General features: G+C 38.8%; 11 protein-coding genes and 1 long non-coding RNA gene across 16 annotated transcripts; 4 read left to right on the top strand and 8 right to left on the bottom strand.

The window, feature by feature from the left end:
• Window positions 1–29073: 29073 nt before the first annotated feature.
• LOC130716009 (uncharacterized) lies at window positions 29074–33946 on the top strand. 3 transcript variants are annotated; one of them, XR_009011835.1, is made up of 7 exons: window positions 29074–29491; window positions 29823–29871; window positions 30120–30307; window positions 31346–31394; window positions 31921–31969; window positions 32650–32742; window positions 33425–33946. It is a non-coding gene; the product is annotated as an uncharacterized LOC130716009 (long non-coding RNA). The 3 variants fall into 3 exon arrangements; XR_009011834.1 differs by having other exon boundaries at window positions 32650–32837; XR_009011833.1 differs by having other exon boundaries at window positions 32650–33946.
• A 3990-nt stretch (window positions 33947–37936) lies between these two features.
• LOC130714654 (probably inactive leucine-rich repeat receptor-like protein kinase At5g48380) lies at window positions 37937–46453 on the bottom strand. Its single transcript, XM_057564575.1, has 3 exons — window positions 46293–46453; window positions 45053–46121; window positions 37937–39008 (listed from the first exon to the last, which is right to left on the bottom strand). The coding sequence occupies exons 2-3, from the start codon at window positions 45953–45955 to the stop codon at window positions 38079–38081; spliced, it is 1833 nt and encodes a 610-aa protein (XP_057420558.1). The 5' UTR covers window positions 45956–46121; window positions 46293–46453; the 3' UTR covers window positions 37937–38078.
• Window positions 46454–47024: 571 nt separating this feature from the next.
• LOC130714655 (cytochrome P450 71D11) lies at window positions 47025–48934 on the bottom strand. Its single transcript, XM_057564576.1, has 2 exons — window positions 47956–48934; window positions 47025–47784 (listed from the first exon to the last, which is right to left on the bottom strand). Exons 1-2 carry the CDS (start codon window positions 48862–48864, stop codon window positions 47164–47166), a joined length of 1530 nt encoding a protein of 509 aa, XP_057420559.1. The 5' UTR covers window positions 48865–48934; the 3' UTR covers window positions 47025–47163.
• A 12375-nt stretch (window positions 48935–61309) lies between these two features.
• LOC130714047 (branched-chain amino acid aminotransferase 1, mitochondrial-like) lies at window positions 61310–68531 on the top strand. Its single transcript, XM_057563902.1, has 8 exons — window positions 61310–61483; window positions 61733–61909; window positions 62192–62323; window positions 62723–62821; window positions 63827–63943; window positions 64044–64139; window positions 68022–68134; window positions 68241–68531. The coding sequence occupies exons 1-8, from the start codon at window positions 61376–61378 to the stop codon at window positions 68353–68355; spliced, it is 957 nt and encodes a 318-aa protein (XP_057419885.1). The 5' UTR covers window positions 61310–61375; the 3' UTR covers window positions 68356–68531.
• A 1295-nt stretch (window positions 68532–69826) lies between these two features.
• Window positions 69827–71868, bottom strand: LOC130711206 (malonyl-CoA:anthocyanidin 5-O-glucoside-6''-O-malonyltransferase-like). The gene has a single exon (XM_057560725.1). The coding sequence runs from the start codon at window positions 71679–71681 to the stop codon at window positions 70224–70226; it is 1458 nt and encodes a 485-aa protein (XP_057416708.1). The 5' UTR covers window positions 71682–71868; the 3' UTR covers window positions 69827–70223.
• A 6807-nt stretch (window positions 71869–78675) lies between these two features.
• LOC130711207 (protein trichome birefringence-like 13) lies at window positions 78676–82164 on the bottom strand. 2 transcript variants are annotated; one of them, XM_057560726.1, is made up of 6 exons: window positions 81648–82164; window positions 81387–81567; window positions 80964–81104; window positions 80320–80440; window positions 79289–79423; window positions 78676–79188 (listed from the first exon to the last, which is right to left on the bottom strand). In XM_057560726.1, the coding sequence occupies exons 1-6, from the start codon at window positions 82036–82038 to the stop codon at window positions 78925–78927; spliced, it is 1233 nt and encodes a 410-aa protein (XP_057416709.1). In that variant the 5' UTR covers window positions 82039–82164; the 3' UTR covers window positions 78676–78924. The 2 variants fall into 2 exon arrangements, with proteins under 2 accessions (XP_057416709.1, XP_057416710.1); XM_057560727.1 differs by having other exon boundaries at window positions 81387–81572; window positions 81648–81788.
• A 17085-nt stretch (window positions 82165–99249) lies between these two features.
• On the top strand, window positions 99250–103433 carry LOC130712679 (DUF21 domain-containing protein At4g33700-like). Of its 2 annotated transcripts, none has more exons than XM_057562498.1 (11): window positions 99250–99723; window positions 100495–100571; window positions 100657–100740; window positions 100927–101040; window positions 101164–101250; window positions 101528–101667; window positions 101759–101846; window positions 102295–102368; window positions 102472–102614; window positions 102750–103015; window positions 103117–103433. In XM_057562498.1, the coding sequence occupies exons 1-11, from the start codon at window positions 99546–99548 to the stop codon at window positions 103159–103161; spliced, it is 1296 nt and encodes a 431-aa protein (XP_057418481.1). In that variant the 5' UTR covers window positions 99250–99545; the 3' UTR covers window positions 103162–103433. The 2 variants fall into 2 exon arrangements, with proteins under 2 accessions (XP_057418481.1, XP_057418482.1); XM_057562499.1 differs by having other exon boundaries at window positions 99252–99723; window positions 102490–102614.
• A 1972-nt stretch (window positions 103434–105405) lies between these two features.
• LOC130711310 (LL-diaminopimelate aminotransferase, chloroplastic-like) lies at window positions 105406–117849 on the top strand. Its single transcript, XM_057560869.1, has 10 exons — window positions 105406–105575; window positions 105746–105825; window positions 106159–106226; window positions 106574–106690; window positions 107488–107550; window positions 113824–113928; window positions 114108–114158; window positions 115630–115950; window positions 116662–116868; window positions 117300–117849. Exons 1-10 carry the CDS (start codon window positions 105496–105498, stop codon window positions 117591–117593), a joined length of 1386 nt encoding a protein of 461 aa, XP_057416852.1. The 5' UTR covers window positions 105406–105495; the 3' UTR covers window positions 117594–117849.
• Window positions 117850–117937: 88 nt separating this feature from the next.
• LOC130715763 (cytochrome P450 71D11-like) lies at window positions 117938–119997 on the bottom strand. Its single transcript, XM_057565884.1, has 2 exons — window positions 119000–119997; window positions 117938–118726 (listed from the first exon to the last, which is right to left on the bottom strand). The coding sequence occupies exons 1-2, from the start codon at window positions 119891–119893 to the stop codon at window positions 118103–118105; spliced, it is 1518 nt and encodes a 505-aa protein (XP_057421867.1). The 5' UTR covers window positions 119894–119997; the 3' UTR covers window positions 117938–118102.
• A 3193-nt stretch (window positions 119998–123190) lies between these two features.
• Window positions 123191–126560, bottom strand: LOC130713852 (uncharacterized). Its single transcript, XM_057563666.1, has 2 exons — window positions 126356–126560; window positions 123191–125319 (listed from the first exon to the last, which is right to left on the bottom strand). The coding sequence occupies exon 2, from the start codon at window positions 125171–125173 to the stop codon at window positions 123422–123424; it is 1752 nt and encodes a 583-aa protein (XP_057419649.1). The 5' UTR covers window positions 125174–125319; window positions 126356–126560; the 3' UTR covers window positions 123191–123421.
• A 4267-nt stretch (window positions 126561–130827) lies between these two features.
• On the bottom strand, window positions 130828–132409 carry LOC130709909 (stemmadenine O-acetyltransferase-like). Its single transcript, XM_057559039.1, has one exon. The coding sequence runs from the start codon at window positions 132344–132346 to the stop codon at window positions 130946–130948; it is 1401 nt and encodes a 466-aa protein (XP_057415022.1). The 5' UTR covers window positions 132347–132409; the 3' UTR covers window positions 130828–130945.
• A 2082-nt stretch (window positions 132410–134491) lies between these two features.
• LOC130714787 (squalene monooxygenase SE1-like) lies at window positions 134492–138760 on the bottom strand. Its single transcript, XM_057564735.1, has 8 exons — window positions 138335–138760; window positions 137784–137895; window positions 137466–137640; window positions 137178–137346; window positions 136286–136504; window positions 135757–136032; window positions 135272–135550; window positions 134492–135136 (listed from the first exon to the last, which is right to left on the bottom strand). Exons 1-8 carry the CDS (start codon window positions 138578–138580, stop codon window positions 135032–135034), a joined length of 1581 nt encoding a protein of 526 aa, XP_057420718.1. The 5' UTR covers window positions 138581–138760; the 3' UTR covers window positions 134492–135031.
• Between the last annotated feature and the right edge of the window lie 4087 nt (window positions 138761–142847).

Below are 142847 nucleotides of genomic sequence, written 5' to 3'. Positions count from 1 at the left end.
GTGTTGTTGGTTTTGATGATACGGTTAGTTGCATGGAATGAGATTATTTATAGGTGAGTGTGTGCGTTATGATGAAACTAAGTCCATGAACTAGGACTTAAAAAAGTGACACGTTATTGCCTCTTTAAGCAAAAAGGTACTCCCCTTGGTAAGATTACTACTTTTACGTCATTCGTGATTTGACTTAGTGGTGATAATAATAAAGTAACAAACAAGATGCAGGGTTTACTAATTAATTAATGTGACTACATCTCCTCTTTTAACAAAACTAAGCAATGCTAACCCAATTGAGGAAATTAAAGGTCATCCCGGGATTTGTCTTGCAACTTTTACAGTTTTTTTTGGCTAGTGGATTTTTTTTTTGATAAGCAATTGAAAATATATTGAAGGGAAATACAAGGGGTACTTCAACCCAATACAAATGAAAAAAGAAAAGAGAAAAGGGAAATACAAGGAGTACTTTATCTCAGTTACAGTTACAATGATCCAACAAACACCCACAAACCCCCCCCCCCCCATTCCTTGGAAACAGAATTTAGCGATAAAGCCTCATCAAAACCTTACTAGGAAAAACCCCCTTAGAAAAACCTAGTGAAGGAAAAAGAGTACTAACTCACTAAAATCAAAGCGAAATTTCCAAGGAGCAACCCACAATGTCTAAAGACTAATATCCTCATCCAAACCAATATACGAAATCAGCAATGTGATAGCAAGGAGCCTTCAAATAAACCTTTGAGTTAATCAATTCAATCCTCCAATTATATACCAGCATCAAATTATCAGATCAAAGCCACCAAATCCTTAATTATAATGTAGCAAAATCAGGAACTTTCCAAGCCTACTGGAACACTTGAGAATCAACACTAGAATGATGATAACCCACCACTGCCTTTCGTGAGCACAGATACAAAAGCCACACAACACAGTACCAAAACTCAATCTTACATATCAGATAAGCAGGTTGTTGGGTCCAGGTGGGCCAGCATCCTGCCTGCAGGTAGCATTCGAAACGGGGCGCTGTCTGCTACGCTATAAGAAATAACGTTGCGCCCTCACTAACACCAATTGGTTTTGGCGTAGTGGTAAGCGCGTGATCCTACAAGTGGTATCAGAGCCAGGTCCCGTGTTCGAATCCCACGGAAGGCATGTTGTGCAGCTAGTTTGGCTGGCAGGTGCTGGGGGGGGATTGTTGGGTCCAGGTGGGCCAGCATCCTGCCTGCAGGTAGCATTCGAAACGGGGCGCTGTCTGCTACGCTATAAGAAATAACGTTGCGCCCTCACTAACACCAATTGGTTTTGGCGTAGTGGTAAGCGCGTGATCCTACACAGGCAATAGGTTCCATACACCACTCTGAGAACGAATGAAGAAATCTCTTATTCTTTGCTCTTAACCACTCCCAGGCCTTGCTCTTGATCAAATCAAACAACACAACGGGTTCAGGAATATTACCCCGAAAAATTACTCCATTCCTCCCGGTCCAAATCTGATGCACCACAGCTAGCTAGATTAATGCCAATCCAACTTTGTTTGAACAGCAGCTAGTCCCAACAAATTGGTTGAAATGGTCTAAAATCGCGCCAGGAGACACAAAATGAAATCCCAACCATTTAAGCACCAATGACCAAACCTGCCAAGAAAAGGAACAAACAAACAATAGATGAAACGTAGATTCATCAGCTGCAGTACACAGAGAACAAATTACATCACCAACCAGAGCATTTCTCCTCAATAAATTAACCTTTGTGGCTATCCTATTAACCAAAACACGCCAACCCAGGAAAATAACACTTGATGGGGCCGAAATCTTCCAGAGGTGTTTAAAAGCAACCTCCTCTAATTCAGGTTGATGAACCACAATGGAATCATATGCCGAACTCACCGAGAATTGACCATCACCCTCCTTGATCCATACCCAAGTATCCTTACTACCCAGGACAGGGTTAAAACTAGACAAAACACGTGACAGCTCCTCAAACTGCCTCTGATTTTCCCCATCCAACCTACCTTTCCAATCAAAAGCCCATCTCCAACCATGTTCACCCCAGAACCCCATGTCAATTATTCTCTTATTATGTTGATTAGAGAGAGCAAAAAGTTCAGGAAATTTAATCTTAAAATTACCTCCACCCATCCAGTTATCTTCCCAAAACATAGTACCATCTCCTTCTCCAATTCTCCTGCTCAAACACCTTTCGAACCAATATCCAGCAGAGTTTCCAACGCAAACAGAGTTTAGATATTTCCACCATATAGAAGAATTTGTCAGCTGACCATTCCCATATTTCACATACAAAAGTTTCCGCCATAACTGGTCCTTCTCATGTAGCATGCGCCAGCGCCACTTTCCAAGTAGGGCTTTGTTGAATATTTCCAAATCCTTAACACCAAGCCCACCTTCCAGCTTTGGTTTGCAAACTTGCTCCCAACTAACCCAATTTATCTTCCTCACATCATCCGAGCCACACCATAAAAACCTCGACATGAGTTGATTACACAACTTGATTATCCCTTTCGGTATCTTAAAAAAAGATATATAATACAAGGGAAGTGCAGACATAACACTTTTGATTAAACAGAGTCTACCCCCAAAAGACAATTGCTTACCCTTCCAAATAGAGAGCTTCTTCCGGAGCTTACAAATGATTGGTTCCCATAATTCCAAACGCCTAGGATTTCCTCCTACGGGCAGACCCAAATAAATAAAGGGAATAGACATTACCTTACAATTCAACAAAGCTGCAAACCGGCTTACCATGTGCTCATTTGTTGATACCCCTGCAATTTGCTTTTATGAAAATTAATCTTCATTCCAGACACCAATTCAAAACACCGAAGAACACATTTTAAAGCTACCATATTCTGCACACTTGCTTTTCCCAAAAACAAAGCATCATCTGCAAATTGCAAAAGAGAAATATCTACTCCATCATCACCTCCTATCTTCAAAGGTTTAAAAATATTAAGAGAAACTGCCTGCCTCAATATACCAGAGAGACCCTCACCCACAACCAAAAAAAGAAAAGGGAGCAATAGGGTCCCCCTGCCGGATACCCTTTTCAATCCTGAACTCACTTATAGGACTCCCATTAACTAGAACAGAGACAAAAGTAGATTCCAAGCAACCCCTCACCCACATAATCCACTTCTCTGAAAAATTCAACCTCCTCAGCATATAGAACAAAAACTCCCAACGAACTGAATCGTAAGCTTTCTCGAAATCCACCTTAAAGACAATAGTTGGATCCCTTAAGAACTTAGCCTCATGAATCGCTTCATTTGCAATGACTACACTGTCAAGCATGCTCCTACCCCCAGAAAAGCAAATTGATTATCATCAATTACTTTGGCTAACACCCGTTTGATTCGGGCCGCGGGAATTTTAGTAACTATCTTGTACGCACATCCAACCAAAGAAATTGGTCGGTAGTCATTGAGGTTCATAGGAGAGTCCACTTTTGGAATTAAAGAGATAAATGAAGAATTAGTACCTCTAGTCCATCTTCCATTTGAGTGAAAATCATCCAGCACCTTTTTCACATCCCCCTTCAGTAAATCCCAGAATTCTTTCAAGAATGTGAAATTATATCCATCTGGTCCAGGGCACCTATTCCCATCACATTCCCACACAGCATCCTTTATTTCATCCAAATCAAATTCTGCCGAAAGGAGTTCATTATCTGTAGCAGACAACTGTTTAAAACAAATACCATCTAGATTTGGTGAAGCTCCTCCTGTTTCCTTGAATTTTTGCTCAAAAAAATTTCTGACATTTTCTTTGACTACTACTGGATCCTCAACCCACACACCATTCACATCAATTCCTTTTAGAGTATTAATCCTCCTTCTCCATTTCACAATACCATGAAAAAAGCTCGTATTAGCATCCTCTTCACGGAGCCAACGAATTCTAGACTTCTGACACAGAAGGGATTCATTCAGATTCGCGACCCGCCAGTATTCAGCCAATAACTCCTTCCTAACAATGCACTCCTCTGCTGATAACTGTTGATCCTCAGCTTTCTGGTCAAGCATATTCATCTTTTCAATGATTTCCTTTTTCTTTTTATTCAAATCCCCAAAAATTTCCAAATTCCACTTCTTCAGATCAGACCTCAACAATTTGAGTTTCTCTTTCAAGATATAAGAGCCATTCCCCTGAACATCCAAAGCATTCCACGAAGCCTTTACAAACTTGTGAAAACTATTATCTGACAACCAACAATTAAGCACCCGGAATGGTCTTGGGCCCCATTCTTGGTTCAAGTTTTTCACCACTATTGGGCTATGATCAGAAAATTCCCGATTTAGCACATGTTGCACGCTTTGAGGCCATTTATCCAACCAGTTAAGTGAAACCAAACACCGATCCAGCCTGCTCATGGAAGAACCATTAGGTCGAATCCATGTAAATTGTTTTCCTGTAACAGGTAAATCAACAAGTTCCAAATCTTCAATAAATTGATTAAAATAGAATGAATCCCTCCGAGTATGAGAGGAATCAACCATTAAGCCTCTCCTTTCAGCATCCCCTCTAACAGCATTAAAGTCACCTAACACACACCACAGTTCCACATCTGACCTCCTTCTCCAATCAACAATCTCCCCCCACAATTGTCTCTTTTCTTCCAGATTACACGGCGCATAGACATTTAGGAGCATACACTCCTCATCAGTACCATCCCACTTCCCCTTCAAACTAATCCATCTAGGTTGAAACAAAAACCAATGAATTAATTAATGTGATTATATCATTTTAAACCCCAATTGGAGAAAGGGCATCCCAGCTGGCTTAGTGTGTCATTTGTCTTGCAATATATTTTTGCAGTTTTTTTTACTACTTTTTTTTACTACTTGTTAAAAGAAAATTAAAAAAAATAAATTAATATGATTAATTATATCTGTATCGTGGGAACAAACACATAAATTTGTAACATTGAAAATTTAATGTACTACTTCCTCCGTTCCTATATAACTGACACTTTAAAGTTGTTGCACAAGTATTAAGAAATAACATCTTGTTTTATTAAAATTACAATCTAACTTATTATACCATATTACCATTTATCTCCTCTTATTAATTCTAACTTTTCAATTTTCCTACCATCAATAAACGAAGGGTACAATTGGTATAGTATAATTAATGCCTTGAACTTTGTAAAGTGACAGATAATTAGGAATAAAATTCAGTTAGAAATAGTGTTAGTTATTATATACACCATCCGGTCACTATTATAATTAAGAAAAAAAATGTTTTTAAATTCATTTAATAAATGATGTATCTAGTCTATAATAATGACTAGATCATCATTTATTAAATGAATCTAAAATTCTGTTTTTTGCTTATAATAGTGACCGGAGGGTGTAAGAACGGAGGGAGTATCATAAGAAAAGAGGAATATACATTATAACTCTTCTAGATTTCTTATTTTTAATACTATAAATAAATTTTCTCCTATATATAAGTTATCTAACAATCATGCAACCATAACATTTTTAGATTTTGGAGAATTATTTTGCTTTGATGTTGATTTCTCGTTTAAGCATTTTTTATTAATAGAATTGGACTGGGCGAGCCCCCAGGTCCCTCGCCCAAGATGCTCACACTTAAGCACGGGATAGACCCAGGTCTTTTTGGCCTCGCACCCCGAGGCCCAACTGGCCCCTTAGGACTGACTAAAGGCGCGAAGACCCAACTCAGCCCCTATAAATAGGGGAAATACCAATTGTAAGAGACTCTTAGCTCATTTGGCAATAACAACATTGAAATTCAGTTATATTTTCTCTCTCTAAACAGTTAGGAGTTCATCTCTCTAAGATTTCCGATCACACTCCACACACTCTAGGCACCATGCCTTGATTCTATGTTCTTGACCGGAACATTGACGCCGTCTGTGGGGATCGGTAAATTTTGATTCCCGGACTACGTGGATCGTCATTTGAAGGAGAAATTCTCTGGTTTTCTGTGAGACATTTCGTTAGTTCTTGAGTTTTTGGTAAACGTTCATCGGTGCTGAAGGAAACACGTCGCAGACAACGGGAAGAAGACCCCGTGCGATGGCGCACTTCGCCACCGCGTCGCGTTCGGGGCCGTCCGCGCCTCCAGACGACGTCCGCGCCGCCACCTCCGCTGCCTTCACCGCCAACGTCACCGGAACAAAGAAGGTCGCTAGAACAGTCACCTGTGGACTCAGGAGGAGAGACGCAGGCACCTCAAGCTCCGATCTCTAGCCAAGATTGGAGACGCTTGATCAGCAGCATCGACGAGATAAGGCAACGGAACGACTATCTTCAGGAGCAGCTAGAGTATTATCGTTACGAGCAGCAGGACGAAGGAGAGCGCGAGGCAGAGGCTGTGGCTGGATTTGAGCCATTTTCAGCAGCGGTAAGGGAGGTGGCCATTCTAGATAATATGAAGAATATAGTCCTTGAAACATACATCGGAAAAGCAGATCCAAAGGAACACCTACTGTATTTCAATACAAAGATGGTGATTAGCGCCGCTTCCGACGCAGTCAAGTGCAGAATGTTTCCAGCAACTTTCAAAGGAACAGCAATGGCGTGGTTCACAACTCTTCCGCGATGATCCATCACCAACTTTCGAGATTTTTCGTCCAAATTCCTCGTCCAGTTCTCAGCGAGCAAGACTAAGCAAGTGACGATCGAGGACTTGTACAACGTGCGACAGTCTGCAAGGGAGACTCTGAAACAATACGTGAAACGATTCAGTGCTGCGTCGGTAAAGATTGAGGAATCGATGCCGAATGCCTGTGCCCGGGCCTTCAAAAATGGTCTACAACCTGGAAAGCTAAACAGCAAACTGAGTCGTAAGCTGGCCAAATCAATGGCGGAGGTACGCGCGCGGGCGAAACGTACATTCTTGACGAGGAGGACGACGCTTTCAAGCGAAGAAGGGCGAAGGTGGAAAAGGATGGTGATCAGGGGGACGCATCGCCATAAGATAAAGCAAGCAGGGAAAAGCTTGAAGGGAGTAAAGGGCGAGACAGGAAAGTCCAGGCAGTGGAGAAGACAACGAGAGACCCTTTGTATCCGAGGAGGGACAATGCTGAGCGTCGCCGACCCTGGCACCAGGCTGACTCTCGCCGGTGTGGAGAGTTGGGAAAGAGTCTGAGTGCTCATCTAACGGAGTTGCTCCGTGAGGTCAAGGCGACCCATGCCGTTGAAGAGGGCGAAAGGGAAGCAGACCCGCCGCGATCAAAATCAGATAAGACTAAGTGGTGTGAGTATCATCGGTCAGCAGGACATGATACAGGGGATTGTTTTACTTTAAAGAATGAGATAGAAAAGCTCATCAGAGCAGGGCAAGCGCAGCTAAATGAACGCAATGAGCGTTGGAATGGCGAGCGACAACAGGGAAATAGGTATAGGAACTCTCGCCAGCAGGATGATCGCCGACGGGAGGATCGCCGCCGCACGCCGAGTGCAGAAAAGAAGGAAACACTGGCTACCAAGAAAAAGACGCAGAAGAAACATTTAATAAAGATCTCGACCCATCGGTGGGCACAATTAATACAATTGCAGGTGGTTTCGGCGGAGGAGGAGATACAGCTTCGGTGAGAAGAAGACATGTCTGGGCAGTAACCTCGGTGCAACAATACCAAGCTCCTTTTGGTTTCCAGCATCCGGATATAGTAATCTCATCAGCGGATTTTGAGGGAGTCAAAATGCATAAAAATGATCTGGTGGTCGTTATGGTTCAGATCAAAAGCTTTAATGTTCGCCGGGTGCTTTTGGATCAAGGTAGGTCCGCCGATATCATCTACGGGGATGCGTTTGATAAGCTGGGTTTAACCGATAAGGATTTGATGCCATATACAGGAACGCTAGTAGGGTTCTCGGGCGAGCAGGTATGGGTGTGAGGTTATATAGATCTATACACCGTTTTCGGAGTAGAGGACAACGCCAAGCTCCTTCGTGTAAGGTACCTGGTGATACAAGTTATTGCCTAGTACAACGTTATCATTGGGAGGAATACCTTAAACCGTTTGTGCGCCGTCATTTCAATAGCCCATCTTGCAGTAAAGTACCCGCTGCTTTGTGGGAAGGTGGGGAAAATTGTGGTTGATCAAAGAAGGGCAAGGGAATGCTACAATAATTGTCTCAGCATGTACGGGAAAAAAAGGAGTAGGTGAGGGACACCGGTGTCACGAAATTGTGATCCAACAAGAAGGTCAGAACGAGCAGAGTAGGTCAAGGGTTGAGACGCGGGAGATAGACCATGGGAAGGCGAAAAGACAGAGGAATAACCAAAGGCGAGTTGAAGAAGAAGAAGTCGGGAAGACAAAATGGGACTGACCGTTCACAGACATTACAACGGAAGAACGCTGGGCAGGCATCATGGATGACCTAGAAAGGTATAAGTTCAGTAGGGGTGTTGGCGATTGAGCCTAGGCTCACCCTTGAGCAAGAAAAACGGTTGGAAAAGCTGGTAGAGGGCAATTTTTACCTCTTCAGCTGAAGTCCAAAGGACGCTACACTTTGGAACTTTCCGCGGTTCAAAACGTCAGCTCTTTTGAGCATGGGACCAGGCGACTGGAAGGGGAAAGTGGCGATGGGCCGAAGAATGGACTTGGAAGCATCTCAGCGAGAAGATTATGGACAAGGGTTGAGCAAAGTGCCTGACCGCTTTCGGAAGAAGAAAGGCTCGGCACACTGTGGTAGGAGCAAAGGGAAATCCGTGGCGAGAGAAATGGCCTCCATGAACAAGAAGGTCAGGGGTAACAGGCAAAATAAAGAACAAGAGGTGAATGGGCATTCTGCGAGTGAATGGATAGCGAGTACCTCGGGGACGAAAGAGGAAGTGTTGGGCACCATACTTTGAGGGAGGAGCTAGGCAAGAAAGGGCGCGGCAAAGAGGATGGCGATTGGGGTTAGCCACGAAGTAGGACTCAAAATAAAGATGCACTCTTTTTCTCCGACACGGGAGTTTTTTAATGAGGCATCCCTCGATGTAAAAATCCAAACAAATCAAATACAAAAGGATATTCGCCAGAAATACTCCTAGCTTAAATCATTCAACTCCGTTCGCCCGGTGAGAAAAATTCTCCGAAGGTGGCAATCCCAACACGACCTTGATGTCTGGGGATTGCTCCGGGAAAGTCCGGTGCGAACCGACGCTACCCAGATAGCAAAAATTCGATCATTATATCACGTTCGCCTGGTGAGAAAAATTCTCCGAAGGTGGCAATCCCAACACGACCTTGATGTCTGGGGATTGCTCCGGGAAAGTCCAGGGCGAAACGTTGATTTCCCGTTGGCGATGTGTGCGGGAAAGCGACTTATCCCCAAAATGGGGCAAGTCCCTTGTCCCCTTAGTCTCCCCGAAATCTGGGAATAAGAGACCTCCCCGAAATATGTGGCGAGAATATAAACTAGGCGTAAGTCTGGGTAAACCCATATGGCCATTGGGCCCCCAGCAGTGTAAGCCCTTGGCGGGAGAAAACCGCCGAGGCCGCACCTGCTCTTACGGGAAATATTGGTGCGAAGAATAGCCTCGGTTCAAAAGCTGAGCAAAAGTCCTAGTTTCTTTGGCACACCTTCAAAATCGATACACGGATGAGCAAAAGGAAAAAACTAAGCCTAAAGGGCAAATGGGGAACACGAAGCGATGGAATTTAAGGCAGAGCCCAAAACGGCGACGCAAAATGCGAGAGTAAAACCATGAACGAAGCAAGTTAAAGGAATATAAAAATGCAATTCAATCACCAAAAAAAGCAAAGTGTATACAATTAGTACGAATACAATTATGTTGCATTAACATTTCTCCCTCATCTTTTCTTCCTCAATTTCAGCGAAGCGCTCGGCAGAATAGCCCGGGGGGTCATCTCGACCAATGAGCCCGTGAGGAGTAACCTTCTTAAAAGCTCCCATGCCATCACGGCCTCGCTCCTCCACAACCTCTGCAGCAGCGCAAGCTACGGACCTAGCCTGGGAAGTCTTGATCTGGGAATCCTTCTCGGTGAGGGCCCGATTCGTTTCTTCAAGCTGCAACCTCACGTTGGCGAGGGACTCATTCGTGTCCCCTAGATCACAGAGGAGGGAAGCGATTTCCCGATCTTTGAGAATGCATTTGGCCCTACCAGCGTTGATCGAATTTGTCCTTGCGATCACTCCCTGTTGCAGGTCAAGCCAATCCAACTCCAATTCTCCCATCCTATCTTTACAAGCCAATATGTCTTCCTCATAATGATTCAGCTCTACGCATATGTGTGCTTATTTCTTGGTTTGAGCCACCATTTGGGACAGCATCTCATCGTACTTACGGTGCGCTTCCTGTGCCGCTGCCTGGTGACCCTCAACCTCCTGCTGAAGTCTCTCCATCTCTAGAGAAGAAGCTGAGTCTTGAGACAGTTGGGCGAAGAGACACCCCGCGCGTAGAAGGTTGAACAAAGCTTCCTGTGCGGCCTGATCAAGGTCAGGAATCTCGGCCACTCTTGTGCTCCTAAAGAAATCATCAGAGAGGACGAAGTCAATAGGAGAAGTTTGCTGGTTTGGAATGGAGCCTGTCTGGTCACTAGTGGAAGTGGAATTGGCCTTGAAAGGGGTTTGGCAAGGAGATGGTGGGGTGCAAGGAACAAGGTCTTCACCCTGTGGGTCCACTGAGCGGGCAAGCAAGTTTTCATCTAGGGTTGCCTCGACTTGAGGAGGTTGGCGATCAGGAAAGAGAACCGTTGAAGGGACCCCCTCTGGAGTTGGCTCGCCGGCAGTAACCCCTCCAGGGCAGGGCGAGGGTTAGCGTCGCCTGGAGAGGCGTTTTTCTCGCCCCCCAGATCTTGAAGGGAAACAGCAGTGTCGCCAATCTCGAATCTCTTCACCTTCTTCTTCTTCTTTTTCTCTTTTTGGGGAGAGGGGGCATCAATGCAAGGAGCACCCCTTTTGGATTTTTGGATCGCTCTTAAGGGTAAAGGTTGGACTGTGTTCTCCCGCGTGGGTTCGAATATTTCTGGAGAAGGAACGGCTTTAGCCATCTCAGTGGAGGGGATGGAGGCAGTGGAGGAAGACCCTCTGACTCTCTTCGCAGGAGGGGCAGCAATTTTGGCGTCAGAACTAGCCGCAGCGCGTTTTCGTTTTACTCCCTCGGTGTTAAAGGTATGAGGAAATTTAGGAGAGTCGACGGCCAAGGCACGTTGCAGCGAGGCTCCGGAGAAATCGAACTCCTCCAAGAGCGAGCGGAGGGATTCGTTGCGGAAGGCCTCCAACAGTTGGGAGCACTCGAAGATGGGGAGTCCGGCGAAAAGGCCGATGGTGGCTTTGTCCTCGTTGCTAAGCGACGAGTCAGTTGGTGGGGGAACATCACGAGGATTTTTCGTCCAGTAAAAGGGGAACATAACGGATCCATTTCATCGGTGAAAGCTTCAGGGTAAGATGGGTGAACAATCACACGGAAATAGCATCGCCTGGGACCCTTCTTGACTTTACTCTTGTAAAGGTAGTAGCGCTGCCGACCTGAACGGGATTTCAAAGAAATCCATCCAGGAATTTTCGCCTTCAGGCACTTTGAGTCTACCCCATAAAAGTAGAAAAAGTGGGAGGCTTTTGCTTCAAGGCCGATAGCTTCGCAAAGGATCTCAAAGCAACGGATGAAGGCCCAAGCATTCAGATGGAGTTGACAAGGGGCCACGTTGATTTCCCTCATGATTTCGCAATGAAACGAAGAAAAGGGCAGTTTGATTCCTAACTCGAGGTAGAGATATTCATAGATATAAAAGAAGTGTGGTCATTTAGCCCCTTGATTGACCCCACGACACCTCCAGGGGCGACGAATGTCCAAGCCCGGACCGATGATGATGGCATCTTCCAAAGACTTTTCACGGCAGAGCCCTCCGGCCTTATGAATTGACTCGGCGATGGACTCATCAGTAGACAGCTCAGAAGTTTGACAAATGGCCGCATGCTCGGGTTCTTCAACTGTGGGCTGGGGAAGATCGGTGAAGATTTGTTGCCAAAAGACATCTCTCTCATCTGCGTTAAGGGGGGTTCCCCCGGCAGGAGGCGTAGCCACCAGGGGAGGAGCGGGGGATGTCGGGGCAGCACTTTGAGATCGGGAGGACTTATGGGTCCGGCGCTTGGGAGTTATTTTTTGGATGGAGGGGGAAAGGCTAACACGAAATGTTGAGTTGATAACTTTTGGATTTTTTGCCAGATGCTCAAGAATGGCGAAGGTAAAGAAAGAGGAAAGGCTTAAAGTGGGAATTAAGAGTTGGTTCGGAAATCGTGTTCATCATGACAAAGGTGGAATGATTACTTGGGAAAACGTGGCATTAATCCCGGAAAGGTGAGGGCAACATGTCAAGCGAAAAGTTGTAACCGTTGATGCTGATTGGTTCGAATTCAAAAAATGTCAGAATTAGACGTAACTCATTAAATAGAAGGTACAGTAACGGAAGGTTATTGGTCGAAATTTGGGTTGGCAGGGTTCGCTGAGATTTGAAAAGACCTTTCAAAAATAACGGTTGAAATGCAGTAGATTTGCTGACTTAGGCATCACTTTAGGGCGCAACGGGTGGCGAACGCATGACACTTGTCAAGGGATCATGATTCATGGCACGTGCGCAAGGCTGGCGAGGCGAGCGGGTCGGATGCCATCGCCGAGAGACTGCTTGTGGACTCAATTTGCTTGAGGAAGGAATGGTGCAACGAAAAGTTTGAAATACGTAGATTTTTGACTTAGATTATTGACTTTACTCTCTCGGCCATGTTGGCCATTGCTTTTTAATTCTGATAAGTTTTGACATTGTTTAGTCTTTTATGGTCTTCGCCTTGGGTTCTTCTGTTTAAAGACATACTCAGCTCTCATGCTTCGAGCTCGGTGTCTTGTGGACTTGTGGCCTGGGCGAGCCCCCAGGGTCCCTCGCCCAGGATGCTCACACTTAAGCACGGGATAGACTGATGACCCGGGTATTCAAGCTATTTTTCTAGTTTATTTCCATTAATTTTAATATATTATTTAGGATATTTTGGTCATTTTAGGTCACTTCATGATTATTTCATGCATCTATTTTTATGTGATTTTTAGTATTTTTATATATTTTTATGATTTTTATTTAGATTTATTAGGATTTAAGTTAATTTATTTTTAATTGATATGTTTTCTTTTGAGTTATTATCTTTTTAATATTTTATTTTAATTTATTTTATCTTTTTAGGATTTTCAGAATAAAAGGAAAAGAGAAAATCAGGAATATGGAGCTGATCCGGCGCTGCTGTTCCATGGAATTTTCCATGCACCTGCGTGGATCCAACGGTTGGTGTTTTCTTCTTTGCCATGTGCTACAATCATGACGAAGGGCTACCATAAGAATGGTGGTGCACGAAGTACTAGAATACACACTTAAAGTTTGGTCCAATTGCAACGCGACACGTGGCAAGAGTTGGACCAAAAGCAAAATTTACATAAAAGGGATCACGTGATTGAATACAGATTGTACTTGGGATAAAGACGGAAACGGAAGGAAAGCAACGGAAATATATATATTGGAACCGGGTCATAGATTGAAGAAAGGAGAAAAACGTGATCCGAATTGAGAGCAGCAGCCGTTTTTGAGTTTTTTCCTGAAGTTAACCCTAGCACTTGGAGCTTCTTAAAGAACCTTTATTTTTTTCAATAAATCATTTTATCATGGAAGTCATGCTTGGCTAAACCTTCGTAAGTACTTGAGGTGTCTGGTTTGAATCTTTTGATCTTATGTTTTGATTTACTTTTTGACTCATGAATCCTAGTTTTATTTATGAATTTCTCATCTTTTATCTATGAATCTTTATGCATGAAGATTAATTTTGCTATTTTGTATGCGATTGAGAAATCGGTAGAAAATAGGGATCCGGTGAGGAATTGATTAGGAACGCCTAGGCTTTAGAGATAAGGGTAACTTCTAATTGTGTTAGCTAGTAACTAAGTGTTTTAATTCTCCAATTGAATTCGTCTAGGAACTAAGAGATTAGTGTTAGCAGTTTAATTGGAAGTTCTACGTAGTTAAGAGATTATCACGTAGAAACTTAGGCAAGCACCATAAATAAGTTAGGAAATTCATGAGTTAATTAGTCTATTAAGAACATAAGTGAGATTGATGAAATCCTACCCCAGGTACTTCCCCTTTTGATTGCTTTCAATACTACGCACTTGCTTTTCACTGAATTCTGCAACTTTCAATTAAGTTCGTTTCCAACAACAATTATTTACCCCCAAAACCTTTTTACTAGTCTTTTTAGTTATTTAATAGGTGAAATTGATTTGGACAACCGCAATCCTTGAGATCGATATTTTATTACTACTTAACGAATAGGTACACTTGCCTAGGAGTTATCATAGACCCAGGTCTTTTGGGCCTCGCAACCCGAGGCCCAACTGGCCCTTTAGGACTGACTAAAGGCGCGAAGGCCCAACTCAGCCCCTATAAATAGGGGAGGTACCAATTGTAAGGGACTCTTAGCTCATTTGGCAATAATAACATTGAAATTCAGTTATATTTTCTCTCTCTAAACAGTTAGGAGTTCATCTCTCTAAGATTTCCGATCACACTCCACACACTCAAGGCACCATGCCTTGATTCTATGTTCTTGACTGGAACAAGAATTAAAATTAATATAGTTCCAATTAATTTCATGATTATATTGCATCCGCAATCGGAGGCACAAGATCAGGCGGATGATCCTAAACAAGAAAATATCCAACGACTGACGCGTACTAGTTCTAGTCAGAAAGTTAGCAAAAGCAATATCCTCACATTAATGACAAAGTTTAATAGACTTGAACAAATATTAAAGGCTATATTTAATACATAAATATGGCTTAATTGCACTTTTGGTCCCCCAACTTTGACCTTCCTGCGAAAATCGTCCCTAAACTTTAAAATTAGCAAAACATGTCTCTAACGTTTACACCCGGTTGCAAAATTGGTTTTCGTCCAATTCCATCCAAAAACTAACGGAATATTCCTCAAAAAATTAATTAAAAAATTAAGTCTCTGAAACATTCATCATCTTCATATTAAAAACTCAGAAATTCATTTATCATCCAACAACAAAAACCCAATAACCATCAAAACTACCAAGACACAAAACCCTAGCTGCCACCTCCTTCATCTCTCCCATGGCCACGCCGCCACACACGACCGTGCCGCCACCACCACCTCCTTCTCCCTTCTGACCTCGTTTCATTCCTTCTCAACAGAACCACCGCCCGTTCTCCTTCTTTCCTCCACAAAATCGCGTCGCCGCCATGCTCTTGTGTCCAGCGCTGCCACGCTCCTCCTCGGTTGCTGTGACCAGCGCCACCACACACCACGCTCCTCGCTCCCCCTCTCCATGAATGAAGCGCTTGAAGAGAGCTCAACCCGAATGTGAGCGCGAGAGAGCAGAGGGAGGGGTTCGGAATGGGAAGCTGTTGAGCAGAAGGAGAGGAAGAGGACAGAGAACGACGAGGAGGAGGGTGAAGGCGGAGAAAGGAACATCAGGTTGTCAAGGTCGAGGCACGAGAGGTCGCCGGAGCGCTACCACAATGGAAGGGGCAGGCACAGGTCTCAGTCGCCACAGCGTCAGGGAAGGTCTCAGGACTTCATCGGGCTGAGATAGAGAGTTTGAATTGGGGAAATTGGAAATATAGGTTTTGACCCCAATTTTTTTTTCTTTTTTGATTTTGAATTTAGGCAACAATTATTTGTTGGGTACTTTGATTTGTGAATTTTCATCAATTTTGTAGCTGGTGCTGTTAATATAATGTTGACCTCTTCCAATTTTGAGTATGGTGGCGTAGAGTCTGGGAAATGCATCGTCGTCAGAGATGATTTGTTTGATTTAACTGGAGATTTCTTTGTTAATGCTTGAACTATGAGAAAAACAAGACAGATTTGCTAATGTTTTTACTTTCAACATTTTGATATTGGGATATTGATGCGTTACTGTAATGACAACGATGGAAAGAAATTGGATCAAGGTAGATGCCAAGAGGATGTAAGACCCGGATTTTCGGAACAAGTTAATTTCCGACTCACGCGTGGAATCAGTGTAAGCGTGACAGGAGTTTGATATTTGAGAAAGATTAATGAAAAAGAAAGTTCAGGAATTGCTCGAGGAATGTGGCGTTGTTTCTTTCGGAGCTAGTGCGAGTCGTCTGCACACCTGCCTTATGGCGAGCGTGTCCAGAATAGGCTATTTCGCTCTTAAAGCAACGTTTTGAGTGAGATTTCGAACTCTCGGAAAATTTAAAGTTTCTCTTTATTTTTCCACCGACCAGCGTTTCATTTCGGAACTCTGGACTGTACGCACGATAGGTTTCACTTTTCGGATGTCCGCCGACGCTAATTTCTTTGCTTCGAAACCCTATTTTCGAGCAATGGATGAAGACTTTTTCTATTCGGGACTTCTAACGAAGATTCCGTCCGTGCTGCCAGATTCGTTTCGACGTTTCCAATCTTTCTTCAGAAGGAAGTTTTGTCGTCCGGCGATCACAGCAAAAAGTAGTTTTTCGGGACAGATTTAACTTACACCGCTTTTGAGATTTTCGATATCGTTTTTCCCATATCATAGATATTTGTTTTGAGTTCTGGATTTCTGACGCCAGAATCTCTCTTAGAATTTCTCGGTGATCGTGCTGCAAAAATCGGTATCGCGAAATTTTCATTTTCCCGCGATTTCACCCGCCTATAAATAGCGCGAAAAAGCAAAAATCCTCTCATTTTCACCATTTGAGGCCGCGAGTTCTTGGGAGAGAAGGGAGGAGAAGATTTTCGCGAAACCTTGACCAATCTTCGTGCAGTTCGTCCCTACTTCTAGGTATCAAGGTAACTAACACGATTCCTACCTCTGATTGTTGTTTCTGTTGCGTTTCTAAAGTCGTTTCTGTGCTCTAAGTTTTGAGCTTTTTCTAAAATTGTCCGATTTCTCTGATTTCTCGCTTGGGTTATGTTCCTTATGTTCCCCTGAGTCTAAAACCTCTGTCAGTAAACTCTGATTGCGATTCAGTTGTCCAGGATCTGAAAAATTGACTCAAAACTCTTTTTGTCTCACATTTCGAAACTTTATTGTCGTAAAGCTATAATCTGACTTCGTGCCTTTAGGATTTGTTGTCACGGATGTCATGAGGATCGTTGCTGTCAAATCTGTTTTCAGAACGGATAACTTTGAAGTTTTGAGCCTTTATTTTGGACCAAAATGCCCCTGCGTAGTCGTATTTCGGCCCGATTGTCCGAAAATTGTTCTGACAGTTTCTTTGCCTTAGTTTTACCCTAAAACTACCTTGTGAATTGATTTGATCAAAGAAAAAGAGCCGAAGCCCTTTTTCCTTTGAGGCCGTGGACTATTTCCTTTAGGGGGGGAGTTTTTCGGTTTCGAAAACTTGTCTTTTCGTACCTGATTGTCCTATTCTGAAGCTTTAATGCTTTGTCTATCGTTTATGTATTGTTTTGCGATCGAACTAATCGATTTTGTTTGGATTCTGCTTTGTTTTTCTCCGAGGTTCAGTTGAGGGAACTTTGGAAGACTCAGAGCAATTGTTTGAGGAGAATTTTGTTTGCGAAGCTAGAACAGCTCGAGGTTAGGGCAACTTGCTATATTTAGCTATGATTGCATGATAGGCGTCGATAAACTCGACCTATGCTTTATCTGATGTTGTATATGATGATGATTTCTTGTTATGATTGTTTCATAACTTATGATATTGATGATGTGTTGAATTGAGCGTTTTGACGCAACTTCGGAGTGGAGGTTCATTGATCTGGTGATCTTTGACATTTCGGGTTGGATGAACAACCCTAGGCAAGTCCAAACGAGGGGTTTGAGGCTTAGCCATTTGTTGGGATTCGTTTGAATACTTAGACTTTCCCCGGGAAACTTCTTTTGGAGGGTTTTTGGAAAACTTAGAATGATTAGAATTTCGAAAACTAGAGACTCTGGGAGACTTAGACTTTGAGAAGTAAACTCATAACTTGACTAATTCAATTCGAAACGTTTTTACTAAACGAATAATCATAGGAGAACTAAAGGGGAAAATATTTACGAAAGACGGGGAAAAGTCGGCTTTTGTTGTGGGTTTGGAGAGTTTTGGAATTGGGGAAAGCCACTAAGGTGAGCTATGGTGATGATTGAAAGTCACCGAGTACTCTAGTACTCTTGGGAGTGTTGTTCGAGTCGTGCTGTATTGACCGGCACAGACTCTGGGCTTTGTTTGTGGGTTTTGTGGTGGGAGTTGTGTTGTATTGACCGACACTAACTCATGGTTTTGTTGGGATTGGGTTGTGAGCTAAACACTTCCGTGGTAAGGGCGATTCGTTGTTTGGCTAACCATATTGCATCAATCGGGTGAATAACGGGAATGGTTCACCTGTGCATATCATATGGTGAATAACGGGAATGGTTCACCAAGGATGAATAACGGGAATGGTTCATCCAGGATGGATAACGGGAATGGTCCATCCATAGTGAAGAACGGGAAGCTTCACTGAGGCGTGAGACTTCGTGAAAGCATGGAACTTCACTGAAGCGTGAGACTTCGTGAAAGTGAGTAAGCTTCACTGAGGCGTGAGACTTCGTGAAAGCAGAAACTTCACTGAGGCGGGAGACCTCGTGGAGACGGGAACCTTCGCTGAAACGGGAGATTTTGCGGAGGCGTACACCTTTGCTGAAGCGGGAGACTTTGCGGAGGCGTGCAACTTCACTGAAGCGTGAGACTTCGTGAAGGCGCGAAACTTCACTGAAGCGTGAGACTTCGTGAATGTGTGAGATTTCACTGAAGCGTGAGACTTCGTGAAAGCGTAAGACCCCATTGAAGCGTGAGACTTCATGGAAGCGTGAGATTTCATCGTCGTTTACCCTAGGGCAACGACAGGGAACATTGGTTTAGTTGGATACGTGTGTGTTGGGAGGACGATACATTGTTTGACTAACCTTATCACCTAACTTCATAAGTTGAGATTATGATGATTTGATGTTGATGAACATCGTTAGGTATTAATGATTGAACTGTGTAGGAGATTCGAGAACATGCTATGTATATACCTTAGAGTAGGCAATACATAACTTATATGTATATATATACAACATATGTATATATATCCCCTTTATCACAAGTTGATTGTATATCTATTGTATTCTGTAAGTTGACCCTAGCGCCTTGGCTTTGTTTGTATGTTTGTGTTTGGGCGGTCGGCCTGCTGTCAGGCGTCTGTCAGCCGGTTCGTGATGATTCGTTGTGCGGGAAAGACCCGGAGCGGAACGACTATTACTGAAGCTTTCGACGAGGACCCGGACTTCATGCCTGATCGAGGGAGGGTCGATGATAGTAGTGTGGGGTATGGGTGGTTAGAGTTTTTTGGAGTTGGTTGTTACTGTAATAGCTCTGATCCGTTTTGCTTTTGGGACAGGGTAAGTTCCCGATGCATGGCTTTTTGTGTGGTTCTCTTACGGAGGGATCACAGTGAGTCAGTCGGACCATAGGGGTCTTTGCTTAGGCCATTTTGAGGCCGACTTTCTCCTAGTGGTTTGTAATTATACTTTTTCTCACTCACACTTCTGGATCTGTAAATATTTGCCTACTGGCACACTACTTTGGAGTCACTGCGAGTGTGTGTGACGTGGAAGTGCAGCTGTGGCTGTACATGTTTACATTTGATGTATATCGGTTAGTTTAGTAGTTGGGTTTTGTCTTTACTTCCTTATCGTTTTGATTTAAAGGAAAGAAAACGAAAAAAAATTACCTGTTTTCCGCGTAAAGATTATTTTTGGTTACTAAAGTGACACCTGGAAATCGGGGTGTTACATTGTGGTATCAGAGCTTAGTCGAGTCTTTTGGGAGTCTTTGGGGAATAGGTCTTCTGTGCTAGGTTGTGTGACTCTGCAAAGAGTGAAAATTGATTGTCTGCAGAGCGATTTTCGCTCTAATTGTTTGCGTTACTACTTAATCGGATTGAGTGGTTTGTCTAGTGCTACCGTATGGCTAGTACTAATCGGACGTTTGATGAGATATAGGATGGTGGACCTTAACCGGATGGCGGGGGCAATAGCTACACTGATCGAGGCAATGATGAACCAGGCTGCGGAAGACGCTTATATGCGCGCTGAAGAGGCTGCACGTGAGCATCACCAACGATTGATGGCGACGACGATGTATCAACAAAGAGGAATGAACCGAACAGGAGCTGGGGGACCAATAAGGTCAGGATCTCAAGGCTACAACAGAAGGGAGAGCTACCATCAGTGGGGACCGTATCAGCGTTTCAAGGGAAGAGATCTTATCTCAAGAGTCTACAAACCAACGACTGCTGATACTGGAGGGGAGCCAGTTGGTGACAAAGGTGTGACATGTACTCGTTGTGGAAAGTTTGGGCATTTTGCTAACAAGTGCTCAGTGACTGGATGGAGATGCTTCAAGTGTAACCGAGAGGGGCATCTAGCTGTGAACTGCAAGACACCCCAGGAGGAAACGTCTGATAGTAAGATGAAAGGGAATGATGCTACCGAAGGGACATGAAACAAGACTTCGGGAAGAGCAGTGACGTGTTACAGGTGCAGGGAAGTAGGGCACTATGCTAGTAAGTGCAAGATCAAGGGAAAACTATCCTTTAATTGCAACCAACCGGGACATTTCTCCAGAGATTGTAAGGCACTCAAGGGCGAATCATCAGGGAATGTTGGGAAAGGAAAACAATTTGCTACAGAGGAAAGGATTCATACCAAGGAGGGGGCAAGAGCTGAGGAGTTGAACGAGGAAGAACGTGGGAACGATGGTAATATTTTAACTGTTCTTTTATTCTAGAATAACTTACTCTTTTCTCTTCGAAGCGAGTGTGACGCGCCTAACTTGTATTTACGACCTAGACTATGATCTTATGATTATTATCCCTAGTAGGACCTTATTCGAAGTTGCTCGTGTTTTAACTATAGGAGTTACACGAGGTTGGGAATAACACACTAAGTCTAGAAAGTAGCCTTCCACCGATGCGATTATGAGGAAGCTAGTAGCTGAAGAACGAATCTTAGGGAGATTCCGTATGGGTAGTATACGTGTCATGTTGAGGGTGTGTAGTTCCGTAGCGGGATCATTAAAGGATTTAGTATCAGGATATTTGTGACTACTGGAGGATAGGAACTCATTGACTGTTCCAGTGGGTTTTTCTAAATTTCCACCTTCGATGTATTAGGCCTGATCAACCTAATATTGAGGGGGTGATATTCGGAATCACAGCTGGTTATGGACTTTGATAGAAGGACGGGTAAGATGAATTTGAATTGAATGAGGATTAGTCGGATTTGGGAGGAAAGTTCGTGTTAAGCATTTGATTGTAAAAGATTAAGATTTGAATCTGTGGAAGTCGATGAGTGTCGTATAGACATTGATTGGTTAGTTCGTGTGATTACTCCAAGTAGAGGTAGACCAAGTCAAGAGATTTAGTGCTGGAAAAGTATTAAGTAGTTTCTCGGAAGTTATGAAGTCATAGGTTATGTGATTGCTGAGGGGAGTTGTTAGAGACTAAATAAGTTGGATTTAATCATGTTTTAGATGATACCTTGATGGTAGCGAGATTGAGAAGAATTAGCTCTGAACTAGATTGTTATAGTCGAGTTCGAGGAATAAGTTTTGCTAAGCGTTTGATTAATATGTGGAGACATTATAGTCTTAAGAGATGAATTTTCGCTTGAAAAGTGTTGAATTAATGATCAAGTTGAAGAAAGAAAGTTTTAGCATAAGTTGAATACTTGAGGTTGTTGATATGGATTCCAAAGAAATATGCTGAGATTACTAAGTGAGATATACTAAGTTGGATTGAAATCTTAGGGTTAAGATTGAATCTTGAGAGCCGAGAATCACGTACGTGTAGGAGATCTTATGGTTGTAGGTGTGACAATAGGAGTTGAATCTTAGAAGATTGAAGACCTGAAGGTGAGTTTTGGGTTAAGACCATTGAGGTGTAGTATAAGAGAGATCTTGAAGTAAGGGAATTCTGGGTTGTGTGGAGTGTTAAGGTTGGTGATCGATTGATGTTGATTATGAGGTTGCGGACATAATGACCATGTGATAAGATTTGAATGATGTTAGCATAATAAGTTGTGGATGTGAAAGCATGACGACACTGGTCAGGTCGTTTGGGTAAGTGAAGGAGTTATAGTTTTTAAGAAACTGATATTCATTTAAGAAGTATTGAAGGATTAAAGGTCATTGGAGGACCAAACTTGGTGAAGGTTTAGGTTTTAAATCTATGAATGTCTGTCTAAGGTGTGTAGGACTCGAAGTTTGTCAGAATTTGATTGAGAGATTAAGAAGTTGAGTGACGAGATGGTGATGGAGTGACAAAAAGGAAAGTGTTAGTATTAAGATGAATACTTGAAGTTGTTATGTTTGGACAAGTTCCTCAGAGGCTAAGAGGGAATGAAACTTTGTTATGGATTTTGATGGTGCACATTACGGGTAACAAGTGAATTTTGCTAAAGTTGAATAAGAATCCTAGGGCTAAGGTTGTCCTAGAGAGCTGAGATTCCTGTACACATAAGAGATTTGGTGGCGTTAGCGGTTACGGTAAGAGTTAAATCTCAGAATGTTGAAGGATCGGATGATAAGATGGCTAGTTAAGTCCCTTGAGGTATAGTTATGATTTAATCTTCTAGAGGATAAGTCTCGATTGGTGCGAAGTGTTAGGGATTTCAGTAAGTGTAAATAGGTTTGAGTGAGGGAAGTTCTAAGGAAGAAGACGATAATAATGGATTGTTAGATATTAAGAAGAGAATTATCTTATAAGTTGTTGATAACTTGATGTTGAAGGGGATAAGATTAGTGAAGGACAAGAAATAAGGACATAAGTCGATTTTTAATTCGAATGGTGACTAAGTAGGAGATTGATTTCATTGTGCGAGTGATGATAGTTACGAAGTTGGATGTGACGTTAATGGACTATTAGATTCCAACGCAATATTTCGTCTAGGAGTTATCGAACGGAAAAGTGGAGTTTTGGACTGTAGATGAAGATCACGAGGACGAGTTGAGTATTTACCTTAAGATGACAGAGAGGCACCGAGTTTAAGAAGAATTCCGGACGACCGAAAGTAAAGAAGTAAGTGGCTAAGATTGTGCGACTTCACGGAATGCCAACCGATATCATTTCAAGAAGAGATCCGACGCAAGTGATCGAGCCAGACGACATGAAGTTGAATGATGGTTTGTCTTTTGAGACACCGACAGTTAGCAGTGGGGATAGAAGAGTGAAACAGTTAAGGGGAAAACAACTGGCTTAAGTAAAGGTTACGAGGAACAATGACACGGGCAATGCTACAGGGGAATTGGAAGACCAGATCAAGGAACTGTATTCCGGACTTTTCTCAGAACTCTGAGTTTCGAGGACGAAACTTTCTTTTTGGAGGGGAGTATTGTAAGACCCGGATTTTCGGAACAAGTTAATTTCCGACTCACGCGTGGAATCAGTGTAAGCGTGACAGGAGTTTGATATTTGAGAAAGATTAATGAAAAAGAAAGTTCAGGAATTGCTCGAGGAATGTGGCGTTGTTTCTTTCGGAGCTAGTGCGAGTCGTCTGCACACCTGCCTTATGGCGAGCGTGTCCAGAATAGGCTATTTCGCTCTTAAAGCAACGTTTTGAGTGAGATTTTGAACTCTCGGAAAATTTAAAGTTTCTCTTTATTTTTCCATCGACTAGCGTTTCATTTCGGAACTCTGGACTGTACGCACGATAGGTTTCACTTTTCGGATGTCCGCCGACGCTAATTTCTTTGCTTCGAAACCCTATTTTCGAGCAATGGATGAAGACTTTTTCTATTCGGGACTTCTAACGAAGATTCCGTCCGCGTTGCCAGATTTGTTTCGACGTTTCCAATCTTTCTTCAGAAGGAAGTTTTGTCGTCCGGCGATCACAGCAAAAAGTAGTTTTTCGGGACAGATTTAACTTACACCGCTTTTGAGATTTTCATATCGTTTTTCCCATATCATAGATATTTGTTTTGAGTTCTGGATTTCTGACGCCAGAATCTCTCTTAGAATTTCTCGGTGATCGTGCTGCAAAAATCGGAATCGCGAAATTTTCATTTTCCCGCGATTTCACCCGCCTATAAATAGCGCGAAAAAGCAAAAATCCTCTCATTTTCACCATTTGAGGCCGCGAGTTCTTGGGAGAGAAGGGAGGAGAAGATTTTCGCGAAACCTTGACCAATCTTCGTGCAGCTCGTCCCTACTTCTAGGTATCAAGGTAACTAACACGATTCCTACCTCTGATTGTTGTTTCTGTTGCGTTTCTAAAGTCGTTTCTGTGCTCTAAGTTTTGAGCTTTTTCTAAAATTGTCTGATTTCTCTGATTTCTCGCTTGGGTTATGTTCCTTATGTTCCCCTGAGTCTAAAACCTCTGTCAGTAAACTCTGATTGCGATTCAGTTGTCCAGGATCTGAAAAATTGACTCAAAACTCTTTTTGTCTCACATTTCGAAACTTTATTGTCATAAAGCTATAATCTGACTTCGTGCCTTTAGGATTTGTTGTCACGGATGTCATGAGGATCGTTGCTGTCAAATCTGTTTTCAGAACGGATAACTTTGAAGTTTTGAGCCTTTATTTTGGACCAAAATGCCCCTGCGTAGTCGTATTTCGGCCCGATTGTCCGAAAATTGTTCTGACAGTTTCTTTGCCTTAGTTTTACCCTAAAACTACCTTGTGAATTGATTTGATCAAAGAAAAAGAGCCGAAGCCCTTTTTCCTTTGAGGCCGTGGACTATTTCCTTTAGGGGGGAGTTTTTCGGTTTCGAAAACTTGTCTTTTCGTACCTGATTGTCCTATTCTGAAGCTTTAATGCTTTGTCTATCGTTTATGTATTGTTTTGCGATCGAACTAATCGATTTTGTTTGGATTCTGCTTTGTTTTTTCTCCGAGGTTCAGTTGAGGGAACTTTGGAAGACTCAGAGCAATTGTTTGAGGAGAACTTTGTTTGCGAAGCTGGAACAGCTCGAGGTTAGGGCAACTTGCTATATTTAGCTATGATTGCATGATAGGCGTCGATAAACTCGACCTATGCTTTATCTGATGTTGTATATGATGATGATTTCTTGTTATGATTGTTTCATAACTTATGATATTGATGATGTGTTGAATTGAGCGTTTTGACGCAACTTCGGAGTGGAGGTTCATTGATCTGGTGATCTTTGACATTTCGGGTTGGATGAACAACCCTAGGCAAGTCCAAACGAGGGGTTTGAGGCTTAGCCATTTGTTGGGATTCGTTTGAATACTTAGACTTTCCCCGGGAAACTTCTTTTGGAGGGTTTTTGGAAAACTTAGAATGATTAGAATTTCGAAAACTAGAGACTCTGGGAGACTTAGACTTTGAGAAGTAAACTCATAACTTGACTAATTCAATTCGAAACGTTTTTACTAAACGAATAATCATAGGAGAACTAAAGGGGAAAATATTTACGAAAGACGGGGAAAAGTCGGCTTTTGTTGTGGGTTTGGAGAGTTTTGGAATTGGGGAAAGCCACTAAGGTGAGCTATGGTGATGATTGAAAGTCACCGAGTACTCTAGTACTCTTGGGAGTGTTGTTCGAGTCGTGCTGTATTGACCGGCACAGACTCTGGGCTTTGTTTGTGGGTTTTGTGGTGGGAGTTGTGTTGTATTGACCGACACTAACTCATGGTTTTGTTGGGATTGGGTTGTGAGCTAAACACTTCCGTGGTAAGGGCGATTCGTTGTTTGGCTAACCATATTGCATCAATCGGGTGAATAACGGGAATGGTTCACCTGTGCATATCATATGGTGAATAACGGGAATGGTTCACCAAGGATGAATAACGGGAATGGTTCATCCAGGATGGATAACGGGAATGGTCCATCCATAGTGAAGAACGGGAAGCTTCACTGAGGCGTGAGACTTCGTGAAAGCATGGAACTTCACTGAAGCGTGAGACTTCGTGAAAGTGAGTAAGCTTCACTGAGGCGTGAGACTTCGTGAAAGCAGAAACTTCACTGAGGCGGGAGACCTCGTGGAGACGGGAACCTTCGCTGAAACGGGAGATTTTGCGGAGGCGTACACCTTTGCTGAAGCGGGAGACTTTGCGGAGGCGTGCAACTTCACTGAAGCGTGAGACTTCGTGAAGGCGCGAAACTTCACTGAAGCGTGAGACTTCGTGAATGTGTGAGATTTCACTGAAGCGTGAGACTTCGTGAAAGCGTAAGACCCCATTGAAGCGTGAGACTTCATGGAAGCGTGAGATTTCATCGTCGTTTACCCTAGGGCAACGACAGGGAACATTGGTTTAGTTGGATACGTGTGTGTTGGGAGGACGATACATTGTTTGACTAACCTTATCACCTAACTTCATAAGTTGAGATTATGATGATTTGATGTTGATGAACATCGTTAGGTATTAATGATTGAACTGTGTAGGAGATTCGAGAACATGCTATGTATATACCTTAGAGTAGGCAATACATAACTTATATGTATATATATACAACATATGTATATATATCCCCTTTATCACAAGTTGATTGTATATCTATTGTATTCTGTAAGTTGACCCTAGCGCCTTGGCTTTGTTTGTATGTTTGTGTTTGGGCGGTCGGCCTGCTGTCAGGCGTCTGTCAGCCGGTTCGTGATGATTCGTTGTGCGGGAAAGACCCGGAGCGGAACGACTATTACTGAAGCTTTCGACGAGGACCCGGACTTCATGCCTGATCGAGGGAGGGTCGATGATAGTAGTGTGGGGTATGGGTGGTTAGAGTCTTTTGGAGTTGGTTGTTACTGTAATAGCTCTGATCCGTTTTGCTTTTGGGACAGGGTAAGTTCCCGATGCATGGCTTTTTGTGTGGTTCTCTTACGGAGGGATCACAGTGAGTCAGTCGGACCATAGAGGTCTTTGCTTAGGCCATTTTGAGGCCGACTTTCTCCTAGTGGTTTGTAATTATACTTTTTCTCACTCACACTTCTGGATCTGTAAATATTTGCCTACTGGCACACTACTTTGGAGTCACTGCGAGTGTGTGTGACGTGGAAGTGCAGCTGTGGCTGTACATGTTTACATTTGATGTATATCGGTTAGTTTAGTAGTTGGGTTTTGTCTTTACTTCCTTATCGTTTTGATTTAAAGGAAAGAAAACGAAAAAAAATTACCTGTTTTCCGCGTAAAGATTATTTTTGGTTACTAAAGTGACACCTGGAAATCGGGGTGTTACAGAGGACATGGTGATATACTGAATTACTGATAATGGAACAAAGGAAGGATGTGTTTTATTGTTGTGGTGGCTTCACGTTTTTTCTGGTTTATTCTTGGATGTATGATGATGATTGAAGATGAAGAGGATTTGGTTCATATTACTCGCCTGGTATAAATAATTAAATATGGAGATGATTATCAGATTGAGTTTTGTTTTAAACAAATTTGTGAGATGATCATCTTCAATTGATGGTTGATTTGAGATTTGAAATTGATGTTTGGGGTGGGGTTGATGATTTTTTTTTGTTTGCTTATGGGTTTTCTAGAGAAGAATATGAAGATGATGATGAAGGTTCTTTGAAGAAGATGAACATTCATCAATTTCTAGGTTTTTGTTTTATTTTCTTATTTTTTTTATTAATTTTTATCCCAGAATTCGTTAGTTTTTGGATGGAATTGGACGGAAAACCAATTTTGCAACCGGGTGTAAACGTTAGGGACGTTTTTTGCTAATTTTGAAGTTTGGGGACGATTTTCGCAGGAAGGCTAAAATTGGGGACTAAAAGTGCAATTAAGCCATAAATATAATATAGTAATATATACATATATATACATATATATATATATATAAGTAAAGTTGACTTGAAAATTTATTAAATGCTATATTTAATATATAATATATTGAAAAGAAATATAAGAAAATTAATATCAATATTTTTTGGTACATCGAAAATTTAAATGAAACCCTTCAAGGATTAACCTCTGGGTCTTCCCCTCCCCAATCAATATGTCTCCAACTTCAGGGACAAAAATAAAAATATCAATATTAACTTGACCTTCACATTAATAAAAATATACTCTAGTAGTTAGTTACTAATATCTTTTTATATTATTTATTGTATTAATTACTAATTGTAAACCTTTTCAATTTCTCATTAATTATCATATGGATACGATAAGGATACACATCTCTTCTCAAAAGGGAGAAAACCGCCCAACAAGTACAGCTCAAAGACCGACACCCAACAAAGTAAATAAAAGAAAACACCAATCCCCAAACCAAAAACTAGCACTAAAAGAATCAACAATCACAGCAAAGCATACAAAAGCCCCCAAGGTACATAACCCAAGAAGTAAAAAAAAAAGCAAGATAACCCAGAACTCTCCTTATTCCTAATGACAACTTGACAAAAAAATATATAAATAATAATGATAAGAAAAAGTAAAATTGATATTTTTTACATTAATAACAATATTAGTTAGTTATTAATAACCTTATTCTTTATATTAAGCTTTAATTTTTAACCTTTTCAATTTCTCATATTAATCATAACTCGATGAAATATTCAAAAACTGACGATAATAAGTCAAATTAACTTGACATTTTCATTAATAATAATATTATTATTTAATTACTAATAATATTTTACGGTTTAAACTATTATTTTTCGAAAACCAAATATATTATTTGAATAAAAAAACTACATGAGAACATCCCTCTCATGAAGTAGGTAAAAACAAAAAAAAAAAACCCTCTACACTCCCCCTTGGATGGGAAACTTAAGAGAATGTTCATCATTAAAACCTTACTAGGAAAAATTCATTGGGATAAAAACCTAGTGAAGGAAAAAGAGTACAACATTTTCTGAATGCCTTGACATTCTCATTAATAAAAACACTAATTAGATATTAATAATATTTTATAGGTACAAATAAACTATACTAATCTATAATCTATATAAAAGTAAAGTTTTGCAGCCTTGGGGGCAAAAAAGTCCTTCAGCAATTTATTCCAATATCTATGAGAGTTGGGCATGGATATTTTAGTAAAAAAAAAACATTTTATTTCACTCAGATTTGATCTCAGCCATTGATTCACAAGCATTTGAGTTTTTAATTGCATCAGTTTCACTCTTCCTTCCATTCCATCTGAAACGCATTTCTGACGTTCTTTTCCCGTTTCATTTCATCTTCTTTGAGCCGTTTCTTTTCATCTGAAACGCATTTCGGTTTCGAAATTGAAAGCTATAAAAAACCATTGAAAGCCTTCCTCAAAGAATTTCATGTTCCCGACCATCTCTGCTTCAGTCAAGGATTCGCATTAGGGCTTCCGCAATCTCCATGTCCGCTTGACAGTGAGGATTCGCAGAAAGAAATCAAGGCTTCCTCAGCGATTAGGATTCGCTCTGTGTCTGTAATCCAGGCTTCTGTTTCCATTCTACCAGTTCTTTGGAAGCCGCATTACCTCTGTTCCAGTAATCAGGGCTGCCATGTTTTCATTTTGATGTTGTGCATACCTGCCAATGCCATTCGTTTATGCCCGCGAAATCCCTTCTTTGGTGAGTATGAAGAAGGTTTAGATTATGTATTTTTGGTTTCGTTTCACGGTTGTAGCTCTTATTTCGTTTTCCTTATCCTGGCATTATGATTTTTGGTTTTCCTTGCCATTTTCGTAGAAGCACCTCTCCTAAAGGCGTTGTTGTTTCATTCTGTGCCATCGCTGATAACATCTCTTGGTTGTGATGTCTTTCAGTTGTGGCCTTGAATTTCCTTCTTTGGATGAGAATGATGAAGGCTTAAAATATGTAGTTTTTCTGTTTAGGTTCACCTGTGGTAACTCTTTACAATTTCCATATGCTGCCCTAATGAGAGTTTGATATGGATTTGCAGATATGTCACAAGTTGGCTTATATTTTTCCAAAAGGGAACAATCTAAGAGGTTAGGACGTTCATGGTTTTCCCCCCTTTTACATGATTATTTTTAGCTTGCGTTTGAACTGCCTTAGCTTAGGTGAAAACTGATTTTTTTGAAGAAAATTACTTTTCTATCCCTGGCATTTTGCCAATGTTTAGTTTGCAAAAATATTGATTATCTTCTTGAAGTTAATATGTTTTTCGTTAATTTAATAAAGATAAATAAAGAAAGAACATTCAATTTTGCTGTGCTTTGCATTTGGCTAAGTGAAGGTGAAATTGGTCACTTAATCATATGGAAAACTTCTTTGTGCTCCACTGGAGTGGGAAAGACATTGGTGGCAAAAGCAGTGGCAAGGGAAACAGGATCAACCAGATAAAAGGAGTAGAGACAAGATCTATGCACAACATGCAACTAACAGAAAACTGCATTCCCAGAAAACTACAAGAGATTGGCGCAGGTTGGTGTTTTTCTCTGTTGCTTTGGCTTTTTATTCATTTGTTTCTTTTTGTTTTGTTTTGTTTTGTGCTACCCTACTGGACTGGGCGAGCCCCTAGAGGGGCAACGCCCAGGGTTTTGACCGCCCCGTGGCGGGACCCCAAGCCAGTAGGGTTGGGCCTCGTTCAGCCAGGCCCACACGGCCCATTAAGGACATTAGCATATGGGGGCCCAACACTACCTCTATAAATAGGTAGCAGATACCAATTGTAAGGGACCTTGGCTCATTTGATGAATACACACATGACATTCAGTTATTCTTTTTCTAGATTTCTCTCTTAAGTGCAATCACTTCTCTCTCTAGGGGTTACACCCTTTCTCAATGTTCTTACCCGGAACACCTACCATTCAATTTTACTTGGTTTCCTCTTCTATATGTGATTTTTATGATGTTTAATATGTGAGTTTTGTCTTTTCCATTCTATTTGTTTAACATAATTCTTCACAGCCATTTGGAGGGGCACTTCACACAACAATATTCTATTGTCAGTGATCTTTTGAATTTTTTCACTGTTTTGCTGTTATTTTAGCTTTTTCTTCTTTTGTTTCTTTTGTTTAGTTTTGTGATTCCCCACCATTCAATTGTACTTGGTGAACATGTTTAATTAGTCCATTGTTTCTTCTTATGGTATTCTCTTTGTTTTATAAAGATAGTAATTAGTAATTACTAATCTGTTTTACCCTCATTGGTTTCATTCCATTTGATTCCACTAACAAAATTGAAAATCAAGCACAATTTATCAATGGTTTCATTGCTTAGAACTTTTGAGTGTGTGGTAGAGCAAGTTTTGAATTGGAAGAAATTGAAACTGAAAAGCACCTGTGCTCTTTAAAATTAGTATAGAATGTCACTGATCTCATGAACATTTTCTTTTTCATGGCCATTTGTGCCTTATCAATGAATACAGGATAGTTCCCTCTTGCTTTTTTAGAAAATGTCCCTTCAGTAATATCAAATTTGCTCATGGACTAACCACACTATGTTATCTTATGCATGCAGATCCTTAATCATTTTTGTGCATGGATTCTAAAGTGACACCATCTTTTGGGTAATTTTATAGAACTAATTTTGTTCTGCAAATGAAATTCTTTTGTAGCCATATTATATGCTTTATTCTGCTTTGTGCTCTAAAGCATTTAACTACTAAAAGTTGCCTTTCTCCTCTGTTGTTCAATTGGATCTGAAATTGCATTGATTAGGTATTCTCTTTGTTTTATAAAGATAGTAATTAGTAATTACTAATCTATTTTACCCTCATTGTTTTCATTCCATTTGATTCCACTAACAAAATTGAAAATCAAGCACAATTTATCATTGGTTTCATTGCTTAGAACTTTTGAGTGTGTGGTAGAGCAAGTTTTGAATTGGAAGAAATTGAAACTGAAAAGCACCTGTGCTCTTTAAAAAAATTAGCATAGAATGTCACTGATCTCATGAACATTTTCTTTTTCATGGCCATTTGTGCCTTATCAATGAATATAGGATAGTTCCCTCTTGCTTTTTTAGAAAATGTCCCTTCAGTAATATCAAATTTGCTCATGGACTAACCACACTATGTTATCTTATGCATGCAGATCCTTAATCATTTTTGTGCATGGATTCTAAAGTGACACCATCTTTTGGGTAATTTTATAGAACTAATTTTGTTCTACAAATGAAATTCTTTTGTAGCCATATTATATGCTTAATTCTGCTTTGTGCTCTAAAGCATTTAACTACTAAAAGTTGCCTTTCTCCTCTGTTGTTCAATTGGATCTGAAATTGCATTGATTATTTTTTTGTGTTACTACCATCTATTAGTAAAATTCCATTGAATTTGTTATTCTTTAGCACTAAAGTATTGCCATTTAAAAAACCTTAGGCTTGCTAAGTTGGATACGCAAAGAGCAGGACTTCTTATAAACATGTGGTCACTGTTGTGGTAATGCTAGATGTTATTTTCACTCATAGTAAGTGATGACCATTCTTAATTAGATTTTTTATATTACAACATTGCTCAAGTCCTTAAGGAAATCAGTATCATCATGCTGAATGGTTTCCAAAAGCTTTTCGTCACATGTTCTCTCTCTCTCTAGCTGTACTAAACAAAGGAACAGAGGAACCTTTTTTAAAGATATAGATAAATACTATTTTTATGGTGAAGATTATTTCTTACAAAAAAGAAAAATGTGTAACTCAATGAAGTAGAAAATTGGTCTGAAATCTCTACAAAATTTGTCATGAAGTCTAGACTTTTTTTAAAAAGTAATTACCATATAAGAGAACCTTGATAACACTAGATCTTCATTTCCTTTTGCTTGCAGGTGGTATGTATGAGGCCAGGGGGTGGAAGAGTTGATAATATGTGAATTTTTTTTGTCAATACTCATATGAAGGGCTACTCTTGATTTAAAAGGGTTTTTCTTTATCCGATGCCTTTTTTCTTTCTTCATGTTAGCATCTTTGAATCTTATAGTAAATGTTGTTGCAAAGAAAGTCTTCAAGTTTTCAGGTTTGATTATGATTTTTCATTGGTTGTTTATGCATTGTTGGTTGGGATGTGGTTGGAACATTTGGGGACAATGAATTAGAAGGATTAAGATAATATTGGTTCGTGAGTCTAAGATATAGTAACTATAGATGATGAAGAAACATTAAAAGTGATTAATTTGTAACGGGTGAGTGACATTAAAAGCTATTAATTTTTAACGTGTGAAGAAACATTAAAATTTAAAAGTGATTAATTTGTAACAGATGGGAGACATTAAAAGTTATTAATTTATAACAGGTGAGAGGTGGATTTAGTTTTATGCAACCATTAGTTAATTAGAAGAGCTGAAGATGTAAAGCTATGAACGAGTCTCATTAATAATATTTAGATAATAGATAGAAGGTGAGTAAAATGGAACTCTAATGCTAACCTAACCTTCTTCAATCTCAGGTTTTAGTTCCAGGTTTTTTTTTATATAAAAATGCATAATTATAACAAAAATCACTTAAAATTGAAATGATGTGGCTGTTTTATCCATTTGCTTTGGTTTTCCATGTTATTCAACACTGCAACTCCTCCATCTATTAATTCTTTTAGGTTGTTTGCAGATGACTTCCCTCTACTCTCAGACTTTTTGCTCATTAAAACAGTTGCTAAACATGCATGCTTCCCAACAGCAACCTCAGGGTCAGAGCTCCCAAAATAATAAAATTCACTACAATGGTTTTGGAACTTTAAGAGCTTAATGTGTCTTTCATGAGTGTCTTTGCGTTCAGCAATTGAGTTTGTGCCTGTCTTTTGTGCTGAAATATATTTGCAAGAAAAGTCCAATGATTTCCTTTTTGGGACGCATACTAAAGGATTGGTATATATGATACTGGCCGAGACGAGACACATACCGTAATCTGAAGCTTGCCGATTTTCATTGGCACAATCATTTTTTAATGAGTTCAATGCAAACCTTATAAAATTGTGGATTCTCTTTCTGAATCTTATGAAGGTTGGTGCTGCTATGATTTACATAAGAGAGCCCTTTGATTAAATTACTAGCATGTAGCTCTGCAGAGCGTCTCTGGCTGAATCAAGTCTGGCCATTTGATATTGTTAAAAAAATTTAGTTCATATTCTAATTATATGTCTTGCTTTTTATGCTTGACTATCTTTTGGTACATTATTCTATTTTGATTTACACTTTATAAAGGTGGCTGTGGCTTCACTATTGCTATCTCTACAGCCTTGGAATTCCTTCTGAATAAAAACTAACACTGTATGATTTTACGGTACTATATAGCATAAATTAATGGATTTGGTATTTGGAAGTGCTTCCTTTGTTCCCCTTGATTTAGCATGCAATGTGAAATTTGAGTTTCCTATATGCGGCGCTTAAATTCATGACATAGGTGCTTTCCATGTTTTTAAATAAATTGAGTTTTTTTTATATTCACCTAATAGTGAAAACGTGGATATAGGATGCATTTTTTATATTTATATATTTTTAATATAAAACATGAATTAAGTTTTTTTTAATATAAAACAAAAATCTTCATTCAATAAATGACCGTTACTTTTATTTGGTAGAAAATTCTATAGGACTTGATTAATTACCTTTTCTTTAAGGGGATTAATTACGTTAAATTTATAAAATATATTAATATTAATTCTTAAAATATAAAGCGAGGGGTTTTGACATTAAATTTTATGTCAGTACTCAAAAACTCACTCCACTAGCCTAACCTGATTAATATCATAATTATGTATTTCTTTCATTCTTATATATTTTGAATCTTTAAAACTGAAATTTAAATTGAATTACAAAATAATAAATTAGTTTATTCACCATAGACATACAATGGGACGTCCGAGTTTCAGAATCAGAACACACCATAGACATACAATGGGGCTTATAAAAAATAAAAAAAACCATAGACATACAATGGGGCACATACATTCAGGGTAATAAAAGCCATCTTAAATTCTCTTCACTCAATGGCATAAAATTAAATTAATGATTAGATATTATGAATTAATTTACATTTAGGAGTAGTAATAATTTGTTTTGAAAGCTGAAATTTTATTTAATAAAATTCTTAGAAAATGAGAAACAAATCTTCTACCAATACCAAAATTAACATTAACTCCATCATATAGGAGATTTTTTTTAGACTCTCTTTTGCCATGACAAAAAACAAAAGTTTAAGACACATTAAAAAAAGGTGAGTTTATATTTTTCAAAACAAGTATTTTCACATGGTCAATTATATGTAGCATTCTCTAAACTCACACACCGTAAAGGATTAAAAATCCTCATTTGCGATAGTGATGATGACAATTCTATTAGTACTCCAAATTTAGTTTACAAAGAAGTCTTTCGCAATGTCATATAAAGAATATCTTTTAATAGGAAATGTGCAACGATACACTCAGTTTTATTATGAATGTAATAATTCCCAATTGAAAAAAAAAACATTAAGTGGTTATTTTTAGCACATGAATATTACTTCAACTCCCTATAATAAACTATTCAATATATATAAAAAAAACATCAATCGAGCATTTAGGAAAATAACTATAAAAGATAAAGACAATATAGCTACTAAAAAAAACATAAACATTCAGTACAAAATAAAATGTACAAATTTATGATTATGTATCTAAACTAAATTTAGTTCTTTTAATCTACAAAATATATTTAAAAAATACATAGATAGTTAGTATTGTGCCTGTCGTTGTTTTCGGCTTTAATAAGACCTCTCCTATGAGTGTAATCGTTATGGTTTGTTTGCTTGCGGGGTTTTTAGAGGTGTTTGGAGGGCCTTGACATGGTTACTGTACCCATTGTTGAGAAGGGGATGTATCTCAACTTTATCTATATTAATATATATTTTTTAATTTAAAAAAACACACAAAAAAACAAAAATGAATATCCCCGTGCATCGCACGGGTAAAAAATACCAGTTTCTATATAATGTTGAAAAATATTTTAAATAATTTTTTTTACATCAAAAAGATAAATTGCACCATCTAAGGACCTTCCCCTTTCCAGCTCTAGTATATAACTAAACTTCACTTAATCTATACATTAATAATAATATTAATTAGTTAATAACCTTTATATTTTCAATATATTAGTTGCTAATTGTAAAAAATTTCAAATTTTCATATTTAAAAAATAAAAAAAATTTATCAGTTAAATTTTAATTATTACTCAGAACTTGAGAAATGAAAAATAAAAATAAAAATGATAATAATAAGCAAAAGTAAAATTAACTCACATTAATAACAATATTAACTAGAACCAGTTCCAAGCGAGGATGAAGTTACTACTAGGGCGAAGAGAATTTGGTTAGTGGGCAAAGAATTGGGGTTGCAACCTAGGGGCTCATATGCACGGATGATTATGGGTTTAATAGCTCAGGTTAGGCAAGATCATTCTAGGTTGATTTGAGGGTGCTTTGAATGAATTCTCGAACTGGAACTTTTTGAAATCCACAGGTACTTAGTCATGCTTCTCTTTTGTTCCTTGTTCGACTGAGGCATTTAGCCATGCTTCTCCTTGAATTCTATATCTTAGAAACCTCTGATGACGCTTGAACTCCTAACTTTGACCTTAAGCGAAAGGGTTTAAGTTAGATGTGCGCCCCCACACCCCCTCTAGCTGCAGTCCACAAGATCTTACCACGTCGACAATATGTTGTCATGTCACAAATACGCTGCAAGAATCTTTTCTCTAAAAATTCTCCGTAAAATAAATATAGCAATATTACAGTAAAAATACTCAGAATATCATACATATTATCATTACTATAATGAAGACAAATAAATAAATATTAAATATATTAATAAAATATATTTTAAATACTCGGGGCTTACACTTCTGCTCTTACGTTGAATCAACAAAACTGTTCTAGGTTCGTAACTAAAACATAGCATGAAGATCAAGAGAAAACCATTGAATTATTAGCAAAGGAAAACGATTATATATGGGTTGAATCAAATATAATACCTAAATTGTTGAATAACTACATCTAATCCCAACAAAGAGGATTAGTTATCCATTTTCATGAATAACTTTACAAACACATAAAAGAAACGAGAAGAACCGAGGACTTTGGGATGTCTCGCTGTTGAATGCGGTACCCAAGGCTCTTCTCCAAGTACTCCTAGCTTTCTCCCATGTGTCTAAGGTTTGGAAGTGAAGAACAATAAAGAAAAGATGAAAAAATGTAATCGTCTCTTGTTCTGCTATGTTTCTGGCCATTTATTGGAGTTTTGGCCCATTTAAGTTTGCTCGAGTGAGATTCAGGTTTACTTGAGCAATTACTTTCTCCATGTTTTCCTTGTCAACATAGTTCTCTTGAGAGAAACTAGTATTCGTTGGAGCGAACTCAACTTGCTTCATTCTGGAGTGAAATTAGTGTCTATTTATGTTTTTAATTTTAGTTGTATCATACAAGTGCATGCTAACGCGCTCTTATGAGCACGTTTTACAGTTCGATAGGGAAATTGAAAGGACAACTTGTAGACTAAGAAAAGAGCAAAGGAAGAAAATGACAGATGCATTACCTCAACCTACATTGCAGGACTTCTACACTCATACATTGATGTGACAGACAACATTCGTTAGCCTGCAGTAGGACTGTTCATGGTTCTCTAAGAACCGAACCGAACTCGAACCTAAATTGAAAAACCAGTTCGGTAACCGAACCAAAATATCAACTACCAGTTCTGGTTCGGTTCGGTTCGAACCATAGTATATCGGTTCAAACCATCTATAAATATGCATGTTTTACCGAACTGGTTAACCGAAATTTGAAACCGGTTCGGTTCGGTTTTCTCGAACCAAAATTTTGGTTCAGGTTCGGTTCGGTTCAAGCAAAGAACCGAACCATGAACAGCCCTAGCCTGCAGTAGCTGATTTAAACTTCGAGTTAAGCCGGTGATCAACTGGTTGTCCAAAACGTTGGACATTTCACTGGCCTACATGATCTAGATATATTGGTTCATTTGAGAAAGTTTCTCAGAGTCACAGACACCATCAAGTACAACAACATATATGAGTTATTGTGAGAACTATTATCAAACAAAAATCAAGTATTGTTTTTTTTGCTATTCTTTATATATTTCACTCATCAAAATATCCTTTATTTATTAGTTCTCAATGGGTTGAAATATGGCTATTTCGAAAATACTGATGTAAACTTAAATCAAATAAAAGATGGACTAAACTCAGACTATATGAAACACCAAACCTAGCTTAGTATTTTATAACTGAGTGATTTCATCTGTACTAATAGTAGAAGCAGTTTCTGATCCCTTGGGAGTATCAGATTCATCAATGCATCCTTGTAATTCCTTCCATATATTGCCCATTTTGTTGTAAACTTCAAGCATTGTTGGTCTTTGATCCGGTAAAGGTTGAACACACTCACAAGCAATTTTGAGGAGAGTACAGACATCATTTGCATGTCCTACCTCAATCAGACATTTATCGATTGCACTATAAAAATTTGAAGGGTTGCCACATAGGTTACTAGTGCCGGATGAACAGTTCAGTTCGTCATAAGTTTTCCCTGTAATCAGTTCAAAAAGCACACTTCCAAAGTCATAAACATCCTTCTTCCCATCCTTTACATTAAACACAATGCCTAGATCATTCTCAATGTTGAGATCCATAAATTTGGCCTCTCCAAAATTGGATATTTTGGGCTCAAAATTCTCATCTAGCAATATGCACTCTGAACATATGTTAAAATGGACTATATGCAAATTGCAGTTGTGATGGAGCCATGATAGCCCTCTTGCTATCCCAAGTGCAATGTTGACCCTCTCTGGCCATTTCAACCTCACAACTTCACTTTCTAAAGGATGCAACCATTTGGAAAGCCTTCCATTTGACATGTAAGGGTATGCCAAAATCTTTTCCTCTCTTTCAATGCAGAACCCAAGCAAGGGAACTATATTTTGGTGTTTGTGCTTTCCCAAAATCATTATTTCTGAAAGGAATTGCCTTGTAAAAAGCTGAGAGTCTTGTAGTTTCTTAACAGCTATGATCTGGCCATAAGGTAGCCTTCCTTGGTACATTATTCCCATCTTTCCTACCCCAATGGCATTGTCCATAGCAAAACAGGCTGTTGCATCATGCAGTTCTTCAACCCTCAATGTGGAAGTAAATCTTTCCAATAGGACTGAGATCTGTGGGGGCAAGCCATAATAATTTTAATCACCAACAACAATAGCAGAATTGAGAAATAAGACTGATGGCAAACGGAATCTTCTTATTCAAGAAATGAAAATTTTCATTGAAGGGAAACTTCCTTTGCAAACTCTGAATGCATTCCAGAGAATAACAAATATGTAAAAACTGAAAACCTAATGTTTGAACAGCATGGAGTAAATAAAGAGAACAACGAGAAACACACAAAGGTTTTGGTCACGCAGTTCGGCCAAATTGTCGATGTCTGCGACTATAGAGCAGCTATAGTTCCGTTTATTAGTTATGATTCAGGATATCTTAGAGTTACAGTGTTACAACCATATATATAAATACTAATGATTCATATTACAACAATACTCCTAAACCGTACCGTGGGGAGGCAAACCCCCACACCCTAGTCGCACCCCCTAAACAAGCAGATGGGCCGAACGCAACGGCCGCGGCCTCACCCCTTAACATATTACCCATGAGTCATACTCAACTCCTAAACATATTATAACTATCCTAATAAAACTGGTCAGGCCCATTAACATGACCCAATCAGTCCGATTAACAGTAACAATTTGTTGCTAGACCTCTTGCTACTACAACATATGCAAACAACATTATTTCTACAACTTTGATAAATTTACACTTATCTTTCTCTTTCATCCAAATTTCACTTCTTTTTCTTCTTATCTCTCACTTCTTTTCTCATCACCTCACTCTCAACTCACATTTCTCTCTCTTTTCTTATATCATTACATTCTATTGGTTTCTATGCTCTTTTTAACCACATAAACAGTGGATCTCACATTCCCTCCGTTTCTTTCTACCCTATTCTATTAGATAATATTACATTATTTTATTATTTAGGTTTTATGGGTAGTATAGTCTTTTACTCTTGACCTATTTATACTTTACTTTGTCTCTTATTGTAATACTCTTAGATTATTGTTTGTCTCCAATGAAATCCTAGCACATCTTTCTCTTATGCTCTCTCTTCATCTTTTCTATTTCTTCTAACATGGTATCTAGAGCTGGTTTGATTCTTGGAGATCTGGTGGTGTTTCTGAGCAAAGCTGGTCCATAATATTAGTTATTTGAAGATTCAATTGTCTTGCCACTGCACCACGTGATTTGAAGCTTTAATTTGTTGCACCTCTGATATATGCTCCACCACGTGATTTTAATTTGCCTTGAAAATGATATTGGAACCTTGTGATTTTCTTTTGGTTAGTAACGCAAGTTGTTACATGCTGGAGTATTGGGCAGATTGGAATTACCGTGCTATAGGAACCTTGTGATCCACTTGTTGCTGTGTTCTTCTTTGTTGGTCACTCTCTTGCATCAGATTTTGCCTTTAAATCGGGTAACACTTACTCTTCTCTTTTATTTGTACTTGTTCATCTCTATTTGCAATGGCTGGTGAAAAGGATGATTCCCTTCAAGCTATTAGTGTGCAATTGAATGGTAAAAACTATCCGTATTGGAGCTATGTACTAAAGAATTTTTTGAAAGGCAAAAGAATGTGGGGTTATGTTTCTGGAACGTCTCAACACCAAAAGACAAGAAAGATGGAAAATATGAAACGGAGCTCGAATCTTGGGAAGCAAATAATTCAAAGATTATTACTTGGATTAATAATTCTGTTATGCAGTCTATTGGCTTTCAGTTAGCAAAATTTGAAACAGCGAAGGAGGTTTGGGATCATTTGAAAAAGTTGTATGCGTAGTCTAATTTTGCCAAACAATATCAGCTGGAAATTGACATTCGGGCTCTTCAACAAGATAACATGAGCATTCAAGAGTTCTATTCTGCTATGTCTGACCTCTGGGACCAGTTGGCTCTCACTGAATCTGCAGAACTGAGTGCTTTTGCACCGTACACTAAATGTAGAGAGGAACAGCGTCTAGTTCAATTTTTAATGGCTCTTCAGAATGATTTTGAGGGGATACGTGGGTCAATTCTGCATCGTAATCCTCTTCCATCTGTTGATTCAGTGGTTAGTGAATTGATAGCTGAAGAAGTTCGCTTTAGGTCTCAATCTGATAAAGGAAAAGTTGACAGAGGAATTCTCCAAAGTCCAAATTCTTCTGTTCTTGCTGTCCCTCCTTTTAAAGGAAAATCTCATGTAAAAGTTGGTCTTGATGAATGTAGCTTTTGTAAGCAAAAAGGGCATTGGAAAACCCAATGTCCAAAACTGGTGAACAAGGCACAACAAACACAACAATCCTCTCAATGGAAGCCTTCGAGTCAGTTCAACCAAAGCAACTTTAAGAATTTTAGGCCTCCAGCACCTAATACTAATGCAGTTACTCCTGTGTTTGATGAGAGCAAATATGTTTCTGGTCCTTCCTTAGATGATCTTACTGCACAATTCAACAAATTCCTTGCTGCACAATCGTCATCCATGCCTGTACCGTCTTCCACGCACTCATATTCCATGTCTGTTATGTCTGCTGCACAATCTTCTGCCGAGTCCAACATAGGTTTGTCATCCACCAGTCCCTCAGGTATTTTTCCATCCTTGTGGATCCTTGACTCTGGAGCATGTCATCACATGTCACCTGATCTCAAATCATTTGTGTCCATACACCCTGTTTCAACTGTACCTATTGTAACAGCTGATGGCACACCTCTACCTGTAGCAGGAATTGGTTCTGTTTCCACATCTCGTTTATCTATTCCAGATGTCTATTACATTCCTAAATTATGTGTGAGTCTTATTTCTATAAGTCAGTTATGTGATTCTGGTTGCTTACTTTCCTTTTCTTCTACCTATTGTTATGTGCAGGATTTGCGGTCTCAGAGGCTGATTGGGACAGGCCGTAGATATGGGGGACTTTATGTTTTGGAAGAGCTACGAAGTCCAGATGTTGCAGCTACTAGTGCAGACTTGTCGTCCTTTCGTTTGACTCCGTCCTCTTCTAAGTTTTATTTATGGCATTCTCGTCTTGGTCATGTTTCTTTCTCCCGTTTGAAATACTTAGTTTCTACAGGAGCTTTAGGAAAGTTGCAAGCTAACGGTATTTCTAATTGTTGTGGTTGCAAACTTGCTAAGTTTTCTGCTTTGCCCTTTAGTAAAAGTGTCTCAATTTCTGTTGCACCTTTTGACTTAATTCATTCTGATGTATGGGGTCCATCCCCAATTGCTACTAAAGGTGGTTCTAGATATTATGTATCTTTCATTGATGATTGCACTCGTTACTGTTGGGTTTATCTTATGAAACATCGTTATGATTTTATAACTGTCTATCATATGTTTCGTGCTATGGTTAAAACTCAACGTAATGCTATTATTAAGTGCTTTCGATGCGATTTAGGTGGTGAGTATACTTCTAACAAGTTTACTGAACTCCTTGCATCTGATGGTACTTCTCATCAAACGTCTTGTACCGATACTCCTGAACAGAATGGAGTTGCTGAAAGAAAACATCGTCATATTGTTGAAACTGCTCGTTCTCTTCTCTTGTCTGCTTTTGTTCCTAGTGAGTTTTGGGGGGAAGCTGTCCTCACTTCGGTTCATGTCATTAACAGAATCCCTACCTCTCTCACTTCAGGTTTGTCCCCTTTTGAAAAATTATATGGTTATGCTCCTGATTATTCTACATTGCGCGTCTTTGGTTCTACTTGCTTTGTTCTTCGTCCGCATGTAGAACGCAGTAAGTTGTCATCTCGTTCATCAATTTGTGTCTTTCTTGGGTATGGTGATGGTCAAAAGGGTTATCGTTATTATGACCCTACAAGTAAAAAATTGTATGTCTCTCGCCATGTCGTGTTTCTTGAACATATTCCTTTTTACACTGTTCCTTCTAGTACCCATGATCTTACCAAATCTGATCTCATTCGCATTGATCCCTTTTCTACAGATTCGGTCATCACAGATGCTCCCCTTGTTCCCCATAGTCAAACTAATTCTCATGTTAAGCTTTGCAGGGTCGACACTAGTAGTTCTGCTACTTCTGAAGCTTCATCTGCACCCATGCCTCCCCAAGAAGCTTCTGAGATTGTAGATCCTCAACCTCATCGTCCTCAACGTGATCGTAAGTCCACTCAAAAGCCTGATTTTGTTTATTCTCTCTATTCCACTTCATTTGCTTCATTTTTAACCTCCATTCATAGCTTGTCTGAGCCCTCATCCTATAAAGAGGCAATTCTTGATCCTTGTTGGCAGCATGCTATGGAAGAAGAACTCTTTGCTTTACGTAAGACAAATACTTGGGAACTTGTCTCTCTTCCACCAGGAAAAACTGCAATTGGTTCTCGTTGGGTTTATAAGATCAAAACCAAGTCTGATGGGTCAATTGAGAGATACAAAGCTCGTTTAGTTGCTAAGGGGTTTTCTCAGCAATATGGTATGGATTATGAAGAAACCTTTGCTCCTGTTGCTAAAATGACCACTATTCGGACCCTTATTGCATTTGCGTCTGTTCGTTAGTGACATATTTCTCAACTAGATGTTAAAAATGCCTTCTTGAATGGTGATCTACAGGAAGAGGTTTATATGGTTCCTCCACCAGGTGTTTCTCATAATCCAGGTGAAGTTTGCAAATTGAAGAAGGCTCTCTACGGGCTTAAACAAGCCCTTCGTGCTTGGTTTGAGAAGTTTTCCATTGTGATTGAATCACTTGGTTTCACCTCCAGCCCACATGACTCTGCATTATTTGTCAAATGCTCTCCTCATATTCGTATTTTGCTATCTCTTTATGTTGATGATATGATTATTACTAGGGATGATGTTGTTGGGATTACGAATTTGAAACTTCAATTGGCTAAACAATTTGAGATGAAAGATTTGGGGACTCTTCATTACTTTCTGGGAATTGAGGTTGACTATTTCCCTCGAGGTTATCTCCTCTCTCAATCTAAGTATATTGCCACCATTCTTGCACAAGCTCGTCTCTCTGATACTCGAACAGTTGACACTCCTCTTGAAATGAATACTCGATATAACTCATCTGATGGTGTCCCTTTGGAAGATCCTACTTTGTATCGCACTCTTGTTGGCAGCTTGGTGTATCTTACCATTACTAGACCCGACATTTCCTATGCAGTGCATGTTGTTAGTCAGTTTGTTTCCTCCCCTACTACAGTTCATTGGGCAGCTATTCTTCGCATTCTTCGTTATCTTCAGGACACTCAGTTTCAAAGCCTCTTATTCCCCTCTTCTTCGTCATTGGAGCTGCGTTCTTACTCTGATGCTGATTGGGCCGGTTCTCCCTCTGATCGAAAATCTACAACTGGTTTTTGCATTTTCCTTGGAGATTCTCTTATTTCTTGGAAAAGTAAGAAGCAAGTTGTTGTCTCTCGATCTTCTACTGAAGCTGAATATCGTGCCATGGCATCCACTACTGCAGAAATTGTTTGGTTGCGTTGGCTCCTTGCATCCATGGGTGTCTCCCTCTCTGCACCTACTCCTATGTATTGTGATAATATGAGTGCCATCCAGATTACTCGCAACTCGGTCTTTCATGAACGCACCAAACACATTGAGATTGATTGTCATTTCACTAGACATCATTTTCAGCAGGGGACTATCACCTTGCCCTTTGTGTCCTCCTCCGTGCAGCTTGCTGACCTATTTACTAAGTCTCATTCTGCTAGGCGTTTTCGTTTCTTGATTGGCAAACTCTCGATGCTTCCTGTTCATGTTGATGCATCGTGAGTTTGAGGGGGGATATTAGATAATATTACATTATTTTATTTTTTAGGTTTTATGGGTAGTATAGTCTTTTACTCTTGACATATTTATACTTTACTTTGTCTCTTATTGTAATACTCTTAGATTATTGTTTGCCTCCAATGAAACCCTAGCACATCTTTCTCTTATGCTCTCTCTTCATCTTTTCTATTTCTTCTAACATTCCATCTGCTTCCCCTAATCTATATCTCATTGCTATTATTATTTCCTTCCTTAACAATATCAATCTTTGATTTGTACAACCCAATCTTACTATTCGGATCTCTTTGATATTAACAAGCCAACAGGGTAACAGCACTAAAAATACAGAGTTAGTTCAAAGAGAGATGAAGATAGTACCTCATTGCTTCCACATTCTAGCTGCTGCAGAGGTGACAGTTCACTCATCTGATCCATGATCCTTAGTGCTCCCCTCCTTGTGATGGAGAAAATATATTTGCCAAGCTCCATAGCTCTTTTTACGTTGCTGTTTACTTCCTGCTTAAATTTCACACTAGGTGCACGGTTGGAGTAGGATATGAAAACAACAATCACAGAAACCATCACTGAAAAAGCATAACCAACAATAATACCAGTCTTGAATGATTGATGAAATTCATTGGACTTGTCATCAGAGCAAGGTGACAAAGGCGCGCCACAAAGTCCACTGTTGTTTGCAAAATCAGTCAACACCCTTTGGGGGAACCAAGGCACTGGCCCTGACAAATGATTGTTAGAAAATGAAATTGATTTAATCCTGGGAAGCAATCCCAATTCTGTTGGGATTTGACCAGTTAACTTGTTGTTATCAAGTTTAAGAGTATTTAGGTAAGTCAACTTTGCTAAAGTTCTGGGAATTTCTCCACTGAATTTGTTACCAGAGAGATCCATGCTTGTAACAAATGGAAGTAATTCATTAATGTCAGATGGGATGGGTCCAGAGAGTTCATTGCCAGAAAGGTCTAAACCTGTCAATGATGAGCAATTCTCAAGGCCCCGAGGAAACTGACCCTTCAGTCCCATATTGGATAGCTTGAGATTGAGTACACTGTTCTCATAAGAAGGCCAGCAATCAACCCCATTGAATCTACATATGAAACCTTCGGTGTTGTTGAAGTTCCAGCTTGAGGTTATGTAATTATTCGGGTCTTCCAAGGAATTAAGGGATCTTAAACAGAAGATATCTGAATCGGTACAATAACTTGTAATTGAGATACTGAGCAAATAAATCAACAAGGTCATAAAGAAAATATCCCCTTTCATTTGAAAACTCAACCAACTTGATCAATTAACACAAAGTTTTTCTAATTTAAGCAGATGTCTCGAACTCGAGTTTATGTGAATGCAGCTGCGTTAATATTAGCAGGGAGAGTTTTGTTGCTCATAATGATCCTACCGGCTCAAACGAAATTGCCTTGGTGAAGAACATCTGTGTTCAAAACCAAAAAAGTTAGATAAGGAAATAATTGAATAACGTAAGTGGACTGAAAATTTGCAAAAAGATATAACTGTATTATGATGTAACACAAATTGGATGGGTTTATGCTGTATGAATAAAATATATGCATGGAACAGGAAGCGTTGTTGAATGATGCAAAACCTGACATATGGCTGAAATGCAGAAGCTTGAAGGAGAAATCAAGCTCCAATTCAGGTCAGCATGAAACTTGAGATACCTATAGAGCCAAATGAACTGTTTTTAACAAGAAAGTGCAAAGGTCATGTATTGGGTTTGTTTTTATGATTCCCCTGGTTTGCACATTTATTAGAAGAGTTGGAAATTTTGAACTATATTTGGTTTTTAAAAGTCTTCCTAGACAGTGTTGACTTCTGAAGTGTATCTCACGGCAAAGAAATTTCTTAGTCTCCGGTCTCTAAACTCTCAAGTGAGTCCCCTTCCATGTACGTTCCTCTGTCAGTATGTGGAATTTTTTAAATTTCACGTTTTTTTTTCATTATGTTTTGCTTCTAGTATAGATGAATTTTAATTCAGCCCTATAATTTTTTTGCAATGCTTTTGTATCTCAATTTTTTTATTTGAAATAAACACAAGTGAGATAATTTATTAGACGTCACATTTTTTACTCTATCACCGGCTCATGTGATTGACCTAGTAGGTTGAAAAGTGTGCATGTAAACTTTTTATACCAATTTTGGTCCCTTAATCAATTTTTTTATTACTTTTGGTCAAGATGTCCCTTCTTCCTCTTCTTCTTCCTTCATAACAAAATTCCAAAAAGCCTACAACCGCCCCAACACCCTCAAAGAACACCAAAATATATTTTATTAGACTTAAGGTGGTCTCGAGATTAAAACCTCTCAAGTGGCTTGCTAAAAATAACCCCAACAATAGTAAGGTGACACTTACAAGTTACAATAGCTTATCAATGTAACAAGCAGCATGAGGAAACTTATTATATTGAATATCAAAATAGTAAGGGGCCACTTCAACTGGTACACTTACAAGTTTACTAAGTTGAAGGCAATGGATGCGAAATTGAGGGAATCAAACATAAATCTTCTTTCTTTGACACAGTAACTCCAAATTCCTCAGTCAAGTCTAAGTCCTCATTTTTAATTCCCTTGGGAAGTGTCCAATCAAAGTGATACAACAACAAAGCAAGAACCAATTCAACATTTGCCATGCCATAATTTATCCCTGGGCAAATTCTCCTTCCAGCACCAAATGGGAGATGCTCAAAATTAGTTCCTTTGTAGTCAATAGAGCTATCAATAAACCTTTCAGGACAAAACCTCTCTGGTTCAGCCCAATATTTTGAATCTGTTCCAATTGCAAAAGTATTGACTAAGACCGTGCTTTTTGCAGGTATATGATAACCATTAATCTCACAAGCTTGTCTACATTCCCGGAATACAAGAGGACCAGGAGGGTGTAATCTGAGGACCTCATTGATGAATGCTTTCAAGTATTTGAGCTCATAAATGCAAGTTTCATCAACCTTTCCTCTTCTTTGGAATATCTCTCTCACTTCATCTTGTGCTTTCTTCAGTAGTATAGGATCTTTCATCATCTCAGCCATTGTCCAGTTAATGGTAGTTGCTGATGTCTCACTTCCAGCAATGAAGATATCCTAAAAGTAAGGGAAAAAAACATACCAAGTTATATAAATTGATTCAAACATCAAATGTGTCTTCGAAGTACTGCACAATTGATTCTGATTTCTGAAGCCAAAATCAATGATGAGAGAAAATATAATTATTCACATGCATGATTTTGCAAGACAATCAATATATATACTTACAAAGAGTATTGCTTTGATGTTTCTAATAGTTAAGTGAAAATCCTGGTCAGTGCTACTATTCTCATATTTTAAGAGAACATCAATCAGATCTTCCTCTCCTCCTTCAACTTGGCCTTCTTTGGTTCTTGAATTTGCCTTATGGTCATCGATGATAGTCTCCAATATTCTATCCATCTTTTGGTGCAAATATTCAAACTTAGACCTCATCCTTGTGAGGTTCTCAAGCCACTTAGCTGAAGGAAACAAGTCTGCTATGTTGAAACCTCCAGCTAGCTTCATAACTTCTCTTACGCATGATATGAACTCTTCTTGCTCCATGTATCTCTTGCCAAAAGCAGACCTTGAAGTGATTGTGAAAATCAATGAATCAATAGCTTGAGAAAGATTGACGACGGACCCTTCTTCTGATGCAATGCGTTGGATTAGATTTTTCACCTCTTCCTCCCTGATTGGCCATAAAGACTGGACACGTTTCATACTTAGAAGCTCTACATTGCAAATCTTTCGAACTTGTCTCCAGTAATCACCATAAGGTGAAAAGCCTATGTCTGTGGAACCATAAAACACTATATCTGTGAAAAGAGAACGAGGCCTGGATGCAAATGTGACATCATGGGTTTTCATGACTTCCTTAGCATACTCTGCTGAGGAAACAATGATGAAGATGACCTCTCCAAGTTGAAGGTGCATCAAGGGGCCATATTTTTTGGCCAAATCTCTTAATTTTCTGTGTGGTGGAGAACCAACGAGATGGGGTATGCTTCCTATTATTGGTAGTTTCCATGGCCCTGGTGGTATATTAGGAATTGAGTCAGGTTTTTTAAGATTCTTCCTTAATATCATGAGTGCAACAATCATGGATAGGAAGAAAGAGAAAAGGGCTAACAAATCATGAATTTGAGGAGCCATTGAGATAAAAGAATGGATAGACTAAAGCTATTCTATGTATGCATTAATATAGATATTGTGGAGCATTGTTTGGTGTCATTTTCACTCCTTTGATTATACGTACGTGCAAGAACTACTTGCTCATATATGATGCTTTCATTTTCTATTTTTTCTATGTTCAACTTGGCTGCTATAGCTGGAGTGAAGCACAAAACCAACGGATTGCTTGAATTAAAAATTGCATCATTACCTTTCGTGTGAAAACAGCAAAGACAATAAGACATCGGAAAAGGCAGCTAATTTTGTCATGAAAAGATAAATTATAAAATAATTAAGAACACTCTCATCGATAAGCTTAATTTATTCGCTTAAATAAGTTTTTGGTCTCTAACCTTTACCAAATGCTTGGTTTTCGTCTCTCATCGGAATAAATGTGGGTTTTAGTCCCTAACCTTTGTCCAAAGGTTTGATTTTGGTCCCTCCGGAGCTCTGGGTCAACGCCGGAGCTCCGGTGGCCCATGTGGCATGGCCACATGGGATTAATGAGGCTAGGTGGCAAAGCCAGGTGGATTTCTTTTTTTCGTTTAAATTATTAAAAAATAACTAATTAACATCATATATTATATAAATAAAATCATTAAAAAGGGAAAATTCAACCCAATCTTCTTCATCGATCTGAAATGCTCTCCCTCACCCTCAACAGAACTGACTCACAAAATCACTGGAGTGAATGGCTGAATAATCTCAAAACTTCAACCTTTTTGTCGATCTCTGCATCCTCTTCCCGTTTTCTTCCTCCCTCAAATTGATTTTTTTTCCATTGCTTTTCTCGTTTTACTTCCTTTGTTTCTCATCCGTTGTTTTGTCCCTGTCTTTTTATCTCTTTTTCTTTTTTGAGTCTGTAACTTCAATTCAATTTGACCTTCTTGTGCTCTTATCTATATATATATATATATATATATATATATATATATATATATATATCTTACCCAAAAAAAACTTGGGTTATCCAAAAAAATCTTTGTGAGGTGAGGCAGTGGGTAGTAGGGAAGATGGATTGAGTTTCTGAGATTTAAATTTAAGCTTTTGGATTTGTTGTTGGTGTTTTAGATTTAAAATGAAGATGAAAGAGGGAGAAGATGAAGATATTTAGGAGATGAATATGTTGAAAAGAATAAGTTCCTTGCACTGACTGTGGATTATGTTTGCTTGAGAAATTTTCTGGAATTTTCTGGGCAATATTATGAAGATGGTGAAGAAGATGATGAACATTGATATATTTATGGATTTTAATTTTTTTTTAAGCCAAAAACCAGGGAATGATCGATTTTATTATGCTGTTAAGAAATAGTTAATTTTTTAAATTATTGAGGTTAATTTCCCTTTTTTATAATTTAAATAAGAAATAAAAACAAATTTCACATGGTCTCATTAATCCCACGTAGGCCACCAGAGCTCTGGCGTTGACCAAGAGCTCCGAGGGGACCAAAACTGTAAGACCCGGATAATTTATGCGATTAATTAACTAATTATTTATCGATTATTGGGCGATAAGCGCTATTAAATTTAAGTTGATGTGTTCGGAACAACATCGTTAGATTGGTTCGCTTTCTTGAAAAGTTTGGAAACAACGCTTCGTTGTAAGAAGATCACCATCGCGACTTGCATTAGAGCGAGAATTTGATTTCTCTTACGTTCTTATGAGGATGTATGTTTGATTTGGTGAAAAATGATTTTGTGGTCATTGTTACTATTATTATTATATGAAATAAATAAAAAAGTACAGGAAGAAAGGAAAAAAAATTGGAAGAAAGAAATAGTCACATAAGTGACTAGTAAGAAAAATATATATATATAAGTCACGAGAATGACTTAGAAAATATGTGAGTGTACCTATTTCGTTAACACTCTGTTTTTTTGATCACTTAAACTTGCTCAAAGTGATCTTGAATTATATCATAGAGTCCCTAATAATTTTTAGTATAATGATTCATCTTCCTAATATTTTTTCTATAGCTCTATGAGTTAAATTCTACACTACTTAAATTAATTTATACCCACTTTTGTTTCATACATCACCAAACCATGACAATGCAATATTCTCTTCTTGCATTTTTACACGTCCGACTTAGTTTTCCTTCACCGGGGGGTAAAATGCTTACTCGATCCCTTATGTTATCTGATTAAAAAAAAAAAAAAAACGTGTCCACTTCCTAGCTAGTTGCCATCACAAAATAGACTTTCCACCTCCTCCTTACATAGGCTTTTTACCTATTACTCTCCAAAGCATTGCACCTCATGCTTGTTCCATTATGCCTATCCTCCAAGCCTCCACGTGATGATTGTTTGCTGCATGTTCCACACCTCCTGCTTGGCTGAAGCCTATATATATCAACGTGAATTGCTTTGGAAAATATACACAGAAGCAATTGAAAATACACACGAGAGGATACAAACACACTTGTTATATGTGATTTATTTTTAGTGAAAATTCTTGAGTGGTTGTCTTGAGTGTGAGGAGATTCTTGAGTTTTGGTAAGCTAGAATCTTGAAGCTTAGCATTTTCTAAAGCGATTAATTTTTCAAAGATCTGAAAGGTCACGAGGTTCGCAACTTTTATGCACTACTCACGAAGGTAAGGGTAACTCAGTTTTAGCGCGTCTTTGAGTCTTGCATGCTTTTATCGCACTGCATGTGTTTGAGATGAAGGTGTTTAATTTGATTAGCAATTGATTGAAATATTTGCATGTTTTGCAATGTTGTATGCTTGCTTATGTTGACTGTTTCTGAGGCTTGTGTCAAATGTTTTCTGAAGGCTTCGGCCGAGTAAACTTATTGAGACGTGTGTCTCCGTTTTCTGATAGGCTTCGGCCGTTTACTGGTTTCCGTCATTACTGCTTTCAAGTGGATAAGACGTGATTATTGTTGATTGATTTTGGCATATAGGGCTGAATTAAGTGGCATTCAGTGGTTGTCGTTCCACATGTCTGTCCCGTATTTCGAGGCGTTATTAAGTGGCATTCAGTGGTTGTCGTTCCACATGTTTGTCCCGTCCTTCGTGGCGTTATTAAGTGGCATTCAGTGGTTGTCGTTCCACATGTCTGTCCCGTCCTTCGTGGCGTTATTAAGTGGCATCCAGTGGTTGTCGTTCCACATGGTTGTCCCGTCTTGTGAGGCGATATTAAGTGGCATTCAGTGGTTGTCGTTCCACATGTCTGTCCCGTCTTGAGAGACATTATTGATCGATCCATTTTGGTAGCAGCATATAGTTGCATTATAGGGAACTAACACCTGACCCTATGTTGTTGGATTTTAGTTATTGGTTTATTGATATCTGATTTGATGATACATTGTTGAGGTTATTATTATCCGAGTTAATCTACGTTTAAGTTGTTGATATATGAGTTGAGTTATGTTGCTAGTTATTTACCATGCTAAGTAATTAGAGTTGAATAGCATGATTTTCTCTTTTATACATGGTAATTGCATGGAGTTAACCCTTTCTATTTGCTACTTGTTGTTTGGGCGCTTAACGCTATTAGGCGATAGAGATCCTTCCGCCGAGGCTTAGCTGCTCGAGTTGGAGATCGAGTTGTAAGCGGTGAAGTAGAGGTGTGAGAAGCAGCTTTGCTTCTCTTCTTGTGGACTATGTTTGAGTCTCCTTTTCTATATGAGAACTCTGTTATTAAAGCCTTGATTGAGCCACTGTTAAAGTGCGCATGTTTATTCTAAACCTTACTTATGGTGTTGTAAACTATTATTACTATATATCGGGAAACAGGTTATTTAAATAAAGTTATCATGTGTTTCCAACCCTATGGTATTCATTCTCATTTTCAAAAAAAAAAAAAATACCCTTGGATTTTAGGGATTGCAGAATAGTCCTTAGACTTTGTTAGGTTATTAATGTGATTCCTTAGTTGAGAAATTGGGGCGTTACAATTGTGGTATCAGAGCTTTGGTTGAGAAAACCAGAGCTTTTGGGTAGAGTCCTGCTTAAGATGTTTGAACTCTGAGACCGATTGATGGGGTGTCAATCGGAGGAAGAGTGTGCTTGATTACCATTTATATAGATTATTCTTGAAGGTTGTTCGTAAGTGAATAACCTTATGCTAGTTATTGTTAATTATACATTTGATATAAGTATATACATAGTTAGTTATTATAGAACTTTGTGTTGTTTTGACCTGAGTGTCTGTTGTGGTTTTGAACTGCCCATGACTTGATGAGATGCAAGGTCAGAACAACATGTATTAGGTAGAGAACGTTGTAGCTAACTTGACCTGCTTACCCCTCTAGGGATTGGATGTAATCATATGCATGGATTGGCTGTCCCACCACCATGTTCTTCTTGATTGCACCAATAAGGTAGTTATCTTCCCCGATACTGGACTCGCCGAGTTCTTGAACTCGTACTTTTCAAAGCTTTCTTTGAGAAAAGGGGCTTTGAGTTCTCTTTTGGCTACATCTATGGTGGAGACTAAGGAGAATGGAGCACAAGGAATAGCTGTTGTGCAAGAATTCGAGGATGTATTTCCCGAAGACGTACCTGGAATACCTCCAGTCAGAGATATGGAGTTCACAATCGATATGGTCCCAGGCACTGGACCTATATCAATCGCACCGTATCGTCTGGCACCGGCAGAACTGACTGAGCTGAAAAGTCAACTCGAAGATTTAACCAAGAAGGAGTTTATTCGACCTAGCGTTTCTCCATGGGGAGCGCCAGTGCTGCTTGTGAAGAAGAAAGACGGAAGATCGCGACTTTGCGTGGACTATCGACAGTTGAACAAAATCACGATAAAGAACCGTTATCCGTTGCCGAGGATTGACGATTTGATGGATCAATTGAAGGGTGCTACTATTTTCTCGAAGATTGACCTGAGATCGGGGGATATCACCAGATTAGAGTCAAAGACGAGGATATCCAAAAGACTGCGTTTAGGACACGCTATGGGCACTACGAGTACTTGGTGATGCCGTTTGGAGTTACGAATGCACCAGTTGTATTCATGGACTACATGAATAGGATCATTCGTCCATTCTTGGATCGCTTCGTAGTGGTGTTCATCGACGACATCTTGATCTACTCGAGGAATCGTGAAGAACACGAGGAACATCTACGTCAAGTATTGCAAGTTCTTCGGGAGAAGGTATTGTATGCTAACGCGGCAAAGTGTGAATTTTGGTTGGAAGAAGTAAAGTTTCTAGGACATGTCATCTCAAAGGAGGGCATTGCTGTGGATCCCAGTAAAGTGGAAGCTGTAACTGCTTGGGAGCGTCCTAAGACTGTGACAGATATAAGGAGTTTCATCGGTTTAGCTGGATATTACCAACGATTCATTGAAGGGTTCGCTAAGATTGCAGGACCATTAACGAAGCTTACTCGGAAGAACCAACCTTTCGCTTGGACAGAGGATTGTGAACAGAGTTTCCGGGATATGAAGGAGCGCTTGACGACCGCGCCAGTTCTGACTTTACCACAAGAGGAGGAACCCTATGAGGTTTACTGCGATGCTTCGTACCAAGGTTTGGGTTGTGTGTTGATGCAACACCGAAAGGCCGTGGCTTATTCTTCAAGGCAGTTGAAGATACATGAGCGGAACTACCCTACGCATGATTTGGAGTTAGCGGCTGTGGTATTTGCGCTCAAGATTTGGAGGCACTATCTTTATGGGAGTACTTTCACTGTGTTCAGTGATCATAAGAGCCTGAAGTACCTGTTCGATCAGAAGGATCTGAATATGAGACAAAGGCGTTGGATGGAATTTATCAAGGATTATGATTTCACTTTGCTGTACCACCCAGGAAAAGCAAATGTTGTAGCAGACGCACTGAGTCGCCAGACAATTCATGTTTCATCACTGATGATTAAGGAATTGGAACTTATCGAGACTTTTCGCGACCTCAGTTTGGGTATGCAAGTGACACCTGGAAAATTGAGCTTTGGGATGGTGACGATCACTAGTGATTTTCTGAACGAAATCAAGGTGAAGCAAGTGTTAGATGAGGAGCTGATCGAGAAACGAAACTTGATCATTTTGGGAAAAGCGCCGGATTTTGAGGTAGGAACCGACAACATTCTGCGTTGCAAAGGACGTGTCTGCGTTCCATTGGACATGGAGTTGAGAAGGATGATTCTTGACGAAGGTCACAAGAGTAGATTGAGTATTCATCCGGGATCGACAAAGATGTATCAAGATCTAAAGTTGAATTTTTGGTGGCCAGGAATGAAGAAGAATGTAGCAGAGTTTGTGGCGGCCTGTCTGACATGTCAGAAGGCGAAGATAGAGCATCAAAAGCCTGCAGGTATCTTGCAGTCACTTGATGTGCCGGAGTGGAAGTGGGACAGTATCTCTATGGATTTCGTGGTAGCTTTACCAGCTACAAGGAAGAGATTTGATTCCATCTGGGTCATTGTGGACCGTTTGACGAAATCAGCACATTTCATACCGGTGAAGACCACGTTCAATGTGGAGGCACTTGCAAAAGTATATGTCGCTGAGATTGTACGACTTCATGGAGTACCCTCGAGTATTGTTTCTGACAGAGATCCGAAGTTTACTTCGCATTTCTGGAAGGCCTTGCACGAGGCGCTTGGGACGAAGTTGAGGTTGAGCTCTGCCTATCACCCTCAAACGGATGGGCAGACAGAAAGAACGATACAGTCATTGGAAGACTTGTTGCGAGCTTGTGTTTTAGATAGTCAAGAGAGTTGGGATGAGCTGTTACCTTTGATCGAGTTTACTTATAACAACAGTTTCCATGCTAGTATTGGAATGGCACCTTATGAGGCTTTGTATGGGAGGAGATGTAGAACTCCTCTATGTTGGTTTCAAGATGGCGAACATCTTCTCGTTGGACCTGAATTAGTGCAACAAACTACTGAGAAGGTGAAACAAATACAAGAGAAGATGAGGACATCACAGAGTCGACAGAAGAGTTATGCTGACACACGACGGAGAGAGTTAGAGTTCGAAGCGGGAGATCACGTGTTTCTTCGCGTGACACCAACTACCGGAGTGGGTAGAGCGATAAAGTCAAGGAAGCTGACACCGAAGTTCATTGGACCATACCAGATCATCGAGCGAGTCGGTAACGTAGCTTATCGTATTGCGTTGCCACCTTTTCTATCCAAGATTCATGATGTGCTACATGTGTCACAATTGAGGAAGTACATCCCTGATCCCTCTCATATTATCAAGGAAGACGATATACAGCTTAGAGACAACCTGTCTTTCGAAGTGACACCAATAAGGATCGATGAACGTAGGATCAAACAACTAAGGAACAAGCAAGTCCCTTTGGTAAAAGTAATTTGGAATCAAATAACGGGCGATGCCACTTGGGAGCTAGAAGAGAAGATTAGGGAACAATATCCAGAACTCTTCGTTGAGGCTTAAGTTTCGAGGGCGAAACTTTCTTTTTGGGGGGTAGTAATGTAAGACCCGGATAATTTATGCGATTAATTAACTAATTATTTATCGATTATTGGGCGATAAGCGCTATTAAACTTAAGTTGATGTGTTTCGGAACAACATCGTTAGATTGGTTCGCTTTCTTGAAAAGTTTGGAAACAACGCTTCGTTGTAGGAAGATCACCATCGCGACTTGCATTAGAGCGAGAATTTGATTTCTCTTACGTCCTTATGAGGATGTATGTTTGATTTGGTGAAAAATGATTTTGTCGTCATTGTTACTATTATTATTATTATATGAAATAAATAAAAAAGTACAGGAAGAAAGGAAAAAAAAATTGGAAGAAAGAAATAGTCACATATGTGACTAGTAAGAAAAATATATATATATATATATATATATATATATATAAGTCACGAGAATGACTTAGAAAATATGTGAGTGTACATATTTCGTTAACACTGTTTTTTTGATCACTTAAACTTACTCAAAGTGATCTTGAATTATATCATAGAGTCTCTAATAATTTTTAGTATAATGATTCATCTTCCTAATATTTTTTCTATAGCTCTATGAGTTAAATCCTACACTACTTAAATTAATTTATACCCACTTTTGTTTCATACATCACCAAACCATGACAATGCAATATTCTCTTCTTGCATTTTTACACGTCCGACTTAGTTTTCCTTCACCAGGGGGTAAAATGCTTACTCGATCCCTTATGTTATCTGATTAAAAAAAAAAAAAAAAACGTGTCCACTTCCTAGCTAGTTGCCATCACAAAATAGACTTTCCACCTCCTCCTTACATAGGCTTTTTACCTATTACTCTCCAAAGCATTGCACCTCATGCTTGTTCCATTATGCCTATCCTCCAAGCCTCCACGTGATGATTGTTTGCTGCATGTTCCACACCTCCTCCTTGGCTGAAGCCTATATATATCAACGTGAATTGCTTTGGAAAATATACACAGAAGCAATTGAAAATACACACGAGAGGATACAAACACACTTGTTATGTGTAATTTATTTTTAGTGAAAATTCTTGAGTGTGAGGAGATTCTTGAGTTTTGGAAAGCTAGAATCTTGAAGCTTAGCATTTTCTAAAGCGATTAATTTTTCAAAGATCTGAAAGGTCACGAGGTTCGCAACTTTTATGCACTACTCACGAAGGTAAGGGTAACTCAATTTTAGCGCGTCTTTGAGTCTTGCATGCTTTTATCGCACTGCATGTGTTTGAGATGAAGGTGTTTAATTTGATTAGCAATTGATTGAAATATTTGCATGTTTTGCAATGTTGTATGCTTGCTTATGTTGACTGTTTCTGAGGCTTGTGCCAAATGTTTTCTGAAGGCTTCGGCCGAGTAAACTTATTGAGACGTGTGTCTCCGTTTTCTGAGAGGCTTCGGCCGTTTACTGGTTTCCGTCATTACTGCTTTCAAGTGGATAAGACGTGATTATTGTTGATTGATTTTGGCATATAGGGCTGAATTAAGTGGCATTCAGTGGTTGTCGTTCCACATGTCTGTCCCGTATTTCGAGGCGTTATTAAGTGGCATTCAGTGGTTGTCGTTCCACATGTTTGTCCCGTCCTTCGTGGCGTTATTAAGTGGCATTCAGTGGTTGTCGTTCCACATGTCTGTCCCGTCCTTCGTGGCGTTATTAAGTGGCATCCAGTGGTTGTCGTTCCACATGATTGTCCCGTCTTGTGAGGCGATATTAAGTGGCATTCAGTGGTTGCCGTTCCACATGTCTGTCCCGTCTTGAGAGACGTTATTGATCGATCCATTTTGGTAGCAGCATATAGTTGCATTATAGGGAACTAACACCTGACCCTATGTTGTTGGATTTTAGTTATTGGTTTATTGATATCTGATTTGATGATACATTGTTGAGGTTATTATTATCTGAGTTAATCTACGTTTAAGTTGTTGATATATGAGTTGAGTTATGTTGCTAGTTATTTACCATGCTAAGTAATTAGAGTTGAATAGCATGATTTTTTCTTTTATACATGGTAATTGCATGGAGTTAACCCTTTCTATTTGCTACTTGTTGTTTGGGCGCTTAACGCTATTAGGCGATAGAGATCCTTCCGCCGAGGCTTAGCTGCTCGAGTTGGAGATCGAGTTGTAAGCGGTGGAGTAGAGGTGTGAGAAGCAGCTTTGCTTCTCTTCTTGTGGACTATGTTTGAGTCTCCTTTTCTATATGAGAACTCTGTTATTAAAGCCTTGATTGAGCCACTGTTAAAGTGCGCATGTTTATTCTAAACCTTACTTATGGTGTTGTAAACTATTATTACTATATATCGGGAAACAGGTTATTTAAATAAAGTTATCATGTGTTTCCAACCCTATGGTATTCATTCTCATTTTCAAAAAAAAATACCCTTGGATTTTAGGGATTGCAGAATAGTCCTTAGACTTTGTTAGGTTACTAATGTGATTCCTCAGTTGAGAAATTGGGGCGTTACAAGAATCAAACCTTTTGACAAATGTTAGGGACTAAAACCCACTTTTGCTCCGACGAGGGATGAAAACCAAGCATTTGATAAAGGTTAGGGACCAAAAACTTATTTAAGCCTAATTTATTTCATAAATTTTGTTTACAAGTTACATAAACTGGTTAATATTGACTGTATATTTTATAGTCAATATATTTTGTCTATTTTTGGTTACAAGACGAAAACAGAGTTGTTAGTTGTCTTTTTCTCAAAACATAATATATTATATTATTGAAGAAGAAACCGTATGAGAATAATTCTCTCATGAAGTAAGAAATACTAAAATAACCCCAAACAATACAACCAAACCTTTTATGGTGATCATATTTTAAGAATGAGTCTCACTAAAACCTTTTTAAGACACAGAGAAAAAAATCTAGTGAAGAAAAAATAGTATCACATTCTCAAGTGAACCATAGTACAAAGACTCAAAACGACAAACCCCACCTTAACACCCAAACCAAACCCCTAATAAATATTACAAAAACAAACTAAAACCAGAAAGACCTTGAGTCCTCGCCCTTATGAAAACCCAGTCATGCAAAGAAACCATCACATAATGCTATAAAAATAATCCAGTAAGCTCAACCATGCAAAGCCCTTTTTCTGAGTAAACCTGAGTTTATACAAACCAAAGTCCACATTGTGTACGCTACTTCAGTGTTACCCAAAATGAATGGTTCCAACCAAGGCAAAGCTACTAAAAACCAAACCTGTAGATCCTCACTAAACCCACGAGCCTTAGGTGTGAGGATAGTAATACCCTCTGATTCGGGGGTACCTGTAACACGCACAAACAAATGTAGAGCTAGCATAAGCACCCTCACAACCCATGAAGCTAGTGAAGGGAGCGGCTTCCAAAGTAAAAAATTGTACTCTCCTTTACAACATCCATACCTTTTGTTAAACACACAATATATAATCCCTTCAACAAAAATTAAAGTGCTGCCAAGGAAACCAAAACCGTTCAGCCTCCTCCTTCCTTCTCCTTTCCAACGTTGTGCTCGGAACCCATACCTACACTAGGATGAGGCCTAAATTTGAAGGTTTGCACCAAAAGTGGAGTTACGAGGTGAGAAGGTAAGGACCTTTTTTTTTGGTAAGCCAAAGTGATATAAATAGGGAGTACAAGGGGTACTCCAAGCCCATGATACAAAGAGAATCATTATTTGATGTAATTCATTTTCCTTTGTGGACCCCGTATTTAAAAGTACAAATATGAAATTCTATTGCTTTATAACTGAAAATAGAATAAAATACCTACAATATATATAATATAAATAATTGAAGTAAATATAAGATTGTTGTTCTTTCAAAAAAAATATAAGATTGTTAATCTAGTCGTTGGCATAACAAAGCTTGGGTTCATGACAACGATAACACTGTGAAAAAATTTAAGGGAGAAAATACTTAAATAAGTAATAAAAACATCTGTATACAGAAAAAGTCAGCATAATTTTAGAAACTTGTGTGGTAAAGTATGGGTTCATTAACTAGGCAACAAACCCAAAAAACTAAAATAAGTTGGCTAATGTGGTAATTATATAAGGAAGACATATATAGAATAGATTGAAACAAATGCATTGAATATAACTGGCAGACAGTTATTGCTAGTCAAAATGTTCTTCAAACAATAACTTGAACTGCAATCCTCGGAGTTTTGGACTCAATATATTTTTAGGTTCCCTCTAAATATAAATGTAAACACATGTTTGTAACATCAATTTGGCACAATGCTACATAACAAAACTAAACTTTGAATATTGAAGCTTAATTGGTTTCTTTTTTCTCCCTGCATTTTTACCCGACCTTCAGTTGGTCATGGAGACCTCCCATCTACCAGCCAGCAATGGTGAAGCTATGAACAGGTTATTGCTCGACAATAAATTTTGGATTCACGATTTCACGCTATACAAATATCATTGCACGAATTTTATTTTTTTTATAAGCCATGAATTTTATATTGAAATGAAGTATTAAGAGGCACTTCAACCCAATATAAGAGAATTCACCTTTTGACTTTAAAATTTTGACATGGGCTTTCATTGACGATGAATAAACCATGCTGACGTTAAGGAATACCAAACCTCCATTAATTGTATACCCTTTTTAATCAAGTTGACGCTCCATTTTATGTTATGTGATAGAATTTGTTTGCCTATTATAATTTCATAGTCTTCTGGTTCAAAAGCTTTATGCATTACCATCATATATGTTGATTAAAACATGTCATTAACTTTAATTACTAGAAAGTCAAAAATATCATTGGTCTTCATTATTCATATTGCAAAAATTGATAATATACAATGTAAAGATGTGTGGACACCCATTCCACCTCTACCCCAATGAAAGAGCTTGGATGGGAAAAGGGCAAAATCTTTACATAATGTTAATGACAAAAGGTAATCCAAATATAAAAGGATAGAAATATTTTCTTCTCTTTTACCCTTTCTAATAAACATATTAGTTAGCTAGTTTACACCATACTAGAAGAGCATATATACAACTAATCCAACTCAATGTTTTTTTTTTTGGTAGGGAGACTGAAGAAAGATTTGCCAATATTGATTGGGACAAACTTTCATATGAAGTTATTCCAACTGATTATATGTACATTATGGAATCCAATACAGATGGGACCTTTTCAGATGGAGCTCTCGTACCTTTTGGAACCGTTCAAATCAATCCCCATTCTTCTGTTTTAAATTATGGACAAGTAAGCTATATATTGCTTTTAAGTATAGATTAAATAAGAAGTGCGAGACAGAAAGAAAAATATATATGGTATATATGAGTGTATGTACTATTTAGTATCTACATTTGATAAGCGAAGAAGATTCGGCATTAGTAACTCATAAGCTAAATATTAATGCTTCTAATTCATCCATTACACTTGGTATTAAAACATTCATATATGCTGACAAGTATACATATATGAATTATGATGCATGTGCATGTATAATAGGGACTATTTGAGGGCATGAAAGCATACCGAAGACCAGATGGTGAGGTGCAGTTATTTCGACCAGAAGAGAATGCACTGCGCATGCAAATGGGAGCAGATCGGTTATTATTGGCAGCACCTTCCGTTGAGCAATATGTTGATGCTGTAAAACAAGTTGTCCGTACAAACAAGCGTTGGGTATACATTTGTTGTTCTCATTTCTGACTTTTTTTCCTTTTTATTCTTATAGCAAGATTCTAGCATATATCAGTAAAATAGGCAGGTGTATATCATATATAAAAATACCGGTTGGTTCAAGTGTGGTACATGTTTAATTTCTTTTTGAGCAAGATTTTTTATGTCTTTTCTGTCCATATCTCTCTAATGTGCTTGGATAGAATGGGTGTGAAAAATGTACTTTTCCTGTTTTTTCCTAATCTTGAATATTGAGAGTTGTTAACTGGAACTGCATGCATGTAGGTGCCTCCTCACGGAAAAGGAACATTGTATATCAGGCCTTTACTATTTGGAAGTGGAAGTGTTATGGGTATCTCACCGGCGCCCCAGTCAACCTTCTTAATATACGCTAATCCAATTTGCAATGTTTACAAGGTAAGTGATCCCCTGCAAATTTTAACTTTCAACTAAACTAATATGAACAACCAAACAAAGATGATGATGAAAAGTTGAATTGATTGTCAAACATATTGATTAAACTTTCATAAAAAAACTAAATGGAGAAAGGAAAATAAATATCAGCTAAGTATATATACTATGCCGTTATCTATTGTACGTACGTAGATCAAGAAAAATTTAGTTCACAAGTTAAAATATCTTCTCTGAAATTAATTTTAGCATATAAGGAGAATATTAGAAATATAATGTACTAAATGTTAGTGGTGAAAATATGGCTCATGGGCGGGTAAATTTTTAGCATAGTGCACCATATAATTTCTCATATATTGTTTATATGTTATATTTAATATATATCTACAATCTTTATTTGGACAGGGACGAACTGCAGCCTTGAGTTTGTGGGTTCATGATAAACTTCCTCGCGCATATCCTGGTGGAACTGGTGGAGTAAAAAGTATAAGTAATTATGCACCTGTAAGTTTATCTTAATCTGAATGATAAAATCATTAAGAGATTAATTAGAGGTGGTAATAAGATTAATAACGAATAACTTAACTTTTTTTCAAACAACAAAAATTGATTCAATAAAATTACAAATTAGATTATCAAAAGGTAGCCCAAAACGGCACCTCTCATCACAACCTTGTTTCCCTAGGGGTATCGGCTAAGGCATTAGCTTTCTTATAAACGTGACATGCATACATTGCAACATTTCACTTCCTAGTGAAGCCTATCTATAAGATTCAAGCTATTAATGAGCTTCCACGGTCAGAATGAAACACAATTTACCCACCCAGTAGTCAAAGAAGAGTCGCTTTCAATTGCGATTGATGTCCCTAAAACTAAGTTCTCGCAAAATAAAAGATCGAGCATTCAGAATCCCTAGCACCTCCGCTTCATAGGCCCTCTTCCACCCAACCTGTTTAGAGAAACACCCCACAATTTTTCCTTCCGCATTCCTTAGCCCACCCCCCAAATTCCACTCACGCTTGGGTTCCCTTTTGAAGCCCATCCACATTGAATTTAAGGATAGAACCTACTAGAGGCACTCATGATACAAAACGTTGCAACTTTCAATGGGGTGGAATACTAGAGGCACTCATGATACAAAACGTTGCAACTCTCAATGGGGTGGAAATTTGTTGATATCCAAATGATCTGCAACCTGATTCATTTGATTGGGACATTATATTGTTACTTTCTAACTTACTTTGATCCCCCAAGCTAGCCTAATTAATTTTACATTTCAATCACTCTCTCCACAACAAAGTTACTGCCATTAAATATATGATCATATGTTTCTAGCCAAATTTCCCACCAAATAGAGTAAGCTAAGCTACCAGCTTCTAGATTAAATCAAATGTAGAAACATGATTGTATAACTTTGTGTTATAAATTGGCACTTAAATGAAACAGAATATTAAAATATACATTATGATAGTTTAATGATGTTCATGTCTATGTTCTCAATTTTTTCAGGTCTTCCAAGTGGTAAAAGAGGCAAAAGAAAAAGGATTTTCTGATGTTCTGTTTCTCGATGCAGCAGAACATAAATACGTTGAGGAGGTATCTTCATGCAACTTTTTCATTGTTAAGGTAACTAATGTTACATATATAGTAGTATTTTTTTCTTCATCAATTTGAAAATCTTCTAAAATCCATATTTTAAACTCCCCATTTGACTCTTTAATTTCAGCGGAATGTTATTACAACTACACCTGCAACCGGAACTATTCTTCCTGGAATTACAAGGAAAAGTATCATTGAACTTGCTCGTGATTTGGGTTACAAGGTGATTATTACTGATCTTGAATATATAATTTCGAAAGAAAGTAACATAAATTTCTTGGGCCAGTACTAATCATGTCAAAAAGTTATACTCCTTCCATTTCTAATTATAAGATCTAATACAAAAAATTACGCTTATTAATAAGAAAGGGATTGTCTAAATAACTCATAATATAGTTTGGGTTAAATAATTCATCATCCAATCACATTTGAGATAAATGAGTTGGAAATAAATTAATAAATAAAATATACAAATTCCAACTCACTTATCTTCAATGTGATTGGATGATGGGTTATTAAACCCAAACTGTATCATGGGTCATTTAGACAACCTCATTAAGAAAACATTAAATGTGTCTAATTAGTGTATTGGTTTTTTAAAAATGCATACATTCATGATTCATCCATATTTACCCTTTGTCATTTTCTCTCACTAATTAATGGTAGGTGGTAATTAAAACTTTGGAATTGAAAACACACAATTAATGTGAGGGGTATATATGAAAGAGTAGAATATTTTTTGCTAGATTATTGTTAAAGGTCTTATATTTAGGAACATAAAAAATTTAAAACTGGGTCTTATAATTAGGAACGGAGGGAGTAGTATGTTAGTGTACAAGTTTTTAACTTGTTCTGTTATTTTTCGTGAACCAATTATCTCAAAAGCTTATATTATTGGTCAAATGATACATTAATTATTTTATATTATATTTTTAAAACGCCTCTCACACAATAGATAATTTGGGCTTAAAGCATGATCAATGCACATGTCCACCCTACATATTAGAATTAGGGAGACATAACTCAACCAAAAAACTAGCTTAGGAGTTAAGGGTTGTTCTATTCTCTTTTTTTTTGAAAATAGAAATATATATTGATAGATAATAATCGATAGTACAAACATCACATAACAATGTGAGCAAAAGTCCCCCCAATGCTACAAAGCAAATCTAAAAACGAGTTTGTCTCATAAAACATTACAAGGCAACAAACTAACCCAGAGCCACAATCATAAGGGCCTAGCCCCTAAATCAAGCATTAGCCGACCAACAAGAAAATGCATCCGTCGGGGACCTAGATGCGGCGAGAGGAAGTCTCGCAAACCCATCAAAAACAGATCTGCATCTCAGTATTGAGGAGCACAAATTAGCACAAGACATCGACCAAAGGCAGCAGCAAAACCGAACAATAGTTCCAGGTTATCAAGAACCTCCTACAAACTCTGACTCGGCGCACTCAGAGCCAACGCCAACTGCCCAACCAACATACCTACATCCCAAAACTGCCAAGGACAACCCATCACACACCAAAAACCCCGAACAAGCTAGGAAAGCACCAGCCTATGCATCCTAACCATTTCAGAACAACCCAAAGCATGTGAATAATAAAAAAATTGAGAGACTTATCCTGGTATTGCAAACACAGCTATGTTCTTTTTCACAGTGACAAAATTCTTGTCTCATAACATATTGGAGGAGAGAAAGAGATTAGCCTTCTAGGAAGAGATAGTAGGGGACTTAACACGAGCCTCATAACAGCGAGAGTGGAACCTTTCAGTACAACCCATTCGGACAGAACCTAGAGCATGGATCCTCTTTGACAGAACGCTTCCTCACTCTCTCCCTCACACATAGTAGCATCTGAAAGTTAGAGGCGACGAAGAGCACGACAGAGCAGAGACGTCAAACAACAGAGCTTTTACCCCACAGTAGATCTGGCACAATGAAAGTAGGGGAAGAGGAACCTCTCAGATCTGGAGATAAAAACAAGGGGATCATCAGATGGGAGAAGCACGGCCCAGAACGTCGCTGCCGTGAAAGAGAACAACAAGGGCGGCCACCGCCGCTTATTGAAAGCTAAAGAAAGCAATCGGGGCTCCAAGCACCATGCGAAACAGGTCACCGAATCTTTGGAAGGTGGAGGAGAAGGAGAAGAGAGGGGAAAGCATAAAACGAAGTTAAGGAATGAAGGGTTGATGTCGCGCATAGAGGCGGCGCGACGACCACCCAAGGGGACTAGGGTTAAGGTTGAGAGAAAGAAAAGAGAAACGACAAGAGCAGGAACCCGAGCCCACATGTAGGGTTGTTTTATTCTAATCTTTATAAACATTTGTTTAACCATATTTCTAGCAAATGTGAGACTTCTAAAAGCATCTTCAATGGGAGTATGTAATGTCAAATACATACTCCCACCAATATCTATTACCATTGGAGCATATTTTTAATTTCAACATGGCTAGTGAGGGTATGTGAGAGTGGATACTCAATTTAGTCATGAAAAGTGTGTTTGCATTTATTATTGCTTAATGTAAAAGGTTTAAATAAAACTTGCAATTAATAAAATAATTTTTTATATAAACTTGTAAGAGTTGTTTGGTTGGAGTAAAAGTTAATAAAATGATGTAGATGATGTGGCATTATTGAGAGTTGTAAAAAGTAAAATGTAAATACTTTAGTGAATATCATGGTTAAAGATGCTCTAATTAATATTTGGAATGTGGAATTAACATCAACGAGTGACCCAATATGGAAGGTCTCCATAATAAATGGGTCTAACTAGGATATACTCTGATACCATATTAGAATCAGGAAGGTCTAGCTCAACATAAAATCTAGCTCAAAAGTTGAGGGTTGCTCTATCATTTATTTGTTTAACTATTTCTCTAGTAAATGGGAGACTTCTAACACTACCATGTGTTTAAAATTAATTTTATTATTAGAATAATGAGAAAATAAAAATCGAACCATATACCACTTAATTATAAAGGCTTTATGACATCTACAAAAAAAAAGAGGCATTAAGACCATTTCATGATCTAATTATCCCTGAAGCTTAAGATAAAATACACAGGAATGGTTTTATGTTATAATTTATATTATTAATTTTTTAGATCAATTTTTACCTTTATCTTATGGTGTGTTTGGTTTACGTTTGAAAACTAATTTTTGACTTCTCAAAATCAATTCTAACAAAAAGCTACTAATTGTGATTGTGCATTGTCTATTCTGTCCACCACTCAACCAAACACACTTAATTTTTTTATCTATCTTTTACTGTTCATATCACATACCCCTACTTTATGTTTGTAAACTAGTTCTAAATTATTTTGATCTTAATAATTTGTGTAGCTAAAATTACCATTATTTAATGAATAAACTTTCCATGTTTTATGTGAATGACAATCTCTTGCATGTAAACTCAAGAATTACTCTTTGTAAAGTGACTAAACTTTTACTGAACTCTATAACAAGCTTCTTTTCAAATTTTATGTCAATACTTCTATAGTTCTCAATATTTTCTTTTTCATTCATGAATATACTGTGCGTCTGTGCAATTCAACTACATATTAAATATAAAAATGTTAAAGATTATTCTAAATAATCATTTAATAAAAAAAATTAATCATATCGTAATGTGCAATTACATGATGTTTAACTAATTTTTATTGAAAAATATGAATATTAATAAAATAAATTGATTAAAGAGAAAACAATTATTGATTAATTAATTGAAAGAATGTTTAATTGATTTAGTATCGATATGCAGAAAAGTTATATGAAAAATGATTTTTTTTACATCAGAAATTTAAATTTTGCATCCTCCAGGGACTGGACCTCCCTTGCATAACTCACATGTTCTTTAGCTCTTACCCATTTGAGCTATCATTTGAGGACTATGAAAAATGATGTTGAAATGTGCAGTATATTAATATATTCATTTTTACTACATAAAAATAAAAATGCACATTAATAATCATACATAATTAAGTTAACTATGCCTTTCAAAGAAAAATTAAGTTAACTATATTACATGCACTTCCGTTATAATCTTCACTAGTTCACTTCTTAATTCCTTACTTATGATTTTTTCTGCTAATTTTGCCCAGGTCGAGGAACGAAAAATTCCAGTAAAAGAACTACTTAAAGCTTATGAGGTTTTTTGCACTGGAACTGCTACTGGGATTGCTGAGGTTTATAGTGTAAGCTACAAGGATAAAAGGTACAATGTCAATATGTCATTCAAATTCTAATAATAATAATAATAATGAAAATGAAAATAAAAATGATAATGATACGTACATAATAAGTTGATATTGTTTGTGCAGGGTTAAGTTCCAAACTGGACCCGACACTGTGACTCAGAAGTTGTATGATTTAATAACGGGAATCCAAACAGGTCTAAAGGAGGATAAGAAAGGATGGGTGGTGAAGATTGATTAAGCAATTACTAGTTTATATAAACACTAGTATTGTGACTTGTACAACGCACGCACGGAGAATATTCAATTTTTTTTTTTAAATATAAGGTGCTTGATGTGGTACCTTTATTTAAATGAGTGTACGGTACCTTAAATGATGTAAAACCTCTTTATCTCCAATTTTTTTAACTTCTAAAAGCCTCTAGCACCATCATTCATGAGCATTTTAGTAGATTATCTCATTATCTTATCGTTCGTCAGACACCAATTTTCATATCTCATCCTTATTGTGGTCAATAACTCTCTTGTTCTTACATCGCATATATTTCCACTTCCACCACTAGATTCTGACTTAAAAAGAGCTGCAACAACCGTTTAACGTCTAAGATTCCAACAAAAGTTAAAAGGTATAATCTTCTCTCTTTCTCTGCCCTTCAATTTCACAATTTCATCTAGTCGGAGTACCGTACCCAAAAGAATTTCAGGGTACCACAAAGTTTGTCAAAATATAGATTGTGAAAATTTTATTTGTGTTTCAAATAATGAACGTCACACTGAAACCGTACGTGAAAAATTGTGAAAAACTGTAAAAAGTTATTAGTGTTCCAAATTAAAGTAATGTTCAACAATAAAGTCTGAAAATGAAAGGTTCAGAACCACAAAAAAAGGTTGAAAGAGAAACCGATGAAATAAAATTAAAGAAAGGGTTTTGGTTCGGCGTTAAAGCACTTGGGACGGTTGTTAGAGGTCAATTGAAGGTTTTTGCTAAAGTGGCTGAGCTTTTACCAGCTTTTTATTAGTTAGGTGACTTTATCATTGTTGAGAGAGGTTGTTTCTCAACTTTATTTTATATAAATATATATATATATACATATATATATATATATCATTTTTGAAAATAGAGGAGAAGAAGGTTCTCATCGAATGAGTGATCATGAAGTTTCTTACTAATCAGGCAATTGGATTGCAATGAAATGTAGGCATAGGCATGGGGAGGTGAGACCTTGAGCCAAGTACGGATCTAATACCAGAGTGATGGGGGCAAGTGCCCCTCAATAGTTTTATATTTATTGAAAACTACATATTTAATATTTAATGTAGGAATCTTTCACAAGTGTCTTATATAATTGAGTTACTTTCACTATTTTTTTTATGAAGGAGTAAGTTAGTACTAACATCTTTTCTTTTAGATAAAACTGTCCCTAGCTTTTTGTGTTTAAAAATAGTTAACTTATGGGTTTCTTTTGCAATTGTGCATATTGAAATTTTATTTAATTTAATTTAAAACTCAAATTTTTCTCTCCCCATTTATTACCTTCTTACCCTTTCTCTCACTTCTCTTTCGTCAACAATTGCCCCCTATTTTTCTCACCTTTCATCAAGCTTTTCTGTCATGACTACTACTTATACAAGGTCTTGTATAAGTAAGAGGTTACTTTTGTCTAAAAGAAAATATGTTAAGTGAATAAGTGCTAACTTACTCTATCATAAAATCTAGTAGCAGTAAGTTAGCAAACTCCAAATAGGTCAAGCCTAAAAAGTACATTAAGGACTAATTGCACAAATTATCGACAGCAAAGCTAACATTACACAATCATAACCAGTACACAAATAGAATGCATCTATAAAAGGGTTCTGGCAGAGCAGAGTCCCCTATTTAACACTATAAACAATGATACAAAATTTGAAAGACAGATAACAAGCTAATGCTAGCATTAGCAATTCCTATGAGCATACCGGCTTATTAAAGCTTTTCTACTAGAAAATACACGCACTTAATAAGCTCTAATAAGTCATCTTTGATTCACATTCAAACAGGTTTCCTACAAATGCTCAAACAAGTTGTTGGAAGGATATATATGTATTCTGCTTCCCTCAAAGTTGAAACTTTTAGAAGGATTCAAGTTGTTGGATAAAACTGGCAGAAAAAGCTTCCATATCATGTTTGTTCAACACCAATCCAATCTCAATCCCTCCATTATTATTCTTACTTTCTGAAAGTGAAAATGCTCCTGTTCTGTCTATGGAAGTAATATCCACCTTCTTTGGTCTTCCCCATCCAAAATCAATACCATAAACCTCGAACCGCGGCGATCCGGCAATGGAGTATACCCTTCCTTGCGGGAGCTTCTGCAACATTGAAGCTGCCCTATCTTTTGCTCCACTCAGCACTCCATCATACTTCACCCTACTCAAAGCTTCATTCATCTTCTCCAAAGCTCTAATGAATCCTTCTTTTTCTTGCAAGCTCTTGATCTTAGCTTCAAACCTTTGACCAGTAATGCAATTTCCAAAATAAGTGGGGGACACAATTGGAGGGTCCAATAATCTGGATCTACAATCTACACTAAATGCAAACATTACAGTATCTCCCTTTGGTTGTTCTGCTTTGACAGCACATGCCAACACATAAGCACAAGAGACAGCAAAAGTTGATAACCGATCATCCTTCATTTTCAGCTTGGAAAGTGCATATTGCTTAAGCTTCTGGATATCTGAGGAGGTCAATTCAAATACACCTTTAAGTTTAACCTTATCATTGGTTTGTGTTGTTGTTGTTATTGACTGCCACACCTTGAGGCTTCGATTATTTGGTCCATCTTTCTTCAACCATGCGTCTAAGTACGCCTCGCCGATTCCTGTATGGTCTTTCTCTTGTATCACCAATCTGTCAAAGAAAGGTGTTAGATCTTCAGGTAAAAATGATGATAAAGAAGAAGAAGATGATGATGATGATTGTTTTTCAAGGTTAGAGCAAGTGTAGGCCCATGATTTCACAAATGAAGTTGAAGACTTTCCATCAAAAGCTGCATGGTGTGTGGTTAGTCCAATGCAGAAGCCAGAATTTGGAAATAGAGTGACTTGCAGTGCTAGAACAGAGGCTTTTTCATGGGAAGTGGTCAAGTGGGGTATGAGGTGGTGTCCTTGCGAAGCTTGGCAGAGATCAGAACATAGGTAGCTGAAATCAGCATTGGATTCAGCTACAGTGAAGGAAACAGCATCACCAGGGACATAGCTGATGATGATTGGTTTGGATTTTGAGGGATCATTATCATGGGGCTGCTGATCCCAGATGATGTTACCCGCAAGAGGGAGGAAGTGTTGGAGTGTGAGTGAAAGGGAGTGTTTGAGATTGGGAAGAACAGAGTCAAAGAAAGAAGAGGTTGAGTGTGAAAAGTGATAGAAGAAGAGACGCTCAACAGGTGGAAACCTTAGCCAGAAAAGGTCGAAGAAGGTGAGTGGCAGAGAGGTTGGAATGGTGGAGGAAGGGATTGCTCCTCCCTGCAGGGGTTCCACACTGCAAGCTTGAACAACTCTCCAAGATGGCGGTGGTTGAGATGATGCCATGGCTTATCAGCTAAGAGAGAAAGAAACATGTGCTGGTGCTGCAACTATTCTTCAAAGCTTATAATTAAGGAGGTCGTGCTCACATGTTGAGCATGAAACCTTAAAAAATTAGCCTTATACGCGTACAGCTTGGTTTCTGACCCACAAAATGCTGAGTGAAAATAACTTCTAAATGCATTTCTAAGAGTATGAGACACTCACAAACAATGTTTTCAAGTAGAGAGGAGCATGATAGAGTCGTGGTCTTGTACTTGATAGATTGCTGATTCGAACTTGTGCTAATCCCATTGGGATAAGGTAAATGTATATGTGCTCTATGAGCCCAACAGTTTTTCCTGCCTTGAATCAGAGTATCATCTCTTGACCCTAAATTTTTTAAACCAAAAAAGAGTATCAGCAATTTGTGGTGGTTTAAAATCCTAATAAATGTGTTTGAAAGCTCTTTTTTTACCGTGCAATTTGTAATCACCTAAAATTGTTACAAATTGTAAGTGTTGATTGAGTGTAATCACTATTCTTTGAGAATTGTCCATTATTACAAAACAAAACCTATGAAAAAGTGAGTTTGGATCCTCTCCCGCCGAAAAATGCACAATCAGAGAGAATTCCAAGCCTGGTTACCAATTAACTAGAAACAGAATCCAGTAGTGCTGATAAGATGATCAGTTGCTCACCATGATCATGCTTTGACATAGCTCTAAGTAAATCAAGCTAACTCTCACTATGGTGGTTAACTTGCTATTAATGTTGCCAAACAGCCAATAAAGCAGCGCTATAACAGAGCGTTCTGAAAGCTCACCGTTAGCCGTTATTTGGATCAAATTTCCGCTAATTGCTGCTATTTTCGATTATGAGAGTGTTGACGATAGTCTTGATTCTCTGCAAGAATTCAGAAGCTGTCTTGGTTCCTTTGGTAATCGTCTTCAGTTCACTGCGCAATTGTGCAGATTGTGCGCGTGACTTTGCATTGCAAAAACTATGAATCTCTTCCCACACTTGCCAAGATTGCTCACACCGAAGCACATTTGGAAGAATAGAAGCAGATAAAGTCGAGAGAAGCCATGTGAAGAGGCTTGAATCTTGTTGTTCCCACTCTGTGAACGCTGGATTCACAGTTTCTGAGATGCGATCTTCATCAGTGAGAAATTTTGGTGGAATTTGAGGACTATTCACAAATTTCTGAAGCTGATGAGCACGAATCACTCCTTCAACTTGTTGCTTCCAGGAGTAGAAATTTGTATCATCTAGTTTGATGCTGATCTTGTGATTCAGAGAACGTTCAGCAGAAGAAGAAGAAAGTAAAAGAGAGGAAGAAGATGAACTCTCCATGGATCTAAGCTCTTGATACCATGTTAACAGAAACAGAGAAAAGGGAAAAACTGAATGACTTTGATTGATAATTGGTAAACAGTACATAGAGATGTTCTCCTTATATAGAGAAGAGAGTAGCTTACTAAGCAAGCTTTCTAGACTCAACTGAATCATAACTGACTCATAACAGAATGACAGCTCAGCAACTAACTAACTGACTACTCTAACAAACTGTTATCCAGCTGGCATACCAGCTGGCACAGCACATGCGATATTCATATATCACTATATATTCATATACACTTATACACCCCCTCAAACTGAAGTAGGTGACACTAGTTGTAACTTGTCAACTACATTCAGTTTGTCTCTCAATTCCAGAAACCTAGTAGGGAGAAGTGCCTTGGTAAGAATGTCAGCCCTCTGATGTTCAGCTGAGATGTGTTGCACTAAAAGACTCTTGTTCTGAACCTTCTCTCTCACAAAAAAAATGTCCATTTCCATGTGCTTTGTTCTCGTATGCAAAATAGGATTATGAGTCAGAAGAACTGTACTCATGTTATCACAAAGAACAGTGGGAGTAGCGAAAGATATCTTCAGCTCTGTCAAGAGAGATTGAACCCACAAGAGTTCTGCAGTAGTGTTAGCCAAGCTACGGTACTCTGCCTCTGTGCTGGACCTAGCTACTAAGGTTTGTTTCTTAGCCACCCAAGAGATAAGGTTAGGACCTAGAAAGACACAAGAACCCGAGGTAGACCTTCTGTCATCAGGGTCAGAACCCCAATCAGCATCACAATATGCTACCAAAGGTAAAGGCTGCTGCAGAGAACATGACTGAAGCAAGAGACCATGAGTCATAGTGCCTTTGAGATACCTTAAGATCCTTTTTACTGTCTTCCAATGTTCTTCATGAGGTTCAGCTAAGAACTGACAAACCTTATTTACTGCATAAGAAATCTCAGGTCTGGTTATGGTTGCATATTGGAGCCCCACGACACTTCTGTAGAGAGTAGGATCAGTAAGCACAGTGCCTCCATGCTTAGAAAGCTTGGCACCACCTTGCATAGTGTGGAGATACCAACAGCATCTGACATGTTTGCTTTAACCAAGAGATCAGCAATGTATTTAGTCTGATTTAGAAGAAGTTTACCTCCAGGAAGATGTGTCACTTGCACACCTAGAAAATAGTCCAGCTGACCCAATTGCTTGAGAGCAAAGGCTGAGTGTAACTTGTCCACAAGAGTTTGAATGAGAGTGGCTGAAGCACCTGTGATGATTATATCATCAACATAGATCAACATATAAATGCACCCTTGAGTGGAGTAATAAGTGAACAAGGAAGGGTCACACTTGCTGGCCTGGAAACCAAATTGAATTAGAGCATCTTTAAGCCTATGGAACCAAGCCCTTGGGGCTTGCTTAAGGCCATAGAGAGCCTTTTGGAGTTTGCACACCATTGTCTTGTCTTCTCTCTCAAAACCTGGAGGTTGTGACATATAAACCTCCTCCTCTAGAACTTCATTGAGAAAAGCATTGTTAACATCAAGTTGTTGGATGGCCCAACCCCTGGAAATGGCTAAGGACAGAATCAACCTCACTGTGATGGGCTTCACCACTGGAGAAAATGTCTCTGAATAGTCAAAACCCTGTACTTGACTATACCCTTTTGCCACAAGTCTAGCTTTGTACTTGTTCAAAGTACCATCAGGATTTTCTTTAACTCGAAAAATCCATTTACACCCCACTGGCTTCCTTCCAGGAGGGAGAGGAACTAGGGTCCAGGTCGCATTATGCATGAGAGCATTATACTCATCTTTCATGGCTTGCAGCCAATTAGCATCTTTAAGAGCTTGTTTGACTGTTGTTGGTTCAACATGTGCAAGAAGAAGAGTTGGATGAAGTCTTGGCTTGACAATACCTGACTTGGCCCTGGTAGTCATGGCATGAGTGTTAAGAGGAGCAATAGAGGCAGCTGCAGGGAGGGGAGGTACTGAAGTTGTGTTGTCATCTGAGTTGTCTGCTGCAGATGAACCTGAAACAGCTGCAGTGGCAGGTGGTGCTGATTCTGATGTGAAACGTGAGGCCTCAGCAGTAGCACCTGAGGCAGAAGCATGGGGCATTGAGTTGCCTATGTCAGCCTGAGCATCCACCAATGGACTAGGAACCTGTGAAGCATGTTCTGATGAAGATGAGGTCTGAGCAGCCTGGGGTGGTGAAGAAGCTGACTGAGAAGAAGCTAAAGAAGAACTAATCAAGGGAATTTTGCAAGAAACACTAGGACTGAAATCAGTAGAGGTAGAAGAGGAATCAGTAGGAAAAAGTTCAGCATAGGGAAACCTGTGCTCATGGAACAAAACATCCTTAGAAATATAAATCCTACCACTTTGATCTAGACACTTGTACCCTCTATGATTTGAAGAATATCCTAGAAACACACAGACCTTGGAGTGAAGTGACAATTTATTGGAATTGTAGGGTCTGAGAAAGGGAAAGCAAGCAGACCCAAATATTTTAAGACTCTTGTAATCAGGAAGCTTACCATACAGCTTTGAGTAAGGACTTTGACCTTGTAAGGTAGTAGTAGGCATCCTATTTATGAGATATGTGGCAGTAAGGAAAGCATGATCCCAAAAATGTAAAGGAATAGAAGCATGTGAAAGTAAGGTAAGACCTGTTTCTACTATGTGTCTATGTTTCCTTTCCACACTCCCATTTTGGTGATGTGTGTGAGGACAAGTAATCCTATGTATGATCCCTAGAGAGGTGAAGTGGGAAGTAAGAGGTCTAAATTCCCCTCCTCCATCTGTTTGCACACTCTTGATCTTATGACTAAATTGCAATTCAACCATGGTCTGAAAATTAAGAAAAGTGGAATAAGTATCTGATTTTTTCTTAAGTGGAAAAATCCAAGTAAACTTGGTGAAAGCATCTACACAAGTGAGAAAGTAAAGAAATCCACAAGAGGATTCAATGGCTGCAGGACCCCACAAATCAGCAAAAACTAATTCAAAAGGTGTTGTATAAACAGTAGTGGAAATAGAAGAGGGAAGTCTATGAGACTTGCCCAAACAACAAGCTTGACAAAATGAAAACACACTTTTATTCACTGGCACAGGAACATTACACAAAACAAGAGCTTGTTTTAGAACATCATGATGTGGATGGCCTAACCTATAGTGCCACAAATCATAAAGGGGACTACTACTACTACCATTACATTGATCATTTACTAAAGAAGTAGACTTAGCAGACATAGTGCTAGACTTATCAACAACTGAAGATGGCAAACTTGGAGCAGAAACTGCTGCTTTATTGGACTTGAACTGGGACTGAGAAGCAAGATCAGTCGGAGACACTTGAAACACAGAAGCTGGAACACCTTGGACTGATGAAGAACTAGAGGAAGCTGAAGTGAATGGACTGTCAAAGTAGTATAGACCATCCTCTCCAACTCTTCCAGTGAGAAGAAGCTCAAATGTGTCCTGATTTCGAACACAACAATAGGTTGAGTGAAAGGTAAAAAACACATTGTTGTCTCTTGCAAATCTACTTACACTAACAAGGTTTTTAGTAATAGAGGGAACTAGAAGCAATTGTTTCAGCACTAACATAGCCTTAGAATTGAAAAGAGAGGGAATAGAGGCAGAACCTATGGACTGTATTGGCATGCCCTGACCATTCCCCATCAGAACTTGCTGTGTAGTTGAAGCAGGAACATGATCCACAAAGATGGAGGGATTGTTGGTGACATGGTGTGTGGCCCCTGAATCAGGACACCAAGACACAAGAGGATTGTGTTGAGGAGTAGCAGTGGTGAGCATGGCTTGAGGAGTGGCCTGTGGAGCCTGTGGCTGAGAGGAAGGCCGTGGTGTGAAGCCAGGAAATGAATTAGACATTGCTGCTGTTGGATTCCAGGGTGAAGGAAACTGAGGCATAGTAGGAGCTTGAGGAGTCCAAGCATATGGAGACATTGCTGGTGCAGTTGAAGGCTATTGAGGCCACTGATTGAGACCTGGTGCTCCAATCATAGCAGGAAAATAAGGACTGGCCCCAAAATTAGGTGTGTTGAACCCTAAATTAGCAAAGGGAGCAAAACCCCCAAATTGAGAGGCGGCAAACCCTAAATTCACTGGATTTGGATTCATCCCAGTAGGAGCAGCATTAGGTGTGGAAGATGGTGCACCAGCAGGCCTGGACCAACAAGCAGAGGTCTCATGACCCCATTTGTTGCAGTATTGACACTGAACATTGCGTCCTCGACGACCACGTCCCCTTCCATAGCCACTGCGACCTTCGTTGTCCTCGCGAGAGTCCTCGCGATCGCGAGATGCAGAATTGGAATCAGAGGTCGCGGATGATGACGAAGCATTGGGAACAGATGGCGACGGTGATGGAAGCCACTGCGGTGGCGGTTGCACCGGAGGAGGCTGTGACGCATGCAACCACGGCGTTTGAGACGACGCCGGTGGCGAAGGTTGTTGCGGTGCTTGCATCCACGGGGATGGCGTCGGAGCTTGCTGCGACGGAGGCACATGAGTGAGAAGTGCAGAAGCGGTGGAATCAGCAAGTTGCTTCTTCTTCATGCGTTCAAAACGTGCCTCGTGTGCAATCACCATAGCCTCAACTTCAGAGATAGTGAAAGACGTGGTGCGACTGTAAATCACAGTCATGAGAGCACTATATTCATCTGGTAAACCATCAAAAATCGCCTCAAGATGATCACGGAAAGCTACAGGCTCACCAATCGTTGTGAGAGTGTTGACGATAGTCTTGATTCTCTGCAAGAATTCAGAAGCTGTCTTGGTTCCTTTGGTAATCGTCTTCAGTTCACTGCGCAATTGTGCAGATTGTGCGCGTGACTTTGCATTGCAAAAACTATGAATCTCTTCCCACACTTGCCAAGATTGCTCACACCGAAGCACATTTGGAAGAATAGAAGCAGATAAAGTCGAGAGAAGCCATGTGAAGAGGCTTGAATCTTGTTGTTCCCACTCTGTGAACGCTGGATTCACAGTTTCTGAGATGCGATCTTCATCAGTGAGAAATTTTGGTGGAATTTGAGGACTATTCACAAATTTCTGAAGCTGATGAGCACGAATCACTCCTTCAACTTGTTGCTTCCAGGAGTAGAAATTTGTATCATCTAGTTTGATGCTGATCTTGTGATTCAGAGAACGTTCAGCAGAAGAAGAAGAAAGTAAAAGAGAGGAAGAAGATGAACTCTCCATGGATCTAAGCTCTTGATACCATGTTAACAGAAACAGAGAAAAGGGAAAAACTGAATGACTTTGATTGATAATTGGTAAACAGTACATAGAGATGTTCTCCTTATATAGAGAAGAGAGTAGCTTACTAAGCAAGCTTTCTAGACTCAACTGAATCATAACTGACTCATAACAGAATGACAGCTCAGCAACTAACTAACTGACTACTCTAACAAACTGTTATCCAGCTGGCATACCAGCTGGCACAGCACATGCGATATTCATATATCACTATATATTCATATACACTTATAATGAGAGCTTGACAGCAGATTTTTTACTTTCCAGCTTTCCGCTATATTTTGTGATCCATGATTAACAACAGTGCTTGCTATCAAAACATCTGTCATCCTCAACCCACTCTAGATGAGTAACCCGAGCAAAATAAACCTATTGGCATCCATACACAACTCAAGAAGTGAAACATGATGTGTCATTTTATCTCACTAATCTTCAAAAAAGAACTATAATATGCATTTGGAATGTGGATTACACAAATTATAATATTTGCATTCGGAACTTCTATATTCAAAAAGAAAATGTAACATACTCAAAATCAATCTTGCCAGTCAGCAGTAGTGAAGTTCCACAGGACTGTATGGGGGCAATGCAGGTTTTTCTTTTTCTTTTTTCCCTCCAATATAAATAACTACTTCTTTATGGCTTTATCAACTTCTACGCTTGATAGTATTCAGTTGCTGTATAAACAAGTCATTCCAGGTGTCTGTAATTCCTGGTAAGCACCAGTGCATACAATCATCATGTTTTTTTCCTCCTGCAATACCTGGGTGGGCATCAGCCCTGAACTCACTCAATCTAGTGATGTCCAAAATAATGAAACCTGATCCCTTAAGAGCCTTATGTAGATGTTCATTGACGAGTCGAACCTCCACATTGGTCCCATTGTTCTTCACAGAGAAAAGTTCTTCTACCTGATAGGGTAACAAAACTTCCAAGTTCAGATTCATAACAGCTTACATAACAAGGCCAGATTAATAAGAATCCTGGAAAAGGATAACTAAATGTACTTACCTGCTCTGTGGATAAAGGTCGATCCCTTCGACAGGAACCACCTTGATCCCAGTCTCCTCCTTCAAAATGTCTTGGTGATTGAGTGCGGAAAAACTTGACTGCCCCTGGTCTTGCTCTTTCCTCCACATATGGGATCTGTGAAGAAACCACTCTGTCATTAAAATATGCAAACTAATCACATGCCTGTGATAGTTGTAATTTCATGGTGGTATTTGTAAAATTATTCCAGGGATAGTGTTACATTGAATTTATATTTTACGAGCATCTTAATCATGATAGTTGCAGGACAATGCTCAACCTAAAATATAATCGTTTTTTCTTATTTGAACGTGGACATAGTTCCAAAATGTTGATGTTTCTAATTTGAAAAGTGCTCATAGATTTGAAAAACACACTTCACCTTAATGCTAATTCTACAGATAGTTCTCAAATATGGTTCTGTGTGTCACTTGAAAAGTAAAGAGCCTGTTGACCAATCTATATCCCTTGCCAGTTTCCTTTATCTTTATCACATGAAGAGGTCATCTATAAGTAAACTTTCAATAAAGTGGTCATTTGTATCATTTCTGAGACCTGCAGAAACCCTCTTACAATAAAGAGCTCATCTATAGATGTGTTATGAAGTTAAGGTTATAGCTTATTTAAGTATCAAAAAGAGATGTTTGGGCTAAAGCCATGCCTGTGTAGATGTAACAAGATCATACAAATGCTAATGAGGTTGGCATTTTATATCATAGCAGCCCTGTCATGATTTGCAAGGACAGTAATGATTTTATTTTTTGATATAAAAACTGATAACTACGGCCCAAATAAGCGTCACCTAGTCCTTCCAAATTTTTTTTTACTTTCACAAATTGCTGGGAACAAGAATAATGGAACTAAATGTACAAAATTCAAAATAAAATAATAATAGTAATAATAATAATAATAATAATAATAATAATAATAGAGTGGTTTAACACAATACTTAATAACTGTAAATTGTTTCATAAACTATCAGGATAAAAAGAAATAGAATGCAAAGACATTACCATGTGCTCCAAAACCATATCCAGGCCTTGATCTGGAAGTAGTGGAGGAATTACTGGCTGACCCTTCTTGAAGAAAAGCATAGGTGTCTTCACAGGGTCAAATTTCGAAGGGGCCCACCACCTGTTTGTATGAACCAAAAAGAATCAAGGAAACTGAACTAAAATCTAATCAAAATTTTCCGAGGAGCAGCTACGACATCACTACAACAGCTCAAAAATAGGAAAATGAGGACTGATGAGCAAGCAAAAAAAAGGTTATCCTCATAGTTAATCCCGATCACAAAACTCAGTTTCCTCAAATCATAAAAAAATAGTAAGAAAATTGACATAATTCAACTTAAGCAAAGGAGAATAACAAGGAAGCAGAGAAATGAAAAGTTCTTTGTTGCAATAATTAAAACAAATCATAAAACTCCTGAATGCTGATGAAACCAGATCATAAAACTGACACAAGACAGCCTTAGCCCTTGCAACCCTTTGAGGAAACTCAAAACTGAAGGAAAAGAACTCACAAGACATTCCAATAAAACAAAACAGAGACATGTACTTTGGTACCCCAATTACTCAAATATCTGTGATTTCCAACATCAATAACTAGAAAGGAAACATGATCAATTGACAAAACACAGAAATATTAGCATTACCAATGCCCGGTGTTCAAAATTAGAATGTCGTGGAAACTTGGAGCTTGTGCCCATGTGCCCTCTAGAACATCAACATCAACTCTATAGCCCTCTTTGAATCCAAGAGCTTCTAAGGCACCAGCATGGTCACTAGCTGACCATCTGCATCAAACAGAGGAAGAAGAACTCAAGTTAACAACGTGCAACAAAAACAATACCGCATAGTCCAATAAGAACCGTGACCTCTAAAACAAATTATGACATCAAATCACAAAGCCTAGAAAACACACTCATACAATTCTACATTACAAGTACACATAGTGATGCAATCATAAAATGGGTGAAAACTCTGCAATCTATGGGCTCATATAGTAACAGCAACAAACAAACATCATTTCAAGCAAAACCCAGAATAGCATGAGAATCACAAAACCGCAAGCTTACCTACCATAACGAGCCAGAAGATTGGTACGGTGATAAGCAATGGTGAGATTGTAAGGGAGAAAGGTGAATCCACGGTCAGCACCAGCAGGTCGCCATTTCTTGACTTGAACATCAGAGACACTCTTCAGAGTGCAGAAAAGAGACACGAACATGTTCCTATTCAACGAGTCTCCAACAAACCCTGCACTGTTGAATACCCATTACTCAAAATCCCAAAAAGCACACAAATTTGGATGCAAAAATCGAAAACTGAGAGAGTACCAATGCTGATGTGAGTGTGAGATTGAAGGAACCCAACTGGGTCGAACTGAGGGAGATCGCAGCCATTGGGCTTCCACCGCCACTTAGCGAGTTCTCCGGCGTTGGATTTGTTGCCGGAGATGCAGTTCCAGCCCTTGAAGATCTCCTTGCAGGTGTTGTCGTATCTGGGTATCCTTGAGGCGTCGTGGATCCATGTTCCGTGGGAAAAGTCGCAGGAACCGTGGTTGATCTGGAAGGTGCGAAGAGGGTGGGAAGATGAAGGGGTTGTGGTGGTTGTGAATTGGGAGAGGAGGAGGAAGATGGAGGAGAAGCAGAGAAGAGAGAGGAGAGGAAAGAGAGGGAGTTTCTTCTTCGTGTTTTGCTGGTTAGCTTCTCTTGTGCTTGTGGCCATGCCACCCTCAATACAGAGCAGAGTAGCACCTATGGCTTATGCTTGCTACTTGTTTTCCAATTCTCTTACTCTTTTATGTCACTTGTTTACCCACTCAAAGTGTGTTTGTTCCGGGTGGTTTAATCACGGATAATGTCTTAATGGCTTTCAAGTCTAGCTGCAATGGCATAATGGTGCTAAAATTGGGCATGTCCAAAGCGAATGACGGCATTGAATGGTCTTTTTTGAAAGTGTGGGGTTTCTCGATTATTGGATTAATTTTCATTATGAGATGTGTATCATATGTATCTTTTTCAATTATGTTGAAGGGGAACCCTCAATCTGTTTTTAGGCTCTCAAGAGGTTTAAGACAAGGGATTCGTTGTCGCCTTACCTCTTTATCATGTGTGGTGAAGTTTTTATCCTGTTGATATGGAAATCTATTGCTTCATCTACTATTTATGGCATTAAAATAGTCAGAAATGCTCCTGTTATATCTCATTTACTATTTGTAGATGACAATATTTTGTTTGCTCGAGCGAAGAATTAGAAGGTGGAATGTATGAAGAGCATCCTTGCTATCTATGAGAGAGCATCTGGACAAGTGATAAATTTTGACAAGTCGTAGCTTTTTGTGAGTTGAAATGTGCCCGAGAATAGATTTAATGAGCTATTATAGTTGTTGGAAATAAAGGCGGTAGAGAGTTTTAACAAATACTTGTGTAACACCCCGATTTCGGTGGCGTCACTTTAGTAACCAAAAGGAAACTTGAGCGGAAAAACGTGAATTTTTTTTTTTTTGATAATATAATTAAAGACAGAAACATTAAACATCTCAACGAAAGATAAAAAGAAACTAATATACATCTATATATATATACATGCCCCGCTAAAACTAACCACGTCGTGAGTGACCTCCAGCGACGGGTGACAGAAAGGAAGTAACGCCCGAAGGCAATATGTACAAACCAAGGTAAAACCTGTGTCCGCAACACCATACCTCAAAAACTGAGAACAAATTGGCCCAGCGGCCTAAGAAAAGACCTCCTAAGTCCAACCAGCTCTCTGTGATCTCCATAAGAAAACCACACAAAAAGCTACCGGCAGGAAACTACCCTGTCCCAAATCGAAAAGCATGACGGTCAGAGCAACGACACTACTCCTACACTAATCCCAACTCGAGGATCCCACACTAGCACTCGATCCTACACGCTAGCGCGGTCGTCGTCCGAATCTGCATCCAGGACAACTAAGTCGACATACACAACCCTACCCTCTCTATCCACCCGGATGCGCTCCTGCACTGGTCTCTCGGGCTCGGGGCCCGGACCAGGATCCTCGATGACAGCAGCAGTAAACGAACTGGACTCCGTCGAAGTCCCACCCACTGGCACCTCCTCAGAGGGGTCCTCATCATCCGAAGATAATGGTGGTGGTGGTGGTCCTCCCAGGCCGGGTCCACAATGCACGCCGGGCGGCAAGTTGAAACTCACTATATGCCTCCTCATTACCCCCTCCGTCAAGCGTCCGAATCGGTCAACACGGTCCTCCATGATCCGACCGGTGTAGGTCGCACGGTGGCCTATGGGGTCGACCACCCATGCACCTGGGTCGTCCTGGTCAAGCATCTCGAATCTGGTCCCCCCCGAGGGGCTGACCATCGTAAACCAATCCGCCATACTCATCTGACAATGGCGTAGTCCGCCCAAACACACACAGAAGACGCGAGGGTCAACTCCAAAGAATTATATAAATATTAAAGCCAGATATATATATATATATATATATGGGATAATAATTATTAGCCTCCCAGGCTTATAAGTTCAGAGATAACATCCTAGGGTTGCATGTATCACAATGAATATAAAAGATCATAATAACAATTAGCATGCCTCAAATAGGATAAACAAGTACCAATCACACTCAGCAACTAAGTCAGAATGTATGTTGCATGCAATGCAATGCTGGTTAACAAGATGCATTCCGGAAGAATGATGGACATCAACGAGGCGACCCTAACACCAGCCACGGTGGGTACCTTCCTGCTCGCGTGTCTCTTACACCACACAAAAGCAGTCAGATCAGCAGTGAACCCGTAGGTCTGCCATTCTGTCTGCTACTAAGGACCACCGTAGTGTCTTAAATATGGAAATCCGGGTCTTATGACCATTTTGGAATCCACCGAGGTCCAGTATCACGCCGTGTATTAACCTCAAAATGAGTGCATGAATGCAAGTGATTAGCCAAACAACGTCTCCGACCTCACTCGACACGTCGCCACGTGTTCTAAATAACTTAATGTCTCTAAAAGAATACCCTAAGGTAAATGTCGATTCTGCGACAAAATGAATTAATCAAGAGAAGAAAGAATGTACTTTGGAACTCATGGTTCCCGGCTAAACTTTAGATAGCCAACCAATAAACTGCTCATCGAGCGAAAGGTACCGAAGTACTTGGATCTTAAAGTTCCCGGCTAAACTTTAGATAGCAAAACAATAAACTGCTCATCGAGCGAAAGAGTACGATTGTACCTGGAAACTCATAGTTTCCGGCTAAACTTTAGATAGTCAAACATTAACCTGCTCATTGAGCAAAAGAGTATCAACATACTCGAAAACTTGGAAGTTCCTCAAAACTTGGACTCGACGACACTTCTCATATTTTCAAGACTAATATTCAGACTCTAAGCTCTTATCTAAGGTTGTTATCATTGTTCAAGGGGTTTAGAGATTGATTAATGTCTTATGAATTTTCCTTGAGAAAATAGATTTCGTTTAGTCTTATGATACTTCCTATGAGTTTCGGGGATCCCATAATCCCAATTAATTTCTGAGAAGGTCTCGATCCATTAAAATATAACAAGGTCCGAACTTCGTTCGTCCTTTCAAACTCTCTCAGAATCTCATAAAAATTCGGCATGACTTGCCCGTAATCCTCACTCTCCAGAAACATAGGCACGAGTGGAATAGCATAAATAAAACAGCTCAATCAATAAGCATAAACAGCATATTCCAACACATCCTAAATTAACCATGTAGCACATAGCATGTGAATCTTTTAGCACGCAATATCATGGCATCAAGTACTCAACAAGATCGGCCGAAGCCTCAGAAATCATTTCAGACATTTAGCAATTAAGTGCATAACACATAAATCAAGTCGAATTCGTCGACACCTAAAGCATTATCTAGTAATTCAGAGAGTAGCCCTCACCGGTGGGTCCTCCAGCTTCCTCCTCACGAGTTCCTTCACGCTCCTCTCCTTGATTTCCAGGAAACTCCTCAAATGAACCTTAAGCAAAAAAAATCACAGAAATCAACACATTGAGTCAGAACTCAGCAAGCAATAAGTCCTAGGGTCACACGGTACCTTACAAACTCTGTGGTACGACAATCTAACGCGTTAAGACAAGTTTTCGAAAAAGTCGGATTTTCCTCCCCCCTTGATATAGCTCTCGGCCACTTTCCTTAATTGGGATGGTCGATTTTTCTTCGATCAAACTTGGTTCCTAGGTTAACATAAGCCGTAACTAAGACGGTTCTAAGCTCGGAAAAATTTTCGGATCGAAAACTGATATAGGGGTAGTTTGGTCATTATTTTCAGCTCAGAATTTCAAAATTGGATTTTTGAAAAACAAATTGGATGGGGACGTTAACAACGACGTTTATGACGATTAATCCTACTAGCACTAAGCCAAGTCGATAGTTTTCAGCTTAAAGGTTGCGACTTTGCCTAAAAATGGGTATTTGGTGCAAAAATTGATCCCGGCGGCATTTCGTCGACATCTGACAAAATCTAATCCGCATAACACGCTCAGGAGCATGCAGGGAATAAGTTTAGACACTGAAATCAGCTTATTTGAACAGTTTTTCAAAAAGCTCAAAACTTTGAGCACAGAAAGACATAGAAGAAGTCGACAGAAACGACGATCGGAAGAGAGATATAGTTTACCTACCTCAAGGTCTTCGATTAGCAACGATCGGTGAAGCAAACGGGCAAAGATTCGCGAAAATCACTTCCTCCTCTTCTCCTCTAGCTGGCCGCGGGTTTGGGGAAAGAAAATGGGGTGGGTTTTGAAAATATCTCATTTTCTAGCTATTTATAGGTTTTGGAAAAATGCGGAAAATGATTTTTTTGCGATTCCGATTTTTCCTGCTCGTTCCTCTGCAAATTCTAAGATATTTTCTGGCGACAGAATTCCAGAACTCAAAACGGAATTCTTGGAATTAAACCAAATGATCCAAAGTCGGCATGAGTCGGTGTAAGTCGGTTTATCCCGAAAACTACTTTTTGCAGTGATCGTCGGAAGAGAAAACTTCCTTCTGAAGAAAGATTAGGAATAGCGAGAGAAATAGGAGAACGTGGGTGGAATCTTCATTTGAAGCTCCGAATGGAAAAAGTCTTCATCGTCTGTCGATCTTAGGTTTCTCGAACTATCAGGGATTCCGTTTCGGCAATCTTCCGAGAATTGGAATTTGACGTTCGTACATTCCAGGTTTTCGCGTCGAACCACTGGTTTATAGACGAAAAAGAGAAATTCTAACATTTCTCTGAAGATTTTTGGAATTAGTTTTCATCGTGTCCTAAATTGTAAATTAGCTATTCACTAATACCTTTGACCTAGGATCAGGCGAATGTTAGTCGTGCTATAACTCTTATCGGTCTTTGATACAATCCTTGGACTCTTCCCTGAACCTTTTCCTTCATAAATTTATTTTAATCAAATAAACTCTTATGGTTCATTCCCTTATCTAAAGCTTAAAAACTTGGGCCTTACATTACTACCCTCCAAAAAGAAATTTTCGACCTCGAAACTTAAGGTTCAGTAAAAAGTTCAGGATATTGTTCCTTGATCTTTTCCTTCAGCTCCCACGTCGCATCACCGGTGTCTTTGTTCCAAATAACCTTCACTAACTCGATCTCTTTTCCTCTCAACTGTTTCATCCTTGTGTCACCAATGCTGATTGGCGGTGTCTCAAAAGACAAGTTATCCTTCAACTCAATGTCATCCAGCTCGATAACATGGGTCGGATCAGCAATATACTTCCTCAATTGTGACACATGGAACACATCGTGAATGTTTGATAGAAAAGGCGGTAGCGCGATCTGATAAGCTACCGGCCCTACACGACGAGTAATCTGATAAGGTCCAATGAACTTTGGCGTAAGCTTTCTTGACTTGATTGCTCGACCAACTCCTGTAGTCTGGGTAACCCGTAGAAACACATGGTCTCCTTCTTCGAATTCTAGGGTTCTGCGCCTTTGATCTGCATAACTCTTCTGTCTACTTTGAGAAGTCTTCATCTTCTCTCTGATCTGTTTGATCTTCTCAGTCGTCTGCTGGAGAAGTTCTGGTCCTACTAACAAATTCTCTCCATCTTGATACCAACATAAGGGTGTTCTACACTTGCGGCCATACAAAGCCTCATACGGTGCCATACCTATGGTCGTATGAAAACTGTTGTTATATGTGAACTCAATCAGCGGCAATAGGGTATCCCAACTGCCCTTGTTGTCTAGCACGCAAGCTCGTAGCAAATCCTCCAATGATTGGATAGTTCTCTCAGTCTGTCCATCAGTCTGTGGATGGTAAGCAGAACTCAATCTCAGCCTCGTTCCCAAAGCCTCATGAAGAGCTCCCCACAAATGTGAAGTAAACTTCGGGTCTCTATCGGAAACAATACTTGTTGGCACTCCATGAAGTCGCACAATCTCAGCTATATATATATCTCTGATAGCTTTTCCACGTTGTACGAAGTCCTCACAGGTATGAAATGAGCCGACTTAGTCAATCGATCCACGATTACCCAAATCGAATCATATCCTTTCTGAGTCCTTGGCAACGCCACGACAAAATCCATCGATATGCTATCCCATTTCCATTGAGGTACATCCAAGCTCTGTAGCATACCTGAAGATTTATGATGTTCCACCTTCGCCTTCTGGCAGGTTAAACATGCAGCTACATACTCCGCTACTTGTCTCTTCATTCCTGGCCACCAAAAATTCACCTTCAAGTCCTGGTACATCTTTTTCATCCCAGGGTGAATGCTCAACTTGCTTTTGTGACCTTCGTCCATAATCAACCTCCTTAAGTCAGGGTTGTTAGGTACGCAAACTCTATCCTTACACCGTAGGATATTGTCACTTCCTACCTTGAATTCCGGGTCCTTACCCTGAATTACCAAATTCCTTTTCCCGAGTAGGAATTCATCTTGGAACTGTTGGTCTCGGATCTCTTCCATCAATCCATTGGTGATCCTGATTATTCCGAACTTCAGTTCTCCCTCAGATGCTCTCACATCTAAGCTCAGATCTCGAAATTGTTCCAGCAGTTGCAGCTCCTTAACCATCATTGATGAGATATGCATCTTCCTGCTCAATGCATCAGCAACGACATTAGCCTTTCCAGGATGGTATTGTAAGGTAAAATCGTAATCCTTGAGAAATTCCATCCAGCGTCGTTGTCTCATGTTCAACTCCTTCTGGTCAAACAAGTACTTTAAGCTCTTGTGATCACTGAATATGGTGAAATTGCATCCATATAAGTGATGTCTCCAGAAAATACAATGGCAGCGAGTTCTAAGTCATGAGTCGGATAGTTCTTCTCATGAGTCTTCAGTTGTCGTGAAGCATAAGCTACCACCTTCCGATGTTGCATCAGCACACATCCCAAACCTTGATGCGAAGCATCACAGTACACTTCATACGGTTCCTCTGGTTGCGGTAAGACGAGTACAGGTGACGTCGTCAAACGTTCCTTCATTGCCTGAAAGCTAGCTTCGCACGCTTCGGTCCACGCAAAAGGTTGGTCCTTCCTCGTAAGTTGAGTCAAGGGTCCAACAATCTTAGCGAAATTCTCGATGAAGCGACGATAATATCCCGCCAAACCGACAAAACTCCTGATCTCAGTCACGGTCTTTGGCCGTTCCCATGACAACACAGTCTCTACCTTTGCTGGGTCCACAGCTATACCTTCTTTAGAGATCACATGGCCCAAGAATTTTACCTCTTCGAGCCAAAATTCGCACTTAGAAGGGTTGGCATACAACTTTGTCTCTCTCAACACTTGTAAAACCTGACGCAAGTGCCCTTCATGATCTTCAGCATTCTTTGAGTAGATCAGAATGTCGTCGATAAACACCACGACGAATCGATCTAAGAACAGATGGAAGGTCCTGTTCATGTAATCCATGAAAATGGCAGGTGCGTTTGTCACCCCAAATGGCATCACTAGATACTCATAGTGTCCATAACGAGTTCTGAATGCCGTCTTCTGGATGTCCTCCGTCTTTACTCTGATCTGATGGTAACCCGACTTCAGGTCTATCTTTGAGAACATCGCAGCTCCTCGTAGTTGATCCATCAAATCATCAATTCTAGGTAGCGGATACCTATTCTTGACGGTCACTTTGTTCAGTTGTCGATAGTCGACACAAAGTCTAGATTTCCCATCCTTCTTCTTCACCAATAAGACGGGTGCTCCCCAAGGTGAAACGCTTGGTCGAATAAATCTCTTCGACAGAAGATCTTCAAGTTGAGACTTCAACTCCACCAATTCCGCAGGTGCCATCCGATATGGTGCAATCGAAATCGGTCCTGTTCCCGGTAATATGTCATTAGCAAACTCAATGTCGCGTACAGGCGGCAAACCAGGTACATCGCCAGGAAAAACATCCGCGAAGTCTCTCACAACTGGAATATTACTCACTTCCGGATTCCCTTTACTCTCCAAGCTTAGCAAAACGGAATACTCTTGAGATCCTTCATTTAGAGAAACGCTAATGTGATTGGCGGATAGATACTCGGAAAGATCCGAGTCAGGAAATACCACTCTCTTTCGGTTGCAGTCCAAAAGACAATGATAGTGGGACAACCAGTCCATTCCTAGGATAACATCTAGGTTCTTGAGGGTTAGGCACACTAGGTTAGCATGGTAAACTTTATCTCTATAGGTTACTGGACAATACATGCATGCAGTATTAGCAAGCAGAGTCTTGGCAGGTGTGGTAACTATAAGATCGAAGCTCAAAGCAGTAATAGGAAGTTTTAATCTAGTAGCACATTCCCTAGAGATAAAAGAGTGCGTTGCTCCGGAATCGAAAAGTACAGTTAGGAGATTACCGTCAATCTCGCAGTCCCCCCTGATCAAACCATCAACTCCTTCAGCTTCTTCACCATCCATGGTGTAGACTCTTGCCTTGGCAGCAGGACGCTTCCCACGAGCAGTGTTGACAGCTGGTTCTGTCTTGGGTGCTCTGCATTGACCAGCAGTATGCCCCAACTTGTTACAGTTAAAGCATTTGGGCCTCATATCAGTACAGGCATTAGCGTAGTGCCCAGGCTGCCCACATCTGTAACAGGTCATCTCCCTGTTCACAGTTTGACCTCCAGAACCACCAGCAGTACCCACCATGGGCCTATAAGATCCTGAAGCAATTCCTCTACCAGCAGGACGTTGATACGGCCTCCTGCTCTGAAATTTCCCTCTGCCTTGAAAATTTTGAGAGCCCGACCTCATCGGCCCTCCTGTTCCAACACGGTTCAGTCTCTTGTTCTTCATTATCTCCACTTCCGTGGCTTTCTCAACTAAAGTCTGGAAACGAGTGATTCCCAACGGTTTCACCGAGTCTTCAATATCGGGCCTCAGCCCATGCACAAAGCGTTTGCACATGTAGGGTTCATCAACCCCATTGCGGAAGAATCGAAAGTGCTTGGCCAACGATTCCAGCTTGGCAGCATATTCCGGGATGGACATGCTACCCTGACGAAGGGTCAGAAATTGTGCCTCACGCTCGTCACGAGCACTATCTGGAAAATACTTCTCCAGAAAAGCAGCACGAAACGAAACCCAGTTCACCTCTAAGTTGTTTGCTTCCATCATTCCTCTGGTGCCCCTCCACCAGTACTCAGCATCACCCAACAGTAGAAAGGTTGCCATCCCCACCTTGGCTCCCTCAGCAGTCTGTAATACACCAAAGATCTTTTCAATCTCCTGGATCCAGAGATCCGCTTTGTCCGGGTCGGTACCCCCCGAGAACTTAGGTGGATCCTGTCTCCTGAAGTCATTCAGGCCTCTGTTCTGGTCCAGTGTCACTTCCCTCTGGCGTTGATGCTGATCACGTGCCTCCTCAGCGGCACGCCTCATAGCGTTATCGTTTGCCTGTGCAGTCACAGCTTGGGCCATAGTGGTCATCATCTCAGCTAGTTGGTTAGCGTTCACCATGTTCTGCTAAGTCAAACAAACAGTTAGTACTCATCATAAGATAGCATCTAATATAACTATACAATATGATTAAGCAATAACTTCAAGCAATTCTAAGCGAACAATCGCTTGACAGACAAACAATTTTCACTCTTTGCAGAGTCACACAACCTAGCACAGAAGACCTATTCCCCAAAGACTCCCGAAAGACTCGACTAAGCTCTGATACCACAATGTAACACCCCGATTTCGGTGACGTCACTTTAGTAACCAAAAGGAAACTTAAGCGGAAAAACGTGAATTTTTTTTTTTGATAATATAATTAAAGACAGAAACATTAAACATCTCAACGAAAGATAAAAAGAAACTAATATACATATATATATATACATGCCCCGCTAAAACTAACCACGTCGCGAGTGACCTCCAGCGACGGGTGACAGAAAGGAAGTAACGCCCGAAGGCAATATGTACAAACCAAGGTAAAACCTGTGTCCGCAACACCATACCTCAAAAACTGAGAACAAATTGGCCTAGCGGCCTAAGAAAAGACCTCCTAAGTCCAACCAGCTCTCTGTGATCTCCATAAGAAAACCACACAAAAAGCTACCGGCAGGAAACTACCCTGTCCCAAATCGAAAAGCATGATGGTCAGAGCAACGACACTACTCCTACACTAATCCCAACTCGAGGAGCCCACACTAGCACTCGATCCTACACGCTAGCGCGGTCGTCGTCCGAATCTGCATCCAGGACAACTAAGTCGACATACACAACACTACCCTCTCTATCCACCCGGATGCGCTCCTGCACTGGTCTCTCGGGCTCGGGGCCCGGACCAGGATCCTCGATGACAGCAGCAGTAAACGAACTGGACTCCGTCGAAGTCCCACCCACTGGCACCTCCTCAGAGGGGTCCTCATCATCCGAAGATAATGGTGGTGGTGGTGGTCCTCCCAGGCCGGGTCCACAATGCACGCCGGGCGGCAAGTTGAAACTCACTATATGCCTCCTCATTACCCCCTCCGTCAAGCGTCCGAATCGGTCAACACGGTCCTCCATGATCCGATCGGTGTAGGTCGCATGGTGGCCTATGGGGTCGACCACCCATGCACCTGGGTCGTCCTGGTCAAGCATCTCGAATTTGGTCCCCCCCGAGGGGCTGACCATCGTAAACCAATCCGCCATACTCATCTGACAATGGCGTAGTCCGCCCAAACACACACAGAAGACGCGAGGGTCAACTCCAAAGAATTATATAAATATTAAAGCCAGATATATATATATGGGATAATAATTATTAGCCTCCCAGGCTTATAAGTTCAGAGATAACATCCTAGGGTTGCATGTATCACAATGAATATAAAAGATCATAATAAAAATTAGCATGCCTCAAATAGGATAAACAAGTACCAATCACACTCAGCAACTAAGTCAGAATGTATGTTGCATGCAATGCAATGCTGGTTAACAAGATGCATTCCGGAAGAAGGATGGACATCAACGAGGCGGCCCTAACACCAGCCACGGTGGGTACCTTCCTGCTCGCGTGTCTCTTACACCACACAAAAGTAGTCAGATCAGCAGTGAACCCGTAGGTCTGCCATTCCGTCTGCTACTAAGGACCACCGTAGTGTCCTAAATATGGAAATCCGGGTCTTATGACCATTTTGGAATCCACCGAGGTTCGGTATCAAGTCGTGTATTAACCTCAAAATGAGTGCATGAATGCAAGTGATTAGTCAAACAACGTCTCCGACCTCACTCGACACGTCGCCACGTGTTCTAAATAACTTAATGTCTCTAAAAGAATACCCTAAGGTAAATGTCGATTCTGCGACAAAATGAATTAATCAAGAGAAGAAAGAATGTACTTTGGAACTCATGGTTCCCGGCTAAACTTTAGATAGCCAACCAATAAACTGCTCATCGAGCGAAAGGTACCGAAGTACTTGGATCTTAAAGTTCCCGGCTAAACTTTAGGTAGCCAAACAATAAACTGCTCATCGAGCGAAAGAGTACGATTGTACCTGGAAACTCATAGTTTCCGGCTAAACTTTAGATAGCCAAACATTAACCTGCTCATTGAGCAAAATAGTATCAACATACTCGAAAACTTGTAAGTTCCTCAAAACTTGGACTCGACGACACTTCTCATATTTTCAAGACTAATATTCAGACTCTAAGCTCTTATCTAAGGTTGTTATCATTGTTCAAGGGGTTTAGAGATTGATTAATGTCTTATGAATTTTCCTTGAGAAAATAGATTTCGTTTAGTCTGATGATACTTCCTATGAGTTTCGGGGATCCCATAATCCCAATTAATTTCTGAGAAGGTCACGATCCATTAAAATATAACAAGGTCCGAACTTCGTTCGTCCTTTCAAACTCTCTCAAAATCTCATAAAAATTCGGCATGACTTGCCCGTAATCCTCACTCTCCAGAAACATAGGCACGAGTGGAATAGCATAAATAAAACAGCTCAATCAATAAGCATAAACAGCATATTCCAACACATCCTAAATTAACCATGTAGCACATAGCATGTGAATCTTTAAGCACACAATATCATGGCATCAAGTACTCAACAAGATCGGCCGAAGCCTCAGAAATCATTTCAGACATTTAGCAATTAAGTGCATAACACATAAATCAAGTCGAATTCGTCGACACCTAAAGCATTATCTAGTAATTCAGAGAGTAGCCCTCACTGGTGGGTCCTCCAGCTTCCTCCTCACGAGTTCCTTCACGCTCCTCTCCTTGATTTCCAGGAAACTCCTCAAATGAACCTTAAGCAAAAAAAATCACAGAAATCAACACATTGAGTCAGAACTCAGCAAGCAATAAGTCCTAGGGTCACACGGTACCTTACAAACTCTGTGGTACGACAATCTAACGCGTTAAGACAAGTTTTCGAAAAAGTCGGATTTTCCTCCCCCCTTGATATAGCTCTCGGCCACTTTCCTTAATTGGGAGGGTCGATTTTTCTTCGATCAAACTTGGTTCCTAGGTTAACATAAGCCGTAACTAAGACGGTTCTAAGCTCGGAAAAATTTTCGGATCGAAAACTGATATAGGGGTAGTTTGGTCATTATTTTCAGCTCAGAATTTCAAAATTGGATTTTTGAAAAACAAATTGGATGGGGACGTCAACAACGACGTTTAATACGATTAATCCTACTAGCACTAAGCCAAGTCGATAGTTTTCAGCTTAAAGGTTGCGACTTTGCCTAAAAATGGGTATTTGGTGCAAAAATTGATCCCGGCGGCATTTCGTCGACATCTGACAAAATCTAATCCGCAGAACACGCTCAGGAGCATGCAGGGAATAAGTTTAGACACTGAAATCAGCTTATTTGAACAGTTTTTCAAAAAGCTCAAAACTTTGAGCACAGAAAGACATAGAAGAAGTCGACAGAAACGACGATCGGAAGAGAGATATAGTTTACCTACCTCAAGGTCTTCGATTAGCAAAGATCGGTGAAGCAAACGGGCAAAGATTCGCGAAAATCACTTCCTCCTCTTCTCCTCTAGCTGGCCGCGGGTTTGGGGAAAGAAAATGGGGTGGGTTTTGAAAATATCTCTTTTTCTAGCTATTTATAGGTTTTGGAAAAATGCGGAAAATCATTTTTTTGCGATTCCGATTTTTCCTGCGCGTTCCTCTGCAAATTCTAAGATAGGTTCTGGCGACAGAATTCCAGAACTCAAAACGGAATTCTTGGAATTAAACCAAATGATCCAAAGTCGGCATGAGTCGGTGTAAGTCGGTTTATCCCGAAAACTACTTTTTGCAGTGATCGTCGGAAGAGAAAACTTCCTTCTGAAGAAAGATTAGGAATAACGAGAGAAATAGGAGAACGTGGGTGGAATCTTCATTTGAAGCTCCGAATGGAAAAAGTCTTCATCGTCTGTCGATCTTAGGTTTCTCGAACTATGAGGGATTCCGTTTCGGCAATCTTCCGAGAATTGGAATTTGACGTTCGTACATTCCAGGTTTTCGCGTCGAACCACTGGTTTATAGACGAAAAAGAGAAATTCTAACATTTCTCTGAAGATTTTTGGAATTAGTTTCCATCGTGTCCTAAATTGTAAATTAGTTATTCACTAATACCTTTGACCTAGGATCAGGCGAATGTTAGTCGTGCTATAACTCTTATCGGTCTTTGATACAATCCTTGGACTCTTCCCTGAACCTTTTCCTTCATAAATTTATTTTAATCAAATAAACTCTTATAGTTCATTCCCTTATCTAAAGCTTAAAAACTTGGGCCTTACAACTTGGGATTGCAAACTATCGTTAGTAAGTTGAAAACACAGTTAATTTTGTTAAAGAATGAATCTGCAAAAAGCTTAAGGGGTGGAAGAGAAAACACTTACGAGAGCAGGGAGAGAGGTTCTGATTAAATTTGTAGCGTAGGTCATACCCTCTGAAATTCTGGTTCTCGCACAGGACATATGTCGAACCAAATGTCTAGGACATGTGGCACAACGTACAGTAGATAACAGCAGGTAATAGCAGTAGTGAAGCACAGTATTAAATCAACAAAAACAATAAAGAACACAGAGAATTGGTAACCCAGTTCGGTGCAACATCACCTACATCTGGAGGGCTTCAGCCCGAGAAAGATAATCCACTATTATAGAGAATCAAGTACAAAAAGGTCTTCACAAGAACTGCCCCAGTTCAACTACCTTTTCTACCTAACTCTACCCGTGGAATACTACTTAGGTCTCCCCCTAAGTATGAGAACCCCCTCTCACTTTCTCTCACAATCACTGCCATAGTGATTGAAACTTACACAAGAGTAAAGACAGATCTCATGATCAAACAACAATTGAAGAGATTACAACTCAGCTAAAACAAACCAACTCTAAGCCATATGATTTATCAATGGAGACAGTAGAGTGGTGTACAAAATCACAGAACAAGGACTCACAAACACAAACCCTAAAACACCATCCTTGGGTGCCCAACGCACACTTAGCAACTAGGGTTAAGCCTCCTTAAATAGTCGTTCTTCTGCAGGCCTTGATCTTCAATGGGCTTGCACGAAATAGAGTCCACAAAACATATATGGAACAAATCTTTTTAAACCAGTAACAAATCTTATCAAATAAGATTTGAACAAAAGATAACAACTTTCACAATTTAAACCAAATCAAATCCTCTTCAGCAGAATTGATTCCACTATAATATATTCCAGATAGCACACAGAAGCTTCTTCAACAACCCTAGCTTGAATACCACGTAATCAAAGCACAGCTTCACAGAAAACTCAGCCAACTCACATCAGATTCGCAGAGACACATGTCATAGTCCAGATGTTACAACATCGTGTCCGACATGTTGGCACAGACAAGTATACCTTAGCTAAAATGCAGACAACCATGAAAAAAGGAACAACACCCTCTTATGTTATGTCTAGTTTTATGTTGTCCAATGGTCTTTGTGCAGAAATAGACAACATAATCTCAAGGTTTTTTTGGGGTGGGGATGCTTCCCGGCGAATTATACATTGGACTAATTGTCGGAACTTATGCAAGCAAAAATATGAGGGTGTCTCGGGTTTTGAGACTTTACATCTTTTAATTTGGCCTTAGTTGGCAAGAACGGGTGGCGGCTATATACTTGCCCGAATTTACTTTTTGTTAGGGTATTCAAAGAAGTTTATTTCTATAGTTGAACTATTTAGAGGGCGAAGAGAGGATATCGTCCAAGCTACCTGGTCTAGTATCTCAATGACAAGATGGATCTTTGAATGCGGTGGGTCTTGGAGGATTGGAGGTCGAGCTAAAGTTATGAGTGGTGTGATAATTGGCTCCAAACTAGGGCTCCTCGTATCTATCGGCGTGATTTAGCGGAGGTGTTGGGAATTATGAAAGTGGGGGATTTGATTGATAGGCAACGCATATGTTGGAAGAGGGACATAGTAGAGGCGGTCTTTTGCTCGGGCACGGTGGAAAATATTATTGTGTTGCCTTTGACGAGGTCTGAGGGCGATGATGTGTTGTTTTTTCCCGAATCCGAGCATGGAAACTATACGTGTAAATTTGGCAACATGTTTGTGAGAGAGCCCATATGGAGCGAGATGAAACTTTTCATCTTCATCTACGACGTCGTTATCTTCCACCCTGTGGAAGAATTTCTAGTCATCTTTGGCTATGCCGAGGTGTAAGGAGGTGTCTTGGAGGTCCATTCTCAGCTTTTACTGGTGAACCAGTTGTTGCTGCATCACAAACATTTGGATGTAGACCTGATTTGTTGGTATGGAGTCGTTAGAGCACTTGGTTCTTCGCTGCCTAGCTTCCTTGGCAATGTGGTTTGCGTCCCCTTGTTGGGCCAAAGAAAGGGTCGAACAAAGGAGATGGTTTAAAACTTGAAGGATAAAACGTTATATCGGGCTTTAAAGAGCAAACCACAAGTGGACCAGACACCACATCTTTCACTCAAAACCTTAAGGCAATGAGTGTATGAGTCATCACACTTATAAATCACTCAAACTTATCTTTATCTTCTAATATGGAACTTACTCACACTTGATACATAACACCCCTATCTTTGCAGGTGGACTCGTTTTAGACCTTGGGAGATTTATGGGCTGCTGATGATGTTGGCTTTGACTAATTCGGTCAAGGGAGTGGAGGAAAGTGGATGAATGAGGTCTAACTTAACCCAAAAGCTAGCTCAAGAGTTAAGGTTTGCATAACCATATATAAGCAATTGCTTGGCGTGGGACTCTAACAGTGGAAATAATGGAAGTTTCATAGTTTAAGTGTTTTGAGTTGTTGCCTTCGATTTAGAGAAAGAAAAGAAAAATGAGAGAGACTTTTAGGGAGAAGAGTGCTGCACCTTTGAATGGTAAAATGGAAAATAAAGAACTGGGTATTTTGTTTTGCTTCTCCATTGACTGGTTAAGGGAGCAGAGAGAAAGATTAATTGCAATGGAGGGAGTGAGGATTTTACCCGTATATATATTTCATTCATAATAACATCAATTGAGGTGCTGTTTTGACATGTAAAGAGGCACCCTTATCTCTGTTTCGAATAAAATCGACAGTTGTTTCTGTTTCTTTTGTTCGCCATTGTGGGAACTCTGTTGCGGATTACCTTGCTAAGCACGCGTCTTCTTTTCCGGGGGTTGTCTGGATTGAGGAGGTGCCTAATGAGGTGATCCCTCTAGTTGATGTCGATGTATTGGCTTCTATGCCTCACTTTGATTAATTAATGATTCAGCTTCTTTCAAACAAAACAAGAATAAAATCGAAGCATACGCAGATCTTTTAATGAAACATACATCTCAAAAAATAATACTAATTGAAAAACCCTCTAGATTAAACACAGTAGAGTTTTATATTTGATAAGTTGTATGTTCAAATCGCACTAGTATCATTGCGGTGACTAATTATACTTCATTAAAAAAAGAGAAAAAGTTTGATGCACCGACGGGGTAAAGTTTTTTTACACCGTCAACCAATCAGATTTCAAGGATGTGAGAAAATCTCTCTTTTCATTTAATTTCTTTAATTGACATGTCACATCCTTGAAATCTGATTGGTTGACGGTGTAAAACAACTTTACACCGTCGGTGCATCAAAATTAAACTCTTAAAAAAAATACTAATTATATTTTGTTTAACTGACAAATGTTAGTTGTTAATAGTAAATTAGTCATCCTCAGGGTTTGAATTTTTGACCATTCACACTTCATCCCATCCAACTCTTATGTCTCTAATTCTTACCACTTGAGCTACCCTTCAGGACAAAGACTAATTATACTTAATAGGTTATAAGCCCGACAGTTATCTTATTATCACTAAATAATAACTTAAGCCGTAAGAGTAAGAGACATATAAATTACACGGAAGAATTCATAGATCAATTCTAAAAGGTGCAATTTAAACCCTAGACCGACATTATCGCCTCACTTAAAAATTCCTAAAAAATAATAATTTGATTTTATAATATTTAACCCGTTGTCTTGAAGCGAAAAGTGCGTGAGATGAATGGATTTGACGATCTCTGTCCTCATTTGGACACACCTCCAAACAGCTGCCACTTTCTCCCTAATCCAGCTAAAGCAAACCCACACAACACAAACACAAACACAAACACAAACACAACACAATCTTCCCTTCTCTACTCTCTCTTTTTTCCAAATCCTAATATTCCAAAATCCAAACCATAGTATAAAAATAGCAACAACTCACAAACAATGGAGATGATGAAAGAGCTCTATTGGTGGCGGTTTTGCTTTCTCTGACAATTATTTATTTTTATAAAGTTTCAAGAGATAGAGAGATAAACTGCGGTGTGTCTGTGTGAATGGCGGTGGAGTACACATGCTGCGAATCGCAGTTCTTCGTGCACATCCTCGTCATCGTCTTTCTCGTGCTCTTCGCAGGTTTGATGTCTGGTCTCACCTTAGGCCTCATGTCCTTGAGTCTCGTTGATCTTGAGGTTCTTGCCAAGTCTGGTACTCCTCAAGATCGTAAACACGCTGGTACGTATGTTAACCTCTCTCACTCTCTGTTTCTATCAGAAGCATTGCAAGATCAACATGGTTTTTGTTCTGTTTTTCTGTAGAGGAATCTCTGATAGTTGATTGTGTGGTTTTTTATTGCTTTCTTTATAGGGATCATATTGCTTTTTATTGAAGCTGATGATATATTGGTTATAGATGATTAAATGGCTCTTTTTTGTGACACCCCAAATGGGATTTGAGGACAATTTACTTACCTTTTGGGAGTTGTTGAATAAACATAAAAAAATATGAGCTTGGTAGTTCAGGTTTTATGGGTGAATTAATAAATTTTCAAGCTTTTTCTAACCCAAGCTTCTGCCAAACCCTTGTTAACTCTAGCTGAGTGTTATCTCTTATCGGCGAGACTTTTTTTGCGGTAGGAAGAGTATTGAATTATTTACACTTTAATTCCACTTCCACTCACATCAAGAGCGAGATAGGAAGAGAAGAGTGAGAAATAAGTGATATGATAGAGGGTGTGATAGGAGAAAGAATAGTGAATCATTCACACTTTAATTCCACCCACATAAGAGTGTGATAGGAAGAGAAGAGAGAAATAAGTGATATGATAGGAAATGCAGAGAGAGAGAGAGAGAGATAGGAAGAAAATTGTGTGGAAATGAGATGGAAGAGAAAGTTGGTGTGAATGAATCATTAATCCTGTAGAAATTGGAAGAACTTATTTTATGTTTTGAAGCTTATGCAGATATTGATTCTCTACCTCTTTGATATCTTGTTTTGTTGTTACAGAGAAGATATTGCCTGTTGTGAAAAACCAGCATTTGTTGCTGTGTACCCTGCTAATCTGCAATGCTGCAGCCATGGAGGTACTGCTAAAAGAATCATAAGCTAAGCTGGTCAGTATATTTGTTACATGGAATGAGTATTCAGAATGGTTGTTGCTTTTTTCAGGCACTTCCTATTTTTCTTGATAGTCTTGTTACGGCCTGGGGTGCTATACTGATTTCGGTGACATTAATTCTTCTGTTCGGTGAGGTGAGAAAGTTCTGTACTTATATGTTTCAATCTGTAAATCTAATGTTCTACTTGCCCGTGTTTATTTTCCAGTAAAGTTTCTAATGATAGCCTCAGAATGGTAATACGGAATGATTATGAATATATTAGCATTCTTACTTAAGAGTACATGTGAAAGTTGTCTGACATATGTCTGCTTGTGTGAAGATTATACCCCAGTCAATCTGTTCTCGATATGGTTTAGCTATTGGTGCATTGGTGGCTCCCTTTGTCCGTGTGCTTGTGTGGATATGTTATCCAATTGCTTTTCCGATTAGCAAGGTGACATACATTTAGTAGAAATTTAATTAGTCTTATTTGAATCATTATGGAGCAAACTCAAATTTATTTTATCCTGATTTTCTTTTCCTTCTTGGCTTGTTTTGCATTTATGTGGTTTTCCAGTTGCTGGACTTTTTGCTTGGTCATCGACATGAAGCCCTTTTCCGCAGAGCTGAGTTGAAAACACTTGTAAATATGCATGGTAATGAGGTCTGTATCATAGCCGTAAGATGATTTTGTTATGAAATAAAGACATCCATCTATATTATACAATGTTTTAAGTCATTTGATCAGGCTATTAAACAAAACTTGTTTTATGTGTTTCATAAATATGCTGCCCTTCTTTTTCAATGTAAATATGTCATTTGCCTAACATATCACTAAAGGCTATATTTTCTAATTCTCTTGTGGTTATTTGGAATCCTATGCTTGGACATTCATGCCTCGTTTTTTATTGTTGTTGCTATTCATGATTGTATTGTATCAGGCTGGGAAAGGTGGGGAACTGACTCATGATGAAACAACAATAATTGCTGGGGCACTTGAACTCAGTGACAAGACAGCAAGTGATGCCATGAGTCCTATATGTGAAACATTTGCCATTGATATTAATTCAAAGCTGGATAGGTAAGCCTTACTAAAACATTTATTAGTAAAAGCTCGCTTTTGTATTTTATGCAATTTTTTCTCATATAATCAAATGCCTATTTCTAAGCAGGGAACTGATGAATGAAATATTGGAGAACGGGCATAGCAGAGTTCCGGTCTTTTATGAGCAGCCTACAAACATTATTGGGCTTATACTGGTACAGTGGTCTTATTCTTTATTTTTATAAAGATACCTTAAGTCTTCAACATTGAACATTCATTTTCCATTAAATGAAAAAAATCCACATACCGATATTTCTAAATTCAACTTACGAGAGGATTATTATTGATGCCGATCGTTCTTGACTATACGATCAAGGCCTGTATGGAAGAACTTATTTGTGCTTATCTTATAGCATAAGCCACTTATGCAAGTGTTTGGGAGCTTATGTAAATAGCTGATTGATATGATATGTGATGTGATAGGAAATAAGAGAATTGTGCATTTGCTTATAATCTTGTTTGCATTGGCCATATCTCTAGTCAATGGGATATCAACAATGCTTTTCCTTTTTATATACATTTTTCTATTGATCATTTGATCAGCCCTTTTTCTTTTGATTGCATATTGCCTTTGTTTTCTGAATATATGATGTATAATTTTAGGTCAAGAATTTATTGACAATTCATCCTGAGGATGAAGTACCTGTGAAGAGTGTAACCATACGCAGGATTCCAAGGTATATTGTATGTTTTATAGGTTGAATAGGATATGTAACATTTGATTCTGGTTTCATATTGTGTGCTAAATGGGCATTATGTCACCATAACTTCGTGTTTGAGAATTACATATATGGACAGGGTTCCAGAAAGCATGCCACTTTATGATATTTTGAATGAGTTCCAGAAGGGCCACAGCCACATGGCTGTTGTTGTAAGACGATGCGACAAGAACCAGCAGCAATCTTCAGAAAACTATGCAAATGGTAAAAACATGCTATAAGAAGTATCAACAGTTAAAAATATTTGTCTTTTGCCACAATAATTATTTGGAATTCCCTTTGAAGCCTGAAATTTTCTTTCATAATAATAACCTCGTGGGTCTCATGACTCTGAAATAGGTTCGGAGAGATATGTGACGGTGGATATTGATGGTGAAAAGCCTTCTCAGGAAAAAGTTTTGAAACCCACGATGCCACTCCACAAGTGGAAAAGCTTTCCTAATACAAACAAGTCAAATAGGGGTGGTTCTAGGAGCAAAAAATGGTCAAAAAATATGTACTCAGATATTTTGGAGATTGATGGAAATCCCCTTCCACATATGCCTGAAGAAGAAGAAGCTGTTGGAATAATTACGATGGAAGATGTCATTGAGGAGCTTTTACAGGTACTAACAGTCATTGTGAAGAGTCTTATCACTTTTGAAATATTGTAGAAATCAAGCTTATTTGCTTGTAGAATGCTTCTGACATCAATATTTCCATGTAGGAGGAGATCTTTGATGAGACAGATCATCATTTTGAAGACTCATGACAATGGCATTTCCTTGGAACTGGCTATGTTAATATTCTTGTTGTTTGGACCTTGTAGATAATTAATTAGGTAATGCGGTTTAGGTTGATAGCTGCTCTGTAGTAGAGATCTGATATGTGATTGGAATGTGCAAGACTGCAAACCATTATTACTGATGAAATGTAGGGACGAGAAATCTGTTAACACTTCGACATCAAACTTTATTTTGAGATGCACATCAATATATGTCTTGAGGCAATGAGTCAAGCCAGAAAATCATGGCTTTTTGTTGATTGATAGCTACTTGTATGGATTGTATACGTTGGATGAGTCAAGCCATCATTGGCTTCATACCGCTGCCACCGTGGCCCTCCATTTCCCCCTCTTCTCCATAAACTACACTAAATTAGGTTGATGGTTGATAAACATTCATTTTCTTTACCTGCCACATGACCAAGCACAATGCATTGGTACAGGACAACTCCCAGCAAGGGGTTTAGGATTCAAGAACCCTATTCCTTGAAGAGAAGCAAATTGAACATAATTCAGTGGGGAATAGTGGTTGGAGATGGTGACGTGTGTCGCCGGAGACAAATCGGGAGAGGTTGTGAGAGTAATGGAGAAGGAAGAGAACTAAAGAAAAAATTGAGTATTTTGTAATTTAGGTGGGGAACACTAATTGCCCCACATGGTTCATTTTTGAACTAACCCATGACAGAAACAGTCCGGTTAATGTAAATACTAAATAGTACATGGGTGGGGATTAACACATGATGGAGGTTTGAAAATAATTATTTACATGTAGTATCTATTATGAGTTGGAGTAAAATTGAAGTTCAGGTTGGGATTTAGCAGGTAAAGAAGATCAGTAAGTTACACGGATAGAGTATTGTTTTGAAGGCACTTCCGCTTGCCTTCTCATCTGACCTGTTTTTACCTCTTCACCTTTATCCATTCTCAGTTATTGTGATGTTGGTTGAGCTTGAGACCCTGATGATAGGCGCTCTCCTTTAAAGTTGTCACCACAGTTCCTAAAGTTCTATATGACATTTTAAGTACTTTGTTTCTAGCTCATAGTCCAGTTGTTGCACGCTAGAAAAAAACACACTGAACATGATGTTTTCCTTACTTCCGAGTAGCAGGTATAGAAGTGCTAAATCCAACCAAAGAATCAACTCATATCAAAAGCAATGAAATTAAGTACCGTGTGTGTTTGTATTTGCCTCAAAGTTGGCTAAAATCACAGTAATAAAATCAATTTATTTTAGTGACAGTGACACATTAACTATAATGACACAAAAGACATGAATTGATAAAAAAACACATTCAAAAGCAATGAAATTAAGTACCGTGTGTTTGTATTTGCCTTAAGTTGCTAAAATCACATTCATAAAATCAATTCATTTCGGTGACACATCAACTCTAATGAGTAATGAACAAAAGACATGAGTTGGCAAAAAACACATTCAAGCTACTTTTTTTTTGTATAAACTATTTGGTACCTGGTCACATTTTGAATGTCGACTATGCCTATTTCGGGGTTTAATTACGGTTAAAATTCTTCATCCCTCCCTCAAAGTGTGTTGTGTGGTGATCGAATTCAAGAGCTATTCCCACACATTAAGCATGTGCTGCCAACTGAGCTATCCTCTTAGGTGCATTCAAACTACATTGGAATATGAAATATGCATAGACAACGTATCTTCAACATGATTGATATAAAGATTTAATGTGTATTAGTGTAAAATTTCTTTGCACAAACATTCAATGAGACATTTAATGATCGATTTTCCCGTTTTTGATTAGTTTTTTCGGGTTTTAACTGGTTATATTCCACTTCGATTTTCTCATTGCACCGAACCGATCACTACCCCGATTTCCGGTCCGGTTTTCAGAACTAGGGTTTTTACTATCATATCCAAGAAATATCATTTGTTTTATAAAAATGACTTCCTTTTAAATTCATTTCTTTCTTTTATAGCCAAATGTTAGTCGTTAGTAATGTTGGTAAATTAGTCATCCTCATAATTCAAACTTGGACCCTTCACCCTTCACCCTTCATCCCACCCAACCCTTATATCCTAACTCTTATCACTTCAGCTATCCTTCGGGACAAATTCATTTCTAATATATATTTTTTAAAAAGGAAATTCATTTCATTTATAATTGATTTTTTAGAAATACTCTTTCAGAGAGGTGAATCTACACCAAGAAAACGACAAAGAGCTGACACGTGCAGTTTTTAACCTGGCAGGGTCAACCAACATATGCTGTTCCAAACACTCAACGCCGCAGTTTCAATCCATCAGCAATCTTCTTCACTCTCCACTCTCTGCTACTCTTCTCCAATCCAAAATGTCCATAACCCAAAACCTCACCACTTCAATCTCTTCTTCTTCCTCTGCATTTTTAGCTCCCCCTACCTTCAATCCTAGGTACTTTTGCTTCACCTTCATTCCTTGTTGTGTCTTCGTTTTCGAAGATAAATTGGGATCCTACCCACTAATGCTTTTCTACAATATTGATTAAAGATTTTATCTTTCTTCTGTTTACCTTTAAATTTTTGATTTTTTTTTTCTGGGGTGTCTGTCCTTGCCTACTGCAGGAGTCAGGTGTCATTGCCTGTGAATGTGAAGAGCGTGAACATTTGTAAATGCGTTGCAACACCCCAAGAAGCTGAGACTGGTACCCTGAAAAATCTTCTCATTTGAATTTGATTATTTGTGATTCTTCTTGTGATTGGACAAAATTATAATGGGGTTCATATGCTGCGTGGACATGGTTCACTTCTAGTTCTTGTTGGTTCCTTTTTGCAATGTTTTAGTTTACAAGTTCATCAGATTAAATTATTGGGTAGTCATTTCCGGGCTGTTTAGTTATCTAGTTGATTGTGTGTTGGAGGGGTTACTGTAGTGGTTTAGTCATTAGTGTTGGAAAAGTGCTAGCAAGTTGTTCCATTGAATAGATATTAGAGATCTAATTTTTTAGTGAGATGACATTTTTTTTTTCATTTTGAAGCCTACAAGACTAAGGTCTCTCGCAATGCTAATATGGGTAAACTTCAAGCTGGATACCTCTTTCCTGAGGTATGTGATGCTGCTTCATATTTCTGCATTTGATCCTGTTTTTCTTCATTTATCAAATAAAAATGAGCCAGTGTTTGATTTGATTAAAAAATGAGATGTCGCAACAAAGCACTTGACTCTTGAAATTTGTTATCTTGTCTGCTAAGGATAAAGAAGAAAATATGGAGAAATATGTATCATTTTAGCTATTCAATCTTCTGTTTTATTTATATATGTGCATATCCTTCTCTCTTTCTCACTCTCCATTCTCCAACTTTGAGGTTAATTCTTTATATGATATATAACTACTTTTCTGCCTTTCTTTTTGCTGGCCTTTTTTTGTTTTGTAATTTTATTACAAAAAATAGGTTGCTAGAAGAAGGAATGTGCACTTGCTGAAGTACCCTGATGCAAAAGTAATAAGCCTTGGAATTGGTGATACCACTGAACCCATTCCTGAAGTCATAACTTCTGCAATGGCAAAGGTAGAACTCTGGCATGAATAAAGCTGATATATGATATATCTTTCATATTTGCACTCTGGACAATAGAATATAGTCCCCCCCCCCCCCCCCCCAGTATTTGTCATTTTTCTGCTGACCTTGGAGCTCTATGGTTATTAATTGTTGAATTTCATAATAGTACCATGATACGTACCGAAGAGCATTAGGATCAAGATAAGGAAGTGTACTGTATTGTTTACATAATTCAACCTTGAAATGGGATTCAAGTCCTGATATATAGCAGTTCCTAGATCAAAATATAGAAGAAGAAAATAGGAAAACAGATTCCAGGCTCTTCAAGAGGTGTATTGTCATATGGGACCAGTTTCTACTTGTTCCAGTTTACCCTCTTCCTTTATTCCCCTCCCCCACCTATTTTGTTACAATTCATTCTCCCACCAATTGTCTCCCTACTTCCCACGCACTGCCCTTGGCAGTAAGTTACACTTTCTTCCTTTTAGTTATGATAAGGTGCATTGTACCTCTTAGTCCTCATTCGAGATAGCAGATTCCTTAGGGCCCGTATCTACCACATTTGATACATTGGTTTTTTTTTCAGTAGCTTTGGTATTATCTGGACAACTCTTTCAATGTCTGGTTAAATCTATTTAAGGTGCCTTTTATTGATCAATAATCTGTGTGATATTTTGTAGATATGTATATTTTTTTCAAGAACTGTTAATCATAAATAATATTTTATCAACTCAATTAAATTACATCAATTCTTCACCTGTTGCTACTTGAGCATTTGTAAATGTTGTTTTTCACTTTTTAATCAGAGATCACAAGCATTGTCAACCTTAGAAGGATATAGTGGTTATGGAGCCGAACAAGGTGAAAAGGTATGTCACATTAATGTCCATGAGAGGTTTCATCAATTATTCCATTTTTCATTTCTTGTATCTTTCTAGAATCTGCTGGACTGCCTCACACATCAAATGCAATGCCTGACCTGTTACAGTTTCCCACCCTTTCCCTTGCTGATAGTTTATTTCTCTTTTTTTGGTTGATGTTAGGACCGGTGACATGGGTTTAGGCTCACAGGATCATTTAGCCCAACAAGTGACTAAGGGACCCAAAGTTTGGCAAGTCTATTCTAGAAGGGGCAAGATAGGGAATAGTGGGTAAATTCCTAACGGAATGGTAAGAGAAAGTGATTGTAAGAGTTCCCTAATTTAAGGAAAGTGAGTGAGAGGTTGAGAGGCACCTGGGTTATTTCTGTTATTAGATATGAGTAGGAAGCTCTAGCTTCCTATAGGAGCTTAGCTCTGGGCAGAATTCCTGGGAACCATTCCCTTTCTGTAAACATTCCAAAGTCCATTAATAAGCAATCACTGTTGTTTTCTGTGTTCATTTTCCTCTGTTTTGTGTGACTAAGTTGGGGTTTCTAACAAATTGGTCCGACCTGCCGGATCCGCTCGCCGGAACCAGTGGATGCCATCCCGGAAATCCAAACAGGTAGCGACTCAGATGGAGGCCAAAATCGATGCTCTGGAGCACGAGCTCGCAGAGATGCGTTCGTCGTTAGCGGCTGTCACTACGGCAGTCAAAGACCTTCCCACATCACTAGTAGCGTTGATGGAACGCTCAATGGGCAAAACCGTGCAACATGAAGATTCCACTGTCAATCGCGAGGATGTTGGTGGTGTATCGGGCACAAAACCACGTTCGCCGGAGCAGATCTCGATTCAGCAACCAGATGCAGACGTATCGCAAAGACCACTTCAGCTGCAAGGTGAAGCGCTGGCTGAATTCCGCCAATCGGTGAAGAAGGTGGAACTGCCCATTTTCGATGGCAAGGACCCAGCGGGCTGGATATCACGAGCTGAGATCTATTTTCGTGTTCAAGGAACCTCGCCGGAGGTGAAGGTAAGCCTTGCGCAACTGAGCATGGATGGTCCAACCATCCACTTCTACAATTCTCTCCTTGAGGCAGAGGAGACACTCACTTGGGAACGGTTGAGGGACGCGCTGCTCGAACGTTATGGTGGCCACGGTGACGGCGATGTCTACGAGCAGCTGTCGGAGTTGCGACAAAGAGGAACCATTGATGAATACATCACTGATTTTGAGTACCTTACGGCTCAAATCCCCAAATTACCCGATAAGCAATACCAGGGCTATTTCCTTCATGGACTCAAAGAAGAGATTAGGGGCAAGGTTCAAAGTCTTACGACCATGGGAGGAATTACCAGGTCGAAATTGTTGGTGGTGACGCGAGCAGTAGAGAAGGAGGTCAGAGGCGAACTCGGGTCAGGATTGAACCGGTCCAATCGGTTTGGAGGGTCGGGTTTTAAAGGAGGAGGGTCAGGCGGTTCGGGTCGACCCGGAGGGACAGATTGGGTCTGGGTAAAAGGAATGAAAGAAGCTGGGCTTCCCCAAAAACCTTCTTTCAACGGCCCAAAACCTGATTCAAAAACACCTAGTGATCCACGTAGGGTTGGGCCAAGGGATCGGGGCTTCTCACATTTGACATATCCTCAGCTTTTGGAAAGGAGACAAAAAGGACTATGTTTTAAGTGTGGAGGAGCGTATCACCCATTGCATCAGTGCCCAGACCGCCAGTTACGCGTATTGATTGTGGAAGAAGGAGATGAAGATACAGAGGAGAGCAATGTTCTGGCTGTTGAAGTGGATGAACAGGAAGAAGAAGCTCAAGGTGAGATGAGTATGATGAGTTTCCAGAACATCAACGACACACCGAGAGAGCAACCCCAAACCATGCGTCTTCAGGGAACGATTCAAGGGGTCCCTGTTCTGGTATTGGTGGACAGTGGGGCTACCCACAACTTCATAGATCAACGATTAGTTCTCCGAATGGGTTGGGAAGTAGAAGATACGCCTTAGATGTCCATCAAATTGGGAGATGGGTTCCAGACAAGCGCGAGAGGCCGCTGCAAACGCATAGAGCTGAAGGTAGCTGATTACCAGCTCGATTGCGCACCCCACCTCTTTGATTTAGGAGGACCCGATGTCGTTCTCGGCATAGAATGGCTTAAGACCCTCGGAGACACCATAGCCAATTGGGAAACTCACACCTTGTGTTTCTGGAGTGGACAAAAGTGGGTCAAATTGCAGGGTTTAACCGCGGGAAAGGAATCTATGGTGGCTTTACAACGCATCGTCCGACGGGCAAACTGGGCAGAGCACGGCATCCTTTGGTCCCTGGAAACCTCTGAGTCACAGAAACCTCTTGGCAAAGATCTTACAGGCCAACAACAAGAGAGCTTACTTCGGTTACTGGACAAATACCGTGTCGTGTTTGAAGAGAAGAGCGGTTTGCCACCAAGCAGAGGAAGGGAACATTGCATCAATATCAGAGAGGGGCACGGCCCTGTGAACGTTCGACCGTACCGCTATCCACATCTGCATAAAACTGAGATTGAAAAACAGGTTCGCGAGATGCTGGAAGCGGGCATCATCAGACAAAGTACAAGCGCTTTCTCAAGCCCCGTCATTTTGGTAAAGAAGAAAGACCAAACTTGGCGGATGTGCGTGGACTACCGCGCTCTAAACAAGGCTACAATTCCTGATAAATTTCCCATACCGGTCATTGAGGAGCTCCTGGATGAATTGCACGGGGCAAGATATTTCTCTAAACTAGACTTAAAATCCGGGTATCACCAAGTCCTTGTACGACCGGAGGATGTGCATAAAACCGCTTTCCGTACACATGAGGGGCATTATGAGTTCATGGTGATGCCCTTTGGTCTTATGAATGCCCCTTCAACTTTTCAAAGTCTGATGAATGAGGTCTTTCGACCCATGTTACGTAAGGGAGTATTGGTGTTCTTCGATGACATATTGGTGTATGGCCAAGATTGGACTTCTCACCTCAACCACTTGGAAGTTGTTCTGCAAATTCTCCAAGACCAGCAGCTTACGGCAAACATGAAGAAGTGTCAGTTTGGCCAAAGAACCGTGGAATACTTGGGCCACTTGATATCGGAACAAGGTGTGGCGGTAGACCCAAGCAAGATCACGAGTGTGGTGAACTGGCCTACTCCCAAAAATGTTAAAGGGGTCAGAGGATTCTTAGGATTAACGGGGTATTACCGTAAGTTTATCCGAGATTACAGGAAGGTGGCAAAGCCCCTAACAGAATTAACCAAGAAAGATGCTTTCAAATGGGGACCCGAGGCGCAACAAGCTTTTGAGGTGCTGAAAACCAAGCTTACTACAGCACCAGTTCTGGCGCTGCCCGACTTCAACAAGGAATTTTTGGTTGAGTGCGATGCATCAGGGAATGGCCTTGGGGCTATCCTCATACAGGGTAAAAATCCTATCGCTTATTATAGTAAAGCGTTGGGGGTCCGCAACCTAGCCAAGTTAGCGTACGAGAAGGAGTTAATGGCAGTGGCCCTTGCAATCCAACATTGGAGGCCTTACCTTTTGGGCAGGAAGTTCTTGGTTTCGACGGACCAAAAGAGCCTCAAAGAGTTACTTCGTCAGAAAATTGTTACCGGGGATCAACAAAACTGGGCAGCCAAGCTGTTGGGCTATGATTTTGAAATTGTTTACAAACCAGGTCGCTTGAATCAAGGTGCAGACGCACTATCTCGAATGAGTGAGGGCGCAGAATACCAAACCATGAGCTCATATCCGTTTTGGGAAGAGCAAGCACAGGTAGCAGCGGAATTGCAATCCGATGCCAAGTTACAAGCCATTATCAGGGCGCTGCAAGAGGATCCCGCCACTCATCCGGATTTCACGTACCAGCGAGGTACCCTGTTTTATAAGAAGCGTTTGGTACTGTCGCAGCACTCTGCTTTCATTCCCAAAATGTTAGCAGAATTCCACGCCACTCCTCAAGGAGGGCATTCCGGATTCCTGCGCACCTACAGACGCATAGCTGCCAATTTATATTGGGTGGGCATGAAAAATGATGTACAGGAATTTGTGAGGAGTTGTGACACTTGCCAACGTCAGAAGTATATGGCTTCCTCCCCTGCGGGACTCCTCCAACCCCTTCCTATCCCGGAGCAAATTTGGGAAGATGTCTCTTTGGACTTCATCACCGGGTTATCTAAGTCAAAAGGATTTGAGGCGATTCTGGTTGTCGTGGATAGGCTGTCAAAATACTGTCATTTCCTTCCTCTGAAACATCCTTATACTGCCCGAAGTATTGCAGAGCTGTTTGCCAAGGAAATAATCCGATTACATGGCATTCCTTCCTCCATCGTTAGTGACCGCGACCCCTTATTCATGAGCCACTTCTGGAAGGAAATTTTTCGTCTACAAGGCACTCAATTGAAGATGAGCTCCGCTTACCACCCTGAGTCGGATGGACAAACGGAGGTCGTGAACCGTTGCCTAGAGACCTACCTTCGCTGTTTCTCTGCTGATCAACCCAAGACATGGGTATGTTGGTTACATTGGGCCGAATTTTGGTTCAATACCACCTTCCATTCTGCGGCAAATCAGACCCCTTTTGAGGCGGTTTATGGCCGCAAACCTCCGGCTCTTCCTCGTTGGGGACTCGGGGAGACTAGGGTAGAGGCCGTGCAGCGTGAATTGCTGGATCGTGATGAAGCCCTACGACAATTACGCACTCAGTTGTCTCGCGCGCAGGACAGAATGCAATCTCAGGCTAATGCTAAGCGGGTTGAGAAATCTTTTGCAGTAGGAGAGTGGGTCTTCGTCAATTTGCGAGCACACCGTCAACAATCGGTGGTAACCAGGGTGCATGCTAAACTCGCAGCGCGTTATTATGGACCTTATCCGATTGTAGCTCGCGTTGGGGCAGTGGCATACCGTCTGCAATTACCTGAAGGTTCCCGCGTCCACCCTGTCTTTCACATTTCTCTTTTGAAGAAAGCAATTGGAGAGTATGAACACCTTGAGGGAGAAGGAACGGAGGCAGTCAACCCTGGGAACATACTCGCGACTCGTACTATTTCTGCACAGGGAGAGGACATTCCCCAAGTGTTGGTCCACTGGCAAGGTAAGTCCGCAGAGGAGGCCACGTGGGAAGATGTTTTAACCATCCGAAGTCAATTCCCTACCTTCAACCTTGAGGACAAGGTTGCACTTCTAGGGGGAGGTATTGTTAGGACCGGTGACATGGGTTTAGGCTCACAGGATCATTTAGCCCAACAAGTGACTAAGGGACCCAAAGTTTGGCAAGTCTATTCTAGAAGGGGCAAGATAGGGAATAGTGGGTAAATTCCTAACGGAATGGTAAGAGAAAGTGATTGTAAGAGTTCCCTAATTTAAGGAAAGTGAGTGAGAGGTTGAGAGGCACCTGGGTTATTTCTGTTATTAGATATGAGTAGGAAGCTCTAGCTTCCTATAGGAGCTTAGCTCTGGGCAGAATTCCTGGGAACCATTCCCTTTCTGTAAACATTCCAAAGTCCATTAATAAGCAATCACTGTTGTTTTCTGTGTTCATTTTCCTCTGTTTTGTGTGACTAAGTTGGGGTTTCTAACAGTTGAACAACTACTTCCTAGTTTATTTTTGTAAGTAGAACATAAAATGTTTTCCTTTTTTTTTTTATTCTAAGTTTCCTGTATTTTCTTGATCCTTGAGGCAATTAAGGAATTCTTTTTTAATGTCTCCCTTTTTAGTTGACTTCACTTATTCTGTAAGTTTTTCTCTGTTGTGCACTATTTGCCTTTTTAGTTGACTCCACATGTACTGTAAGTTTGTCTCTGTTGGGCACTATATGCCTTTATTCTTACCAGAGTTTTACGGGAAGATTAATTCATGATGTGTAACAAATTTGTGTGAATTTTTTCATGTAAGCTCAAGATTTGAGGATTTGTATTTGGCCTTTTTTTCCACGTGTGGAATGACACCTGTAGCTTTCTTTACCATTTCTTTTGGTTTGTTTTCTTTAGTTGATATATTAACTACCAAAGCTTTACGATTACACTAAATCATTGTCTTTGTAATAAGGGGTGCCAACTGCCAGAGTTCAATCTTTGCAATTGATGTTAATGTTTACCTTTCGGAAAAATGCAATTAGTTGAAGATGCTAAGGGTTTGAATTTTGAAACATAGATTACCTTGTGTGTATGCATGTGTTATTTTTAAGTCTAAGTGCGTATGCCTACTATCTTTTACACAATTTTATGATACTTGGAAGATTGAGAGACATCCATAATCTATGCAGCCATTAAGAAGTGCAATTGCTTCGACATTTTACGGTGATCTTGGTATAGAAGAAGATGATATATTTGTCTCAGATGGAGCAAAGTGTGATATATCTCGCCTCCAGGTTCATTTTGTATCTTTTAAATATAATATGTCCTACTTAAATCATATTCTGCCTATTGTGTTTTTTACCTGGTCCATTTACTGCTGTTGGATTTCAGATACTCTCCTTTGTGGGTGTTTTCCACAATGAACAAGTTCTTCCTGAACATAACTTATTATTTCTTTCATTTTCTTTGGCAGATTGTCTTTGGGTCAGATGTGAAAATGGCTGTTCAAGACCCATCATACCCGGTAATTCATACCTATGTGGTTGTTTAAAATGATATTCCCATATCAACCTTAAGTATTCATTCATGTTTCGTTATCCCAAAGACCCAAATGGATACTTTCATTCTGTTCCAGTTGTTACGTCTTTATTGATTTCCTGTGTGATGCGCGCTCTTTGATACAAATTGCAATAGAAAATACATGGTTCTATGAGTTTTTTAAATTGTTTATATAAGGTCAGAGGACTTGAAAGAATTGTTCATTCTAATATTTGAAGAAAGGCTTTTTTGGTATTTGATTGGCAAATCTTGAATGGAAAGATTGCCCATTACCGGAGAAAGTGACATTTGGACATATGCCTACACATGAAAAGCTTCAATTAGCTTCTTTGAACAATGTTTCAACTTTGATCATAATTTCTTTTATTTTAAATTGGTTATTGAAAGTATAACGTGTAAGGTTATCTATCTTGACCATAGTAGTCAAAATTGCGATTATAATCGCGCATAAGTGCCTTGGGCACTGATTTGTAAGCGTTTTCTTGCTTAATTGTGGCTTAATCACTAGTTTTATCACATATTCGCATAATTGCACCATAAAGTGTTTTTTTTCATCATTGTTATTTATTCTGTTTATATACATATATATTTGAATACACACACACACACACACACACACACATATATATATATATATATATATATATATGAAGTTCACTAAATGTTACGATTAATCTCATCATTATGCAATTTACGATTAACACTCCCGATCAAGGTCATATTCTTGATTTTGAGTTTTGACTACTATGATCTTGACACTTGACATTGTTGTCCCTTCCATACGCGGGGAAGAGTTAATAGCTAGTTGGAACTTTAATTTGGGGATTATTATACAATAATTTTAGAAGAGGCATAATATCTAAATTTTAGAAGAGGGATAAGAACCTTTAGGTGACATACCTAACGTAGGAAAGTTTTTGCCTTGCATCTTTTTTGTTTCTTTGGTGGAATATTTCATTGTCACTCCATATCTACAACTTACAATGAATAAGCTGGTTTTAATCTATGTACCCGATGCGTAGGGCTTAGCATATCCGTGCTTTAGAGTTCACAACTAAAAACTTTGATGCATATGAATATGCTTCAGCTTCAAGGGGAGTGTTGATTATGATTGAGATATTTAAATTTGTAGAGTTTGATTGATTTGTTGTATAGTTTCCTTACGTAGCAGATTCTAAAGATACAAGAAAACATTATGTAAATAGGGCCTACAGTTTCCGGATTGATTTCATCAACCTTGTATGTAAATATTATACAAATCATTCCAGAGATACAAGAAAACACTTTCAGATCATTCTTCTCTTAATCCTAATGAACTGTGTTGAAATAATATAGATAATATGTAAGTGAGACACCACAGTTTTATTCTGCTCTAGGTTGCTAGCCTTTTGTCTCTAGTAGCTGTTCTCTGTAAATAATGTAAGTTTTATATGCAGGCCTATGTAGACTCAAGTGTGATTATGGGCCAGACTGGCTCCTTCCAGAAGGACGTTGAGAAGTTTGCGAACATCGAATACATGAGGTGTAATCCAGAAAATGGCTTCTTCCCTGATTTGTCTTCCATTTCTCGACCAGATATAATTTTTTTCTGTTCGCCAAACAATCCTACTGGTGCTGCTGCAACAAGGGAGCAACTGACCCAACTAGTTCAGTATGCTAAGGACAATGGGTCTATAATAATCTATGATTCAGCATATGCAATGTATATTTCTGGTGACAACCCGCACTCCATCTTTGAAATTCCCGGAGCCAAAGAGGTAAGCGAGTCTGTAACTGATAATTTGATGTTTAAGGACTGGTCTTTATGTTCACTCTTTACTATGACTACGATTCCTATTTCTTAGCATCAATTGACTGCTAAGTTTTTAATGGAATGCATCTGGTGGAATCTTCTTGATTACATGTATTTGCCACTCTACCTGAGTACATGTCGCTTATGCAATAACTTAAATTTAACACGTGTGAATGTGATTTCAAATTTATTTTGCAACAAGTCCCATACCTTCTTGATTTGGTTATTGCGATAGTGCACTGAAGAATCTCGTGTTTCTTACATGACTCATTAGTTTTTTTAGCTTTGACGACAAACCTTTTCTGTTGCACTATGAATTATTTCCATATTACCATGTCAAATTCATCTAGTATTGGCTTTGTTTAATAGCACTAGTCTAGGAGGACTAACTTTTTCAATCTGTCTGAGTGTGATTCCAGATACTGAATATTTTGCTGACATTATATGTCTACGTATGCAAGTATTATATTCTTTTATTCAAATAATACATAGTTTGGATGATTAAACTGACATACCACTACAAGGAAATACATGACATCAAGCAGAATTTCCATCCAGGGTTTTTTTAGAATGGCCCAAAATTTAGAAATTCAGTTAGGAATCTGCTTTTGATGTGCAGTGAATGCCATGGATTTCTGTTGCATATCAGTGTATGACTACTTATGGCCTATTGCAGGTTGCTATTGAGACTTCATCATATAGCAAGTATGCTGGGTTTACTGGAGTCAGACTGGGTTGGACTGTGGTTCCAAAACAGTTGCTGTTTTCAGATGGATTTCCTGTTGCTAAGGACTTCAACCGTATTGTTTGCACTTGTTTCAATGGCGCGTCAAATATTTCCCAGGCAGGTGGTCTGGCTTGTCTTTCACCAGAAGGCCTTAAGGTAAGTTACTTTATTTTATTCTTGAAGTTTCTGCAACGCAGAAATTTCCAAATTTCCATACATTATTTGCCTCTTCCTCCTACCACTTGATGCTTCTGTGGCTCCTATTATTATGGCATTATTAAATATTAAGTGCGTGATTGGATTTCCAGTGAATTCAACGCCGATCCATGTTGAACCCCTGTCAGTGTGGGAAATTCTTGCTTCTTTCTTGGTACCTTGAGATACATGCTTTCATGTATGCATTTTCATGAACGCAAAAACAAACACACTGCATTCCACTTGCATTTTCTCTTTATACCAAACTTTTCAGCTACTAAATTTTCTGGGCTGAGGCGGTTTTCTTGGATGATTTAGAACAAATATGAAAGCTTATTTGAAATATATTTGTCAAAGAACTTACATGATACGATTGCTGCAATTGAGTGCAGGCTATGCGAGATGTTATTGGATTCTACAAAGAAAACACTAGCATTATAGTGGACACATTTGACTCTCTCGGGTTTAAGGTCTACGGAGGGAAATCTGCGCCCTATGTGTGGGTTCATTTCCCAGGGCAAAGTTCATGGGATGTGTTCAGTGAGATTCTTGAGAAGACTCATGTGGTTACAACTCCTGGTAGTGGTTTTGGACCTGGTGGTGAAGGATTTATCAGGGTTAGCGCCTTCGGTCACAGGGAAAATATCTTGGAGGCATGCAGAAGATTCAAGCAACTATACAAGTGAATTTTGAATATCTTATTTGTTTTAAGCTGTATTGTCTTTCACTGACACTGATGGTGCTTGGTAGGGGTTGTCCTTTTGAAATAATGCAATTAGTTTTCATTGGAATTTAGATTAAGATGTAAGGATTTGAGGATGTTTATTCTGGTATATTTGCCTTTTCATGTTTGTACCATACTCCTGGAGTTTGCTGCAGCACTTGATGATTGCAATTATTTACATGACATTTCCTATGGAAAATGTCAATGTTTCAATTCAACTTGGGTAAATTATTTTCCTTTCTTGAATTTTCACTATATTTGCTTTTTCGGGTTTTGATAATTAACATTGTGTAAAAGAGACTAAAAAAACAACAATATAACATAAAATATTATTATGGATGAGTAAACCGATTTCATGACAAAACGAAAAATAACATAATAACGTTTAGGCCTGAATAACAAGTAGCACATAGAAACTTATGATAACAAATATAAAGACAATAGGGTACCACTTTTCAAGTTGGGCATTTTCTAAGCTGCAGGCAAAGGATGGACAACAGTGGGAATCAAGTATAGATCATATTTTTTAATTATAGTAATTCCAAATTCCTCCGTCAAGTCCAAGTCCTCATTTTTCATTCCATTGGGTAGTCTCCAATCAAAATGATATAGTAAGAATGCAAGGACCTCCTCAACATTTGCCATACCATAGTTCATGCCAGGGCAAATTCTCCTTCCAGCTCCAAATGGGATATACTTAAAATCAGTTCCTTTGTAATCAATAGAATTATCAATAAACCTTTCAGGATAAAACCTATTTGGTTCATTCCAATATTTTGGATCCCTTCCAATTGCCCAAGCATTGACAATGACTCTGCTTTTAACAGGTATATTAAATCCATTAATCTCACATGCTTCTTCACATTCCCTTGGAATAAGAAGAGGACCAGGAGGATGTAACCTGAGGACCTCTTTGATGATTGCTTTTAAGTATTTGAGCTCCTCAATGGCACTTTCATCAATCTTTCCTCTCCTGTCAAACACCTCTCTCACTTCAATTTGTGCTTTCTTCAATACTCTTGGATCCTTCAACATCTCAGTCATTGCCCAATTAACAGTAGTTGCTGCAGACTCGCTCCCAGCAATAAATACATCCTGAAAGGTTAATATCTTGTCAATATGTAAATTAACTTGCACTTTTTTTCACAAGTTCTTAAAAATAATTTTTATCTAAAACGTACACAAACTTTCTGAAAATTGTATTCATTTGATAGAATATATATATATATTTACTCTTTTGAGAAAAAGCCAATAATATGTAAGTATGTAACTTGCAAAACAATGTGATAAAAATAGCATGTTATATACTAGCATTTCAATATATGTAACTCTCACTTATTTCTAAAGACAGATTAAAGTTATGCTTACGAAGATTATAGCTTTGATAGTCGTCGAAGGTAAGCGAAAATCATCCTCAAACTCTAAGAGAACATCAATCAGATCTCCCTCTGCTTCACGAAATGCTTGTTTAGATCTTAACCTTGCCTCTTTATGGTCATTGATGATATTCTCCATAATCCTGTCTACTATGTGGCGCAACTTTTCAAGCTTAGGCCTCATCCCAGAAATGTAATGAAGCCATTTAGCTGAAGGAAACAAGTCTCCTATGTAGAAACCTCCACAGAGCTTTGCAAGTTGTTTTACCACTGATATGAACTCATCTTGTTCCTCATATGTCTTGCCAAATGCAGTCTTTGAAGTGATTGTGAATAACAATGAAACAATTGCTTGAGAAAGATTGATGACTGATCCTTCTTCTGAAGCAATGTGTTTGATGAAGTTAGTCACCTCTCCCACTCTGACTGGCCACAAAGATTGGACACGTTTCATGCTTAAAAGCTCTACATTGCAAATCTTCCTAAGCTGTCTCCAGTAATCACCATAAGGTGAAAAGGCTATGTCTGTTGAACCATAAAACACTATATCCGAGGCTAGAGTATAAGGCCTTGATGCAAAGGTAACATCATGGGTTTTCATGACTTCCTTAGCATACTCTGCTGATGAAACAATGATGAAGAAGACCTCTCCAAGTTGAAGGTGCATCAAGGGGCCATATTTTTTGGACAATTTTCTTAATTTTCTGTGTGGTGGAGAACCAATGAGATGGGGTATGCTTCCTATTATTGGTAGCTTCCATGGCCCTGGTGGTATATTTGGAATTGAGTCAGGTTTTCTTAGATTCTTCCTCATCATCATGAGTGCAAGAATCATGGATAAGAAAAAAGTGAAAAGGGCTAACAAGTCATGAATTTGAGGAGCCATTGAGAATTTGAGATAAAAGAATGGATAGACTAAAGCTATTCTGTGTATGCATTAATAAAGACATTGTGGAGCAGTGGTTGGTTTCCTTTACTGTCCTTGATTAATAATTATACATGCAAGAACTATTTGCGCGCACATGTTTTGTTTTCTTTCTATTTTTTTCTTCTGTTACATGCCTGTTAGCTGGAGTGAAGCACAAACCTCAAGGATTGCTTGGCAATAAACAAGAGCAAAGTTTTGAATCAATTTTGTGTGTTTCTTGGATGCTAATCATGTGCAAAGTATTTGAACCTTTTTTTTTTGAAAATTAGGATATGAACTTTTTGGTACATCGAAAAGATAAATTGCATCATCCAAAGATAGATCCCTGAACCTCCTCCACCCCAAGCCATATGTTCTTAGGTCTTACCACTTGAGCTATCATTTGAGGACTAAGTATATGAACTTAATTTTCATCATAACAAGAAAAGTTATATTATATTTTTATCTCTGACATTTTTTTATGCATTTGTATCAACTTCTGTTTGCGCTAGCTCACATGGTTGAGCTAAGGGTAATTGCAGATGAATGACTAAGGTTTGAACCCTGAGGAGAGATAATTCGTACTAATTTACTACAACTAACATTTGCCTATAAAAAAAATAGCAACAAATATCCAAATAATATCTTTAAGATCATCGCTTCCCTATTTGTCTCATCTTATTCAAAACTTAAATGATAAAGAATTCTCATTGAGTATCAAGGTGGCAGATGCAAAATCCCCTAACAACCACTCAAAATATTGTTTTTCAAAGATCTTTGGACTTTGATTTATGATGATGATAATGTGGTGGATGTGAGTATAACGTGTTTGGTATTTTATATTTCATAAGCACACCTTGTGCTTGTTGAATGCAATTTGGCTTATTAAAGAAACAAAACAGATCTTTCATAATTACTGTTAAATGTCAAATACGAGAACCCTTCAAACAGTATTTTCTTCACACAAATTTGTTTTTATAAAAAACTCATGATGACTCATGAATCCTTCTTAAAAAAAAAACATGTATCCCAATTAAGAAAAAAAAAACAGAAATCAAGATAACATCCCTCTCCACCTTTGAAAAGAGAAAAAAAATATGGCTAAGATAGTCTTTTATATGAGAATATAATTCTCACCTCTTTAGTTGGCCTTTAAGGTGAAATTTGGTCTTTTAAATTCTAAAATAGTACTACTATTAGAACTTCTATGACCAAACAGTGTAGAGTACAATTTTTACTGCTTTTAGTTCTTCTAATAAAAAGTTAAATTTCATCCCATAATATGTAAGTTTATGCAATGTTCACACTTCAACTCCAAATAGTGTAAAAGAACGTGCTAAAAATAATAATATAAAATTATTCTTATATCATATATCCAACACTTTAAATTTTTGCGATAATTAATTCTCAACTTAATCTATAATTATTCGTATAAATCGTTTTTTTAACATTCTTGTCTAGAATCTCATACAATATATATTGTTAACAGGGTTATGCTCATGATCTTGTTTCGTGCATATGAATTTGACCTGCTAGCCTATTATATACTCCTCCGCTCCACTTTAGGTGGTGGCACATAGATTAAGAGTTTAATTAATTTTGTTGAATGTTAGAAAAAGTTGAGCATGCATTTACTAATTTATCCTTTAAACTATGTTTTATCTCTCCTCATTTATCGTTCTGATAAGGGTATTAGTTGTAAAAACATCATTAAATGCTCTCTTGAAATGCTAAATAAACAGTTAAATAAGAACAAATTATTTTTCTTAAAGTTGAAAGATAAATAGGAACGGATGAAGTAGTTTTGTTTCCAACAGAAAAGGAACCGGCCTAATTAAAAGTTTGAAGTGAGATTCCGGACCTGAGCAGATTAAAAGATCCATGCGGGTCTCACAACCACATGGAAACTAGTCAGCTTTCACATGTATCCGGATCGTATTTGGATCCTTTAATTGTAAAATGAATTTTACCATGTCAAGATTTATTATCTTACAAAGAATTAGTGAGATGATGATAGTTGATGTGATCAAATTTTTTTTTACAGTTGGGAGGATCCTAATCCATCAGGATCTCATCCTCTCGAAAGGGTAAGAAAGTTAACAGAGAAAACATGAACCTGTTGATGAATCTGCAACAAAAATTATCTCCGATCCTATAACAGATTCAAAATATTAGTGAAAGTAAAACAATCTCAGAACAAGTTCTCACAATTAACAGCATACCATAAAACAATTGAAGAACAAATTCATACCTACGAGACGAACAACTCTATTAGCTTTTCAATGTGACACAACATAATGATCGTAGATCAACTATTTTTAAAGGTTGGAGGAAGCGGTAACCCTAAACAGATGATTATGAAACCCGTAAATTGCGCCCTAAAAATGCCCCAAAATTTGCCCCAAGGCACTGAGTTTGTAAAATTGAAATTCAATTTCAAAACAATAATATCTCAATTGCAAGTGGATTAGATCATTAGAGGATTGTGTGAGGAAAAATAGATTTGGAGAGGAGAGATTTCAAGGGTTCGAGGAGGAGTGAATCACGAAAGGGAGGTAGATTTGGAGAGGAGAAATTTGATAGCATAATATTTGAATTGAGAGCGGATTACAGGAGTGTGTGAGGAATAACACATTCGAAGAGAACAAATTTCAGGGGTTTGAGCAGGAGTGGATCACGAAAGGGAGAAGTTTCAATTGCAAGTGAAGATCGTAGGATGTGGAGAACAAACGTGAAGCAGAGTCTACAACGCGTGAGAAACACGGTTGCACAATTGAAGAAAGAATGAATATTTTGTAGAAAAGATGACGTGAAAATTTGTGGAGGAGGGTGTGTTTTTTGAGTGGCCTCGCATTCCAGAGTAAGGTCTCAAAATTATTAAATAATATAATGGATATTAAGGGGACATATATATATATAAGAACAATTTTTTTAAATAAGGAATGGAGATAGTATTATTTTGTAAAAATTCACTTTTGATTTATTCGAATTTTCTCCTAAACAGAAAAGTAGTGGAAGAAATTGATCTTCGTTACCATGCCAATTCACCTTAGTTAATACTTAAGTGTGGTTGAAGAGAGAAAAAGTATTAATATAAAAACTAGAAAGACAAGGAATTTTTTTGACAATATGAACTTTAGTCTAATGGAACCTAATTACAAGTGTGGTAAAATCAAGCATGGGCATGCATTCAATGAAGCAACAACTGAATCAACCTTAGTTTAAATACAAGGCTTGATTTGATGGGACAAAAAAACACTGAAAAGCAAGGTACAATGATTAGAAGGATATTTTGCATTCTACTTAAAACCATGCTTCAGATATTCTTCCAAAGCTTTTGATTAACTTCATTTCTTACAACAACTGATTTAATACAATAGTTTATATATCATACATGATCTCAATAATGCTTACTTCCTACACAAATCTCTACATGCTAATAAAGTAACAAACTAGTTCTTTGGTGAACCTAGTTCTTGGTGAACTACGTGGTACAGAATTAAACAACTAAAACTGCTCTAAACTATTAATCATCTCTGCTTTGCAAGTTGTCTTGTAATGTCCAGTTTGATTACATCGACTACAATGCACTGTATGTTTGTCACGATTATGATCCTCCACACAAATCCGCTTCTTCTCAGGGCGTCCCGGAGGTCGCCGAAGTTTTGGTGGCCGCACTACCAGGAAATCATCATCCATTGTGGATTCATCTGTTTTTCTCAATTCAACTTTTCCTGGGATAGGGTATATACCCTCTGCATAAGTTTCCCTATAACTTGCAACAGTGAAACACTTAGCAGTAAATGCATAGAAATCCTTACGGCCTGAGATGAGAGCGGCGACAGCATGGGAACATGGTATCCCATAAAGCTGCCAATCGCGGCAGGAACAGCTATGGCTGCCAATATTTACAATATCTGATCGATCAGCTGAAAGAACCTCAAATTCCACTTCATCTGATCTCAGGACTTGATATGTAGATGCGCGGTCAATGGCTTCAATTATTCTCTTCTCAGCAGATGGGACAAGCACAGAGCACCATGAACTGCTGTTTAAACGCCGGTCATCAAACTCGGTTTTAAGTTTGCTATGAATCCGCTCAATCACCTGGATAATTGGCAACTCCCGGGCTTCAAGAATCCATTTATTAAACTCCTCAATGTTAGAGGATAGATGGCCAAATCGCGTCCCTTCAAAATATATCGGGGCCCATTGGGAAGGATGAAATTGCTGTAACCATTTAGCAGCTTCAGGAGAGACCTCTTCTATTTCAGCCATTTTTTCTTTAAATGCAATAGTTGTGGTGGCATATGCAGCCTTCCATAGAAGATGGACAAGCCTAGAGTTCTTGAACTCTTTGCCAATGCTTTCACTCAAGTGACGCATGCAGAATGTATGAGATGAATTTGAGAACTTCGTTCTCAGAGCGTCTGTAATACCCCTTTGCCCATCTGACAAAAATATAATCTGTGGCATGCTTTCAGTACTCGCCTCTAGTGCCTTATGCAACTCAGACAGGAACCAGGTCCAGTTGTCATCATTTTCTACATCCACAACACCAAAAGCAAGTGGAAACAAACCACCATCAGCATCAAACGAAGTTGCTGAAAGTAATGTGCCAAGGTACTTGCTTTTCAGCTGGATCGCACCAAGTCCAACAATAGGCAAACAACCATTAAGAAAACCATAAATTGATGCATAAAAGCTAACAAAAAGTCTCTGAAATCGGTTATCGGCGCCAGTTGTAAACACCTCTGCAACACTTCCAGGATTTGTTTTCTTAATTTCTTCACAGTATGCAGGAAGTAGGTAATATCCTTCTTCAGAAGAGCCATATATTGCTGCAAGGCCCCGTTCTTTTGCACGCCAAGCTTGCTTATACGGTATAGTTATACCATATTGTTTATGGATGTCATGTAAAATATCTTTTGGTTTATAATTGATGTTATCTCTCAACCTCTCTTCTATAAAGCTCACGATCCAATCAACAGAAGCCTGGTGGTGCCCATTGAGTGCATTTCTCTCACAAGTATGTGTCCCTTCAAGACTTCTTATGATAAATGTCGGGGCATTAGGGAGCTTGACAGCACGAATCCGCCATGGACACCCCTCAGAGGCACACTTAGCAAAGTACCGAATCAGGTCACTTTTAATAATACGAAGCTCAAAATGCTGTGCTATCGCAGCTTCTTTAACTGCACTCCGTAATGCCTTCACATCAGGGAATTCTTGACCAACAACAAAATTGTGATCTTCCATACAATCAAGGTATACTTATAAGTTATAACAGTTATTAGGTGTTTACTTTTATGAGGTAATAGTCGACCACTCAGACCTGTAATAAACTAATAACAGAACCATTTTCTCTATTACACATGCAAAAGAGCTTTCCTCAATAATACAACCTGCAATAATACAGCAAAACAAATATTAACCACAATCAGAAGGCAATAGCTTCTTAAAGAGAGAAACTATGGATCATCAAGCAAGCAGAACTCTACAGAACTACAATTTTTTGCATCATAATTATTACCATGGTGAATCGATGATATAAACAATCCCATACAGAATTATTCATGCAGCCCTTTCTATTTTGACTAGCAGCATACCTTATGAATTAGATTCATAATGTATGTTAATTGGAATAGTGGAATGAAATTTGTTAGAACAAATTTTAAACATATTTCACATCTATGTGAAAATGTACAAATTGCATATAAAGTTGTAAATACAGTAGAATCGGTTAATTATTTGCACTGCTATTATCACCATGGTATCAAATAACCACACATAGCAAACCATATAAAGAAGAATGTCAAGATTTATGCTGTATTTACTATCATTTCCTATGAAAAATACATACGGAAAATGCTCTCCTCATTCTCTTTCCAAGTCAGCAAGACAACCACATCCACCATCTTCCAATTCATATTCATTTGAGTCGCATTGCATGACCGATACGCCATGAACGAGCATTGAAATAGTATGTTAACAACATTTCTCTTCACATATTTACTTAAAACAACAAATCAATGCGAAACGACATGGACATTGAATTTAAGCATCAGTGAATTCAATGGTGTGCCATTAGTATTCCAATTTCAACCCTAACACTTTCCAAAATTTCTTATAATCAGAAAGAAAACAGAAATTAAGTATCACCCAAGTTCGAAAAAAAAGATTTTGCTGAGTTAGTGAAAGATGAGCTGAAAGGCATATACATAAAGTGAAAGTGTTCAAATAATTGCATACAAATTTACATGAATCAGATCAAACAAGAACAAAATTAAAAGCAAACAGGAGCATAATTACAGAAATAACTCAAATTTGGCTTTAACTTAATTCATAACAAAGGGATTAAATTCATGTGGGGACATAAAGAATGAGTTTTTACGGAGGAAGAATGCAATGAAAGATAAGGAAAGAGAAGAAGTTGGTTACCTGAAAATGGAAGAACGTTCAGAGAGTGAGATCCAATGGCGTTTCAGTGGACAGAAAGATACAGAGACAGAGACAAATGGAGAAGATGGTGGGTTGTGTGTTCTGTTCTGATTCTGAGTCAAGCTTGGTTAGGGTTCATTCTTGATTGGCTCACTCAGGGGTACTATCGTCAAATTCATCATTCACAAACACTGGCCTTTGGCTATCTATCAGCACTCATCTTAAAAAACCTTGTTAATTGTTATCCCTAACACCCCACATCTAGTTATACCCTCATAAAAGAGTGAAAAGCCTAAAATACTATTAACTAGAAATAATATCCGTGCGTTGCACGGGTTTATTTACACTATTTTTATAATATAGTATAAAAATTATTATAGTGTAATTAAATTACCAAATATCAAAAATAGTTTTTTATTATAAAAAAATGTGTTGAGACATAAAAATAATAGTTTTAGTGTATTAATTTGCTCGTACTAAAGGTAGTCAATTTCAATTATTATTATTATTATTTTGAAAATGAAAGTAATATTATTAATAATGAATCAAACATGAGCAAAAAGTTCTCATGACAAAACATAGTACAAAAGACCACACCTCCCAAGGAAACTAAACACCTCCCAAATGACTTCTCCGTGAAACGGCTAAAAGCGTAATCTTAAGAATGAGCCTCATTAAAACCTTGCTAAGAAAAATTCAGTAGGAAAAAACTTTGTAAGGAAAAAGAGTACCACATTCTTAAGATAACTAATTTCACAACCCTGATACAGGATCACAATACCCTTTTATAACTAAAATCAGCCCTCCAAAAATGCAACTTAAAAACAGCAGCCCCAACAGGAAACACAACAGTAGGTCAAGCTCCAGCATACATCAACGACAACAATTTAATTAATCAGCAACAACAGCAATTCAATTATTATTATTTTTTAAAAATTCACCAGACAAGTTATTCAAAGCAGAGGATATGCTAAATGTGCCAATTGATGTCGACTATACAAAGCCATTCACCACATATAAGGTAGTTTTCTGTCTATGTTGATAACTAATTCATAAGTGACCAAATGACCAACATTTATGTAATCAAGAATTATAAGATATTTTTCTCTTTATTTTCTTGTATTTTCTTCCTTTATTTTTATCTTTTTAAGTCTTAATTAGTGTCTTTAGTTATAATTGAGTCATTTTATATTTTAGAGTCATCATTTTCATTTTAGTCATTTTTTAGTCTTTAATTGCACTTTTAGTTCTTAGGAATGAGTCTTTTTGCATTGTAGTCCTTGGTCTAGATGTTAGAGGAATTGAGGGCAAAATGGGAATATGAAATTCTAAAATGTACTGAAAATATAGTTGAACTCTCATGGATTTACGTGCATTAGGAAGATGTTTTGTGGTTATAAAGATGGCTTGATGGTGTGTTTAGTGTGCATCCTCATTGATTACCCATGATGGAGGTTCAATGGAATATTTCTTGGAAACACTGTTTTTAAACTCGGCTCGGTCATCGACTCGACCGAGGTACTGAGTTAATGAGTCACTGGTTGGACCAGCGGGTCACTGGGCGGATTGCTTGACTCGATGTATATTAAAGAATTTAAAAATTAATAATACAACTCATACAACTTCACATTTTTTATATTTTTTAGTGATGTAAGTATTATGTATATAGTATAAAAGAAACAATGTGCATTTATTACTATTAAAATACAGGTGGCATAGTGGTAAGGTGATTTTTTTATATCCTCCATGTCCAATGTTCAATTCCAACTAGTGGTATTTTGGAATTTTTTCCCCTTGTGTGCGGTAGTAGTTGACTCAGCCGGTTCAATTGCCAGAGTTTGGCCGGTCCAACCTGAGTTTGATGATTAAGGGCCAAGAGGTTTCAGAACCAAGTATCGAAGGAAAATAGAGCTGTTGAAGACCATAAAGGACATTAAAGTTGCCATTGTGAGCTGAAGAAAGACTAAAAGATTATGCCAGACGAGGCTAGTACGCATGTGCATGCGCATATGACTTCCACATGTGTATAGGGTAAGTGGCTTGGCATTCCTAGCGAGCAAGGCACGCATGTGCGTGCAAGGACAATAGCTTGGCATTATGGCATGCATCTGCGTGCAGAAGTGGCAGACACATGCGTGTCTCATCAACTTTCTCTGCTTATAAATTGAGCACTTGTAATTTTGCTTTTGAATAAGTTGGTTTGGAGCTTTCTTAAGGATTTTTCTCAGGTTAGATTATGTCTTTCTTAGCCATGCTTGGCTAATTTCCTTTTAGCACTTGGGATGTGAATCCTTAACTTTGTTATGCTTTAGTTTCTTAGTTTATGAGTAAAAGTTTTCTTCTGAGTCTATTTCCCTGTTGTAATATTAGCTTGAATGCATGCAAGTTACTTAGCTTATTCTTTTCAACAAATGGAAGTTTGGTTTAGAATAAGGGACCTGAGATTAGATTGATTGGTTGCTTGCGCCTTTAGGAATAACAGTAGGGAGTAATAGTTGGTGGTCTGATAAAGAACTATCATCTTTAATTGAATTATTCATAGGTACTAAGGAATTAGACTAATGAGATTGAATTGAAAGCTTTATTTGACTATAAGAATCAACATCTAAAGACTAAGGCTAGATCAACCATAGAATGAATTCCATGAACTTCATATACTCTCATTTACTTGAAGCATAACATTTTTTTTTGGTGAAACTAAATCCAAGTGCTAGTCTTTAGTCATAATCTCTTCTTTGTTTCTAAATCTAAGTCACTTTCAATTTTGTGCTCTAAACAACTCTTCCTACTTGCAAATTGGTTTGTCTCACAATCCCCGTGGTTCGATATTACTTCGAGCGTACCGTACACTTGCGGTTTGCGTATCATGCTTCTCAAGATGAGGTCTTGGACAAAGCTCGTAATGTTCGAAAGCAATTAGGCTTTGTTGTTGTTGTTGTTGTGAGGTTTGATAATGGGAGCGTTAATAGAAAGTCGTTTGTGACATTAGGATGCAAGCGGGATGGCACATACGTTCCGTACAAGTCTGTATTGATGTGGCAAAGCACCGGAATTAGGAAGTGTGATTGTCCTTTCAAGCTAAGGTAACATGTTGCTCGCATTGAATAATGTCAATCCTAATAATCTAACCACTATCAGACAAGTGTACAATGAATATATGCCATACATAAAGTTAAAGAGGGGGCTTTAATAAAATTACAACACTTGATGAGGTTGATCGAGCAAGACAAGTATACCAATTGGAAAGAAAGAACCTAAAGGACAAAAAAACACGAACTTCTTGGAAACAACAGTGGTAATCAACGGAGCACGAAGGAGCAAGGGTGCTTAGAGTTTTTGCAAAGTTGTGAAAATTTGAAATGAAGAAGAAGATGGAGCTTATATAGAGAAGGGTTGAGGAGAGAGAGTCTTGGGGGCAAACCGTCACGTCTAAACCCTAGGGGGTTCACCAAACGAGGTGATTCCTTGGTTCACGCATGAAAAAGTAAACTGCCATCAATGCTAATGATGGCAAAGATCTCGGAACTCACGTTGGTGTGTCAGCGGGTGAGGTGACGTTTGGGCTGAAAGGTTATGCCGGAAGATTCACATGTGATACTTGGATAGAGAGTCTTAGGCGGCTAGTAGGTATACCTTGCCCATAATAATTTATATTATTTATTGTTTGCAAAAATTTGCGGAGGAAAAATGAGAGTTGTGAGCTTGGCGTCCGATTGAAGAAATGTCGCACCACGTGGGAGGCTGGTTCAAAAGAAGGATCTTAGCTTTACGAAGGCGTGTAATGAGGGAACACTCGGGGGTACTGGTCATGACTACCAGTCGAAGGGTTATCCTCAGAGTAAGTCTTGGCGTAATGTGGATTGTAACTCAAGAACATGAGGACATCTTAGCTCTCATACTTCGGGCACAATGTCTTGTAGGCTTGTTGGTTGAGCGATCCTAACCCGATAGAGATGCGCTAGATACGGAGCGAGGAACGCTATCAAGGGATGAATAACCCACTTAAAAACATAAAGACATCTTAGCTCTCATAGTTCGAGCATAATATCTTGTGGGCTTGTGAACTGGGCGAGCCCTACCTTTATAGGACCTGCCCAGATAGAGGCACTAATGCTGCCCCAAGAGATGGTTATGCTTGAGGTGAGCATGGAGTCGAGGTGACCTTAAAGCTGGACGAGCTACTCAGGAAGGACGATCTTATGTGCGTACGGATTTGATCGCCCAGACTGATAATAGACTTAGGATTATAAATCTGTAATGGGAATTGAGCCGAGGATTATGAGGTCCAATGACCCAAAAAGCTAAGGGTTTCGGGCCTCCCCCAAGAAGCTTCGAGTTATTTTATGACTTTTTTGTAGTGTTATACTTTAATTTAGAGAAGAGAAAGATAGTGAAATGAAGGGTAAACACTGTGAAAGGGGAATTAATAAAAAAACAATAAAGTTTTTATGACTTTTTCTGACTAAATGAAGTTGACTATGTAGTGACTCATATTAGAGACATGGGACAACAATTATTAAAGAAAAATTACAAAGGAAATTACAGAGTTTGAGAAGAGAGAACAATATTAGGATTTTTGAAGGTTTGGATTCAGAGACGCGAATTGAAGGAACTCTCCACTATGCTCAAACCTGGCCATCGGTTTGGATTTAGAGAAGCGTATTGAAGGAGCTCCAAATTACGCTCAAACTTGGTCATGTCTTTCTCATCCATATGCACAAGCGCTTCAACTCCATCCCCATATCTTGTAGGCATAAAATATACGACATTCGTCATGGGAGAATCAGTAATTGTCACCCAAATTGGTTTGCCCCACCCAAAATCTGCCTCATACATTGGGAGTCTGCACAAACTAGAATATGTAAACAACATTTCATTCTCTTTATGACCAGAACCACAAAGCTCCGAAGATGAAGTTTTGGGGGGCACAAGAGCTGAAGTGGCTTGTTTCATGAACTCAGAGATAAATGATAAGTCCTTATTGTTCCCTCCAAATTTCTTTGGATACACGTCTAAAAACTCAGATAACCCTTTTTTTATTTTGCTTACCAACTTGGATAGTTCCATTTCCCTCTTGTCCACGACTGGGTTGAACACATAATACATCCAAGCCATGTTCCCTAGGCACTTGTCAGGCAATGGAGGAACCATTTTTTTGCGAAAGTTAGCAATTATGCATAGTGATGCTCTATCTAAAGTTAACCCCAGTGCAGAAACTACACACTTGTGAACCCAAGCAGTGACAACGTCAACGCGTGTGGAATTTTGCACCCCGTGGGAAGATACCATGGCCTTGAGGGACTTGATTCTTGAGCCTGGAAACACGAACCTTCTGCACACTGTCATTTTCAGTTTCAAACACATCATTTCAGGGAAAACAGGCAAGTCTCTATGTGGGAACACTGAGACTCCACCATCAAGAAAAGGGTAGGGTAGTAACAACTCTCCTTTTTCTTTTTCTATATTCATGGTGGCCCAATCGTTGACAAAATTGAAAAGAGTGGTAGCATCGCCTACTTTGTGACTCATGCACACACTGATCGCCATGCCTCCGCATGCAAAACAGTTAATTTGAGTGGCAACTATACTTCCACCTGGATTCATAGGCTTCCAGTGCAACTCATCAGGGGACAAAGGGTTCAACAACGTTTCAGTGGGGTTTTGGAGGATGGTTGATAGCTTTGTACCTGTGATCCTTGTGACTAGAAATGGCACACCTTGGTCACTGCAATCAATGGAAAGCTGATCTCTGAACCTGCCTGCTAAGGGGTAGTATCTGGATAGAACTTGAGATAATGATTTCTTGAGCTCACATATTTTGGTTTTTGGCTCACATTGTCGTCCCACGGCGTTTGGCTGGTAAAAGAAAAGTGATGGCATATAATTATTGAGCACGACGTGATCTATGAAAGAAAGAGGGTAAATTCTGAGGTGAGGAGGAGTGGGTGTGGATGGTGTGATTGTTTCTCTGGAAATTAATTTCATTTCCATGGTTGCCTCTCTCTTGCTGATTCTAATTAATCCCTTCCTCACTACTAGTATGCTATCACTGCAATACCTTGTCTGAAACAAATGTATTACACTGAAATATATATAGGAAAACGTTACATTATATTACATTTATGAATAGACAAAAAAGCCCACATCACATATAGCATCAATAATTTATATTAATATATGCATTTCAAAAAAAAAATTATATTAACATATGGTTTCTCAATTTTCTATATCCTGTCAATTAAAAATAATATGAGAGGGACAATTTCAAACATATTTGGTGTTTTTTAACTAACATGTGAAGACTTATTTAGTGTAAAAAAGAATGATATACAGTTCAGGATAGAAGATTTGGCTAGGTTGTCACGTAATGGATCTTTGACCTCTCTTATTATTATTATTAATAAAATTGATCTTTAAAGAAAAAAGAGATACAGTTCAGGATAGTATCAAAAAATGAAGATTTCAATCTTATTAGAAAAAAAGTTTCGATCGATAGGTGATGTTATGTTATCGAGATTTTTATTAATAGTATATTATATAATTACTAATGGGATGAACATGCAAGCTTCTTATAATATACTACTATTAAAAGAATTTTTCTCTATGCATCTTCTTAGCTGGTGCCATCCGACTCTTAAGCAATCGCACAACGTACAACTAAATAACGTAACAAAACAAAATATGCTTTTGAAATGTGCTGTGTCACATGAAAAAGACAAGAAGATCCTCTGCACTGATATTTAACTAACAAACAGTCTTTTTTATTACTATTATCATTATAGGAAATTGCATTCACCGATTTAATAGTATTGTACCGATCTCTCATCTAATTTACAAAATACATTGACATCCTCTTTTTCATATATAATTTTAAATTATAAACAAGTGCAGATTGTTGTAATGATATAAATTTCAATAGAGGTCAGTGCAATAATATAAACTTTAAGGAAGTTAATGCAATAATATAATGAATGCTAATCTAACAATGATCAACTGCACTTGTATTTCTAGGCATTGAGCCTGATGTCATTGTCTCCCAGGTCTCTAGGAATCCTTGTAGATAGTCTTCGGAGGTCAAGGTTGCCCTTGACCAGCGTTGCTCGATTGTTATTTAATGAGTCGAAATGTGATCGATCAGCTTTAGGTGGGACGACATATTCCTAAAATAAGAATTCTTTTACTTTTCGAATTTCTCAAGTTTCTTTTTTTTTAGGGAAGGAATAACTCTTTTTCATTGTTCCTAGGAATAAGCCATCGATCACTAGATTCTAAAACTCAGAAATCAGAACATAGTCTTCATCACCTCCCTTTCACAACACAATTTCGCCAACAACTCCTCAAGTATTTTCTTCTCTTCCTTTAGACTTCCCGTTTAACTGTATTGTTCTCCCTATTCTTCAAAAATAATCGGGGCGTTAGTAATATTGGGAGTTGAAACTACCCTTAATTACATTAATAAAAATCTTACAATTGATAACAAGCCTTCAAGATAATTAATGTTTAGAAATTTTCCTAATTTCAAGTATCTTCATAAACCATGTTTTCACTTGAGTTCATCATCAAAGAACGGGTCCTCAGGGGCTGGAAATCATGTGTGGTTCGCAGATGAGAGGGGGTTTTCAGCTGCGGGAAAAGGCCTCTACCACGGTTTGTTGGTGGATATGTCAAAGAAAGTTGAGGGAGCGTGCAAAGGTGCAAGACTTCACTAGTATTCCACCTTATAAGCCCCATTTATAGGCACAAAGTTCGTGGTCATTATGATTTGCAAGTCTCTAGGAAGCCTTGTAAATGGTATTCTAAGAGTAGCATTGCTTGATTGTTACTAAATGGAAAGATGAGCCTTAACTGGGATAAGACATTTCTTAACTAAGTCATCTAGTTCGCGCGTAAAATATTCACTTAGTTGGGAGACATTTGAGCCAACTGAGATGTTATTGGACATTCTAGCTTTTTGGGCCGACAAGGAGCCCTACGGCTTGGTGTGTCAAGTTTGATATGCCAATCTTCATGAATTCTGATGAGCAAAAACTGCTTGAAAAGCGTGAACTACTTCGGATCGTCTATGGATTGTCGTTCGAATTGTCTTTCATTAAAACTTTTGAATCTGCTCGAAGCATCTGAATCTGGAAATTGCAATTAATACAAGGGAATGCCACTTGACGATTATGCCTTTTAATTAAGATGATTGTTTGCAATGGAGTCAAGTTTCCCCATACAGTTACTTTCCAACCCCTGAGTCTTTAGTCTAGTTTCCAAAACAGTTTGAATTCTTTCACTTTTTCGAATTTCTCAAGTGTTTTTTTCAGGGTGAAATAACATTTTTCATTGTGCCTAAGAATTAGTACCGATCACTCAAATTCTGAAACTCAAAAGCAAGTCTTCACCTCCCTTGCACTACACAATTTCTCCAACAATTCCCCATGTATTTTCTTCTCTTCCTTTATCATTTTGTGAAACCGTGAACTTGCAATGAAGACAAAGCATATCATTTTGTGAACTATGAAGAATGGAAGAATATTGGTTTGGGATTTAAAACCTATTTTCCCCTTAAACTTTACAGTTGTACAAAATCATTTTTCGTAATCATAGAATGGAGTTGCTATCTTATTCTTTTTTCCAAATAGTGGAAAACTACAGGTACAAAGAATGTGGGAACTGATTTTACATGTAATATGCTTAATGGACAGGAGGCATTCTGTAATATGCTGGAACAGTTGCTGGGAAAAACATTTGTCTTAATCCTTCAGCCTTGATAATGGGGAAAAGGATACAAGCTGCACCCTGGAATATCAAGAAAAAAATTGATTCAAGTCAAACTCTATTGCAGCATTAACAAATAGTTAACCACAAATGATTGGCAGTGATGTCTGAGATATTCTATATGTTTAAGCAAAAAAGGAATTGGGAATCACTCACTGAAATCAACCTAGCTCCAATCCATATTCGTTTCGGAGAAGGAAATGGTTTCAGAAGTCGGCCAACGCCATATATAGCCACCGCGAAGAAATGGAGAACCACGCTCAATGGACGAGGATTTAGTCCAGAGAGGAGAGATGCTAGTCCCTCTGAGAAAACTCTTCCAAGGCTCAAATAATCAAGGAATGCCTGTTGCAATTCCTTCATAGCAGGGTCAGGAGATACACGAAACACCTTGGGCAATGCTGTAGCTAATGTGTTTATCGTAGATGCCATAGGCTGCAAATAGAATCAGCCAATGTACTAATAAGTTTTCTCTTTTTGTTTCCTCTAATTTGGTTAAGCATTGAAGTTACTATCAACCAATCCTTCATCCCAAAAGTTTAAAATATTTCAAACTTAAATTTAAGTATTCTTAAAAGTTAAAACCATTTTCGCGTGCATTGCACAGGCTAAAATACTAGTTATGTTTCTATCTTACTTGCCTTGCGGAGAGTGTAGAATGATTCAAGATATTTGCAAATAGCAGAAGCATTGTGCAAATCATGCAGAGGTCTAAGTAGATTCCTCAACACAACAATATCAGCCAAAGCCACGGTCATTCCTCCTCCGGTTAAAGGGTGACGCATATTGAACGCGTCTCCGATCAAAAGGGCACCAGGTGTGGGATGAGGTGAGGCAGGCATGAATCTACTGGGCATGGTTCTCATATTTCCTTTATCAATTGCTGCTATAAAAGAAGTATGCAACTCAGGAGGAACCTGAAAGATACAATTTCCACAATTAACATACGAAATATGAATTGGTACCTTTGAAATCTAGCTTAAATTTGTATAATTTTGCATTATTTGTAAAATCTTAAGGTATGCTCCGATACCCCTTTTCGTACTTTGAGGTAAAAAGTAAGCGGAGCTCAATTGGTTGATTGAATTGAATGTGATGTCATATTAACTTAACTGTTATCCAAACACATTCTTAATAGAAATGAAGCAAAGGAAAGTATGTTATTGTTACCTGGGAAGCTACCACAGTTTTCAAATAAAGGGCCATTTCACCATTACCAATGGAAGGTAACTTTTGGCCATGCAATTCAACAAAACAGCGAACCTCAGTGCTACTAATGGGATAACTTAAAATTGTTGAAGGATCACCAAAGATAATGTGTCCATGATTTGCATATGGAAGATTACAGTTCTCCAAGACTAGTGCAACAAAATGAGAGGGCACTTCAACCTGCAAATTTTGTTTAATGATGGTTAATCTGTAATATGAAAACTCATGATTTAGCTACAATTTTAAGATCATTTGTTTATTTCTCTTAGTGGATTCATGCATAACATTGTTTTAGAGTTCCATGTCTTTAATGTAGATGCATATCATGCACTCTTTCACCTGCTCTGCCTCTATACACTAGTATAAATAGAGAAGCTTTGTAAGTTGTAAAAAAATGTCAGAAAAATAAAAGGTACAGATTAGAAAATAGATTCTTTTTTTTTAATTTTCTACTATAGATACTACATTTTCGTGTCCCAACAATATCACAGCTCCAACATTAAAGACAACAGCAAAAGGAGGAATAGAAGGAGAATGTGAGGAAAAAGCCAAAGCTGCATGTGAAAATTGAAAACTGGATTTCAAGAATCAACAAAGGTGATTGTGATCCAGTTTTAGTCCTTGTGGAGTGAAACATTTTACCAATATTCCAAGTTAAAAACTTTTGAAGTTACACTATCTCTTTAATATTAAATATGAGGGTAAACATGAATAAAAAAGTAATCAATGCTTCATAGAATCGTACAGTGACTTATATTTTGAAGGAAAAAAAAACTGAGAAAATGTGACTTATAATATGAGACAGAAGGAGTAACATTGAATATTGTCAATATAAGGAGTCTAGCATCCTTACCTTAGGGGTGCAAAGAGAGCGCCTCAAGTTGGAAAAACAACCATCACACACTATGGTGAGGGGAGCCTTTGCTATGAGTTCTTGTCCACTCTTGGTTTTGTAGTGCACCCCTTTTATGGTTCCTTTTTCTTCAACTAGAGATGTAACAGTTCCTTGTTCCAATTTTACACTGTAAAAAAGTGAAGTGTAAGGCAACATAACTTGAGTTCAAACATCAAACTTCCCATAACAACTAAGATATCAAACAATTCCTCTTAATCAAAATGTAAAAACGGTAAAGATGTGTACTTTGGTAGAGATAAAGCCTTTTTTCTCATTCTCTGTATGAAACGACCATTGTGAAAGCTTTTCCCAGAAACATGAGAATCAAATTTTTCCAAAGGATAAGATAACTTGGCAACTTTCCCATCCTTATAAAAGGCATATCCAAAGATTTGCTGAGCATCAATTTCATCCAAACAATCTGCCACAATTCAAAACATCCAGAACCAGAGTTTGATCAGAAACTCATCTATCAATTCTTCATGCTTCAATTTTCACTTATTCATTCATCTTTCAAATCATACTAAGTTTAATTTTTCATATTGTGATAGGTTTCTTGCTTACCCTCCAGACCCAACTCAATTAACTTGAGATAGCCCCCAGGTATTAGTACTTCACCAACAATCCTGTCAGGTTCATTCAAGTCCCTTTCAATCACATGCACTCGCCGTCCATCCTGTAAAAAAGACGGCACAAAGCAAGATCACTGATTTTAGTAGATAAGCTCCAATAAGTGCTATTTAATTAGTCCGCATCCAAACCGGCTCTATGTCTACACAACCACTACAGCACTATACCACCATAAAATTGGCAGGGTGCTTATAAGTCATAACTACAAAATTGAATCTAGATAATTAACTAATGACATTAGTACTTTCTCATGATCCTTTTCCTGTTCATTGAGTCTATAAGAGTGAATCATGGAAAGGAAGAAATATAAAAAAAAATTCTCAGATTTTTAGGCTTATTGCTGGAAAATGGAAAGGAAAAGAAGATATGAGCATTACATATGTAGAAGTTCTTGGCAGATCTAATTTTTTTTTGTTTTGAAGATTTTAACACAAGCAAAACTGAATAAATTCTTGGCAGAAAACAACAACACGAAAGCCTTATACCTTTCCAAGTGTGTAAGCAAGGGCTGCGCCAGCAACTCCAGCACCAACAATGATGATGTCAGTACTTCCTTCACCATTTTGTGGGCATATTCCATTTTCTGATGTTGTCTTTGCACACCCATTACTACTCTTTACATGCATTGAACTTGGATTTGTGGCCTTCCTCTTCTCTGCAAATTGGTACAGACCAAACACTAAGGCCAAACTACAAGCCAGTATCCCTCCTGGAATAAATTCATAATCCATCTCCAAGAGTGGTGAAATTAATGGTGATAAATTATGAGTGACTTTTGATCTGTTACTTCTGCTACTATAAGGAAAGGTTTCTTTTTCTTTTTATAATGTCAAAGGATAGATGGCAATATATTATTCTGAAGGTTCTTTATCTGCACTTCTAAAATTTTACATTATATTTTTCCTTTTGAATAAGGAAAATATGATTCACTTCACCTATCACTGATATACATTTTATCATTTTCCTACTCACGTTCTTGAAGTTGGATGCAATTGTGGGACTGGGAAAGAAAACTAGTATTTCCATTTATTCACATTGCAAAGTTTTTTTTTTTTTTTTTTTTTTTGAAAGAATTCACATTGCAAAGTTGGACAAATATTAGTGACAGTTGACTTTTTTTTAACACTCTCACATTCATTAATGAAATTCATGTGAGTTTTATTAAATGGTAAGGAAGACTCATATTTTTAGTAGATCCCACATGAATTTAATCGATCAAAAAGAGAATATTAGGAAAAGAATGTTAATCTTCGGTCCTATTTATACGGAAAAAAACTAATTCACATAATTTTAAAATTTCTAGTTAGAGTAGTTAGCTGCATTAAATTTGTTTTAAATTAATGTTGAACTTCCAAATTCGCCACAAATGCACTTTTCTTCATTTTTATTTTTATTTTTATACATCATTAGTGGTTACTAGTTAGCATAGTGAAAAGATAAAGAAAGATCAATTAAATAAATATATTCTTAAAAAGTAATTTATGCACCACAAACTCAAAGTTGGTTCTAATAAAAATGATCTAAGTAAACCTCTTATTTGATTTTATAAATAGGTCTGGAGGTGGTAAATTAGTGTTGCTGGCATTATTGTTGGAGAAAAAAATCGATTGACAGACTACACAGTACAACCTATTTTGCTTTCTAAAACTGTTCTAAAGTGTAGCCATAAACACAAAAAATTATTCCTAAATTTTACGCAACAATTTTTTATGGTTTCATATTCCAGCGTTACCTATTCTCATTGACAACCGTTTTTCGCACTCTGTGGCAACATTGTGAAAAATGTATGGAATAGACAGCAATTACTATGTAATAACCGATCCCTATTATAAAATGAGGAACACTAAGTGTTGTGAAAAATTGTGTTACCTTAAATGAACTCTTTATGGCAACATGTACGAACTAATTTATGAAACATTTTAGGCGACACTTTTCACTTGTTGCATAAACTAGCATTACAAAAAGTATAAAATGGTGTAGTAACATTTTCCGTTTCAATATAAGTGTCTGTTAGAACAATATTATTTTTGTCATAATAATTGTTCACTTAGAATTCCAAAGTTGCATTAATTGACTTTCATCCATATAATACTCCTATGAGAACAATAAATGAGGAGAAATAAAAATACACTTTAAGGGAAAAAGTACAAAAATAAATAATAGTATATAAATAATACTCCCTCCGTTCCAAAACTATTGTAGTTTTAGTTTTTTCACAAAGTTTAAGAGTTCATTAATTGATGTTATAATTTGACTGAAACACCCTTATTTAATATGAGTTATAAGAAAGAGAGAGAATGAAAATCATTGGTCAACTAATTGGTGAGAATTGTGATTGGTGAAAATAAGAGGTGGTGCTTGAGAGATACACTATTAAATGAGGGCATGAATGGAAGAGAATGAGATAAAGTGCTTTGGATATGTAAAACAACAATGGTTTTGAAACAAAATAAAAAAGCTAAAACTACAATAGTTTTGGAACGGAGGGAGTAGTATATTATTAAAAGTTAAGAATATTAATTGCATTTCTTAATGTATGTGTTTCTGTTAGAAGTCACACATTGGCTAGAGATAGAGCATAGATAGCCTTTATAAGGGGTAGTGCAAACCTCAACTCTTGAGCTAGCTTTTGTGGTTGAGTATAGGTCTCCCAATTTCTAATATGGTATCAGAGCCTATCCTAGATCCATTTGTTGTTTGTGGAGACTTCTCATATTTGGGAAACTCGTTGTTGTTGATCCCACGTTCCAGGTTGTTTAGTTCTGGACGTGAGGGGGTGTGCTAGAAGTCTCACATTGGCTAGAGATAGAGCATAGATAACTTTTATAAGGGGTAGTGCAAACCTCAACTCTTGAGCTTGCTTTTGTAGTTGAGTATAGGCCTCTCAATTTCTAATAGTTTCTTCTCTTCCCGAACACTTATATTAAAACGAAGGGAGTATTTAGTTGGAAGAACACTAATTATCTACCAAAGTTAGATTTTATATTTTTCTACATTTGCTCACTAGATATGATGTAAATTTTAAATGTGTGTTTAGTTCAATGAATATGAATATGAGTGTTTTTAATTCTAATTATCTTTAATTAATAATTAATAGGAGTGGACACTCTTTTGGTACTTTTGGGGGCTTTATCTTCTCTTTATACTTATGTATTTTATTTTTTTCTTGTCTTTAGTTTTTTTCTTTTTATTAATACTTTATGTATTGAGTTGAAGTACGTATACTTCTAATTTAATATATTTTGGCTTACCAAAAAAAGGAGTGGGAATTTTATTTATTTATTTACGAGGCAATAAAAATAATTTAAAATAAAATTATTTTTATTACTCTTAGAAGATTTTAAAACCCAAGAGGTATATTTTGTCTTATTAAATATTCTCCCTCCAATTTCCTTCACTTTTGCAGCGAGATAAAATTGAGTTATTAGAAATTTTGGCCCTCTTTATTCTCATCTCATTCTCTCATGAAATCTAAACCACACCCCTAGTGCTAATCAATTTATTCAATTTGGCTTTCCAAAAAAAAAACATATAAATAAATCACCCCGCTTTCCTCTGCTCCCCTCCAATCAAACACAGCGTAAAGGGAAAAAAAGAAAGGGGTAGGTAAGGTAACATGAAAATTGAAAACTCTCTTGCATGAGAGTGCCTCTATCCAACTTCAAGTTAAAGACTTGCCAACACACATCAAAATCTTTAAACTAAAAAATATTCATAACAAACATGAAATTTTAACAACCTTGAACCTTCTGTTGAGCACAACCAGTCTTTCCCTTACCACTGATGTCTCTGAGGAAAATAGGAAAATCATTGTGGGGGATGCATATCTGGTGTGAGGTTTGAAGGTGATTGTACTATTTCGGTCAAATCACCCAAGAGAATGTTGATTGAGGAGGAAACAATTGAACTCTTACGAAAGAGAGATGAGGGGGCTTCAATTAGGTCGAGAAGGGAGACAATACTTGTTACCATCCACTGTGTCCAAGGCCAGAAGAGGTCCCTGTAAAGACACTCTAATACCTAAGTTAATGACCGGAGGAGTTTGGGGATTTCTCTAAGACTTTGGTTAAGATTAACATACATGTGTTAGGGTTGACTTTTTCCCTTTAATACATGTGTGAGCGTGAGCGCGTCTTTGAGGATAGTAATGAGTGCTTAGCTTCTGAACGAATCCTGGTTTCCCATCCTATTGTTGTCCTCAGAGATATGAGAGCTAAGGGGTTTCTCATGAATGAGACCTGGTCTTTGAGCTCCTCACCAATCTGTAACTAGGCAGGAAGGCTCGTGATGGGACGTGATGAGGTGAATGACATCTTGAGGGATCCTGATTTAAGTGTGGGTAGTGGTCTCAAGGAGGGAACGATTGTTCGAGCCTCTTTCTATAGTGGCAATGATCAGTAGATTTCACTCATACCTTCAACCCTGTCATTAAAGCCTCACATCTCGTATTGCTTTATCCGTTGTCATTATGCAACGTTGGAGTATTCATCAACAAGATGTTAAAAATGTCTTTTTACATGGTTTTCTTAATGAAAGTATCTATATGGAGAAGCCTCTGGGATATGTTGATCTTAGATTCCCTTCCCCAATCATGTGTACTGCCTTTTAAAGGCTTAATATGGTCTTAAACAAGCTCCTCAAGCTTGGTTCCATAGCTTTAGCACCTTTTTGTGAATATTGGTTTTGTTTGAACTAGGGCTGTAGATACCTTCTTATTTATTTTTTGTCGATATTCGTATTTGCTTTACTTGCTGGTGTATGTTGCTGATATAATCCTCACTGGCAATGTCCCAACATTTATTTGTCATCTTACTTCTCATATCAATTTGGAGTTTGCCATTGAGGATCTCGGGCAACTTAATTATTTTCTTCGATTAGAGGTCACATATACTGATGATGGCATTTTTTAAGGGCAAGCTAAATATGCACATGATGTTCTGGTCCATGCTCAATTTTGGCTTCTAAGCCACTTGCAACTCCCATGACAGTTGGTGATGC

This window comes from Lotus japonicus, chromosome 4 (genome assembly GCF_012489685.1).
Source record: "Lotus japonicus ecotype B-129 chromosome 4, LjGifu_v1.2".
Lineage (NCBI taxonomy): Eukaryota > Viridiplantae > Streptophyta > Magnoliopsida > Fabales > Fabaceae > Lotus > Lotus japonicus.
The sequence above is the reverse complement of the archived record's forward strand: the minus strand, read 5'-3'. Positions and strand labels throughout refer to the sequence as shown.

Excerpts from the sequence above, each read along its gene's own strand:
- LOC130714654 (XM_057564575.1), bottom strand. The coding sequence starts at position 45,955 with ATGAAAGGGGATATTTTCTTTATGACCTTGTTGATTTATTTGCTCAGT. Across the intron at positions 39,009-45,052 it reads TAGAATGTGGAAGCAATGAG|ATCTCAGTCCTATTGGAAAG; the intron begins GTACTATCTTCA and ends TTGCCCCCACAG.
- LOC130714655 (XM_057564576.1), bottom strand. The coding sequence starts at position 48,864 with ATGGCTCCTCAAATTCATGATTTGTTAGCCCTTTTCTCTTTCTTCCTA. Across the intron at positions 47,785-47,955 it reads ACATCAAAGCAATACTCTTT|GATATCTTCATTGCTGGAAG; the intron begins GTAAGTATATAT and ends CCTTACTTTTAG.
- LOC130714047 (XM_057563902.1), top strand. The coding sequence starts at position 61,376 with ATGTACATTATGGAATCCAATACAGATGGGACCTTTTCAGATGGAGCT. Across the intron at positions 61,910-62,191 it reads TCCGTACAAACAAGCGTTGG|GTGCCTCCTCACGGAAAAGG; the intron begins GTATACATTTGT and ends GCATGCATGTAG. Across the intron at positions 62,324-62,722 it reads CAATTTGCAATGTTTACAAG|GGACGAACTGCAGCCTTGAG; the intron begins GTAAGTGATCCC and ends TTATTTGGACAG.
- LOC130711206 (XM_057560725.1), bottom strand. The coding sequence starts at position 71,681 with ATGGCATCATCTCAACCACCGCCATCTTGGAGAGTTGTTCAAGCTTGC.
- LOC130711207 (XM_057560726.1), bottom strand. The coding sequence starts at position 82,038 with ATGGCCACAAGCACAAGAGAAGCTAACCAGCAAAACACGAAGAAGAAA. Across the intron at positions 81,568-81,647 it reads TCACACTCACATCAGCATTG|GGTTTGTTGGAGACTCGTTG; the intron begins GTACTCTCTCAG and ends TCAACAGTGCAG. Across the intron at positions 79,189-79,288 it reads GACCTTTATCCACAGAGCAG|GTAGAAGAACTTTTCTCTGT; the intron begins GTAAGTACATTT and ends TTACCCTATCAG.
- LOC130712679 (XM_057562498.1), top strand. The coding sequence starts at position 99,546 with ATGGCGGTGGAGTACACATGCTGCGAATCGCAGTTCTTCGTGCACATC. Across the intron at positions 99,724-100,494 it reads TCAAGATCGTAAACACGCTG|AGAAGATATTGCCTGTTGTG; the intron begins GTACGTATGTTA and ends TTGTTGTTACAG. Across the intron at positions 101,668-101,758 it reads ATTAATTCAAAGCTGGATAG|GGAACTGATGAATGAAATAT; the intron begins GTAAGCCTTACT and ends ATTTCTAAGCAG.
- LOC130711310 (XM_057560869.1), top strand. The coding sequence starts at position 105,496 with ATGTCCATAACCCAAAACCTCACCACTTCAATCTCTTCTTCTTCCTCT. Across the intron at positions 105,576-105,745 it reads CCCCCTACCTTCAATCCTAG|GAGTCAGGTGTCATTGCCTG; the intron begins GTACTTTTGCTT and ends TGCCTACTGCAG. Across the intron at positions 106,691-107,487 it reads TAACTTCTGCAATGGCAAAG|AGATCACAAGCATTGTCAAC; the intron begins GTAGAACTCTGG and ends CTTTTTAATCAG.
- LOC130715763 (XM_057565884.1), bottom strand. The coding sequence starts at position 119,893 with ATGGCTCCTCAAATTCATGACTTGTTAGCCCTTTTCACTTTTTTCTTA. Across the intron at positions 118,727-118,999 it reads CTATCAAAGCTATAATCTTC|GATGTATTTATTGCTGGGAG; the intron begins GTAAGCATAACT and ends TTAACCTTTCAG.
- LOC130713852 (XM_057563666.1), bottom strand. The coding sequence starts at position 125,173 with ATGGAAGATCACAATTTTGTTGTTGGTCAAGAATTCCCTGATGTGAAG.
- LOC130709909 (XM_057559039.1), bottom strand. The coding sequence starts at position 132,346 with ATGGAAATGAAATTAATTTCCAGAGAAACAATCACACCATCCACACCC.
- LOC130714787 (XM_057564735.1), bottom strand. The coding sequence starts at position 138,580 with ATGGATTATGAATTTATTCCAGGAGGGATACTGGCTTGTAGTTTGGCC. Across the intron at positions 137,896-138,334 it reads TTGCTTACACACTTGGAAAG|GATGGACGGCGAGTGCATGT; the intron begins GTATAAGGCTTT and ends TCTTTTTTACAG. Across the intron at positions 135,551-135,756 it reads CATTCTACACTCTCCGCAAG|CCTATGGCATCTACGATAAA; the intron begins GCAAGTAAGATA and ends TTCTATTTGCAG.